General features: G+C 55.8%; 3 protein-coding genes and 1 pseudogene across 8 annotated transcripts; 1 reads left to right on the plus strand and 3 right to left on the minus strand.

The window, feature by feature from the left end:
- Positions 1-10793: 10793 nt before the first annotated feature.
- On the minus strand, positions 10794-10949 carry SMIM38 (small integral membrane protein 38; the record flags this gene model as incomplete). Its single annotated transcript, XM_082627446.1, has 1 exon — positions 10794-10949. The coding sequence occupies one exon, from the start codon at positions 10947-10949 to the stop codon at positions 10794-10796; it is 156 nt and encodes a 51-aa protein (XP_082483572.1).
- Positions 10950-66982: 56033 nt separating this feature from the next.
- Positions 66983-98839, minus strand: TPCN2 (two pore segment channel 2). 5 transcript variants are annotated; one of them, XM_082626244.1, is made up of 25 exons: positions 98676-98839; positions 94106-94170; positions 93302-93378; positions 92763-92940; positions 91325-91441; positions 86731-86837; positions 86156-86228; positions 84630-84729; positions 83582-83647; positions 83118-83182; positions 82514-82614; positions 81829-81910; positions 81570-81656; positions 77835-77954; positions 77675-77734; positions 75697-75825; positions 74950-74999; positions 73482-73581; positions 71431-71502; positions 70158-70231; positions 69560-69641; positions 69395-69477; positions 68971-69052; positions 68503-68597; positions 66983-68020 (listed from the first exon to the last, which is right to left on the minus strand). In XM_082626244.1, exons 1-25 carry the CDS (start codon positions 98785-98787, stop codon positions 67942-67944), a joined length of 2256 nt encoding a protein of 751 aa, XP_082482370.1. In that variant the 5' UTR covers positions 98788-98839; the 3' UTR covers positions 66983-67941. The 5 variants fall into 5 exon arrangements, with proteins under 5 accessions (XP_082482370.1, XP_082482368.1, XP_082482369.1 ...); XM_082626242.1 differs by having other exon boundaries at positions 69351-69641; XM_082626243.1 differs by lacking the exon at positions 71431-71502 and having other exon boundaries at positions 69351-69641.
- A 20-nt stretch (positions 98840-98859) lies between these two features.
- Positions 98860-106465, plus strand: LOC309808722 (serine/threonine-protein kinase TAO2-like; annotated as a pseudogene). Its single transcript has 6 exons — positions 98860-98988; positions 101842-101913; positions 102119-103815; positions 103910-104101; positions 104427-104664; positions 105373-106465. The product of its transcript is annotated as a serine/threonine-protein kinase TAO2-like (transcript).
- Positions 106466-113691: 7226 nt separating this feature from the next.
- LOC309807810 (large ribosomal subunit protein eL33) lies at positions 113692-114266 on the minus strand. Its single transcript, XM_082627756.1, has one exon. The coding sequence runs from the start codon at positions 114051-114053 to the stop codon at positions 113721-113723; it is 333 nt and encodes a 110-aa protein (XP_082483882.1). The 5' UTR covers positions 114054-114266; the 3' UTR covers positions 113692-113720.
- Positions 114267-126316: the final 12050 nt, after the last annotated feature.

Below are 126316 nucleotides of genomic sequence, written 5' to 3' on the forward strand. Positions count from 1 at the left end.
CACGAGCCCACCTCGGCCAGCTTCAAATTCCCAAAGCACAAGGCTTTGCCAAACAGATTCCAAAACGTGAGGCTACCCACCACACACATACTCCTTCCAAGGCTACCCCCATCGTTATCAATGGTGAGAAGAAATGGGTGGGAGAGGGTGGCCATTTCTCTCTGATTCTCCTGCTAATTTCTGTCTCTCTGAGGTCATGACAAGAATAGCTGACGTCCAAAGGGTTTGTTCTCCTGACAGGCAGCAAATGCTTCTTAGGAGGATGAAAATGGGGCATCGTGTTAGGCCATCGTCATGGGTCCTGGCCTCAAAGGCTTACAGGGAAGTGAAGAGAAGGCAAGCCTTAGAGAAAAGGGCAGCACAAAGGTGTTCTGTGTGTCCTGACACTTCCTGGATCTCTGTGCCGTAGGCCAGGCAGTCGGTCTATTTTACGAATGAGGAGGTTGAATGTAGCAGGTTTACTGAAAGGGTGTACCAGTTAGGATACGGACCAAGCTGCATAACTAACAGCCCCAGAACAGACAATAGCTTTGTCTCCCTCCATCCATGCCTTCACACGTGCCCAGTGACATCTCCTTCACCATCCCTTCCTGATGTTTCGAGTATGATCCCCAGAGCTTGTCAGTCATTTTCTTGTATGAGAACATAATTAAGATTCATTTTGTCATTAAGACTCATTTTGGGGGTATCAATGAGTCCAATCAAGTCCAAATCAGCTCCATGTCCTCACATCTAGTTCAACATTCTTTTACCTTGTCTCCCCCAAGCTCAGCCCTGTCCCATGACTCAGGTAGTGGGGGGGAACTGCAGTCTGTCCCTTTTCTCTCCTTTCCGTCTCCCCCTCTCTAGGAATTGGGGCCTGAAAGGAGGGGTGGGGGCAGAGGAGACATTTCTACCTGGTTGGGATGATTATAATCCAGCCCATGTGGCAAAAGCAAGATGCTGGCCCTCCGTCTGGAACCTCTGTGGGTTCTTTAGGGACCCACGTGAGTGCTGTCTGGCTGACCTCTTGTGACCTTCCAAGCCCTCCTCATCTCCTGCCCCCAAATCTCCACCCCACAGACTCTAACTTCTGGGGGTGGTCGCCTCCAGCGGGCTGCCTGCAGGAGTGGTGTCCCTAAAGGATGGCTCCAGCCTTCCACTCACTGCCTTCCTCAGTTTCCCTTGGTCCACGAGGACGTCGTCATCCCTGTTGTATTAGTCAGGGCACAGACAAAGCTGCCGTAACAAAGAGCCCCAAAATACAACAGCACACATAAGATGGACTTTCAACTCTCTTGGGACAATCTAGAGTTTGAGGGTGGTCCAAGACAGGCCAGGGGCTCCACGCTATGAGGCTGCCCAAGGAACTGGGTTCATTCCATTGCATCGCTCATCCACACCCAAGGGAATCACTTCCTTTTCAAGGGTGTCGCTGACAGCTTCATCCATCCCTTTCTTGCACGTCCTGTTGACCACAACCCAATCTCATGGCATACGTGCCACAGGAGAGCTGGGGAAGTGGCCTCTAGCTGGTGACCCTGCTCAGCTGAGCCTCAGGGGTCCTATCAGTAAGGGGGATGGGGGCAATGACTCGACCCTATGGGAAAATTCAGAGTCTCTGCCACACTTACCCATAACTAAGGGGGTCCGTGCAGGTGGCCCCACTGCCTCTCTCTTCATTCTGCCCTGGGGGCAGCTCCACCCAGCCTCCAGTCTCTGAATTTACAGCAGAGAAGCAGGTACCAGTGATTACATTCATGTGTGACCCCCAGGTCCAGGGAATCCCAGACGAGCTCTCCCAGCCTTCACCCTCCCACTACTTTCTGAGCCCCCAGCGACCCTCAGCCACGATTCCACATCACAGAAATCATCACCCCTTGCTCCCTGCAGGCGCCCCAGGCTCTGAACAGTTTTATGGGGACCTCCCAACTTTGGCTTGGCCAGAAGAGACAGAATCACCTGCAATGCCATGGCACCCACTCACCAATGACCCCCAGGGACCCATTTTCCAGCCCTGTTGAAGCTGGAGGTGGGTGATGGGGGTGACAGCTGGGGACATTCTGTTCTTCCAGTCAGACGAGACAAAGAGCCTCGCACCTCTCAAGAACACAGGGCTCTTATCACCTTGTCAGCTTCGTGGCTTCAGCCAAGAAAAGTCCCATCCGACACACTGATACACACAGCCCCGGGGACGCTTCTGGGCTTTCCTGCAATCTGACAGGGACAGGCTCTGTGCGTTGCCTCTGCTCTGAGAGCTTTGCAGAAGACAGTTGTCCTGTCCCCGTCTTGCAGACAGGAACCTGGTCCTCATGAGGGTAAAACCTGTGCCCAGATCACGTGGGGAGAGGAAAAGAAAAGGGATTCAAACCCAGGTGACCGGTGGCTCAGAACGTAGCCCTGTATGGCCACCTCCACACGGGTGGATCCGTGCAGAACTCCCTCCCGCCCCTCTGACCTCTAGTCCCTCCTGGCACCTCCAGCGCCAGGTGCTGCTGTTCTCTCCAAGGATTTCCCCACACGCCCCTCCGTCCTCCCTCCCCGTTCTTTGCCCCTGACCACTGGGCATCTCCAGAAACCCTCCGCCCCTGGCTTCTGGGGCCCAGCACTCCCCCCTCCCCCTCTTCCTCCTCCTCCTCCAATGATGATGACAAGCACATAACCCCCCATAACTGCTAACTCTGCACATACTTCCCCAGTGACCATCACAGGGTTCTCCCTGAGCCCCCGGGGCTTAGGGAAGCGACCCGAGTCCTGTCCCTGCTGTGTCTCAGACCTCCCACCCTTCCTCTCACATCATTTCCATGGTCCAGACCCCCTGACCTCTGCCCAAGCTTCGGTGCCCTCTCCATCCCCTGGACCTCCTACCCCATTAATCCGTCACCCTCATCGCTCCCAGAAACCATCCTCAAGCACAGATCCAGGATCATCACTCCCTTGAAGGCTACCTCTTGTTTGTATGCTAAAGTCCTAACTCCTAGGGAAAAGTCAAAGCCCTCACAATTTGGACCCAACCTACACTGCACTGTACATCTTCACTCCCTCTTCTACACATCCAGCACCCAGACCAGTGGATCTCAACTTGAGGAGCATGCAAATCACCTGGGGTAGCTTGTTAGCCCTATTTCTGGGGCCCACTCTCAGAGATTTAAAGCCAGCTGGTCTGGGGGGGTGCCAGGAATCTGCATGTGTAACCAGGTGATCTGAGCAGTCCTGAGCATCCAGCCTCCCAGCCCTTGCTCACACTCTTCCTTCGGCCTAGAACACCACCCCTCCTCTATCTGCCTGTCAGAGTAGCCCAAGTCTTACTTCCAGTGACACCTCCTCCAGGAAGCTTTCCCCAGACCCTGAGAGAGAATTAACGCCCCTTCCCTGTGTGTATCTCCATGACACTCTGCCCCGTGGTTATAGCCCTTAGGGCCGTCTGCCCGATGTGGGCATTATTCACATGTCATCTATTTTCCCCACTCAACCAAGAGCCGCTGAGGCAAGGACCACCTCATCCATCTATCCCGCCGTGTGCCGAGCCCGTGCAGGTGCTAATCCCTGTGGTGGGTGTGAGCGAGTGAAAGAGAGTCTCCAGCGGCCCGAGGCTCCAGGCATTGCTGAGGGCTCCTGGCCCTCCCTGCCATACCAAACTGCTGGGGATCCCTTGGCAGACACATCTGGCTTAAAAAGGAAATACACTGTTTCATGACTTAACTCTTTTTATTTTTAGAACCAGTGATTCATCTCCACCACAGGGGCTCCGCAGGCTGCTCTCGGGGGAGTGGGTTGAGGCCAAGTGGCTGCTCTCAGACCAAGCCAGCCGGGTAGGGGGCCAGGGGCTGGGCTGCTCTGCCTGCACCCGGGGGCCGATGCCTGGCCGAGTGGTGAGCTGGTCACTCCCACCCACCTGCTCCCCCAGAACAGAGCGTCTCAGGATGCCCGGGATGCACCTGCAAAAGAGGCAGCTGGGCAGAGGGTGGCACCTGTCATGTCCCGCCTGGGGGGCATGAGGCGGGGATGGAGGAGTTGTTTCTTGAGGTCTCAGCACCCTGTCCTGCTCCCCACACACACAGACTGGTTGCAGGGGGCTGCCCTGGTGCTCCTGCACCAACCTAGCTGTGTCCTCCTAACCCTCCTCCTCCGGGGGAAGAACCTGGTGTCCACCCCGCCGCCCGTCTCCTCCATCTCTGGCGTCGGAAGAAATACCTGCTCCCTGGCTGCGCAGCCTTTTGGTAGGGAGGTAGGGAGGGCAGTTCTAGAGATGCCGTTGGTTCACAGACGGAGAGACCACACCCCCTTTGCCCTGTTTCCCGCCCCCCTCCAGGTGCCCCTTCCCTACTCACCCCACTCTAAACACACAAGGCAACATCTGCTCCCTAAACGCCCCCCAGACCCTCATCCCTTGGCACCCCCCTTGCTTCACTTTTCCAAGATGTGTAACCCAGTCTTTTCTTCATTTGTTTCTTAACAAATACGTGGTCCTTAGAGAAAAAAATAGAAAATTCACCAAAACTGGTGCAGGACAATAGGAAGTGTGTGAGGAACGTGTTGCCAGTTGTGGCGAAAGAGGGGGTGACGGGCGGGAGAAGACATTTGTATTTGTTCACAAGCACTCAGAATAGCTCCAGACCGGACGCAAGAAACCCAGTACAGTGGATGCATTTCGGGAGGGGGTCAGATAGCTGGGGGGAGAGGTGAGGGGCAGACGCGCTTTTCACAGGAGCCCCTTCTGTACTTTTCAAGGAGGAGGGAGGAGAAGGAAGATGCAAAACCCAGGATGAGTCCTCAAGACCACCCTCACTTCTGACCCCAATTACAGGTTTGGGGGGTCCCCCGGTTCTCAGTTTCCATCATTTGTTCGAAAGATTCCAAACTCAATGAAAGCCGTTATACTCATAGTTATGGTTTATTACAGCAAAAGGGTACAGATTAAAATCAGCCGTGGACAGAGATGCATAAGGCAGAGTCCAGGAAAGGTCCATGCATGGAGCTTTGGTCATCCCTCCCCATGGAGTTAAGGATGGCGCCAGCTCTTCCCAGCAACACACTCGGAGTATCGCCAACCAGGGAGGTCCCCTGAGCCTTGGCCTGCAGAGTTTTCATTGGGCTCCATGCCTCAGACACACTGGACCACCCACAGGTCTGGTCTTCAGTCCCCAGCCCTTCCAGAGGTAGAGCAGACACTGCATGGCCCAAAGCCCCCATCCCAAGTCACATCCTTAGACTGTCTAATGTGGCCCCAGGTCCCAGGTAAACAAAGACACTCTTACCAGGCAGAACATTCCAAGGACCTGGAAATCCCTTCCCAGAAGCTGAGGGCAAAGACCAGAACTCTCTCTGGGTAGGTTAATTCTTTACTACCCAGAAGGTCTTAGAAATAGGATGACCAGCCATCCCAGTTTGCCCAAGACCTCCTGGTTTTAGCACTGAAATCCCATGTGCCCTGGAGCCCCCAGATCCCTTAGTCCTAAGACAATTAGCCACTCTGCATGTAAGCACCCCTCCACCCTCCCCCAAAAAAGGTGGTGGCTGTGTTCTATGCTGTCTTGGCTAAGCTGCCAGAGTGCACAGCTCAGGAGGCCACTCCAGAGGAGCCATCAGATTTTGTGCCGTGAAGGTTCACGTGCAGCCCCAGGTGCCACAGTGGTCATGACCTCTCTAAGCCCCAGGCCACAAGCATGGGCAGCAACATGGCAAAGGTGCCAGCTTCTCCTGAAGGTCACTGGGCCTCAAGGTAGGAAGTAAGAGAGATGGGCGTGATGGGACTTGTCCTGGAGGGTCAGGTCTGGGCTTCCTCGGCCCAGGACTCTTCCTTCCTGATGGCCAGCCTTGGGCCTCATGTGCACAATAAATCTCACCTAGGCCACCTAAGGAAATAACAGAAACAGAAAAAAGGAAATAACTTGACCACCTACAGTGGCTAACATGTTGTCATGAAGTTTGCTCCTAGATATTTTGTTCTTTACGTTGCTGTTATAAATGGGATTTTTCATGCCATCACGTCTCCTGATAAATTGCTGTATGTGTGGTTTCTGCATATGGATTCAGACCCACCCACTTTACTGAATTCTGTTATCAATTGTTTTCATTGATTTTCCTTCATTTTTCCAAGAAAGTCAGCCGTCTCACTCTAAACAATGATGCATCCTCTCCCTTCCAGTGTTCATACGTCTACTTCCTTCCTCTTTCTAATCGTGCTGGGGTGTGCTTCCAGAACAAATGCAGACAATCGTGAACATCTTCCTCCTGACTCCAGGTTTTGACAGAAAAGCTGCTTGTATTTCCCTGTTAATCATGATGTTACTTTTCCTGTTAAGAGAGAACTATTTTTTCAGGTTAAAAGCATATCAGTATATTACCTATTTCCATTTTCTTCAGAGTTTGAGATTGGATGTGAATGTTATCCAGATACCTTTGGAAATATATCAAAGGAAGTTATCAAAAACTTTTTTCTCTTTGGGGCTATTAATATGGTAAATTACACAATTGATTTTCTGATGTTCAACCATCTTTGCATTCCCGGAACACTCTCCTCTTGGTCACCGTGTTTTATCCCTTTAATATGATGCTTAATTCAATGGTTTATATCTTTTCATCAATATTCTTAAGTGACACTGGTATGTGATTTCTCTTTCTATACTACCTTTGGTGGATTTGGGCATCCGTGAATGTTTACTACATTAAAAAGAAATGGGAACTGTCCTTCTTTTATGTGCTAGAGCAGTTTAAGTCGTGTTGTATCACCTGTTCTTTTTTGGTGTGATAAGGGGTCTTCCTCTGAAACATTCTGGACCTCTATGCTTTTTTTTTTTTTAAGGAGGTAGACTTAGACAACTACTTGTTTCTCCAAGGGTAATCCATTTGTGTAGATATTACATCTCTTTTGGGGTCATTTTTTATAAATTGTGTTCCCTATGTTTTCAAATTCTCAAAACCCTTCAAATACACCAGAACCTGTTTCCTGAGAATTGAGTTTTCCATGTCTCTGTAGTTGTTTCCCCATAAGCGTTTTAATTTTGTGTGTGTTTTCTTCTCCTTTTTTCTTGATTGGGTTGGTTAATAATGTCCCTTTTATTGTTGGGTGTCTTCCCCCTCAAAAACACCACTTAAAAATGGCTAAGATGGTAAACTTTATGTTGTGTATTTTAACACAATGAGCAAGAAGAAGAAGAGAGGAGGAGGAGAAGAAGAAGAAAAGGAATGCAGAAGAAATGTTTAAAAAAAGAAAGAAAGAAAGAAATCCAGGATTTGGATACATTAGTTAATTCTATCAGTGTTAACACGTTAATTTCCTCTCTTACCTTTATTTCTGCCTCTGTTTTTCTCAGCTTTGTTCCATTGTTCTTTTTTCAATGTATTGAGTCGTATGCTTAATCCATCCATTTTTATTCATGTTTATTAATAAAGGCATTTAAGGCCATAACTTTTCCTCCAAGAATTGCTTTAGCTGCATCTCATAGGTTCTAGTATGCCATAGTTACATTATCACTTAAGACCCCTCCTCCAGGAAGCTCCCTTCTGTGTTCCTATAACACACAATCCACTCACACACCATAGCACTTTCACTACACTATGAAGGTCTGCTGCAGTGCTGTGCAATGTAAAAAAAAAAAAAAAAAAAAGTGAGCTACATATGTAATTTTAAATTTTCTAGTATCCACACTAAAATGCATTAAGAGAAACAGGTGAGATTAATTGTAATATTTTATTTAACCCAAGGTGTCCAAAATATTATCATTTCAATGTATAATCAGTAGAAAACCATTATTAATTAGATTTTACATTATTTTCTGTGCCAAGCCCTCAAAATTTGGTGTGTGTTTTACACTTATAGGACAACTTAATTTACACTGGCCACAGTCTTAGTGGTTAATAGCCTTCGTGTGCCTTGTGCAGGTCTAATACTCATTTCTAGTCTAGCTGCCCATTTCTTGCCTCCCAGACTGCAAGCTACCTAAAGAGCAGGCACTTCACTTTCAACATTGTATCCATGATGCCTCCCTCGTTGTGAGCGGCCAGTGAAGGTGCTCAGTCATAACTCAGTCATTACTGAGTTAATGACTAGCACTACCCCTCCATTTATGCATCTGAGGCTCATCACTGTCATTCACTTAGCCATCAGCTATTCACAGCCTACCTTCCACATGCTACAGTCTTTGTCCGTTGCTACCAGGTGTGAGTAAAGAAGCATCTCCATGTATCTCTAAGAAGCAATACGTCTCTTTCATCCTTAGACTGTCTTACTGGAACAAATTCTTAGGAACCCCAAGGAACCATGAGAAGTTCCACCCTCTGACTCCAGGGTGGAGCTGCCAAGGACAGGTGAACACAGCTGATATTTCTCAGTGGCAGACAAGGGCAAAGCTGGCACATAAGGATGCCACTAAAGACACACAAATACCCAAGATAGTGTCCTGGATAAAGACTGCAATGACAAAGAATGGCCAAGGAACCATGTCTCAGCATCTAGGGATGCCATGTGACATAATTCTAGTTTATGGCATATAAATGTAAGGGTTTCTGGGAAGCTTTGCCTCCCTGATATAGATATCTCTCCCTCTCCATCACCCTTTTCTTTCTCTTCCTGCCTGGAATTCACTCAAGATGGCTGGAGTAGCTGCAGTCTTCTTGTAACCATGAAGACCAAACCTTCATGCTAAAGATGGCAGAGCAGAAATATGGAGGGATCTGGGTCCTTGATGATATCATGGAGCTGCCATACCACAACCTGGGGATGTCAAATGCCAGACTTCTTGCCACATGTAAAAGAAAAATGAAAAAAAGAAAAAGAAAAACTTCTCTTGTTTAAGTCACTGTTTGTCTACGTATCTGTTACTTGCAGCTGAATACAACCTCTACCTATGTGGAACCGGGACACAGCCTCTCTTGACTCAGCCACAGTGTTTGGAGTGCCTGCACTGAGTCAGACGTGTCAGGAGGCTATAGACGGTTGACGTGTGGATGCAGAGGGCTTGTACTCTGATGAGTAATTCTGACAAAATTCTGACTAGTAATTTCCTCAGTTTCAAGTGACAGAAACCAATGTAAACTTGCTTAAGGAAAAGGAAAAAAAAATCTATTGCTCAATGTAACCGGAAAGGGGTTCAAATAACGTTGGCAGAATCCCGTCTTCTCCCATGGGTCCAGGCTGGCCACTTCCATTCCCTCTGCTGGACAACCCCAACAGGAGAGTGTGTCCCCTCCCCCGTTCCAGCAAGAGCCCCCAGATTCTAGCTCATGGACCAAAATGGTGAACCTCAAATCTACATGCCCACATGGACACGCAGGTCACACACACTCAGCAATGGGCCAGACTTGAGTGTGTCATGTGAAACTCTGACTTCTCCCTCCATCCAAGGGGCTGCTTTGCCCAGGACAGAGGGGTTTCTCAGGTCGTGGGACTTTTAGTTTTAAAACCTGGCAATACTGGGCAAACCTCCTTCCACTAGTGCATGCTCATGACAGCGAATGTGATTCCTCTTCCTTAGAGAGATCAGCAAAATCATACGTGGTCATTTTAAAGAAAATCAGATGACATTTTCCCTAAAGAGAATGAGAACACCCCCTCCCCGAACCCGGCGATCAAGAGCCCTCAGGACCCCGTGGCCAGTTGTCCTTACACAGGGGGACACGAGTGCTGCTCGGCCACTGGCTATCACAACTGCCCAGTGGTCCCTTCTGCCAGGATGCTGCAAGGCGGACGGCTCCCGGCTCAGGGGGCCCAAGTGTCTGCTCACCAACTCCAGCCCCCTAACGGCCACCTAAGAATCCAGGCTGACCCAAGTCCTTTTGGAATTCATGGTGTCACCAGGCTCCAGCCTCCCAGGAACGTCTCGAATCAGCTGATGCGTCTCAGTCCGGGGGACTTGGCCACTGGTGTTGCCAAAATCTTCCAGGTGATTTAGATCTGCTGCCAAGTCAAGAAGCATTGAGCCACCACGTGCTGCCCCTTAAGTCAGGTGTGAACCGGCTGGTGTGACAGGAGGGGGCACAGGAGGTGCCGGATTCTTGGGCACCCGTCAAGTCTCCCTGCCTGTCCATCTTCTCAGGGGTGTCTCAGCCACACACTTAAAAGCACAAAGAAACAGAGGGCCCTGGGTCCTGTGACTTCTCCATTAAATTGTCCTCCACATGTCCTGTAGTTTGCATATTTGGGGGGGATGGCTCACCCCACCCCTTACCTGACCCTCCTGATAACTTTCAGTGGGGGCTGGGGGCAGGGACTATTGCATCCATTTAAGAGATGGGGAAAGAGAATTTGCCCACGGTCAGCCAGAGCTGGACTTGAACTCAGAGTCTCATGTCTGTCTTGAGACCCTCCGAGTGGTCTGCTCTGGGAAAACCAGGGCACTGTCTGCGCTTACTTCTCCCTGCAGGAGACTGAGTCAGAGGGTGGCTTTTGGTGGCAGGGCTGGCTTTGATGTGGTCACATCTGTCCTTGCAACCCCTCCACCCAGCCCCTCTGGCTCACACCCACCTCCTCCTGCAAACACATTATAAAGCATTGGAAGCAGGGAAAGTATTAAAGCAAGACCCACTCCCAGGATCACTCACTTCAGCACAGGACACCAGACCTGGTGGAGAGACGGGCAGGGGCCCCCCATCCATCCCCCGACGGGGATGTGACCAGGACAGCCCTGGTCAGTCCAGGTGGGGCCGGTCCATCTCTGCCCCGTGGGCGGGATGCAGGGAGTGGTTCGCCTGCTCTGCTGCCCCTCCCCGTGCCCCCCCGCCGAGCCGCAGGACAGGTCGTCTCTGGGACAGCGCCCTCCTGGAGGGACGGCCCTTCGGCGCCTGGAGCTTGAGGGCCCTGGCCGGCAGAGGCCCTAGTCCTCCTTGGGTTTGCGGGGCCGCCGCCGGGCCAGCCTATAATCGATGTAGGTCCCAAGGCAGGCCCACAGAATGAAGCGTGCCAGCAGGATGATGGCCAGCACGAACATGAGCGGGTCGGGGCCCACGCTCCCCGCAGACCAGGAGGCCATGCCGCAGGCAGGCGCCCCCCAGAGCGCAGCCCCCGACTGCGTGGTCAGCGTGTGGACCCGCCGAGCACCGGCTTCCAGGTCCAGGTCTGCCAAGCGCCAGCCGTGCGGCCCGGAGCCTGGGCTGCGAGCTCAGGCCAGCCGGGGGTCTCCCACTCTAACCGAGCCCGTTCACTCTGCGCCCCAAGCCAGGGGCCTCCCTGGCGGGGGAGGACAGATCGGGGACGGCGAGCAGCCTCCTTGGAGAAGAGGCCCCGCGCCATTCATCCCGAGCGGGCGGCTCTCGGGGCCGACAAGGGCCGCATTGTCAGGGCCCAGGCGGGAGGCCCCCCCTGCCCAGCACTGACGTAATCTCCAAACGTCTCCGGCGGCAGCTGCTGGGCGAAGCTGGCCACCTTCTCCGGGTGCTTTCAGCCGCCCACGCCCGCTCTTCCGGCCCGCCAGACAATCGGGCCCTTTCTCTGCCCAATTAGCTATCACTTCTGGAGGCCGGCGCTGTCCAGCGGCTGCGGGCCCTGCAGCAGCAGCAGGCCCGTCGGGAGGGGCGGGGAGCCCGGCAGGAGGGCAGGCGGGAGCTGGGCGGATGAAAGGGAAGGAGAGGGGAGAGAAGGTGAGATCAGTCGCTCTGAGCCCAGAGGCGACCCCAGGCGCGGCTCAATTAGCACACGGGCCGCCAGCATCTCAAAGACCCACACTGCCCGCGGGGGTGGGCAGCGTGGGGCTGGGGGCGGGGGCAGCGCCGGCGGCCCAGGAGGGGAACCTGCTTAATCACCCAGGAAGGGCAACACCGACCCCCGATCACCGCCCCCACCAGCCCACCAAGAGACCTTGGAGGACACCCACCGCCCAGGCTGGACGAGTCAGTCCTGCGGGCCTCCCCTCACACCCCTCATGGCCTCAAGCCGGGGCCCACCGTGGACCCTCGGAGCGACCAGCTCACCTATGGGGCCACAAACCTCATCAGAAAGGGAGGCAAGAGACAATTCTGCTTTGAAGGGCCATGATGAGGACTACGGGACAGTGTCCACACGGGACCAGCAAGGTGCCTGTGCGTGGAATCACTGGCTGCCTTCCTGTCCCCCGAGAGGACACCCTCAGAAATGTCCCCACCACACTGCTGAAATAACAGCATCTGCCTGCCACACACACACACACCCCCCACACACACATACACACACCTGCACATATAACATACACATGCGCGTGTTTGTGCCCCGTGCGCACACACGCGTGTACACACACCAGGGCACACACACCTCTGCAGGCGCTGCCCACCCCCAAGTTCATCTCTGTCCCTTCCCAGCCACGTTTCCCTTGGGTGAAGAGACAGCCCCTCCTCCAACCCCAGTTCCCCGGCACTGCAGCACAAAGGGGTGCAAGCTGGAGGCCAGGTCCCTGGATGCTGCAGGAGGCCAGCCGAGTTCTCACCGGGAAATGGTCCACCCCCAGGTACCCGAGCCAGGGAGAAAGCTGAGTGGCCTCCAGGGATGCGGGCCACCTGAAGCCAGCTCCTGAATTTCTCCTTCATCTACAAAATGAGAATGTGCTCCCACCCAGCCTTTCCAGAAGGTTCTAGCTAAGGAGTGAATGCAAAGCCTTTGACAGGGAGCCCAGTGTAAGATGGACAGTGGGAAGATGGCGTTTGCTCGTGGTTTCCTAACGACGATCCAGTGGACGTGTGTGGACACTTGCCGTGAGCCAGACCCAAGTTGAGCCCCCGACCTGCACCCTCCCCCAGCCCTCACCCCTGGAGCTCAGGTATCACCCCGACCAGCAAAGGCTGTCTCGAAAGTGCCCAGTGCCATACTGTGCCCTCTGGGGGGCAAACACCCCTTTCCACCTCCATCCACAGAGAGAGCCGCCAGCCGGTGGCCTGGCCAGGCGTCCGGCGCGTCCGCGGAATAGACTCTCAGGTAACATTCAGCCCTGGGCTCATTTGCCCTGACAGAGGATTGAAGACCACTTCAAACACACGGGGGAATTCAGATCGTAGGAGCCCAACATGGAGTCAGTAATCAAACAGATCCAGGACGTGGCAACTGGATAAGGGCTTCCAGAATGTTGCAGAAAGTACCCAGGAGCGTTCACAAGTGCCCACCCACCCAGCCACTGAGAACCCACCTGCGTGGGGAGTGAAGGTCCCAGGGGAGAGCGGCCGAGAGTGGGGAGGGAGAAGACTTTTCCTCGAGTTTCTCTTACCTGGAAAGTCAGCATCTCCCAGTGGGCATATCCTGGGGTGGCCACAGGCAGGGGTGCATGCCAGGCAGGGCCCGTCCTCCTGCTCTCAGCCTCCCACCCCGCAGCCCCTGACCCAGCAGCGGGGACAAGGTGGCCTTGGATAAACCTCTCTGTTTGCGAGCACACAATCGACACACAAAATCAACATTGCCCCGGTCATGTGGCGTCCACGCACAGAGACTCTCCAGGGTCACGGACGCCTCCCCCTTCCTGCTCAGACGTCCCCAGGCGCCTGGAACTGGAGAGGCCAAGGTCAGTGCGCCCTTCGGGAGAGGAAGCGAATAGCCCCCCTCCCCCTGGACAGTGTGCAGCTGACCCAGGGCCGCTTTCTCTTGGGAAAGATCTACCTGACGCAGGTGCAGAGGACACTAGAGGGACAAGGTGGCCGTCACCCACAAGGGGAAAGTAATAAGCTGATAATAAATGTGCAGCACCCACAGCCTCCCGTGGAGTGGGTGCTGGGGTCCCCACTCACAGGGAAGCAGCCAAATCGCCCCACGATTAACAGTGACGGTGAGCTACACCCCACCCCGGGACCCTTTCCCCTGTCTCCGTGCACTGTGTCTCTGGCTCCCATGTCCTTTTGCTCCTGACTCTTCTCCAGGGACATCCTTGGTTATAGGAGCTGCCCCAGGCCCAGGGGTTTACATCCCCCCAGGCCACCCTTCACCAAGGACTGACCATGTGGGGATGAAAGCGCAACTCCCCTGCTGGGCGTCAGGACAAACTCAAAGGTCACACAGCCCCCAGAATTCCCCCTCAAGATCACAGTGAGCTTGGGACGGTACCCAAAGTCACAGCCCTCCTTGGCTTCTTCCCTCCCTCCTCCCGCCATCCCCATGCCTCCCAGCTCCTCCCTCCCGTTTCCCCAGGGTGCATCTCCCCTTAAATCACCTGCCCAGGAATGCCGTGGCAAGATGAGCGTCCCATCCCTGGGAGCTGGAGTTTGCCACGACTCCCGAGCCCAGCAGGTAGAGGCTTCTACCTGGGTCGCCGAGGACGGACTGGGGGACCTGGGTTATTTTCAGGACTGCCAATGGCCAGGGAATCTTCCTGCACCCAATGTCCAAGCACTGAAGCAGGAACCGGCAAATCCTCCCTCATCGCTCCCTTAACCATACCCTGCAGATGACCCTGGCCCGCAGGTGAGGTCTGTGCAGGAGGGCTGGGAGTGGAGGGGCACGGCTGTGTCCCCACCCAGGACCTGCTGTCCCTGGAGGTCCCGGCCCTGGAATGAGCCCCCGGTGCTCCACTCAAGTTGCTTGCCCTAAACAAGCTGTGTCGCCATCAAGGTGTCCCGGCAGTGCTCTGGGCCTCAGCTTCCGCCTCCGTAAAAGGGGACAATAGGCCCTCTCCCATGTTCTGCAAGCAAGGCCGGGGATCAGAGTACGTTGCAGGTGGTAAAAGCACTGCTCAAATGTCATAAAGACCCAGTGGACTTCCTTGACTCAAAGGCAGGGCCCCATGAGAGAAGCTGAGTCCTCACACCCAGGCACCACCCGCATCTCACCCTGGTGTTTGGTTGGTTAGTTTTGTTTGGTACTTTCTTCACAGGCCTAACATGCTCTGAAATCTCGTATGTGTTTCTAGAACGTGAACTCCCACCACATCCCCCAGGGCTGAGCACAGTTCCTGCACCTAGAAGGCTTGACACCAGCCTGTGAAGACGCTCCTGCCTGAATGCTCCTGGTGTCAAGAAGTGAAATTAAAGGAAGCCCATGTTTTATTAGACTGGATTCTGCCAAAATTGTCAAACGGGGCCGAGAGTGAGGTTCTTCAAAGCGCTGGAGTCTTATTGAAAATCATTACTCATTCTTTCTTTTGGCAAAAGCAAGACACACTTGTTATTACCAAAAAAATAAAAATAAAAAAGCAAACATTGCATACATGTGTGAGTTAGAGAGTGAATGTCAACTCCTATTTCCGCCAAGATGGAGCAAAAGATGCCGGAGGTCCCTAGGCTGGATGGAGACCCTGGAGTTAACACCCTAAGGAGGTTTGTGGTCGATTTACTTCTTCCCCTGAGAATATTGCATCTCAAAACCCAGCCGGCCTGGGCAGCTGAAATCAACAGAACATGCATTGCAAACCAGCCCTCCACTGAAATGCTCCCTACTTGCAGACGGGGAGAAAATTAATTTTCTTTCTTCCTGCGCCACAAAAGCAGCTTAGAATCCCAAACAGTGGGACGAGTGGGGAAAAGTGGAAAGCTTCCTCATTGAGGGAGACCCCTGCGCGGGCCGGGTTTTCTCCCTAACAAGGGATGGCCCCCGCCGTTTGAAACGTCCCCCTGCAAACATAAAGCCAGGCCCAGGAGAACGCACTTGAGAAAAATCACGCCACTGCCCTTCCAGCAGTTGAAAGCTGGTATGTAACTTTGCTTGGGGTGATCAAACAGCTAGTCAAGGACGCTGTCAGGAACAGAATGAAATTCCAAATAAATTAGCCATGTCCGAGAAGCCAATACAACACCGGATTAAGGCTCACAAAGAAAACACAATTTATTCAGCCTACCTTGTCAGAATTCTTAATAACCTTCCTTCGTTTTTCTCACCTCGGGCCCAGAGTCCCCGGTCAGGAAGGGACAAAGTGAACCCCCCTCTTGGATCCTGGGGCTGCAGAGACATGCCTGCATGATAGATGCTTACGTCTGGGTGAGCCCTGAGTGTTTATAAAATTGTGCTTTCACAAACATTTCAGCAGAGACCATCCATGTCGCCCAGAGGAGGCAAGCTGTCACCAAGCCCCAGACGCACATACGGCTCGCTCACTTCTGAATGAGAGTTCATACATTAGAATAAGGGACGAGGGGGCCAAAGAGAGGAGTATTAACGTCGGGGCTTAACTCTTTGGGGTTTGGGGAGAAGTAGCGTCCTGCCTGGCGGCCTCTTCAATGAAGTATGTTCTGACAAGGGGGGGACGGGGGGGGCCTCTACCCAAGCATTTCATCTTTTAAGGCAACAAGTAGGTGAAAGGGAACTCAGCCCTCTGCAAATACTGACCATCCCCTGATACAACCTGTTAATACAAAACAGCCCTAAAAACAATAACTTTTTTGTCTTTTTTTCTTTTTTTATTGAAGTGTAGTTGATTTACAACGTTGTGCCAGTCTCTGCTGTACAGCAAAGTGACTCGGTTATACACATAGAGACATTCATTTTTTGGTAGATGCAAACTATTACATTTAGAATGGATAAACAACAAGGCCCTAACGTATAGCACAGGGAACTATATTCAATATCCTGTGATAAACCATAATGGAAAAGAATATATACAATACCTTTTTTGATAAAAAAAGAACAATACCTTTTTTATCAATGAACCCAGACAGCTTTCACACACCGACAGACGTTCTTTGAAAGAGTTAACAGGCAGAGGTTGGTGTGGCCCAGATGAGGCACATTTGAAGGCACTGGGGGATGTATCTGGGTTGCCTGAGGACCTCACTGAGAGCCGGGGGCCTTTTCTTTTTCACGGGGGGGGGGGCAGTGGGATTTGCTTTGCAGCACTAAGGCATCTGCAAGAGATAAAACCAGCAGGAATTTTGAGAGGGGCTGGAAGGAAGTGATCCGGCCATTAGTCTTAGACGGAATGTCAAGATGCTTGAGAAATACACAAAATGAATATTTTTCCCAGAAATAGAAAAAAAGGAGAGTGGGGTGGGGGGGTGGAAATGACCTAATGGTATTAATTTTTTTTTAAGATAAAAGAAATGTATTGAGTAGAAGGGGGAAAAAAAATCTCAGCAGTTTCCCAAGCGTGACCTGGCCTAGATTCTCTCTCTTGATTTCTAAATTTAAGAAAAAAAGGGGAAATGTTGGGGGACAAGGATCAGGGAGGTCCACTGCACAAAATGATTTTTTGATGTGAGTGTGTGTCCCTCACAACAGGCCTTGTGCTGGGGGCAGCAGGCGTGGGGACTTGGGGACGGTCATGGGCTCTCGAAGTTGGATTGAGCCACAAGATAGTGCCCCATTGGCACCCAGTGTGTGGCCTCAGGGAAGATCGCCTGTCCCCTCAGAAACACCACATTCTCACAACCATCGGAGGGGCTTGTGTCCACACACCTCCCACATCTCCATTGTCACCTGTGGGTGACAGTGTCAGTGATCAGGGACAGGAGGCTGCTCAGTCATGTCCCCTGGCCATGAGCTAGCTCAGGTGTGTTCTCTGGCCTTGGGCTAGTTCAGGTGTATCATCAGGCCATGGGCTAGCTCAGGTGCGTTCCCTGGCTGTGGGCTGGCCCAGTGTGTCCCCTGGCCATGGGCTGGCCCAGGTGTATCATCAGGCCATGGGCTACTCAGGTGTGTTCCCTGGCCATGGGCTGGCCCAGCATGTCCCCTGGCTGTGGGCTGGCTCAGGAGTGTCCCCTGGCCATGGGCCAGCTCAGGTGTGTCCCTGGGCTGTGGGCTGGCTCATGGAAGATGGACTGGAACTCTGTCAGGAAGCACAGCTGCTGGGTCTCACCTCCACCTAAGGTCATACATCCTCCAAAGCGAGGTGTGTCCAGCTTCTTGCACATCCTCTCCCTGCTCACTGGCCTCCTCTGCTCTGCTTGGTCTGCCCCGTGATAACAGAGGAAGAGAGTCGGAGGTAAAATGCAGGCCATAGAATGAGAAGACAGAATAAAGGCTGTATCTGAAGGGAAAATAGCTGAGAAAGATCAGATCTGATGAAAGACGTCAATCCACAGATCCAGGTGTCCTAAAGAGTCCAAGGTAGGACCAGTGAATTCAAGTGTACCTGGATTTTGTTTTAATCAGGTATGTTAAGATAGATGATCTTATTTGCAAAGCAGAAATAGAGACACAGGGCTTCCCTGGTGGTGCAGTGGTTGAGAGTCGGCCTGCCGATGCAGGGGACACGGGTTCGTGCCCCGCTCTGGGAAGATCCCACATGCTGCGGAGCGGTTGGGCCCGTGAGCCATGGCCGCTGAGCCTGCGCGTCCGGAGCCTGTGCTCCACAACGGGAGAGGCCACAACAGTGAGAGGCCCGCGTACCGCAAAAAAAAAAAAAAAAAAAAAAAAGAAAAGGAAAAAGAAACAGAGACACAGACATAGAGAACAAACGTAAGGATGCCAAGGGAAATGGGGGTTCGGATGAATTGGGAGATGGGGATTGACATATATACACATTTGATAATATGTATAAAATAAAAAAGTAATGAGAACCTACTGTATAGCACAGGGAACTCTACTCAGTGCTCTGTAGTGAACTTAATAGGAAGGAAATCAAAAAAAGAGGGGATATATGTATATGTATAGCTCATTCACTTTGCTGTACAGCAAAAACTAACACAACGTTGTAAAGCAACTATACTCCAATAAAAATTAATTTGTAAAAAAATGGCAAACACAGAGACTACTGCCTCATAGAAGAGTTTATGATTTATAGTTCCCAAAAAGGAGGAGAGGAGGGCATAGCACACCAGGCAGGGCCACATGAGGAGGCAGGAGGAGGGAGGGGAAAGCATGGGTGAGAGCCTTCATTACTATAGTGATGGGAAGTTCTGGCGGGAGGGGGTCCCTATTGGGTAGGAAGCAGAACACAGAGGTTGGGCTTTGTGGAGGGTTTGTAATGTGACTTTCACTCACCCCTGATAACACAGGGATGGTATGGATGAAAGCAACTTTGGCCATGAGTTTGGCTCATGATTTCAAGTATCCAAACCATCAATTACAGAACATCAGGAATGGTTATTCCAGAAGAGAACGTCTTAGAAGCTGCTGGAGAGGCAAGGTGGGGTTGAAGAGACATGAGACCCACAGCTGACTTCCCAACAATAGTGAGGAAGCAGAATGTGGTGGAATCACGTCTCCAAGGTATTGGAGTAAAATGACTACCTAAAGTTATGTATTCAACGAAAAATGTTTAAATAAAGACATATGCTAGAGTTTTCTATGGGGACTATATCTGTGAATGCATGTGCTTGGTTAAAGGGAACATGTATCTTTAACTTCAGGATAAAAATGCCTATTTGTTTTCCAAAGTGGTGGCACCAGGTTCCACCCGCAGCAGCTGCTTTTTAACGTTTGCCCATCTGATAGATGAGAAGTGGTGTCTTATTGTATTTTTTTGTCTTACTGTAGTTTTAATTTGCACCTGTGTTTTTATTTCTCATACTGTGTTTCCTCTCCTATGAAGTTACAGTTGAGTCTTTTGCCTACTGGGCTGTTTCTCTTTCTTATTGATTTTTCAGGTGTTCTTCATTGTATTAACCATGTCCTTTGGTTTCTGTATTCTGATGTTTTGACATTTGGGTCTTTCTGACCCTAGAGGGACTGCCACTCCCAGGGTTACCAATTCCTAGGGAAGACAAATAACTCACCCGTGAACACGCTTCTGAAATACAGACCAACCATGCAGAGCCTAAAACCTGACCACCTTCTTGACTGGTCTCTCACTCTCAGGGCCACTATCCCCTGCCCTAATCATCCCAGAGCATGTACCAGGCAACTGGGGACAGCCCTTGTGCCCCAGAGTCCACTGAAATCATTCCACTTAGCCAATCCTCAGCCTGCTTCCCCTGTTTCACCTGTTCCTTCCCACGAAACCCACAATAAAGATTCTTACCCCTGTTCTCCCCTCCTGACTAGCACTGGGGCTTCCTCGTGTGGCACCCATGGGGTGGTGGCCTTCTCTTGGGATCTGTGAGCAACAAACTCTCTTTCCAATGGCAGTCATCTCCTGGTCTGTTGGCCTTGCCATACCTAAGTTGTAATAAAACCTACATTAAAACATTCCTTTTCTTCATAGAAATTCTTTGTCAATTCCATGCATTGCAATATCTCCTCTAAGTTTTCAGTTTGTCCTTATGTGATTTTTATGGTGTTTTGATGAATATAAGTTCTAAATGTAATGAGGTCAAATTGATCAATTATACTAAAGGCCCTAACTGGGACAGTGAGGCAAGAAAAAATAAGTTAAACACATAAAGATTGGAAAAGAAGACATAAGGCTGTCAGTACTCCCCAGTTACAGAGGCAGCGGGAGGACCACGTGACACGTCACAAATGGCTCTTAAAGCTTCTCTCAGGAAGTGGCATGTGATGGGAGAGATGCCCCACTCCCCACACATCACTAGCCAAAGCAAGTCACATGTTTGTGGCCAACACAAATGTGACGGGGTAGCCACTCCCACAGATAGGTAGGTTGTGCCCTACAAGACTGTTGGAGCAGGGAACAGTGAGATGCTCCTGTTGGCTTTGAAGAAGTGAGCTGCCATGTTGTGGGGAGTAAGAGGGGGGCACATGGCTAGGACCTGAGGGCAGCCTCTAGAAGCCGAGAAAGACAGTGGCCCCTGGCTGATGGCCCGTAAGAAAACAGGGAAAATTCAGTCCTACAGCTGCAAAGAACTGAATTCTATCAGCAACCACATGAGCTGGGAAGTGGATTCCTCCCCAGAGCCTCCAGGTGAAACCATAACACGTTCTCTTATGCGAACGTGAGCAGAGAATGCACCCAAACCCACCTGGACTTCTGCTTAAAAGAACCATGAGTTTATAAGCAGAAGCTGCTTCAAGCCATGTTGGTAGTGATTTGTTACACAGCATAGATATCTGATACACATCTCGGTGGGGACTTGCAGTCCCACCATGTGCCTGAAATAGTTAGACCCCTAAAGAACACTAATGATCACCACAGACCCCTACCTCACACCTCACACAAAAATCAGCTCCAGGTGGATTGACAATTCAATGCGAGACGCAAATCTATAAAATTTTCAGAGAACAATATAGAATAACATTTTCATAGCCTTAGGGCAGGGCCATCTTAAAAACACACAAAAAGTACAAACCATGAAAGAAAAGGTTAATCAATTTATTTTTAGACAAGTAAAAATGTAGATGTTTGCCACGAATAGACTGCCAGTAAAAAATGATCCCAGAGGATATATTCTAGCCAAAGGAAAATAATCGCTAAAGGGAGATTCAAAATGCAAGAAAAAATCATGAGTAAATCGTATGGGGAATATTTGGGTAAATCTAAACAAACAAAGTCGACTGCATAAAACAAGAAAAACTGTGTCTAACTTGGGGAATTTAAAATTAGAATAAAATATATGACACAATCGCATGTAAGTCAGAAGGGAGGTGATGTATTCTGAGGTCTTGTTTTATTTGGAAGGAGTATAAAATGTTGATTAACTTAGGTACTGCAAAGTTTACTACACCTGGTAAAAGTCTCCAGGGTCACTGCTAAATGAATAGACATTGAATCTATAAGTTCCAAAGTAGTCGAGGAAGACAGAATAAAATGAGAAGAAAAATAAACAACCTAAAGGAAGCTACAAAAAGAGAAAAAAGACCAGCCATGTGGCAGCTCAAAATAAAGGGCAGAGATAAATCTCACCACCCTGAGGTTATGTTGAATGAAACAGTGTCCACTCTGAACTTGACCTCGAAAAAAGACGCCACTGAACCCTGTGCAGCTTTCATGGCCATCCCCTCCTCCACCTTCAGGTTCTGGCTTTAATTTCTCCTTCTCAGAGAGGCCTCCACTGACTGCCCTGTCCAGGGTTGGTCTCCAAGCTGCCCCTTTGTCCTTTTTTGCAGTTGAGGTCCCGTTTGGTAAGTACAGCCCATCCTCATGATCCACGGATTCCATATTTGCGAATTCACCTACTTGCTGAAATTTCCTCGTGTCCCCAAAATCGATGCTCAACAAAACCAGTTCTTTCATGGATGCCTGCAGACATGTGCAGAGTGATGAAGCATCTGAGTCGCCCAATGCACATGTTCCCAGCCGAGGTCCAGCAAAGCCACGATCCGCCTTCTGGTTCCCACTCTCACACTGTAAATGAACATCCTTTTGTGGTCTACTTAGTGGCCCATTTTTGTGCTTTTTGTTGGTGATGTCACTGTTTAAAACGGTCCCCCTAGGGACTTCCCTGGTGGTCCAGTGGCTAAGACTCCACGCTCCCAATGCAGGGAACCTAGGTTCGATCCCTGGTCAGGGAGCTAAATCTCACATGCAGCAACTAAAGATCCCGCATGCCGCAACTAAGACCCAGCGCAGCCAAATAAATAAATATTAAAAAACAAAAAAACAGAAAAAAAATGCCCCCAGGGCTTGGTGCTGAGATGGCTGAGCACAGGGAAGCTGCAAGGTGCCTTAGGGAGAAAACAATACAGTAGGTAACACTTGTTCAGGCAGGACTTACAGCCCTGTTTGGCCATGAGTTTCATGCTAACAAATCAATGATAGGGTATATATTAAAACAGGTGCCTTTAAACAGAAGCACACAACAAACAAGGTTGTGTATTGATCGGTGGATGTAAATGTTATGAGCAGAAGCTCTCGGGAATGCAACCCTGTGTCTCTCCCAGGATCAGCGGTTCAGTATCCACGCATTCGGTGTCTACAGTGAGTTTATATCACAGAACTACCACTCAGTGACACCTGCTAAAGAATGAGTAAAAGGGCTCCTGAACCCACATTCAAACCCTCAAGTTTCTATAACCTGGACGCAGGAATCTAGGTCCCGTTTCAGGTAGGGAGCATTGGAAAGGGCACTGATCTGAGCACCCAGTGTGCTGGGTTTAAGAATCAGTCACTCCCTTACTGGACATGTTACTGCAAGTGACTTCCTCTCTCTGGGCCTCAGTGGCCTGAAAAAGGGTAAGAGTGGTTTTGGCTTTTATTGAGAATCTACTATATGCCAAACACTGTATGTATCGGTCAGGGGGAGTCTGAAACTGCCTACAGAGGCTTAACCCATGGGGTTTAATTTTCTCCACTAACAAGAGCTGGGACAGCATGCCATCAATGTCCAAATGCCTCTGACTCCAACATCCCGAGGATGTAGTCTCATCCTCATGGCCCAAGATGGCTGCTGCACCTCCAGCCCTTAATACAAACTCCAAGAAGAAGAAAAGAGCACAGGAGGAGGCGGTGATGCCTGTACGAAGAAAGCAAAAGCTGACCGGGAAATCCCTAGCTGACTCCTGTTTACATCCCTTTGGCAAGAATAGTGTCACATGGCCCTGGATTCCAAGATAGCCAGGAGGTCGGGAATCCTGGCTAGGCACATCTCCATCGAATCTACCTCTGGGGTTTTCTTAGAAAGAGAGGTCGGCAGCCGGCCGTGATCAGCACTTTACAAATGGCATTTTGATTCCTATGAGGCGGGTATTTTTAACAAACTACAGCACACAGAAGCCCATCTGAACCCACCCAAGGGGTCTCCACACTCTTTCTCGAAACCACTGGCCCCTGCTCTGGCAACTTCTCCAAGGAGGGGTTTGATGTTGCTTTTAAGTTTCCTCTTAAATCATCCAGCAAAACGGCCGCCCTGTCTGTCCCCAGCTGACCTTGGGGGAGCCCACTGACCTGAGAGCAACCGCTTCAAGGGAGTTAAATCACTGCCCGGAAGAAGCCCCCTCCCGGTCCAGCACACGGGCTTGGGCACCACGAGTCATGGCCCTGTGCAACCTCGAGGACGAGTCACACATTGTCATGGGCTGTCCCTTTCCCCAGTGAACATAGTGTGACTGCAGGCGATGTGGCAGGAAGAGTGCTCACACAAATACAGTCACACATATGAGCAAACACTGTGTGAGACAAGTCACAGCGATAGTTTGAGAATCTGGCCATCGCTGGCGAGGACGCCGGCCAAGGGGAGTTGTGCTTCCCTACCCACCCACCTCCCGCAAGCCCCCACCTCACTTCCGACATTTCTCACCACGTAATCTGAACTCACATGTTGTCAGTAAGGCTAAGCCTGGGTGAGGCGTCTAGTGTTTCCCAGTAAATCGGTGCATTAAGATGCTGGTCCGTGGCTAGGGGCATGGGACAACGAGGGCCCCCCAGCCAAGCCACATTGCATAAGGCCCAAAGGATTGTTTTCCTCTCTCAGGAAATGAACCTCTTTGGTCACAATGGAAAGTTTATGAAGCCCAGGGTGCTTCCGGGTCCAAAAATCTCTTTGTTTGTGTATGTGTGTTTGGGGGTGGGCGTGTATTCTAAGATTTATTTCAGGATCAGGAGGGCAGCCAGGAGGAGAAGCAAAGGAAACCAGGGATTAAGATAACCCTCGACAGGGCAGCCCATCTCTCCAGTGATATTTCCTGCCGAGCAAACACCGGGGTTCCAACCCAACCCTGAGCAGCTCTTACCCACAAGTGCATCAGCCCTAAACCTACCAGGACTCGTGGCCCACCTGGGCACTGGGCCTGAGGAAGAGTGGGCAGGAGGTCACAGGGGCCTGAAGAGCCTGGGCAACACCATGCCCCCAAAGCTGGAGGCACCAACAGCAGGTGGGGAGAGGGCTGGGCAGAGCAGTGACCCTCGGTCCCCAGCTACCTCTTCGGAGGACATGCCGGCTGAGGACAAGCCAAGGCTTAGACCTGCAGGTCCCAGTGGAGGGATGGCAGGACCACCAGGAGTGCTTCCTTCCCCCTTGAGGTCCCATGCACTTGGGACCCGCCACACCACGCCAAGAACCACCAACTGGGCTCGTCATCCGTCCCCTTGTCCTTTGGATGCGCTTGTTGAGAAACGCTGTGCTGGACAGCCTCACACAGGCAGAGGTGCTGCTACCACCGGTGATTTTTAAAAGATCACCAAACACGTCTGATTCTTCTTCCTTCCCAACCCTTGAAACCCGGGCACCTGGTGGGTGGGTCTTCGCCCTACAATCTCTCTCTCTTTTTTTTTCTTTAATTAATTTATTTATTTTTGGCTGCGTTGGGTCTTTGTTGCTGCGCGTGGGCTTTCTCTAGTTGTGGCGAGCGGGGGCTACTCTTCGTTGTGGTGCACGGGTTTCTCATTGCAGTGGCTTCTCTTGTTACAGAGCATGGGCTCTAGGCAGGCAGGCTTCAGTAGTTGTGGCACGCGGGCTCAGTAGTTGTGGCGCACGGACTCAGTTGCTCCACGGCATGTGGGATCTTCCTGGACCAGGGATCAAACCTGTGTCCCCTGCATTGGCAGGTGGATTCTTAACCACTGTGCCACCAGGAAATTCCCCACCACCACAGGCTCTTTGCATGACGCTGCCACGCTAATCTTCCCAAAGCACCATGCACGCGAACCACCCACCCAGACACACACACACACACACACACACACACACACACACACACACACACACAGTTCCTGTCTCCAAACCCTTCAAGACTAACCCTGAGCACTGTCCATTTTATAAGGTCTTTTGCAAAGCACCTTACTCACATTATTGCACTGAATCTTCCCAACAACCTCATAAAGCATTGCTATCCCCATTTTGCAGATGAGAAAATTGAGGCTTAGAGAGATTAAGGAACTCCCCAGACCCTCCACAGCTGGAGAGTGGCACCATCTCCCTAATCAGTGAAGGTAGGAGGAAACCACAGGTCTGTGCAACACGTCTTGGCCACTCTGTCTCCCTCGGGCCCACAGGATCAAGGCTGACCTTCGAGGTCTCTCTGTATCTGGCATTCTATACTTTGTCCTTTTTTATGCTGCACTCCAGAGCGGACTGTGAGCCAATAGGATGTGCAGAAATGACAGTGTGTGATTTCTGAGGCTGGGTCATAAAAGACACCGTGGCTTGCTTGGGGATTACCTACCATGGAGGCCACCACACTGTGAGGACTCGAGCAGCCTGTGGAAAGGCCCACATGGTGAGGAGCTGAGGCTTCCAGCCAACAGCAGCACCAGTTGCCAAATACACGAGGAGCTGCCTTGGGAGAAAGTCCTCCAGCCTCAGTCGAGCCTTCGGATGATGCAGCCTTAGCCAACGCCTTGCCTGCAACACCATGAGAGATCCTGAGCCAGGACCACCTGGCTAACCCGCTCCCAAAATCCTGACCCACAGAAACGCTGAGATAATAAAGTTTATTGTTGTTTTAAGCCATTAAGTTTTAGGAAAGTTTGTTGTGCCATGAGAGGTAACTGCCACTCCTCTGTTTTTCTGAGTCCCTCTCACTGGGGTCAAGCCTGCTCTTGTTCCCATGCTGGGAAGCCTACCCTGGCATTCTGCCCATGGATTTTACCCTCCCCTGTGCCCCACCCAGAAAACCTAGACCTACACTTTGATGTCCATGCAAGGGTCTCCACAGCCAGACGGGAGCCCTGAGGATGAGACCCTGCTTACTCCCCAGTGCCCCACACCTGGACCATATCATGTCCAGGTATGGACATGATGTTAATGAGAAAAGTATTTCAGCTGTCAAGAGAAATTCTGGAGTGCAGGTAGAATTATGATTCATTGGCAGGAGGCGACTAACTTTTCGAGTGACTCTGAGTCCCCCTCGGATCAGGCACCTGTTGGATGGAGGTAGGTCCACGGCACAGACTGACCTTGGCAGCTCTTGGAGGGAGTGTCATTATCATTCCCATGGTGCAGATGAACTGCCCTGTCACACAGCTGGGACGTGTCTGAGGCAGGATTCAACCCTCTGTCCAGCACCCCCGTCCTCCCAGCCCAGCCTGACCCTCCCTCCACGCCCCACTGCCCCTCACGCCTTCACTCCGTGCATCCGAAGCCGGCCTCTCGCACACTGCCAGCACACACTCGGCACACGCAACGGCCCCCACGTCGGAACTCAGAAGTCACCAGGCCCCCAGGGCCAGGAAGAGATACCATGTCCGCCAGCAACCTGCCACAGACAAGGGCCATGGTATCCACACTGGATCCTAAGCCACCAGGAAGGCTACGGTAGGAGGAAACAGGGTGGAGCTGGGGAAGTGAGGCCACAGCCCAGAATCTGTCCCTTTGTTCACCCTTCACACGCTAATGGTCCCCGAGCACCCACTGTGCCAGGCACAGCTGAGCCCTGAAACCCGGCAGGGGATGCAACAAGCTCTTGGGGGCCTAAGGTCCAGCTGGGAGGGGCTTGGAGCCAATCAAGCCCAGCTCTCCCGTCGCCTTTCTGTCGCCCTTGAGGCAGCCTTTGGCTGCTCTTGGGCTTCAGTGTTCTCCTCTGTGAAGTGAGGGTGATTTGAAGCAGTGGGTCTCACCCTGGGGTGACCTGCCCACCAAAGGCCACTTGGTGCTATCTGAAGACATTCTGGGTTGTCACATTGAGTTGGGGGTTGGTAACTGGCATCCAGGGATGCGGCTCAGTACCCTATATGTACAGGACATCTCCCATCGCCCCCAACCTGCAAAGAATAATTCACCCCAAATGTCCACAGGGTCACAGTGGAGAAACCCTAATTTCAAAGATTCGGCGAGACTGCCCATGGAGAGGTCCCAGCACGCAGCCAGGCATGTGGACAGCCTGTGCACGGGGGGGTCCCCTAATCTTCCCCTTCTTGGGGTTCCTGCTGAGACCAGGGGTCCCCAAACCCTCCAGGGCCCCCAGCAGTTGGCCCAGCCGATGTGTGCACAGCCTCCTGCCTGCCACCCAAGTGCCCCGGGAGGAACACGTCACTGCTGGACATACAACCAGTTCACAGAGCAGGAAGGGAGCAGCCTGAGCCTCTCCTTAGCCGCGCCGGCCCGGGGTCCACAGGTCTCTCCTCAGCCAGGTCGCACCGATGTGGCACTCAGCCGGCGTCTACTGCGCTCCTGTCACTGCCCACCCTCGCCTCCCTGGCCTTCCCCGCTGACGGCAGGGTCTGCCCTGGGGGGTTGGGTGGCCCGAGGCAAAGGTCCTCCTTTCCAGGACAGGGTTCCCCTTACTCCAGGATCTATAACAACTCCAGCCCTGACTTGGGTCACTGACCATGTTTGTGGTGTTGGGGGGGGGGGGAACAGGGACACAGGAGAGGGGCACCCCAGCTCAAAGCCAGGAAACCCAACTCTGGAACTTCGCGTGATCCCAACCCTGGAAAAAACAAAATGGGTGATCAACGTGAGCTTTCTGCAGAGAGATCGCTGTGAGTGTCAGACACAGCGGGCCCAGCAGGACACCTGCGCATGGACCTGAGGCCAAGAGTCTGCTCTGAGCTCTTGTCTCCTGCCCTGTTGCCCCCTTAATCAGTAGAAATGGATCAGAGGCCAGACAAGAAATTCAGGCAGGGCTGTACTGGGGCTCCCGCTGCAGCAGGAGGAGCGAGAACAAGTAACAGGTTCCCTCACTCACTTCCCGAGTGCGGAGCGAGCTGGTTCCTTCTATGGGGGGCGGGTAGGGGTGTGTCCAGGGGTGGCTTAGGGGGTCTGCCCACCCCTCTGGTGGTGGTGTGTGCAGGGGGCCTGCGCAGTACCCTGCTTTTGCTCCCGGCTCTTCAGAAGTGGCAGTCGGGTTTTTGGTCTTTTTGTATCTTCTTGTCCATAATTTGCCCCAACTGCGCATGCACGCAGTTATTTTTAGTCCCTTAGAGTTTCTTTGTATTTTGTTGCTCAAGGAGATGTTTGTCCAGGTGCCAGCGCTGCAGCCAAGGGTCCAGGTCCCTGCCTGTTTCAGCCCCATCCCCAAGATGGAAGTCTGCCCCCAGGCAGCTCCTGCTGGAGGCCCCTTGTCACCTCCAAGAGCCTGCGATGGACAGAAGTCTTGAGCTCCACCAGGCCCCACCCCAGCGCAATCCCATCTTTATTGGCAACTAAACCTCTCAATTGCAGAGAGCCTTGGCCAGGGCCCTGAGCCAGCTAGCCCCCGCTCATCCTAGGGTCATTTCCCATGAAGCAGAGGGGTTGGCCAAGCCAACCTGGGTTCCAAGACGTTTCTGTGAGCAGCAGGTTCCCAAGTTCCAGGCCCAGCCCCAAAGGCTCTTGTCTTGTCCCCTCTAGATGCCAACCCAAGAACCTGGACAGCCCAGAAAACACATCACTCCAGTCTTGACTGGGCTTAGATACTCAGTCTTGACTGGGCTTAGATACTCAGTCTTGACCTTGATTTTCATGACCCATTGGGTTTTGTTATAATTGATGATATTCACCGGGTAGATGACTCCAAGTTCATTCATTCACACTACAAACATTTACTGAGTGCCTACTGTATACTAAACACTGTGCACTGGGATGCTGTGATTCCCAAATCCATCAGTGGCCTGGCCAGTCTACCCACCACCCTGAGCATCTTTGTGGGGAGCTGACGCCGTGTTTAAAAGACTCACGCGGGCTTCCCTGGTGGCGCAGTGGTTGGGGGTCCGCCTGCCGATGCGGGGGACGCGGGTTCGTGCCCCGGTCCGGGGGGATCCCACATGCCGCGGAGCGGCTGGGACCGTGGGCCATGGCCGCTGAGCCTGCGCGTCCGGAGCCTGTGCTCCGCGGTGGGGGGGGCCGCAACAGTGAGAGGCCCGAGTATCGCAAAAAAAAAAAAAAAAGACTCACGCACAGGTTGATCCTCACATGTAGGTGTCTCTTTGTGAAATTCTCCTGGGCCTACGAGGCCGCATTTTGTGGGAAGAGACTCAGAATGTGAGAAATCCTTGAGCAGAAGAAGGTGCTTACACTAGAGGGGGAGGAAGCACCCTCACCCTGAAAAAAACGTGTGCCAACCCTCCCTGGATAAATCATTCCCAGGTGTCCACGTGGATGAGTTCACAACAGCCCCAAGTAGAGAAGACGGACCAGGGAAGCAACGTGGTGTCAAGGGAAACTACCAAGTTCTGGTTCAGTTCCCACCTCTGCCGCTCACTAACGTGGACAAATAGATTAATCCCCTTAAACTCAGTTTCTCCCTCTGAGAAATGGGGCCAGTAACTCCTCGAGGGTGAAGGGAGTGGGTGGAGTATAATAAAGATGCCGATTTCTGGGTCAGGTGGCTGAGTTTACCACGCTGATGAGAAAGGTGCCCTGGTGTCACAAGGAGGAGGGTAGAGGTACTCTGGGGCCCCCAGAGGCAGCAGCTGCCCCGAGTGGCAAAGGAAGACAGAGTCCTAGCCGTTACATCTTCTGAGCAGTGGGCAGGAGTCCAGCTTGGGGTCCTCTTGGAGGAGGCCACCCCCAGTCCAGAGGACAAACAGGCTGGGCAGATGTTGGCACCAGCCCTGCCAGCCCCAGGGCAGCTCAAGGGGCTTTTCATCCAGTGACCAAGGTGGCAGAGCAGCCTTGGCCAGCAGCCACCCAGGTGGACAAAAGTAATCAGGACAGGACAGGACAGGCCAGCTGCTGGGTAGCCATGTGAGGTGGGCACTGGGAGACACCACAGACAAAGGTCAACTCAGGCAAAGGTCAACTCAAAATGGATCATAGACTTAAATGTAAAACCTACAACTATAAAACGTCTAGAAGAAACTCTTTGTGACTTTGGGTTGGGCAAAGACTTCTTAAGATGCAAAAAACCGCAAAGCTAATTTTGAAAGTTATACATTGGACTTCATGGAAATAAAAACTCCGGCTCCTCCAACGGCACTGTTAATAAAATGAAAACACAAGCCACAGTCTGGGAGAAAGTATTGGAAAAGTGTATAACTGATAAAGGTGTTATGTCAGAACACAGAAAGAACTCTTACAGCTCAATGATCAGGCAAAACAGCCCAAATTTTTTAATGCAAAATTTGAACAGATGCTTCACCAGAAAAGAAAACTAGGCCTCAGATAAGCAAGTGAATGGTGAATGAAAAGAGGGTCGGCATCCTTAGACAGGACTATACACTTAGAAAAATGGCTAAAATTTTAAACTGACAACACCAAGTGTTGACAAAGATGCAGAGCAGCCAGCAGTCTCATACATTGTTGGTGGGAATGAAATATGGTGTCGCCATGTTGGAAAGAGTCCACTAGTTTCTTTTAAAGTTAAATATACACTTAACATACAACCCAGCAATCCCACTTCTAGTATGTATCCAAGAGAAATGAAAGCATGTCCACACAAAACCTGGATCCAGATGTTATAGCAGCTTTATTCATATTAGCCACAAATGGAAACAACTCGCATGTCCATTACCTGGTGGATGGAAAAGCACATTGTAGTCTATTCATACAACTTGACAGTCATGCTCTAATCATGTACTATTCAGCAATAAGAAGGAACTAATTACAGACACATGAGTCAACATGGGTGAATCTCAAATGCATTAGGCTAAGTGATAGAGCCAGACACAAGAGGCTGCATGCTGCATGATTCCACTTAAACATTTTGGAAAAGGCAAAACTATGGGGACAAAAACAAGATCTGTGGTTTCCAGAAGCTGGGGTGGGAGAAGGTGTTGCCTGCCAAGAGCCAGCAGGAAGGACTTTTGGGGGTGATGGAACAGTTCTATGCCTTGATTGTGGTACTGGTTGCATGCCCTGAATACCTTTATCAAAAGGCATCAAACTGTCAACACTTCCTGCATGGTAATTATACCTCAATAACTTCCCCTCCCAAAATAAATGTCTTCTCACTGAAATTAATAAAGCAGGAAGAAGAGGACAAGCATGTCCTGTGTAGCAGATGCTACCATCGATATGCAGTGTCCCCTCTGCCCAGGTATCCAATGGGTCCTGTGTTCTCTCCATTTTACAGATGAGCAAACTGAGGCCTAGAGAATTGAAGTCACCCAGCATCACCCAGCAAGGATGTGATGGAGTCTAAACTTCTATGCAGGCCTGACTCCATCATCCACACCCTGGACCACCAAGGCTGACCTGGGGCCGACCCCAGGGATTGGCCAAGCCAGCTGTCACCTTCACCTGCTTTCCAGAGGGAGGCCTCTGGGGAACTGACCCACCCAGGCTCACAAGGAGAGGAGTAGAATCAGGAGGGAACCAGGTCTCATTGATCAACAAACACTCACCCCTCCTACAACAACGTTGAGAATAGAAAAGGCCCCAAGACATGAGCACAAACAAGGGGTGGGGCACCAGATGCCCTGAACAGGGCCCTGCCCTCAGGAAGCTCACAGCTTCACCTGGCCCCAAGGTCATGTCCTAGACCAGTGCATGTGGCTGCCTGGTTCCTTCTGAGAACCACCCATCAGGGCCCAGAGGTGATGGAGGCCAGCATTCCCCCTGTCCCAAGGGGGCTAAGGTTTAGAGGAGGGAAGGAAGGAGGGGACTCAGGACCTCATCTCAGGCCCATCCAGGAGGGATCTGGTCCCAGGGAGAGATGGAGGAGAGGGATGCTGTGTTCCCAAGCTGGAGAATCGGTGCGTCCACACTGCGTTTCGCAGGGTGAGGGAGGGGTCTGCAAGGAGGGGCTAAAGCCTCGCACCCACCCCGTCCTGACCCACCGTTCTGGCAGTGAGGGAGCTCGGGCGCAGACACCTCAGCCCATGAACACCCAGCTCAGGTTCCACGCTGTGGGAGCAGCACGTGCAGCACGCCCCACCTAGAGGCAGGAATGCAACCCTGAGCCCCGGGGCCACTGCAGGCTCTGCAGTGTCCAGACAGGTCCGGACACCTGGGGGAGAGGGCTGCTCCTTCCCTGCTCCCTCTGAGTGGCCTGTGCCCGGGCTTCACATCCTAGCTGTGCCACCTGTAGCCACCCGTGCTGTGCCTCGGTTTCCCACTCTGTAAGGTGAGGATTGAAATCCTCTCTACACCCCAGTCTCTCCAAGTGGCTTAATGGCAACGATATATGCAAAGTGCGGCGATGTAGGCCTGGCAGGTGGCAAGTGCACCAGTGCCCGGACCCCACCGCCTGGGCACCTGGAGGTTCTGGGACTGGCCGGGCATCTCCCTTGGAAGGCCAGGCAGCCCGTGCCAAGACACCAAGTTATCCCAGGGTAGGAGACTTCCTGAAGCACTCTGGCGGCTGGGACGGTCCTGGGGCCTCATCCAGCTCATGCTGTGGTCCAACCGGCCTTTGCCCGCACTGTTTGCTCGGGCCCCACTGCTAGCAGTTTGGGGGGCCTCAGACCTGAACTCACAGCACTCTAAAGGAAGGCCCTCTGGGTGGGAGAAGCAAGGGGTGGCCTCCTGGGCCTCCATCGAGGACTGGCCTGGTGCTGGGCTGACCATGAGGATGAGAACCTACAGAGACAAAGACCCCGGGCTCGATGGAAGGACACGCATTGAGACCCACAGTGGACGGAGGGCCAGCTCTTTCCTCCCCCAGGCTGGAATGTGCCTCTTCTGACTACCCCGGCTCCTCTGCCATGGTCAGGTGGTGTCCACGGCCACAGGCCCCAGCCCCCGGGCTCTGAAACCCCTGCTTCTGCAGAAGGATGACCATGGGTAAGTAACGGGGGTCAGATGGCACCTTACCCTCTGAAGGAGGTGGTAACAGACAAAGGCACAGGCTTAAGGAAGTCACGCCCCTCCTCAAGGTCACACAGTCAGAGCCAGAGCGGAGCCCAAGATTCTCCCTCCAGGGCTCCACCCCCGCCCCCAACCTCACCCCTGCTCTGTGCCTGTCCATTCCATCAAAGATCCCCCATGGCCACCCAGCACGGCACCCAGCTCCTGCAAGAAGGGACTTAAGACTTTCATGGGCCTTAGGGACGTTTGCTTTCAAGGGTTCCTTCTTTCATTACAAAATTAGTAATAATTTATGTTTACAACTTCACTGGACTAAAAGCAAATTAATATTATACACTGCATTACTTTTCTAGGGCTGCCACAGTGAATTACTGCAAGCCAGAGATTTATTCTCTCACAGTCTGGAGGCCCGAAGTCCAAAATCGAGGTGTCCGCAGGGCCTCTCTCCCTCTAAAGGCTCCGGGGGAGGACCCTTCCTGTCTCTTCCAGCTTCTGGGGGCTCCAGCTGTCCCTGGGCTTGTGGCTACATCCCTCCAATCTGCCTCACGTGGGCTTCTGTGTGTCTGTGTGTTTTCTCCTCTTAGAAAGACACCGGTCATTGGATCAGGGTCCACCCCACTCCAGTACAAACTCATCTTCACTCATCACCTCTGCAAAGACCCTGTTTCCAAATAACATCCTATTCTGAAGTTCTGGACAGACATGAATTTTGCAAAGACACTATTCAACCCAGCACATATATTAAAACATTTTCTTCAGCTTAGAGGCTCATTTTTTAAATTCTGATTTTAAAAGAAATTGAAACTTTTTCATGCCCCCTGGCACTGTGCCCCCTGGAGACATCACCCTAGTATCTCCCCCCGCCTCTCCCCGCCCAGCACCTGGCACATAGTAGGTCCCGGACCAGCACTCTACCCGGGCCGCCTGGTCTCAGCAGCTGGTGCGGGGTCAGGCCCGGCCCGAGCTTTCTGTTCTCGCCGGCTATTTGCCTCTCCCTGCTCCCAAGCGGTGGGTGGATACTATTCTTTGCTGTAATCTGTTCCGTCCCAGGGCGCCTTCCCACTGGCCGCCCTGCACAAACAGCCTCGCTTGGGCCGCCACCCGCCCGGCTCCAGGCTCCCGATATGAACGCGGAGGTGAGATTGTCTTGACACCGCTTTAATTTTTCAAATAGCAATCCAGTTACCAAGCACATTGGCACTTGGGCCTGGTTCCACCACGACTTGGCAGGACCCACGAGAGCTACTGGCAGTGATAGATGCAGGGCCCCTCGGGCCCCCCCCGCCCCGCCTGCCCCGGTCCGCCCGGCCACCCATGCCAGCCCAGTGACTGCACGCGGCCAGCCCCCGGCAGCTGCAAGGCCTCGGTGCCAAGACCCAGAGCGTGCTGCTCCGGCTCCAGGATCCAGCAGGGCAGGCCTCCTGGCCTGGCCTTCAAGAGGCCGTGTGCACGGCCTCTCCCCCGGCGGGGGCTGGGCTGTGGGTTATGGCTTCCCACCCACCTGGTCTCACCCTCCCTCAGCCCCACCACCAAGCCAAATGGCTTAAGAAATTACAAATAAGAAGTGAGGCAGAGACTCTGGGGGCTGGAAGGAACTTGGCCATCAGAAGGTCCCACTCACGCATGATACACGTGGGGAAACCGAGGCCAGAACCAGGAGACTGCAGAGCCAGGACTGGAACTGGGATTTGGGCTGCTGAAGAAGACACCAACTCAGTGGTTCTCAGGAGGGTGGGAGCCAGCCAGGCTGGGCTCAAATCCCATCTCTGTCGCTTGCTAACTCTGCAACTCCGGGCAAGTTGCTTCACCTCTCTGTGCGCTGGTCTTCCCACCCATGAAGCGTGTGTCATGCAGCACCCGTTTCCCAGGGCAGCCATCAGGGTAATGGAGTCAATCTGTGCGTGAAGAGAGGCAGGCCCCACCGCCTGGTCAGTGTCACCCACGAGTGGGACGTGGAACCCTGGATGTAGGGGGCCCCTGAGGAAGGCCAGTCAGCCCCTGTGGCAGGGAAAAGAAAAGGCAATGCCAGGGCGGCTCAGCCAGTGACACCAGCACCTGCATTGTTCATGCGCCAAGCCACTATTAAGTGCCATCTGTATCCAAGCATCCCGGGAAGGGCTGCAGTTCCTGACTCGTAGGCACCGGCGATGGAATGGCAGAGCTTGAGGGGACATTGAGCCCCAGAGAGGAGATGCAGCCAGCTCAAGGACCCGGACCCCAACCCAGCCACAAGTCCTCAACACCACAGCGGGTGGGTCAGGCTCCAAAGGGCAAAGTTCCCTCCCTCCGCCTGCCTCCCATGAAGTTTAAGACCTGTCTTATCACCCCCTGAATGTCCCCTGAGCCCTGTCCTCCAATAGATGAGCATCTCAGGTGAGCCGGCGGCCACCCAGGTCGTAGGGAAGGAGACCCAGACAGATAAGGGGAGGACACAGACGCTGTCCAGACCAGCGCCAGCAATACAGCAGCCTCTGGTCACATGTGGCCATTGGACACTTGGCATGTCACTGTTGAGGCCGACAAAATGCATTTTTAAATTTTATTTCACTTTCATTAATTTAAATTTAAAAACTGAAGCAACGTAACGTGGTTTTCTGTTAAACACAACTTTATGGCTTTGGCAGAATATTAAACATGGAGCATCTGAATTCAACTGTACTGTCAGCGTAAAAATAACAAGGGATTTTGGAGAATTAAGCACGTGCAAAAGAATGCAAAATATCTTATTAATAATTTTGATATTGATTATACGCTAAGATAATATTTTGGATAGATTGGGTTAAATAAATTGTTTTTCAAACGTAGTTCACCTGTTTTGTCCTACTCCTTTAATGAGGCGACTAAAAATGTTTAAGTTACCTACCTGCGAGGTTCGTACTCTATTTCTATCAGGCAAGTCTGGTCCAGAGAGAAGAAAAGGAACCCGCTGGACCCACAAGGGTGCAGGTAAAAGGAGGCAGGCAGCCCGCTGCTGGGCTCAGCACAGCCTTTCCAGCATTTACTGGTCTGCCCCTTTGGAGGACACTTATAAAGGCAGTAATATTGAATAAGAGTAGAACCCTCGCACAGTACGAGGTTCATTGCAGAGTTCTGACCAGGTCTCCTGAACGCTCCCAGCACCCTGACCAAATAGGTCCCTTTGTTCCCCTCTCAGGGCCCAGAGAGATTAAGTAACTTGCCCTGGGTCACACAGCAAGCAGCCAAGACCTCTAATCCAACTTCATGTTTCAGGTGGAATGCTTGCAGAATCTGGGATCAGGGAATCCAGAGTTCAAATCCCCACTGGAGCCCAACCTTGAACCTGGGCTAGATGGGGGTGCAGGTGGTCAGCAGGGGGCGTGATCTCGAAGATCATGGGGAACTCTGGGAGTTTCCCACTGGTGATGATTCTGGGGCCCCTGCTCTGCTCTCCGCCCCCCACAGATTCACCAGAGCATCCCTCCTCTGCCTGTCTAGGTCGGGGCCCCACAGAAGGGTTTGTCGGCAGGCAGGGCTCTGTGGCCATCATTTCTGTCAACCACTGATGTTAAGGTGACTCGATTCGCCCCAGGTCACTGAGGCAGCAGGAGCAGAGGGCAGACGGGACCCAGGCTGCATCAGGTGTCTCAGTCCCACCAAGGGTCTGGAGAAGATCGAAGGAGAGCTTCCTCTGGACACCCAGAGATGCGTCAGCAGCATTTTTGAGGTCACAGACAGAGGAGCCTGCTGTTGCCATGGAAAGACACAGGGAGAGTGATGGATGCTTCTCGGGGGACCCAAATGCCTCCTGCTCAGGGTACAGAGCACTGCCCTGTCATCTGCCAACTCAGAGAGCCCTGCTGCAGGATGAGGGTTCCGGAATGTTTGCAGGACGCATAGCAGAGCCATGAGTCAGCCGGAGCCAAGAGGAGGTGGCATCAGCAGGCCAGTGGGTGGGGAGCGGGCGTGAGGTCAAACCCTCCATGCAGAACCGGGGTAAACAGAAGCCCGGAACCAGCCCTCGGGCATCATCGTCCGGGCCCATCGTCTGAGCTGCCACAACGGAGGACGCGCGCCCTCCAGGAGAGGAAGGCACTGCCCAAGGTAACTAGGGGCGCAGGCCGGGGATCAACACCCTGCACAGTACTCTCGGCAGCCAGCGTCACCTGGGCTCGGCCATCCTCGAACGTAAACTGAACTTTGTTCATTACACAGCGTTGTAACTGCCCAGGAGGCCCAGCTGCTCAGAGGCAGCGTCGGTCCGCAGAACGAGGCCCACCAAACGTGGGGTCAGAGAAACCCACTTCAAGACCTGGCTCTGTGATCAAGGGCAGCCGCTTACCTGTCTGAGCCTCAGCATCCCCATCTGGAAAAAGGGAGAGTAATTCCTACCTCCCTGGGCCCACAGTCAAGGGAGATGAGAATTATAGTGCCCTCTGTGTGCCCGGCACCACGTAGGGGCTTTGTGTCACCTGATTTAAGATCCAGGTGATGGATGTGGAAACTGGCCAGCTCGCCCAAGGCCACAGCAGGAAGAAGTGACGCAGCCAGAGCCTGCAGGCTGGACCCGCCGGGCAGGTGGACCCACCTGACCACCAACCCACTTCGGAGCCCCTCGGAGCCCCTCGGAGCCAGCGGAGGGTGTGGGAGAGTAAATCTGCAGAGAGGGTTAGGTCTCCTCCATCGAGTTGGGAGAGGGGGCGCAGGAAACAGCTGAACCAGAGAGCCACGTTCCAAAGGGGAGGCAGGTGTTGAGATGAAGTACCTGCAGATTCTGGAGTCAGGGCTCTGAATCCCAGCTGGGGTCCTTCACCTCCTCAAGCCTCAGTGTCCCCATCTGAAAAGTGGGGATGGTGTCCACGGCACAGGGTTGTGATGAGGCTTCCAAAGGAGAGCTGACACGCACCTGGCACACACAAGGCACGCAGAGTAACCGCCGTCATTATTGTGGCAACAGTAGACGTGACACACACCAAGGCTTGTTACAATTTACAGGACGTTCTTACGTGAGCAGCGCACACACGCTCACCCACATGCATGCACACGAAGAGACTCACACACATGCTCACACATGCACGAGACACCTGTACAAACTCACACTCAGTCTTGTGCATACACACAAGCACGAACACGCATGCACACATGTGCACCACACGCCCTACCATGCTCACGCACACATGCACACGCTCGCACACTGACACGCCACCTGTGTGCCTGTGGTCTGAACCCTGAGTTTCACTTGTCACATGTGCTCCCAGTGGGGCCACATGGAGGCCTTGGAGGCCAAGGGAGGAGGAGGCGGAGGCCGGTGCCAGGGAGACCAGCCGAGCCCCTGGCTGCCCAGAGAAGAGGCCTCACAGCCTTGGACCAGCCGCGTCACCTGTCCAGACCTCAGTCTCCCCAACAATTAAGCAGTGGGAAGAGCAGACCCTCCGGTCCATCTACAGTGTTCCTTTGAGGGTCAGGAAGATAAATGTGAAATATGTCTTTGCTGGGTAAAACCCGAAGTAATTACACAGGGGTCTGGAGACTGGATAACCGCCACTTCACTCACCACTGAGCTCCCTGAGGGCAGGCCACGTCCTGAGACCTTGATACGTCCCCTCATGCAACCCTGCGAGGCTTTACCGTAACTCTCTGGACAGATGAGAAAACCAAGGCAAAGGGACTTAAGGAATTTATCATTCATGCAGAGCCCACAAGCAGCTGCCCAGACCTGAACCTGGAGTTATGGCTCCCGAGGCCCCGCCTGGACCACTGTGCATCCTCCGGCCTGCAGGCAGGTCCTGCCCCACTCTCGGGTCTGATCCCCACAGGGTCACTGAGTGCACCCCCAGCACGTGGCAGAAGTATGTGGCAGGGATTCAAGGAATATCTGGTGAGTCTACAAGTGTGAATAATGCTACTTGAGAAATCCTCTGCTCTTAGCTTTAGCCCCGTTACTTCCCTAAACGGCACCCACAACCCCAGAGGGGCTCCAGCTTGTGCCGGCACTTTTCTTCCTGGGCACGTGGAGGTGGTAGGGGCCGCACACAGCTCACCTCCCACTCTGCGAGCGGCCAGTGGAGGCCTTCCAGACCACGTTTCCAGAGCACGTGTCTCCCTTTCTGCATCCTGACACCTTCCCCCCAAAAACGCACATTCTGGGCTGAATTGGGTTCCCCCCACCAAATGAGTGTGCTAGAATCTAACCCCCAGGACCTCAGAATGTGACTGCATTTGGAGATGGGGCTTTTAAAGAGGTAATTAAGGTAAAACAGGGTCACAAGGGTGGGGCCCTAAACCTATGTCACTAGTGTCCTTATAAGAAGAGGAGATCAGGACACAGACACATCCAGGAAGACACAGGGAGAAGACGGCCATCTACACGCCGAGGAGACAGGCCTCAGGAGGACCAGCCCCACCGGCACCTGGATCTCAGATTCCAGCCTCCAGGACTGGGAGACAGTGAATGTCTGTTGGAACTTGGTGAGAGCAGCCGAGGAGACTAACACAGGGCACGTGAGGCAAACCCCCTTCCATGGTGCTATTCCGGCCATAAGGGGACTCCTGCCAGCTGCCCTCCAATGAGCAGCCTAGTCCCCGCAGCCCCATGCCAGCCAGCCACCCAGGCCTTGGCCATCGGAAAACCCCAAGTGGCCCGGCCGCCCTACCAGCTCAGGTGGCTCCCACCTTGCCCTCCCACCCCACCTGGCGTGCCAGGGACCTAGTGGCCGGGAGGGTGTGGCCACCTGACCGAGGGCCCTGTGGCAGAGGGGCCTTGAGGGTGTCTGCTGGACCCTGAGCTGTCCTCGTGGCCGGCCTCAGGGGCCTGGCCAGTGCACCCAGCCTGTTTCCCACCTGGCCTTGTTCTTTCTCACCCCTGCCCACTGACCAGGCATTCATAGGCCCTGGGAAAGTGACAGGGACTCAGACAGAGCCGCTTCCTGGTCTCTTCCCTCAGCTGGAAGCCAATTAGTGTCACCCTAAGGAGAAAGCCAGGCCAAGACTGGGGACCCCCCTGAGGGCCAGCCCATCCTCACACCGGCACTGAGCCAGGCATCAGTGTCCCCACTTTACAAATGAGGAAACTGAGGCCTGGAGGGCCCAGCACCCCTGCTCAAGAGTACATAGCTATCAGGTTGCTCCTGGGTTGCAAACCCAGCCTGCGTGCTTTCCCTGGGGACACACTGCCCCTGGGGAACCCCCAGACCCTCCCAGCTAGGCTGTCCTCCCCTGGCCCGGCTTCTGGGATGAGTGCTTCTATGAGGGTTTTGCTAATGGATGTGTCCCCGTCCCATGAGAATGTAGCCCCAAGGACAGAACTCCCCAGCATGAGAAGCAGTGCCTGGCCCATGGGAGACGTTCAAATGAATGAATGAATGTGCAAGTTGTTGAACGATTGAATGAATGAATGCATGAATGGGCCGGTTCAGTGGCTCCAGACTGGCTGCCCCAGCCCCGCACAACCTGCAGCCAAGTCCTGGAGGCTCCGAGCCAGGGTTCTGCAGTCTTGCTCTGTGCTTTGAATCTTAGCTCCACGGCTGGGTGGCATGACCTTGTATGAGTGTCCTAAGGCCCCAGCGATCCCAGCAGTAAAGTCGGGATAATGACAGAGCTACTGCAGAGGGCTGCTGGGGTGCGAAATGGGCGAGACCCATGTGGGCACAGCGGCACTGGCTGCACCCTCCCCATCTGACTCTCAGCCTTCAACACCACTCTTCCCTAGGTCCTGCCCCGAGTGCACAGACCCAGGCGTGCCCCCAGATCGTCTGCCCCAGGAGGCCCTTGGTTAGCTCTTCCAGGCCTCTTAGAAACACCTGACCTGCTCTCTTCGTTTGCTTCAAGCTCATCCCTATCCCACCCACAGGGTGTTGAGAGCCTGCCCAGATCCTCACATTCTGAGACAGGAGCCTTTGCCAAATGTAACAATTTGGATGAAATCTGACGACACAGAACTTTCCTATCATGTAAAAGAAGTCCAGGGACAGGCAGTCCAAGGCTCCAAGGAGTCAGCAGGATCCCAGCTTCCTTCCAGCTTACTGATTCACCACCCCCAGGGTGTGGCTCTCATCCTCATAGTCTAAGATGGCTGCAGGAGCTCCAGCTCTCACATCCACATTCCAAGCAGTAGGATGGAGAAAGGGAGGAAGGGAGGTATGCCTGCTCCCTTTAAGGACACTTGCTGGAAGACTGATTCTGCTTAGACCTCCTTGGCCAGAACTGAGTCACATACTCATTGATAGATCACGGCAGTAATGACCTCTAATTTGTTCAAGTTTCCCTGTATGCACAGCAATTTGACTTTTTCTATTTCTCCACTCTTGAGCCTGGGCTTGGCCCTGGGACTTGCTTTGTCCAATGGGACACGGGCAAGGATGCAAGCAGAGGCTTAAAAAGTGCCTGTGCATCAGCCCTGCTCTCTTGGTGCTGGGAACCCTCTGCCACACAAACAGGCCCAGGCTAGCCTTCTGGGTGGTGAGAGCGCCCACCCAGCCCCTGTACACACGTTGCCCCCGATGCCCTGAGCCCCCGCCCCTGCCTGCCCTGCACGCCCACCCATGCAGCCTCTGCCTCTCGGGCAGCGCATGCCAACCAGCTCCAGGGTCCCCTAATGCCACAGAGGCCCAGAGGCAGAGACCCTCCTGACTCCTCTCTCCCCCGACCCGTTGCCCAGCTCAAGGTCGAGCATGACAGGTGCACAAAAACCGGGTAAACTCAATGGAAGCTTCTCAGGATGCTTCAAACAACTTAAGAGGAAGAAGACATTTCATCATTATTAACAGTCATAGCAGTTTCTTCCCCGTGTGCTGCTCTCCAGTTTATGAAATGTTTCTACATGCTCTTCCGTAGCCCTCAAATTAAGGCAGCTAAGAAACACTGCAGGCGAGCATCGCTCAGCTCTGTAGGCAAAAAGTGTAAGTGTAAACAGCTGCTTGTCCCAAAAGACATGGGCCCATATTTGGTCATTCTGAGGGGTTACCAGCCTAACGCCAGCTGGCCTTGGGGATGGGGGGAAGAGACAGCACCACAGGAGCCCTGCGGTGGCTCCATAGGACAGGAAAGACCCCTGCAGCTCACCCACCTTCCGTGGTTAGGAGTCGGCATCCTGGGTCTGGACAAGCTGTTTGTCCCAGGGCCCGGCAGCAACCCGCCCCTGAGCCAGGGCCCCTCTGTGTCCCCTTCTCCACCTCAGTTTACCTGGGTATGAAGTGGGATGGTTAGATCAGATCAGGGGCCCCAGGCAGGGTCGGAGGGGAGGAGCCCCATCTAAAGGGCATGCACTTCTGCGGTCCGGCAACCGCCCACTGTGAAGGAGTATCGGCCAGGTCCTCCGATCCTTTTCAATAAAAATAGAAATCTAGACCAATTTGTAAAATCTCCAGCGGTGATTGAACGGTGCCCCCCCCCCAAAAGGTATGTCTGAGTCTTAACCCCAGAACCTGTAAACGTGACCTTATTTGGAAAAGAGGTCTCAGCAGATGTAATGAAGTTAAGGGTCTTGAGATGAGACCACCCTGGAAGGCCCTGAATCTGCTGGCATGTGTCCTTATGAGAGACAGAAGCAAGGGAGGCCACGTGACGACGGTGGCAGGGATTAGAGGGACGAGGCCGCAAGGCCCAGGATGCCTGCAGCCATCAGGAGCTGCAGCCCAGGACAGCCCTATGTCTCCCAACTTTTATATATACATATATATATGTGCAGGCTCACTGCTTTTCTTCTATTATTTCCAAAAGACCAAAGCACACACCTCGGCAGCCCCAGGCCCTGGAAGCCCGGGCATCAAGGCAGAACTCCAAACCGCAGCCCCGGAGGGGAGCCCACCCAGGAAACTGTGCGATCCCGAGAGGTAACTCAAGCCCAAAGCCTTGGCTGCGGCCTTGTATCCACTTTATGGAGACAGTAACTGAGCCTCCTCCGTGGGGCCGCTTTGGGGCGGCTAGAAACGGCCCAGCTCGGGAAGCTGTAAAGTGCCTTTCCCGTTACGCGGAGGCATTGAAAGGCCCTTGGGTACCTGTCTAAGTGTGATGCAGCTCACTCTCTCACGCCACCTCCCCCCAGGTCCCTCGGCCAGAAATGGCAAGTGTGTGGGCACCGGGGCCTTAGGCTGCACCGACCTGCCCCGAAGGAGGGGCTGTCACGTGACCGAGGGACTAAGCTGGTGAAAGGCCACCCTCCTGCCCCTGGCACCGCCGCCCACTGCAAACGCCCGGTCTGAGTTGGTGCCAGCGGCTTTCGGGGCTGTCATGTGCCTGGGCTGCTGGCGGCCAGCCGGTCAAGGGGCCCTGCCCTCCCTCTCCCCTTGGCATACCTCTGATTCGCAGGAATGTGTGTGTGTGTGTGCTTTTTATTCCTTCAAGGGGAAAAAGCTCTCTCTAGGCAGAATTCTTCCTGAGACCCAGGCTTCTGGCTGGTGGATGGGATCCCGGGCAGGCGGGGCCTCTGCGGGGACCCCACCCCAAGGTGTTCCCACAGCAGGGCCCTCGGAGGCCCCCCTCGTTTGGGAAGGACTTGTGGGCCGAGGTTACAGGGCAGGCTGGAGAGTCAGCCCCCACTGGTTCAGAGCCCACCTCTGAGACTGGAAGTCAACCGATGACCTCGGGCCAATTCACCCACCCGCCAACCCTCGGGGTGCTCGTTCACCAAATGGGTGAAACTGCACACATGAAACCACGGTCTTTATCATTCACACAGGGACACTTCCGAGTTTTCACTTTTCAGGGGGACAGTTCACTCTGACGCCAGGTGACAGGCGTCAAGCAGGCCTGTGGGGCAGACTGGATGTTTGGCAGCCTCTAAATTCAATAAGATAACGTACGTGAATAAGATAACGCCCTTGGCTTGGCCTCCTGGTAAGAGCACTCCACAAACACAGGCGATCGGCACTCTTATTTTCTCCAAATCGTGGCTACCTGCCCAGCTGTCCCTCGGCCCAGTCTGTGGAGAGCGGGGCTGGTCCCGGCTTCGTCCAGTGTCACCTGGAGGTGAGCGTCCTATGGCCAGGTCTTGCACAGAGTACTTTGCTCTGCTCTGATTTTGCTTTTTTTTTTTTAATGCCATAGTCTTGTAGGGTCTTGCGGCTGGGGATCCCCAAGTTGAATCAGCCCCGAAGAGAGCCGAATATGTGAATATTGACAGGATTGTCCTTTAACACGAGTCCTCAGTTACAAATCCACTCCACCCGTCAGCGTGAATGTGAAGAAAATAAATCATTAAGATATGAATTTTGGTCTGTGTAATTAACATGTGTTTCTAACTGAAAGTAATGTTTTGAGGTTGGAAACCAGGAAGGGCCCTCAAATCCTGTTTGAGGGCCCTTCTGATCTGAGCCTTTTTGTTTAGGGTGTTTTAGCTCTTAACCACAGTTTGGTGCCGACAAAAGGAAATGATGTTTTGGGTCTGTCCTGGCACTGTTGATTCTTGATGGAGACCATGTTTCCGGGTAGGGAAGCTTCAGTAATCAGGGCCATTGGTTCCAGAGGAGCTGGCAGTCATGAGTGACGCCTGCAGATTTTGCTGTGGTCACCAAGTGGCCCGAGGGACTGCCCAGCCCAGGGCCATAGAAGGCCCCAGTGCATTACCAAGGGCATCTCCTAGGGAACCTCCCCAAGAGCTCAGAGGCAGCCCCCTCATACACATGAAAAGTGAGGACAGAGGCCCAGAGGGGCCAGGTTCTGGCCCCAAGTCACCCAGCAAGAGGCGAGGAGAGCCAAACGGGAACCCCACACCTGACACAGGTCCCTCCCTGTCCTGTATAAGGGCCAAGGAAGAGCAAAACAGCGTTTTCCTATAACACCCCTGCTGGGTGTCAGGTTTGTCTTTTTACTCCTGATCTGGGCACCCCCTCCACCGTCTGGGCCACCACTTTCAAACCCCATTCTCTGAGCACTCACCAGGTGCCGGGCAGGCTAGTGACTTGCACGCCCCTCCGGGAGTGCCACTGTATCTCCTGCTTCCACAAGGAAAAAGCTGGGCAGAGAGGTTAGGTAACTTGCTTGAGGTCACACAGCCCAGGTCTGGCTACTCCCTTGCCCTTGCTCTCGGCCGCCCCAGCCCACCTCTGCCTATGCGCCCCCGGCTCCTGGCACCACTGCCTTTGGAGTCGTCTTCCCATGGGAGGGGGTGTGTGTGCTGTCCACACCATTGGCGCCATGAGCCTGAGGACGGGGCCCTGCACGCCCCCTCCCATGCATGCGCTCACCCTTTCTCAACAGCAGTGCTCAGAGCCAACTCTGGCCCTGAAACTCACAGAAAAGTGGAAGGACGTCAGGGACCCCCATATAACAGGAAGGTCCATGGAAAGAGCCTCAGGCGTGGTGAGCGCAGGGCTGCAGGTGTGAAGGGCGAGGCATCCGAGCAGGCTTCCCCAGGATGGGGCGTCTGGCTCAGCAAGGTGGGAACAGAGGAAGGACGGTGATGCCACGTCCAGGGGTGTCCTCGGAGCCATGCTGGGGACAGGGCAGGGAAAGGAGGGGCAGGCTGCGAAGGACTGTTTAGGATCAAACCAGGAGTTGAGACTTTTCTTAGACTTTCATTCTGTGGAAACATAAAAAGTTTTAAGCACAGGGTAAGTGATGAAATCCACCCTTTAGAAGTGTCCCTGGCGGCCACGGTGCCCCAGAAGAAGAGGTGGGGATGGGGGCCCAAGGCCGGGAAGGGAGGCGGAGCAGGGTGCTGAACGGGGGCGCTCGTCTTAGGAGGTACGGTTGGCAGATGAGCTGGCGTGGCTCACGACCTCGCTCACCGGAGCGCGTTTTTTAACGTCTTGCAATGCCTTTGGATTCTGCGAGGAAAGGACATCTCTGGAAGGTGGTTAGAAAATTCAGTGAATGCAAGAAATGAGCATCTAATTACAAGTGTGGTCCGCTAACACCCACTGCCCCCCCCAGGCTGCCCGACTCTTGGTATGCAAGAAGCCGATTTGGGAGACTTTCAACACGACAAAAGCTGCCCTTTGGCAGGAATTTTTTGCAGGGAGAGAACGTCGAAAAGGGTCTACAGGGAAGATAAAGCAATGTCCCAGGCCAGGCCTGGAGGCTGAGCTTTTGAAAAGAGAGCACCAGCCCCATCGTGGTCCAAGACGCAATGAGCAGAAGTGGGGACCTCTGGAACCAGATCGTTTGTGCTTTCCCGGGGTGGGTGTTCGCAGCCTTGGGCAGACAATGGCGGGTGGAGGGTTCATGGGGCAGCGGGACTGCCAAAAAGCACAATTACGCATTTATGCCAGAGCCCGAGGGAGCTGGGAAGGGCACAGCCAGGGCCCCGGCCCCTGGCATCAGGGGAATTTGCCCCGCCCGCTGCAGGAAGGCAGGTCCGCCCAGCCATGGCCCAATGGGTAGGCGGAATCAGCACGCTGGACTGAGCTATCTTGGACCAGAATTTGGAATGCCACACGTAGCAAATGGTTAATGATCAACCGGTCACCCCTCTCCAAAAGACCGAGAATAGGGCCATAAAATGTGTAAAATATCTGCCCCCGACCAGACTAGACATGACAGCGAGGGAGTGGACATTTCTTGGTCTCCCCTTTTTGGTAACGTTGTTCTAGAAGCAGCCCATGGGGAACCATCCCTGCGGGCAGACCACTTATCTGGAGAAGATTCCCACGTCCTCAGCTCACACCTCCCCTCGCTGGCCGAGACCCCTGTCCCCTGCGGCCCTGCTCGGGGGACAGGTATTCTTTCCCAGGCTGTCATTTGGGGAGACAGCCTGGAGTCATTTAAACCGAGCGTGTGTCAGTCCCTCAAAGGGAAGCGGTGGGAGTTGGGGGCTTGGACAGCTGGGCATCCTCTCGGGCCTCCGGTTCTGCAGCTGACACCTGGGGAAAGGGCTTTCTGCAGAGCTGCTGACCTGTGCCAGTTTATATGCTAATTCCAGAAATGATTCTTCCTACATTAAATAAAAGCTGAGGAATGTTCCAAAGGTCTGAACAGATTGTACCATTAACAAACAGGGGAGCGTTGCGCGTGTGACCCCAGTTCAGCACAGACTTGCCTAAATTTAGGCCCACGTGCTCCTTCAGCTGACTTGGCCCAAACGAAACTGCTTCGGCATCTAAAGCATCCAAGTGCCCATCTTGACCTTGAGGTCCCCTTTCAAAGCAACTTTCTGAGAAAGCAAAGACTGCGAAACAGACCTGGAACAGCCCGCGCCACCAGAGAGCTTGACGGACTCCGAGGAAGTCAGTGGCATTCAGGAGGTGCAGGAGAGGGACCCCCCGATCCGAGGCAGGGCCGGCCCCCCACTCCCCTCCCCGCTGCACACTGCTTTCCTCTCTGTTCTTCCCACCTCCCCAAGGCCTTCCTGCTTCAGAGGCTGTGCACGTTCTCTTCCCCCTGCTCCACTCTCTTGACCAGTTTCCGCGACTCATCCCACTTTCAGGTCTCTTCCTCAGAGAAGCCCACCCTGACCACCAGAGGAGGCAAGTCCGTGGTTATACGCTCAGTGAGAGCTGCATCTTCCCTCACACTTGTGATCCTCACAATTCTAGTGCAATTCTTATTTGTGTAATAATTTGTTCGGTGTCTTTGGTTACCATTCAGCGGTGAGAGAAGGGACCAGGTCTGTCGTGTATCCCCAGGGTCTAGAAGGTTGTTTGCCATAGAAAGCAGAGGGAGGGAGAGAGGGGGGGATAGATGGATGGATGATTAACTGAATGGACAGTTGGATGCATGGACGGATGGATGGACGTAATGACTGGGTGTTGGATGGATGACTGGATGGATGACAGATGAATGAGTGGATGGTCCTCTCTGAGCCTCCATTTCCTCATCTGTACGAAGGGGAAGTGGCAAGGATTAAGTTTGGAAGCGTGCAGTGCCCGTGCAGTGCCTGGTACACAGGAGATGGATGGATTGAGCTGAGACTCTGAAGGGACTGATGTTCTTCAGGGAAGCCCGGCCAGAGATTCCTTTAAACATGGCAGAGCCCTGTAAACAGAACCACCCTGGTCCCAGCACTGCCTCTCGGCTCCCGGTCTGTGCTGAGCCTGACTCTGCCTTTCAGTAAACAAGGAAACGGCCACCCCTCCCAGCTTTGGTTTCAGTCATTTCTGGTGCCTGGTTAAGGGGATTGTCCTGACACCTCAGAAACATTCTGGAGCCCAGGGTCACGAGCGGCCCCTGCGGACACTCACCTTCAGACTGCCCAGCTCACAGGCAACGATGTCCCAACCATCAGGGAGAGCATTAAAAATGTGCATCGGCCCCCATCCCTCCTCCGCTCAAACGCTGCAGGGGCTCCCTGTCTCCCTTTCCCACAAAGTCCCTGTGTCAGCCCGTGACCCCTCACATCCCAGAGTATCTCTGCCCCCCACGTAGCCTCCTTGGTGAGGCTGCACACACCAGGCAAGCTCCCCCAACCCCAGGGCCTTTGCATATGCTGCTCGCTCTGGCTCTTCCCCCAGATCTCCACCTTTCCTTCCTACAGGCCTCTGCTGAGATGGCCCTTCATCAGAGAGGCTTTCCCTGACCCACTGAAAACGGCAGCATCCCTGGCCTGGCCTGAATCCTCAACACTGTCGGACACAGCAGACACTTCCTCTGCTTCTCTCTGCCCACTCACCCCTACTAGAATACCTGCAGAGGCAGGTGCTCCTGTCTGTCCCGTTGTCAGCTGTACCCGCAGCCCTGGTACCCAGGTGGATGGATGGGTGGGTGGAGGGATGGATAGATGGATGAGGAGTTATTCATTCACTCACTCATTGAATAATAATCAAACTAATAATAGTGGTGAGTAAGTGACTCCACATGGATCCATCGGCGATAGGGAAGTGCCTGGTCACGGGTTGGTGTGGGGTTCCTAGGTGGGCGGTCGGAGGGCAGCAGGGCGCCCCTCTCTCCGGAAGTGGGGCGAGGCTGAGACCCAAGAGGTGCACGAGAGAGTGCGTGTCAGCCAGAGGGAGTGTATGCCGTGTCCTGGGGCGGCAGTCCCAAGGGACCACAAAGCGGGGGCTCAGAACATCAGAAACCAATTCCCTCCCAGTCTGGAGGCCAGAGTCTGAGATCAAGGTGTGGGCAGGGCCATGCTCCGCCCCCTAGGGGAGGATCCTTCCTGCCTCTTCCAGCTTCTGGGGGCTTCTGGAGGCTCCGGGCATCGCTGGGCTGTGGCCGCGTCCCTCCAGCCTCTGGAGCCCCACGGGGCTCCTCTCCCTGCATCCTCCCCTCTTCTGTCTCCTCTGAGGATGCTTGAGGTCCCCTAACTTGGTTACATCTGCAGAGACACTTTTCCAAATAAGGTCACATTCACAGGTTCCTGGGGGGCAGGGGGACTCAGGTACATCTTTCTGGGGTCACTACAAACATCCTGGACAAAAGCCCCAATGGGGGGCTTCCCTGGTGGCGCAGTGGTTGAGAGTCCGCCTGCCGATGCAGGGGACACGGGTTCGTGCCCCGGTCCGGGAAGATCCCATGTGCCGCGGAGCAGCTGGGCCCGTGAGCCATGGCTGCTGAGTCTGCGCGTCCGGAGCCTGTGCTCCGCAACGGGAGAGGCCACAACAGTGAGAGGCCCACGTATCACAAAAAAAAAGCCCCAATGGGGAAGGTGAGCTTGACCAGGTGTGACCCTCCCACAGGGCTGAGGGGTGGGGACCGCAGGAACCCTGTCCCCTGGATGTGACCTGATGTGGAAGAAGCCGAGTTGCCCAGAGCAGCATCCGGGCAGGGGTCGCACCTGTCATGTTCACCACAGCATCCCAGGAGGGTGCGGTGCTGATGTGGTGCTTAGCCAACCCCGGGCTCAGCAAACACTTGCAGTGTCAATGGCAGGGCCTTCCTTGAAGTTCCAGCACAAACACAGTATCCCAGGCCCTGAGGCACCCACTGTAAGGGGCCTCAGGACCCTCCCAAATGAGCTCTTGGCATGGGGGCCAGGGGTGCCCCCCAGGTGGTGTGCCCTGGGCTGCTCCCTGCGTCCCCGGGTCTTGGCTTCCCCAATATGGGAGATCTGAGGCAGAGGTCCCCAAAGGCCCTTCCTACGTTAAAGTTCTCCTGTTCCAAGAACGTGCAGGGCTTGCCTGTCTGGAAACCCACTCACCTGAGACACCACCCACCACTCATCAGCTTCACTGAGCAGACAGCTCATCCCCTGGGCATCAGCCGCCAGGCCTCCCTGTACCCCCTCCCCAGCCACACGTCCCCTCCTTCCCCTCCGCCTGGACCCGCCCTTTGAACCATCCATGGGGTCCCCCTTCTGCCGCCCAGGGGCTGCGGTCCTTGAAAATCCCATCACCGCTGGCTGCCGTCCCCCCGTCTTTCTGTGGCCGGGCCCCTCATAGCCAGATGCTGTCGCTGTCCCATTGGTGAGCAAGGGCTGGCCCGGTAGCTGTGGCCTCCGAGTGGCCCCAGGCAGGATGATGGTGAGAAGGATGCCTGTGTCCACGGGCAGGGCGGGCAGGAGGCTTACACAGGCTCAGAGAACCGCCCAGGGGCACCTTCCCACAGAGGCCTCCCTTGGAGGCCAGGCCAGCCGGCCTCGGGGGAACTGGACAGTTTGGTTTGCTTTGTGGATCTGGATGCACTGGAAATGCACAGCTCCGCACGGGGTGTACCGAGCCGGGCGACCTGGAAATGCTTCAAAGGGCTGGGAGCTGGGCCGGGCGGCCAGTTCACACACCCATGGTCACTCATGCCACCTGCCAGCCGGTGGTCCCCCCAGACCCTGCACACAGGGCGGGGCCTCCGAGCGCCAGCTCATCGGCCGTGGGACGCTCCTGACAGCCGAGCGCCGGCCTCTCTCAACGTCAGATATTAATCAAACACTTCCTGATAATGATCGATGCAGGCAGCTTGGCAGAGCGGCTCTGGCAGGGCTCCAGGCCCACCTCCAGCCACAGGAAAGTTGAGGATGGCAAAAGGGATCCTTGGCAAGGGACAGCACATTGTCCCCGGGCTGTGGGAAAGTGCTCTGTGCGCAAACGTTTCCTTAAAGCCAGCTTACAAGGAAACATTTGCGATGGCCTTATTAACCACTGCCAGCCTGGCTGAACGGGACACAAATAAATTAAGGCTCCATCCGCGGCCCAGACTCTGAGAGCCCGTAAGTGGCCCAATGGAGCCTCGCTGCCCTGGAGCAGGTGGTGATATTTCTTTTGGTTTTCACACACGTTTCCAGGTTACCGCCAGGGAAGCCCAGCCCCCTCCCACCCCAAGTGCACTAAAGCTCCAGAGGGCTCTGGCTGGCATAGATGGGCAGTGGCTGCACACGGTGGGGGGCCTTGGGGCCGCCACACAGGAATGTCGGGGCCTGGCGCAGGTTCTGAACCTGCCAGATGGCCCTGCATCCTGGGACCCAGGCTGGTAGCCAAGGAGGAGCCCTGGGGCTGGGTCCACAGCCCTCCAGGCCTCTGCACAAAGCCATTTGTCAAAGGTGTTTCCCAAACGTCTCTCGAAGGAGCTGCCCTTTGAGAGGCTGGCTTGGGCTCAAGCCAGGCAGAGCCGTCTGGGGCTCTTGGCAAGAGTACCAGCCGTCCTGAGATCCAAAGCCCCTCTCCTGCTTGTCCCTGCTTCTCTGGGCCAGGTGAGCGAGCTGCAGGGCACCAGGGGCCGGTGAGGCCAGGGTTGTCTGACCCAGATGACCACACGGGGGTGGGGTCCCCCGGACCCATGCAACCCCCCGTCACACAAGCTCCACGGCGGGGCCCCCTCAAACAGGAGCTTTCCCAGCACCCCACTCTGGGTGGGATCATTAGCTATTTGGCAGAGAGGCCCGGAGCGAGGGGGTGTGAAGCCAGAGGGAAGGGAGACCCTGCCGGCTGACGTGGCGTCGGCATCGAGAAGGAAAGACGGTCATGCAGGCACGAGGGGTACCGTAAAACCAACAAAAAGTGAACTCCTCTCCATGGGGCCCCGTTTCTGAACAAGGAGACTAGGTGCAAACAGATGCATGCTTTTCGCCATGCGGCAGGGGCGCTGGCAGCCTGGTGGTCACACTGCCCACATTTGTCTTCTGCTGGTGGACACCGCACAGCCCAGTGTCCTAGCAGCCCAGCATCCGAGGAAAGACTCTGGGATGTCGCTGATTCTGAGAAAGCCTGCATTTCCCACTCCCAACGTCACCTGTGCCACCCTTCTAGGACAACTCATCTCTAAAGGTGTCTGATAATTATAATAGTTTCCCAGGTTCATCCTGTTGGCACTCACCATTAATAATGCCAATAAAACCTATGCTGGACCAAAGCATTCAGGAGAGAGACAAGGTACGCGAGACTCCCCTCGACCACTTCCAGGGGCCGGGACCCAAGCCACACACTCAGCGAGGCTGGTCTGTGCTGAGCGCCGGCCCTGGGCCAGGCACTGGGGGCCGTGGTGAGGAGGGGGCTTCCTGCTGGTCTCTGGTCCGTCCTCACTGCAGGCCGGCCAGGTGGGCACGATCGTTATCCCATCCTGCAGATAAGACAACCGAGGTACAAGGGGTTTGTGCAGCCACTGGGCGGCAGGACAGGACCCGTGGCCGTTCCAGAGGACGCTGTTCCTGGTCCCACAGTAACCGTCTCTTCTCTGTCCTCTCCATTTCCTTCAGAGAATCAGGCACTGACGTCAGTGTGGTGGTGACGTCAGCAAACCCATTTTACAGATACAGACACTGAGGCCAAGCAGGCTCAGTAACTCACCAAGACCAAACAGCTACCAAACAGCAAGGCCGGCATTGGAACCCAAACTGGGCACCAAACTCCAGCCCTGATTCCTGCAGCCCCTCCACGTTGAGTCCCCTTGTGCCCAGCATGCAGCCACTGGAAGTTCTGTTGGGTTCATTCACATCCCCCAACCCCAGAACCTCAGCACGTGACCTTATTTGAAAACAGGGCCTTGGTGGATGTAACTAAGATGAGCTCAGCTGGGTTAGGGTGGGCCCTAAAGCCAATGAGTAGCATCCTTATCAGAAGAGAGAACACAGGGCTTCCCTGGTGGCGCAGTGGTTGAGAGCCCGCCTGCCAATGCAGGGGACACTGGTTCGTGCCCCGGTCCGGGAAGATCCTACATGCCGCAGAGCGGCTGGGCCCGTGAGCCATGGCCACTGAGCCTGCATGTCCGGAGCCTGTGCTCCGCAACGGGAGAGGCCACAGCAGTGAGAGGCCCACATACCGCAAACAAAAAAAAAAAAAGAAGAAGAAGAAGAGAGAACACAGACAGAGGGACAGCCACGTGAAGACAAGGCAGAGGTTAGAGGGATACAGCCACAAGCCAAGGATTGCTGGTGGGGCCCCAGAAGCTAGAGAAGGCAGGAAAGATCATCCCTCAGCGCCCTCGGACTTCCGGCCTCCAGGCTGTGAGAGGAGAAACCTCTGTTGTTTAAAGCCACCCAGTTGTGGTGCTTTGCTCCAGCCTCCCAGGAAGGTAGTACTTCACCCCAGCGCCCTGTGTTCTGGGAGGAGGAGTCATGCAGGTCAACTTCCGCGCTGCCACGTGACCTTTCTCTTCCTGCCACGTTACCAGTTGACTGGCGATGTGGGTGAGCTTGGTTCTGGAAAAAGAGAAACAGGTGCCAGAACTCTCCCCTAAGGAGCACAGGTCCCAGGCCACGAAGGATGGCCGATCCTCCCACCAGGACCCAGGAGGGGCCCTTCTCCAGCCTGGGTGGCCTCACCCCCGCACCCAGCCCCCCTCCTCCGCTGCGGTCCACCCGACAGGCAGGGGCAGAGATCCGTCCTGCACACCTTCGCGGCCATGTGTTCAAGCAGTCACTGCCCTTTAGTTATGCGGCAGAATTACATACCCGGTGGAAAGCGGGGCCATCCGGTCCCAAGCACCCCCAAACACGTTCCTCATGTCTCAAAACAGTGTCAAAGGCATCTGATCAGGGTGAGAGCCGTCCCAGAGCGGGGTCTCCCAGCCCTGCGAAACCCTCCTCGAGGCCCCAGTGCCGGCCGGTCTCCTGCCCCTGCCAGCGCGCGTCGGGCTCTGGAAGGGACTCGGCCCATTTCCCTCAAGCCCCTCACCCCACGACACCTCTGGACACCTCTGACGGTAACACTACCCCCCTCCTTCTGAGCTAAAATCAGTCTCACTGGGATGACCTCTAACCCTGGACAATCCCCAACATAAGCGGCCAACACTTTGGTTTCCGGAAGCAGCCAGCCAGGCACACACAGTGGGTGGGGTATGGATGTTGGGGGGAGGTGTTCTGGAATGTTCTCAGCCCCAGTTCCCTCCTCTATAAGACAGAAATGAGGACGCATGAGCCTCTGGGGGCAAAGAGAGATGCCCTTGGCAGGCACCCGTGTGCCCTGATGCTGGCCGAGCCCCCAGAGGTTTATTTAACCGTTTTTCCAAGGATGTGAGCTCGGGTCCCTTTCACTCCCCTCCGTGTTGATTTCCCTGGAGCACAGATGGCAAGCCAGAACCTCTTCCAGCCTCTGGGGCTGGACAGAGAAGAGTTGGGATCTGTCCCCTTGTTTCCTCGTGGTCCATCGTCCTAGCTACATCCTGGTACCTCCCAGGCACCACGGAGCCACGCCTCCAGGGCCTGGGCCCACCTCACGGAGCCCCGTCTTTCGCTCCAGGGGGCAGGAACAGGAGTTGGGCCAGAGACAGTCAGCCCCCAGGGGTCTCTGGGCCCAGAGTAGACAGACTTGAGTCCCTCTGCCAACCAGGTGTGACTCGGCCCCGGTGCAGGTGACAACAAGCCTCTCCAGCGAGAGGCACAGCAGATCCCACACGTGAGCACAGGACACACAGCCCTGGCAGACGACCAGGGACCTCCCCCCGCCTGACCCCGCCTGTCCCCGCCTGATCCCACCCGGGCCAGGTGGCCACACCTCCCACAGTGGGGGACCCGGGCAGGACAACGGGGTGCAAGGAGGGGGCTTCGTCCTCTCACCTCACCTCGCCCCCCTCCACCCAGCCCCGCGGCTGCTCAGAAGTGGGATGGGGCAGCGCTGAGGGTGGGGCACGGGGTCAGGCCGCCATTCATTCATTCAGTCAACAGATGCTTACACAGCACCCACTACGTGCCTAGCAGTATTCTGGGCACCGGGGACTTGGCAGAGGATACAGTAAAGTCCTCGCCCTTGTGGAGTTTACATTCCGGTAAGGAAGGCAAACAACAGACAGATACCACACTCAAGACACTGTGGGCAAGGGTCCCACCGAAGAGACCTGGGGAGGCGGGGGGAGCCCACCCAAGACCCAGGATCCTGGGAAATATGGCTGCACGAACCAAGCATCCATAGAAGCGCGAGGTCTTTCCAGCCACGACAGAGGGCCCCTCACTGCCCACCTCCAGCACCCAGACTCTCCCTGCAGGCAGCTGAGGCGGACACCTCCGCTGCCCCTGCGGGGGAGACGGGGCTCCACGGTGCCACCGCAGCGGCCGGCAGGCGGGCCCGGCACCGGGGTCACTCCAGACCCACCCAGAGGGGTTCCTGCGGCCAGAGAGGCCTGGGCCACCACCCTGCGGCCAGACGGCACCACCCGCCGAGTGTGGTCACGCCATGCCCCCACTTTCAGGCCAGATTGCCCTCCGTCGCATAGCCTGCAATTCAGCAGGTGTTTACTGTCGGCCCAGACACATCACTGCCACCACCCAGGTCCCCTGGCGTCCCTCAGACCAGCTAAAGCAGTGACAAGTGAGCCCTAAAGGAGGTAATGCCCGCCAGAGGATGTTCCCAGCACGGGCCTGGGAGCCAGGAAGGCTGCAGGAGGAGGAGACCCTTTGCAGAGAAGGAAAGAGGGAAAGTTCCAGACTGGGGCACCTGGCCCCGGGCTGAGTGGGGCAGCGCTGGAGTTGGGGTGGGGCTGGGGGTGGTCTAGGCCAGGCCTCCGGGGACCCCCGTCGCTGGAGCTCTGCTGCCCTCTGCTGGCCAACTCTGGTACTGCGTACATGCCAGGGAGCGTCTCCGGGCGTGTCCTACCTGGCCCTCTACCGGGCCTTGCCTCTGGATGCCCAGGGCCTCTGTCTCCAGCCCCCACCTGTATGCAAATCACCTGTGGGACCCCCAGCCCACTGCCAGCAGGGGCAGCAGGAAGAACCTGCATTTCCTGTCACCCAAGTGTCTGGTGGATTGACAAGGTGCCCGCTCCAGGCTCACAGGCAGCCCTTCCATCCTATCTCGCACACCGGGCAACTAAGGCCAGAGGAGAGAAGGGGCCCCATCACAGAGCAGGGTCCTACTGGGCTGGGGTCAAGCCCTGGCCTGTGTGACCTCCAAGCCAGATGGTCACCTGTGCTCTGCCGTGGGTCAGCAAATCTCCCACTCAGTCAGTGGGCCTCCTGGGAGGTCCCCTAGACCCTGTGGCTTATGGGGCCACACTAGGATGGCTGGTAGCCCACGGGTGGCTGGAACGCCCACCTCCATCGCGCAGCCGCAGGCCTGACACGTGGACCCATGCCTTAGAGCCCAGGGCAGGCTGTTTGGATTATTCCCGTGGTACCTGGACCCCAAAAGTCACAACGTGCATCTTCTTCCCGGCTCACCCAGGCTCACCCTTGGGGCCAGACCCAGGCTGCTTGGGCCTAGATGTGTCCCAGAAGCTTCTTTGGGTCACCTCACTAAGAACAGCAGGGAACAGGACAGTGCATCATCTGTTTTGCCTTTTTTCCCTTGAGCACTGGCCCCACTGGATGGGTCTGGGCCACCTGGAGCCTGTGATCTGAGGTCTCAACGAGCTTAGCAAAAAAGAAAAGCTGCAGCCGCTTCGCACACTGTCAGGGGCTGTGTCAGTGACCTGGGGTGGCCGTGACGAGGTATCACGAGCGGCGCTTTGGGGGCTCTTACCAAAGGCTCTAGGGGAGGGTCCTTCCTCCAGGGGCTCCAGGCATCCCTGTGCTTGTGGCCACGTCCCTCCAGCCTTGCTTCCGTGACCACGTGGCCACGTGGCCTCTCCTCCGTGTGTCACTGCGTCCTCTCCTCTTCTTGTACAGACACCTCATCCTGTTCAGGGTCCACCTTCAATCCAGGGTGACTTCATCTCAAGATCCTTAATACAATCACATCTGCAAAGACCATTTCCATATAAGCACACCTTACCAGGTACCAGGGGTAAGGACTTGGACATATATTTTGGGAGGGGTCACCATTGATTTCCCTACAGTGGTGCCAGGGAAGGGAACACCCCCAGTGGCTCCCAGAGTCCTGCCCCTAGCCAGCAGCAAGAGCATCCCCTAGGAACTGGTTAGAAATGCAAATTCCCAGGCCGATCTCCCCAGGCCTGCTGAATCAGAAACTCCAGGGTGGAGCCCAGCAGGCTGTGTTCCGTAAGCCCTCCAGGCATCCTGAGATGTGCTCAAGTTTGGGTACCACCTAAATGATACCAGAAAACATCCCTTCCTGCCTCACTAACCCATCCGCACAAGAGTCCTGCTTGGGGTTGCACTGGGTGCCACGTTTACTGGGACTCATTTTACTTATTGGGATTGAGGAGACATGAGACATCTCGTTCCCAGGCCCACACCCACCTGTGACTTAGGGGTGGGGTCAGTGGTGGAACAGAGAGACAGGGCACTAGGAACTGGGGAGGGGGTTCATTCCTGTGGGGGGGACCAGAGAGGCCTCCTGGCAGAGGGGGCTGGGACAGCCCCCCCCAGCCACGGCCGACATCAGAACTGAGCTACTTTCACCATCCTAATTCAGCGACCACGGGGAAGAATCCTGCCACGGTTCCGCCTGTGAGCGTGAGTGGGAAAAATCAAACTCTGAGGGCTTCCCTGGTGGCGCAGTGGTTAAGAATCCTCCTGCCAATGCAGGGGACACGGGTTCAATCCCTGGTCCGGGAAGATCCCACATGCCGCGGAGCAACTAAGCCCGTGAGCCACAACTACTGAGCCCACGTGCCACAGCTACTGAAGCCCGCGTGCCTAGAGCCCGTGCTCCGCAACAAGAGAAGCCACCACAATGAGAAGCCCGCGCAGTGCAACAAAGAGTAGCCCCCACTCACCGCAACTGGAGAAAACCCGTGCGCAGCAACAAAGACAAATAAATAACTCTATTAAAAAAAAATCAAACCCCATTGTGTCATTCCCTTCTATATGAACACAGGCCACAGGCCAGGGTGACGGTAGGACCACCGACCTGTCATCAGCAGAAATCACAGGCACATTCCTGACTGTGGCCACTGTTGCCCATGTCCCAAAACAGGCTGTGGGTCTGCTCTGTCCCACGTGTGGGTCTGTTGCTGTTTTGTTGACAACTTTTCAATATGATTTCCTTGCACCGTGTTTTTTAGGTTATGTTTTTGGCAGGTGCCCAAGGGCCACTGGCATCACGAGGGCTATAGGCTTTAACCCTCTGTCCAATCTAGAACTTTCTAGTTCATTTTAAAGCAGTTTGCCCCTCCTTTTTCCACAATCAGGACATAGTATGGAGGGAAGGGTGGGCATTCAGTCCTTTCTTTAAACATCTCTCACGTTGCCGCCATCCAGAGGAAAGACCCACCAGCCCGAGACTTTCTGGGTTTGCCTCTGTGCAGACACACCAGCGGGGGATGCTACAGATGATGTTTCCACCTGCACCCGAAAGGCGTGACATCCCAAGGTCGGAGCCCTTTGGACGTAAAAAGTATCGACAGAGGAGAGGGATAAAAACCAGCTCGATTCTTAAGCCCCCTTGTCCACTTGAGACTAGAAAGCGCCCAGAGTGGGGAGTAGGTAGGATGTGCACCGCTGTGCTGCACCCCTTCCCCATATCTGACACCACCACACCTGTACTGGGCTCAGGGTCCCCTGGAGGGCTGCACCCCACAACTGGGGACCAAGCACCGAGGCCAAAGCAGCATGGCAGCACCCGCAGACTCCAGTCAGCGGGGCCAGGACCACCTGAGGCTTCCCGGGGCCAGGTGTGGGTGATGCGGGAAGGGGAGAGGATGCTGGGATGGAGCCGTTTGAAGACCTGTCCAAAGGGACCTCTGGGAGGACAAGGGTCTCCAGCGGCGAGTGTCACCCCCAGGGACAGGCATGGCACCTGTCACAAGAGGCACTGGACGGGTAGGAGGGACCCAGCAGAGCCCCAAGGAGTCAGCTCTGAACTTGTAGCACCTTCATCCACCCGGGAAACCGTGTCCTTCACCTGGAGCCTCCTCTCCCCTGAGCCCCACTGCAGGGCGGGGCCTCCGTCCGCAAATCAGGGAGGAAGAGCCGGGGCGGGAGAAAGCAGTGACCACGTACCGGAGCTCCAGCACGGACCGCGGGACGTGGCCAGTGGAGCTGGGAGCACCCCAGCCTCCTCCCTCCCCCTTCCCTCTGCTGTGCACTTCTCCAGGCGATGCTGTGGGGCAGGAGAAAGCAGAGCACGCGAGCCTGTGCTCGTCCACATCCTCGGACACAAGGTCCTCCGTGCCTCCCTCCCTTGAACGGTGGGACACCTGTGTGGACTTCGGAAACTATCAGAGCCAGAGTTTTACTTTCTTTTTGGTTTTTTTTCCTGGTTGGTTGGTTGGTTGGTTTTTTCTTTTTCTTTTTTTTTGGCCGTACCACGCGGCATGCGGGATCTTCCCCGACCAGGGATCAAACCCGTGCCCCCTGCAATGGAAGCACAGAGTCTGAACCACTGGACCGCCAGGGAAGTCCTATTTCTTTTTTGTTTTACGTTAAGAACCTGTGAAATTTTGGAGAGGCTAAATTGACCGTGTGCCCTGGGTGTGCCTCACAACCCCATCTGTGTCCAGGGCTGGACCCTGTCTTTCTCCTAAGTGAGAAAGGGAGCTCGTGAAAGCTCACAGATGGGGCGGGTGAAACTCCCAGACAGAGGGAGCCCACTGGCCTCAGTGACCCAGCCCAGGGGCCTGGACTCTGTCCCCAGGTGGAGGAGGTGGGGCTGACGGGGCCTCTGAGGATGCTCCTAAGCAGCCAAGTACAGGTGATACACTAGGTATCACCGGGTACCCGGCACTGGGCGGGGGGAAGGGAGGGGGATCCCCAACGGAAGGTTCAGCCCTTCCAGGTGGGGCCCACCCAGAGACCCTCCCTGCCTCAGCCACTGCCAAGCTCAGGGTGACAAGGTGCTCACCGAGTGGCCCGTTGACAGCTGAGGACATGAGTACAGAGAAGCCAGTGGTCCACTAAGACCCACAGTCATTGTGGTGGAGCCAAGGGCTGGAAACCCAGGAGCCAACACATGGGGAATTCATGGCCACAGCGATGGGGACAGCAGGCTGAGAGAGCACCTGGCCTCCCAGACAGCCCTGAGCTCATACTCTGCCTTGCCGCCTGTGGGCTTGGGCCCCTGAATCTCTTGTGCCTCAGTTTCCCCACTTGCAAGACGAGGACAACGACCCCCACCTACAAAGAGCTCAGAAGTGCTATTTGCACGTCTGAAGTGCAAATACTGTACCTGAGCCAGCACAAGGGCTTCCTAGACGTCATTTCTCCAGCCGCCTACCCAGCTCCTTTTCCAGTGAGGGAACCAGTGCCCAGGAAGGCCAGCCACGCATCCCGGCGTGCAGAAGGCAGGGTGCAGACCCAGACCTAGATTTCGGGTGCCCTGGGCTACTTTGGATAGTGGCTGGGAGAAAGTCACAAGAAGCCCAGCCTGCACCCTGAAGGTCACCTCATCGTGCGTGCCACCTCCCACCTCCTGTGGTGACACACGGAGCCCACCAGGGCCTCAGTGACTCTGCCAGTCCCGCAAGTTACACCTGACACTCCAGCACGTGCTCTGTGAATTCTCCCACTGATGCACAGGGGGACGGAAACAGACAAGCCTGGGCCAGGAGAGGAGGCAACGCCATCACCAGCTGTGTGGCCATGAGCAAGTTACCCAACCTCTCTGTTGCCTCAGTTTCCCCACCTGTCAGGGGTGCCACAGCTGGGGACCTCTCAGGATTAAACTAGCCAGTGTAAAGTGCTCAGAAAAGCACCCGCAGAGAGCAAGCACTCAAACCGTGGTTTTTATTGTGACTAATTATCACTGTAACTATTATTCTCCCGAGGGTTCCCTTAAGGGAAATAAAATGCTGACACCTTCTGTGTGCGCTGCTTCACAGACTTGAAAGGAGGTGTTTTCACATCCTTACCTTGTGGGGCCCCCACGATGAGCCCTGAAACATGCAGATGACAAAACCAAGGCTAGGGAGGCTGCTGTGGGTAGGGGCTCATTTCCCTTTTCCCAGAGGCTGCCAGGAAGCTCGGAGCTGGCCTGCAGCAGCAGCAGGTCCTCAGGTGTGTTTGCAGTCCCTTCTCTTCCTCCTGGCCCCGCCTCTTCTGTGTTCACCCCCTTTCACTTCTCTCTCCCACTTCTCTTGTTGGCTGCCAGCTTGAGTGTGGCTGCCCAGGCTCCCTGCTGCTCCGTTTGTGTTCTGGTATATAGTGGCCCCCAGGACATATTTGTAGAGCAAATGCTAGTGTTTGACGCGGGACTCCTCGTGTCCTCTCCTGCATTAGATGGTGTGAATAGCTGCGGATTCTTTCACTCACAGATGTTGGCTGCACGCCAGCTACACACTAAGCACGGCAGGCCGTGGGGACAGAGGAGGGAAACACCCCACTGTGGGCAGGGGGAGTGCAGGGGGGCAGCGTGAGAACACAGGACTGTGGACCTGGGAGCAGGTGGCTGGACCCCCATCTCTCCCCACTTCTAGCCCAGGGGCCCTTGGTGCTGTCCCAGCACACTACACCCAGCCCACCCGAGACTGGGGGGGGCCCTCAGGGTCCAGCCGGCTCTCCACGGCCAGTCACGCAGTTAGGGCACAGACCCTGAGCCGAGGATGGGCGGCACCGTCTGCCTGGACCCTGCTGACCAAGACGTGCGTCCTGCTGAGCTGACATCTTTCCCTGAATCCTCTTCCCAGAGTGGACAGTTTGGGCAATTCTGACCCCCCAGAAAGGGGTCCTTTCTGTCATAGCCCCCTCCCAAAACGGTGCTTTTTAAAAATTTACCAACAGCAGCTATGTGTGCTCGTTACATACGTGCTAAAAGAAAGCAAACAAGGGAAGGGGTGGTAAGTTCTCTACCTGTGGCCTCTGGACCAGCAGCAGCATCACCTGGGAACTATTAGGAAAGCAGGTTCCCAGGCCCCAAGATGCTGTGTGGTTGGGGCCCAGGACTGGTGTTAACAAGCCCTCCTCCAGGGGATTCTGAGGCTCCCGCAGGTCAGAGCCAATGGCAGAGACTCCTGCTGGACGCTCAGCCCTCAGCCGGCACCAGGCTTCACCAATGGGTGCGGCTGTAGAATGGCCTCGGCCGTGGATTCTGGTGTCAGCAGCCCCCATATCCCCACACATCTTCCTGACCATTAACTGAGATGAAAAAGCAAAGGCCAGGCAGGTCTGGCTCACCTGTCGACAGGTATTGCAGGGCCCAGGCACGGATTAGCCAACTGCTGTTGGACCCAGGGGCCCAGGCACGGATTAGCCAACTGCTGTTGGACCCAGGGCAGCAGCTGGGCCACCCAGGTCCCGCAGGTGTGGGCCGGCCGCCCTGGGGCGGCTCCGATTGTTTCCCAGGAGAATAGCTCAGCCAAACGTGAGCAGAGGGCCGGGAGGACGCAGCATCTGCCGGTCACTTTGATGTGAGGGGCGTTGTGAGCCCCACGCCCCCTTCGTTGGTTTTCAAGAGTGGCACAGCGTGCCTGCCTTCCACTTTTTTGTTTTAAGCGAGGAATTGTTCTCACGTTTTAATAAGAACCACCAATTATCAGCAAGGCAGGAAACCAAACCCTGGCTGTTTTGGTGAAAGACAAGGTTCGGAGGAGACCACGTGAAAGACCCACACCCGCCTGCTGGGACTCTGCTCCGAGGTTCAACCGACAGATCGGGCCCCGGGCCTGGACCCTGCCCGGCTGCCAGGGCTGGGGGACAGCACGTGGGAGGGGGCCCGGGAAGGGACCTCGGTGGCCGCTGTTGCTCCCACGAGGAACCTGGGCCTGCGGGGCTGGTAGAAACCCCACACATAGATGCTGCTGGCTGCCTCTAGGGCGCACAGAACCCCCCAGCCTGCCCCATGCCCCCGCTGCTGCCCACTGCCCTCGTCCAGGGGGCCACGCCTGTCCCCCACTCAAAGCCAAGGCTACAGCCACTCCCCTTCTCACCCCTGCGTCCCTGGATCTTCCCCATAGTCCACACAATTTCTCCCACGTAAATAACCGACGTTGTCTGGACCCCCCTGCCTTCCAACCATCGGTCCCATGTCTCTGCTCCCCTGGGCAACAAAACTCCCAGGGGGAGCTGCCCATATCCTGTGTCTTCAATTCCCCTCCTCTTGTGCTCTTCCGTTAGTATATTTTAATATATTACATTTTGGTATGTACAAAAGAATATACGGTTAAGTCCCCTACATGCGAACGAGTTCCATTACGAGAGCGCGTTCGTAAGTCCAATTTGTTCGTTAAGTCCAACGAAGTTAGCCTAGGTACCCAACTAACACAGTCGACTATATACCGCTGCTTTTACCCTTGCTTCTGGACACCCTGGGCTTGAAATAAAAATACTGTACTACTGTACTCTATAAAGTACACAAAAGCATAGCCACTTGTAGAGGATGCATGCACGTGACAACGTACACCAGACACGTGAACTAACACGTGATTGGACATGTGAACGCACATTCGCATCTTCGAAAGTTCGCAACTTGGAGGTTCACTAGTAGGGGACTTACTGTATGTAAATGTGTGTCCATTAGAAAGTTAATGACACACCCGTGTCACCCAGATGGTCCTTCTCACTCTGCCTCCGTCTCCCCAGCGCTGACCCCTCTGCTGGATTACAGGCTGCCCCTGTGTTTCACTTTTAAGTAATCCTACTGCCAATGTGTACATGCCCACACTATAGGGCTTAACTGTGGTTTTGAATTTTATAAATAATATGGTGCCACACGGAGTCTTCTGGAACTTGCTTTGTTCACTCGACATTGTGTTTCTAAGACTTGGTCACGTAGTTGTTTGTGGCTGGAGATCATCCATGTTCACTGCTGCATAATATTCCACTGCATGAATAAACCTCAGTGTATGTGCATTCTGTTGGGGACATCCCTCTGCAGGGCTCACTTTGCTCTTTTAGATATTTTACCACCTGGCACACGTGGGCAGGGGGTTCTCTTGAGTGTGTACCTTGCAGGAGAAGAAGGTATGTCATATTCAACTACAATAAATAAAGCCAAATTGTTTTCCAGAGAGATTGAGTCCATTTAAATTTCCTCCAAGTATATATAAAAGTTCTAATCATTCAGTTGGTTAGACTTCTTCATTTCTGACCTTGTGGTAACAGTGAAATTATTGCCACGTGGTTTTACCCTGCGTGTCCCTAATTACTAGTGAGATCGAGTATCTTTTCACATACTTGCTGGACTTGGGAGTTTGCTTTTCTGTGAAAAGCCAGTTCAAGCCCATTTTTTTTTCATTCGTTTGTTTGTCTTTTCCTTGCTAATTTGTAGGCGCTCTATATGTGGTCTAGATACAAGTCCTTCATCAGTTATATCTGTTACAAATATCTTCTCCCAGGTTGTGCCTTGCCTACCTTATGGCATCTTTTCTTTTTATTTATTTGGCTGCGTCAGGTCTTAGTTGCGGCACGCGGTTTTAGTTTCAGCATGCGCGATCTTAGCTGCTTCTCTCTGGTGTGGGCAGCCCCGGGCCCAAGGTACAGGCCATGGGCACCCACACCACCCTGCTCCATCGGTGCCCCTGTGCTGCCCCACAGCCCTGCCCTCCTGCTCCAGCCATGCTCCCAGGTGGGTGCCAACCCCTTCCCCCTCCCCCCGGGCCTGCCCCCCCCCCACCAGGCCATCTGTCTCCAACCTACTTCCTGCCAACACCCAGCCCAGGGCTCCCCAAGTCCCTGGAGACACAGGCCCCACCTCACACCCTAACCCCAGGCCCCAGGGCTCCTCCAGCCACAGCCACCTCCCAGCCTGCTTCCTTCTGTCTTCATCAGGGCAGACACAGCAGCTCCCGGTGTCCTCAACTCCTGCCACTGTGCTGGGCAATCCCAGGGTCCTACAGGGCTGAGCCCCCTGCACCTGGCACTCAGCCAGAGTGCTGGGGGGTGACCAGAGCCGCTGCAGCACAGGAAACAACAGGAGACCTCACCAGGGCCTCAAGGGTGTAGTGAGACATGCGAGCACGTGTTCTTTGTCAAACGCATCTTTGGTGCGGCCGTGATATCTTCCTGAGCTCCACGGAGCGCCTGGCTGGGGACAGAGGACACTGGGAGCACTGCAAACCGGGGGACCCCCACCAGCCCTGCCCCCCTTAACGAGCAGCCGAGCCCTGGCTCAGCCTTCTCCTTCAGACAAAGGCTCAGAGGCTGACATCACTTGACACAGGGAACTGACGCAGGGACGGGTGCCCCAGCTTGTGTTCAGAAGGCACAGCAGGCACCAGCACCGGCTTCAGTCGTGCCCCCCACCCCCCGAGGGCAGAGCCCGCGTCTCCCAGAGCCCAGCGTGGGCTGTCCGGAATTATCTGCCACAGGACAGCATAATCAGAGGGGGCCTCTTTGCACACAAGACATGGAACGTGGACCCTCTGAGGTGGACCCTCAGCTGGGACCGGCACAAGGACAGGGCAGAGGGCACATCGCCCACGAGAACCAGGCTCACTCTGGGTGGACAAGCTTGAAGCCCAGTGAGGCCGGGCTCTCAGCCTCGGATCACAGGCGGGTCACAGGGGAAGCAGGCCTCCAGGGGGCCTGGGAAAAGCAAGGAGCTATCCCCTGGGGATCACGGGGTCCAGCTTACACTAAGTCAGGTCAACTGAACCTGAATCCACCACTAGATGGCGCTCAGATCTGGGTGGGGGGTGGACATACAGCCAAAAGGCACAGCAGCTGACCAGACAGGCCTCACCTTTGTCCCCAGAAGAGCAGGGCCTTGCTGAGGCACGCTGGGTATCGACTTCTAAACCATGCTCCATGAGAGCCTCCCCACCCAAAACCAGCCCTCCAGGAAGGCAGCTTACACAGGGGGGCAGGTCTGGGAGAGTCCTGTCTACCTCCAAAAGTCCCCAAAACCTGAGGAATATTGGGTGAATGCCCACAATTTCAGAAAAACTCCGGGATTAGAAACTCAATGTGCTTGGATACACAAAACATTACCAGCAGTTAGAAAACCTCAAGCAGTTGGATTTCGTGACATTTTAGAAGTGCCGTTTTTTAGTTAAGCTTTCCTCTCATCCCATTTCCCAGACAAGCTGGGGAAGATTGAAATCACTTCCTGCAGTGGAGTCAGCATCTGTACCCTGATCTCCCCTTCAGTGCCCACAGCAGACATCACTAATAGATCCCAGCACCCCTCCCCATGAAGATTCCAATCCTTCTCAACAGAACCGCCAGGAGCTACCACCAACCGCTCGAACTGGCCCTTGAAATGAGAAAATTTATCAACCTGGATCGATGGCAGACCAAGTGGCAACGTGGCCATGCACTGCTCACTTTCCCCTCCTCCCCTCCCCACCCCAGCCTCATCTGTCACACACTCTGAGGACACACAAAGTAGGGCCACCACTGACTTATACATGTCTTTATGCAAATTAGAAAAAGGTGTCCCCTCCTGAGGTAGACAGTCAATGCCAGGACACAGCCAGGTACCCTTGTGCAGTTCAGAACCTCCACAACCATACCCAGGGTAGTGTTAAGCCCCGACAGTTGTTGTCTTCTTTTCTGTAATGCAAGTACCTGTCTTAAGCTTTGATTGCATAGGCGTCCACTTCAAACATGGCTTTCTCAAATAAACACATTGGCAGCCGCTCGATGAGATAAAGAGCCAGGCCACCTTCCTCCTCTGAGGCTCCTTTATTTTAGAAATCTTGGTTGATTTTGATAACTGACCATTTGGACCACTTTTTTTTTCTTCCTTGGCTTTAAATTCCTGCTCTTATGTTTTCAATTCACCAATAAAGAGTGAGCCCCTGAAACCCTCGATCCCAACAAAAGCATAACCCCAGGCCCACACTCTCTCTCTCTCTACCCGAGACCTCACTGTGTGGCCCCAGGTGTACTATGTAATTTCCAGGTCTTGTAAGTAATAAACCTTTATTTTTTCAAAGTTTCCTGATGGTGGTTGCTGAAAGGCATCTTGCTAACACAGTACAAACCACAAAGGCTGGTCCAACCACAGCACTGGCTTCTGACAGGCTGAGACCTGGTGGCCCCGTTCCAGAGAAGCACAGTCGTGTCGGAATAAGGACCACCTCCTTCTTTGCAAGACTTATTGATGAAGATGACTGGCATCCTCACCCATAAAGACACGCACCCAATCACACTCACACGAGACATAAAATAATAAAACACAGTCCAGATTCTTATCATGTAAAACCAGGATCCCAAGCTTAATGCCCTGGAAAGCTGCTGGTTGGCCTGTGCGGGCCTCACGTGGGCCTCTGGTCCCTGAAGGCCACCAGCAGTGAAGGCACCACGGAAATCACAGGGCACAGGGGGAGGGCTGCTGCATCTCCCTTTCACACTGTCTCAAAGGTCTCTGTGGAGTCACCCTCTTTCCACATTTAGAAAAATAAGTCTCAGGGAAGCAGCTTATAAAAGAAAGTGGCGTGGGGCTTCCCTGGTGGCGCAGCGGTTGAGAGTCCGCCTGCTGATGCAGGGGACGCGGGTTCGTGCCCCAGTCCGGGAAGATCCCACGCGCCGCAGAGCGGCTGGGCCTGTGAGCCATGTCCGCTGAGCCTGTGCGTCCGGAGCCTGTGCTCCGCAATGGGAGAGGCCACAACAATGAGAGGCCCGCGTACCCAAAAAAAAAAAAGAAAGTGGCGTGGACAGCGCCCGAGGGGCCGCGGAGGTGGTCCAGCTCGGCTCCCAACCAGGGCCTGCGTGTGTCCCAGCGTCGGCGCGCACGGTGGTTCTGCCCAAGGGAGAAGCCTCTCCGGTGGGCCGCGGCCGCCTCCTCCCCCAGCCGGTGCCCATCCCGAGGCCGCATCACCTGCCGCCACCCCAGCCAGGAAGGCGTCTGGACGTCACCTGCACAGCTGCAGGTGCGGGTGGTGGCTCAGCTTCTCTGTCAGCTCTTCCTCCGTGGGCTCCTCCAGGACATCCCTGCGGGATGGGGGACAGCATGGATGGGGAGCCTGGGCACCCCCAGACGAGCAGGTGAGCAGAGCTGATGCAGAAGGCCCGTCAGTGCTCGGGACGAGGGGCCCCTCGGAACCACCCCCGGGGACTCCGGTCCACCTCTGGGATGCTTACGTGGTGTCCCCCAAAGCCTGGGAGGACACCTCTCCACGTGGCTGTAACAACACAGCAAACGCTCAGAGACGGCAGTTTGACCACCCGGGGCTGACTCTGGGACGACTGTCACTTCTCTGCACCAGCAGAGGGACAATCTCCAGGTTACCATGGAGAAGAGATGGGCGAGGCTTACTCGGGCCACCTATCTACACCCACCAACAGAATCACCTGGAGGCCAACGGAACCTGAGGGTGCTTCCCTAAAATTGCTCACCGGAGAGCAGGAGAGAGGCAGACCCCAGGCTCGTGGGGACCAACCGCCCACCCACTGCCCCTCCACCCTCCACGCACCTGAACAGGAGCTCCACGGTCACCTCAGAGGTGGCCTCTAGGTCCCCTGTGAGGGACTGCAGGTGACTGCGGCGGTCCCACTTGTGAAGGAAGTTCTGGCAAGAGGGAGGGAGGGACGGGTGGCCAGTAGGCGTGGGCCCTGCGTGGAACCAGCCTTGTCCCCCCACCTCAACCTCAGTGTCGGCCTGGCTGAGAAGCCCACCCCGGACACCAGGATCCAAGGCCACCAGCTCCTACGGGAGCAGATGCCTGAGAGCCCTCCTCCAGCCCCCCTCCCACAGGTCAAAGGTCAGGAGCACTCCAAGAGGCCCCCAGCAGCCAGGGCGAGCAGCCCCAAGGGAGGACTGAGCCTGAACCCACCAGGGCTGCCCGAACCCAGCACGGCCTCTTTGGACCAAGCTCCGGGTGGGCCCCCATCAGCAAGTTAGCAACTCCGACTGAGAAGAGCCCAGGCAGGGTCGCCGATACCTCCAGAATCAGAGCCAGGAACAGGTTGACCCAGATGACAGACGACACCAGCCACCACAGCACAAAATAGATCTTGGACCACCTGCGGAGAACAAGGAGGCCACCGGGGCCGCCCGTGAACCGAGCGCAGCTGCTCCCCCGACCCTGCTGCCCCGCCTGCGACATCGCCGTTCCCACCCTCGAGCTGGCCCAGCTTGGCCTTCAGGGGCGCTCGGCCAGCGGCCAGGTGGCACGGCCGGCGAGAGCGGGAGCCGGTCTGAGCTCTGCAAGCTGCAGGCTGAGCCCCGTCACCCCACGAGCCCCGCTGTCACGGCCCCCAGAAGCCACCTGCTCCTGCACGTGCCCCGCCATCCCCGGGAGGCGCAGACCCAGACGCGCACCCCGCGCAGAGCCACAGCCTGGGCCGCCAGGACGGGTCACTCACGGGCCCGCATAGCGCCGGAAGGCGTCCAGGAACACCTGCCAGTTGTTCACGACCATCACGTCCCACAGAGTGACCAGGGCGGCCTGTGGGGCGGCAGACGCAGGGTCCAGGAGGCCGCGGGAGGTGGAGGCGGGGGTCCCGAGGGGCGGAGGGCGCAGGACTCACGGCAAAGTCGTCAAAGTTGTTGGTCCAGTACTCCAGCTGCTCGAAGCTCCCGCAGGGCGCAGAGCCGTTGTCAGGGGCCAGGCTGGGGGGGCACAAGCCGGGTCGGTGGGAGGCGGGGGCAGGACACACAGCCAGGCGCTCTGGCACCGCCGTGGCCCCTGCTCGGCGTGGACCCAGCTGGGCCCCTGAGGAAGCGGGGGAAAGAGGAGACGGCCCCCGACCTCGGAGGTGCTGAGGGCGGCGAGGAGGCCAGCACTGTGGACACACACGGCCAGCGGTCGGCCCGGAGGGGCCCTCGGCCCTACAGTTCAGGCCTGGCCCTGGACGCACCCCCTGACGCCGGCACGCGGCCTGGCCTGCAGGCCCAGAAAGGGGCACGGCTGGGGGCTCTGAGCCGGCACGGGAAACACCCTCAGTACAGGCTGGAGGGAGGGCTTCAGTGAGGGGCAGGCGGGTGGAGAGGCCAAGGAAGAAAGGGGCCTCCTGGATCTCTCCTGGAGAGCTGCGCCTCACCCCTCCACCCCCCGCCCGGCCCGTCACCCGCGGCTCCAGCGCCCCCAGAAGCGAGGCGCTCTCTGCACCTCGGAGCCCCCCTCACCTGCTGTTTCCAGGAGCCACGATGACACCTCGGAACAGGATGATGCCGATGACGGCAAAGACGTAGTAGACCACCTAGGGAGGCAGGCGGGGCCTGTCAGCACCCCCCAGAGGGACCCCCGCAAAGCCAGGCTGAAGCCTGCGAGGGCAGCATGCCAGCAGGGATTCCCAACTGCGGGCACTGCCGGCCTCCCCGGGAACACTGGGGTTCCCAGGCACCTGCGCCAGAGGGAAGCGGGGAGGAGCCACTGTGGGGAGCCCCAAGATAAACCGGGGGCCCAGGAGTAAGAACGAGGCTGTCCACCCCTCCTCCAGGACTGGTATGACAGGAAGAGGGTGCCACTGAGAACAGGGCAGCGAGGGCCAGGGGATGGCGTGCCATGGAAGGGTGGCCGGGGGCTGGCCGGGTCCCTCCGGAGGAGTCCCACCACTCTCCCCACGTCCATCAGGAGACATCTGAGGGCACCACTGGGCAGCCTTGTGCCACAGTCAGAGAAGGGGCTGCTGGCTGCCCCAGACCTGTCCCCAGCATGCCCGATGGGGGGGGAGGGGTGCAGGGAAGAGGCATACACCCCAGGCTAACCCAGCCCCCCTCTGAGCCTCAGTTTCCTCCACTGTGCAGATAGGGGTATGCGGGGCAGTGCCCGAAGCAAGGTACCACCTCTAGCATCCCATGACAGCCCAGAGCACCACAGGAGCCCCCTCATTGTCCAAAACAAGAAGCAGCAGGGCTTTGTCACCTTCCCTCCTGCCCTCCAGGCCTCGTGCCTGGAGCAGCACCCAGGGCAGCCCCGCCTGGGCCACAGGGTAGAGTCAACAGTGGTGGCGGGGGAAGGGCTGACCCCGGGGTTGGGGGGACATCACGGCTCTGTCAGCAAAAGTGACTGTGAGTTCCCAAAATCCTTCTGAGCAAGGACGGTTGACCAAACCCCACTGGGGGCTCTGTGGGCCCTGAGGGGCCCCTGGTGCCTCTTACATCTTACATCTTCTCAGTGTGGCCCCTGGCCCAGGACACAGGAGGGATTCAGAAGTGACCAAGAGGATCTCTGGCACGGGAAGGCGTGTGGTCAGGCGGCGCCGCCAGGCGGACCAGCCCTGAGCTCCTCTCTCTGGCTTCCTGCCCCGCCCTGAGCTTCCTGGGCCCTGGTCACTCGATCCCTGAACACAGGGACCCTCCTTCCGAAGGCCACCAGAGCTTCCTGTTGAGCTCCGGCTCCCCATCCAACAGTCCAGCTCCACTGCCCCGAGGGGCCAGCGCAGGCGGCCAGACTCACCGCCAGTATCCCGCCGAAAGCCCGCATGTTTTTGATCAGGTCCAGGATGGTACTGGCCACCACAGCCATCAGCTGAGACAGGGAGGAAGCACAGACCCGGTTCCTCCTGGTCCCACTGAGGTGACACCAACCCGCCCACCACCCAACGCTGACCTGGAAAGGCAGGAGGAGACTGGTGACTTCCCAACCCACACACCTGTACACAAACCCCTCAGGCATCCAGACACACCTCACCTGTACATACACCTGTACACACCCACAGCCCCCATACACACCTGTACACACACACCCAAGGCCTCACACACACACCTGTACAAATACCCACAGCCACCCATACACGCCTCACCTGTACACATACCTGTACACACACCCACAGGCCCCCATACACGCACCTGTACACACACCCATACACACCTCACCTGTACACGCACCTGTACACACCCACAGGCCCCATACACACCTGTATACCCATACCTGTACACACACATGCTCATACCTCCATGCCCACCCAAACATACTCACACTTGTATACACCCACCCATGCAGATGCATATACCCCCTTCCCTGCAGATACCTCCACCCATCCAGCCTCAGATGGGTCTAAGTCCAAGACCCTTGGTGAAGCCATGGTATGCAGGGCCTCGGCCCACACTGCCCACCAACCCACTAAGGCTGGGTCAGCTCCTCCCTGGTCCGGAGGCTCCTGAGGAATGCCGACCTGGAGACGGCCAGTCAGCCCCGGGTGATAGGGTTTGAGATGGGGCCTCAGAGACCCCATCAGGAACCCCGGCTACAGGCCACCCTGAGCCCTGAAGAAGGGCTTTCCAAGCAGCCTGGTTCCCCGACCTGGTAAGTTAGGAGAACACAGCGCTGGATGGTAGCAGGCGGGGACCATGCTGTACATGTGTGCACATGTGATCTATGCGCACGTATGTGCATGTGTGTGTGCATGTGTGTACAGGTGTGTACAGGTGATCACGCATGTGTGTATGAGTGCACACGTGTGATTATTTATGTATATACAGTTGTGCTTGTATAAGCATATATTGTGTGTGCTCTAGCGTGTGATTATGTGTGATTACATGCACGTGTGTGTACAATCGTGGTTACACATATACACGTGTCAGTGTATGCACGTGTATAGTCCTGTGTATGTGTGAGATGACGCGTGTGATTGTGTGGATGTGATTATGTGTGCGTGTGTATAACTGTGTGTGCTTCTGGGTCTGTGTGTGATCACATGCCTGCGTACACTATGTGTATGCGTGTGTATCATCGCACAGGTGTGTGTGTGTGTGTGTGTGTGTATGAAGGCCTCAGGGCAGCAGCCCCCCTCTGCACCCAGGACCCCCGAGCCACCTTCAGATGGGAAATACCCCTGGGTGACAGGTCACTCCCCTGACAGGCCAGGAGCGCAGCTTGGTAGGAAGGACAGACGTGCACAGGGGAAGGACCTGGACACTCAGAAAGGGGTCAGATGTCCTCCGTTTCTTTTCTCCTGAAAACTGCTCAGGAAAGCAGACGGGAGCCTCCGTGCCAGGCGGGAGCTGGGTCTGAGCACCCGACTCCCGCCTCCCCTCCCCTCAAGGTGGGTGTTACTCCGGTGGGAACATTAAGAGAAACCGAGGCTCAGAGACTGTCACAGCCCGCCCCACTCCTGCTCTGGGGGTCCTGGAAATGAGCACCAGTAGCCAGCAGCAGCCCGTGCCAAAGGCCTTTCAGAAACGCAGGATGCCTGGGAGCACACCAGTTCCTCGCAAAGGTCAGGGACCCCAAGGAGCACGAGGCCACCCCTGCAACTGGCCGACGGGCCTCACATGGGTCTCGCCTGCACCCCCTCGCTGTCCTCACCCACAAAGCAGGGCTGGACACTCATACTTCCAACCGCTGCCAGCATGGCCCAGCCACAGTGCAGGGCGGGGCCGCAGCCCGAAGGGCCCCAGGTGGTGGGGGCAGGTGGGTAGGGTGGACAGTGCCCGGCCCCGGTCCCTGCCCGCCAGGCACACCCACTCCCAGAGCAAGGCCACAGCATGTGCAGGCGGGGGCGGTACCTCCACGCTGGGAATGATGCGCAGGAAGCGGAAGGCTATGAGCGTGTTCACGAGCCGGGTCATGTCCCACAGCGACAGCAGGCCCAGCATCTCTGGCTTCCTGCGGAGACACACGGAGACGGGTTGGGGGAGGCCGGGAGGCCAGAGAGGAGCACACGGGAGACACATGGTCCAGAGACAGAGATGCAGAGACTCAGAGAGAGCCACAGAAGTGCCGGGAACGCGCCCCGTAGCCAACACCAACCGGAAAAGCTCCATCGTGACTAGAGGGCAGAGCCTGAGCCGCCCACGTCTGCAGCCCCAGGGTGGTCACGGCAACACCTTCCAGGGCACAGCCCCGTGCAGTGCTGCAGGGCTACCCGACCCCCGTCCTACACGGGAGAACACTGAGGTTCCGGACACCCAGCTCAGGTCCCAGCAGAGCTGGGAGAGACGGGGCCCTGACCCATCCCCTATCCTGTGACCCCGTCCCCTAACCTCTGAGCCATCCCAAGCCCTAACCCTGTCCCCTTGGCGTCCCTCACGGCCTTACGGGCCTCTCATTTCTATTTAAATTTAAACCCATTCTCACCCAAGATGTTACCCCCCAACACCAGCCCACCCGCCTCCCCAGCGCAGGTTTTAGCGCACTTGAGAAACAAGGTGAGCCGGCCCCAAGGTGCCGGGCGGGGCAGCAGCCCCACAGCTCCCAGGGCGCAGGTCCCCGCTGAGGACCGCACGGCCCCCGTCTTCCCGACACAGACCCTTCCCGGGGCCCCATCCCCGTCTCGGGCAACTCCCAGCTGCTCCACTGAGACGGAAGCAGCCCAGGAGAGGGACCAAGACACCAGGGCTGCCCGAGGGCCCGAGGTCGGCACGCGTGCTTGCTGGCGGCTGTACTCTGGGCAGCGAGACCCCAAGGCTGCCACAAGCCACACTGCGAGGTGCCCTGGGACCCCTGGCCAGAGGTCCATCGCTCTGCGCGGCTAGAACTGGTGGCAGCGTGAGTTCAGCAAGCCCCGGGCCATCCCTGCCATCTACAGGGAGGTGAACTGACACCCAGAGTGGGAGGTGACGACCCCGGGTCACAGGGCCTCCAACCAGAGGAGGGCCCCAGCCCGATTCCAGTGCCCCCAGGACCTCCCTGCTTCTGGCCCCCAGCACACCTGGGGCCCGTGTCCCATCCTGGGGTGGGGGTCGGGGGCGCTGAGCCAGCACCGCAGGCGGCACCTCCACAGCTTCCCGTCCCGGCTCTGGGAACGCTACCCTTCTGAAGGCGGCGACAAAGCACCAGCAGAGTCCCCAAGAGCGATGAGAAGGGGCCTGTCCCCATAGGCCTCAGCAGGGCAGGAGCCGCGGCCGCCCCCCATGACAGTCGGGCGTTTGGCTCTAGAACTGCCCGGGCCAGCGGCCGGAAGCCGGGTGCACACCCTTCCCCAGGGCGCTAGCCAGGCCGCCAGGCCTCCCTGGGCCCTCCACAGTCACATACCAGCCCGGGTGTGGGAAGCGGTACACAGCCAGAGTTGAGATCTCCAAAACCTTTAATCACAAAAGAAAAGAAGCTCGCTCAAGGCTCACTGGCAGCTCTAACACGCTGTCCCCAAAGGGGGTTCCGGGGAGAACAGGACCAGGGGGGTCCTATCCCCACAGTGGGTGCCACGTGGGGACATCCTGCAGCTGAGAAAGACACCTGGCCTCAGGCGTCGGGCTGCACACACGAAGGGCGGGGCTCGGGAAGGGCCGGCCGAGTCCCGGGCACGGGAGAAGCTACTCGGTCAGCTGTCTCCCTCCTGCTCCCAGGGGCCCACGGCTCGAATCCATCAAATACGAATACATGTCACGCCAATATCGCTGCCGTGACACGCACACCAGGCGTGGCCCCTCACTCCCCCAGGCCCTGGGCAAGGGTGTCCCGAGACCCGCGGTGCCTGAGAACCCCTGCCCCTCCCGCACCCACGTCGAGTCCCCACTGGCCAGCGGGGACTGCGGGTTCCCTCCAGGCCTCCCTCAGGGGTCAGGAGAGGCAGCCTGCCACCGCTGCACACCTCCACCCACGATGCGCAGATGCAGCAGAAACCAGCCTCCTGTAGCCGCCCGCCAAGCAGCTCAGCCGGGGGAAGCCGGGCCCTGTGTCACCGGAGGCGGGAGCCCCAGTGCCCGCGGCCCCCGGGCCCGGCCAGACGCCGAGCGCTCACCGCCCGCCCGAGAGCGCGCCTCGGCCCGTCTCAGACTTTACCAGCAGGACGACGGTGAGTAGCCCGTCGAACACGTTGCTGGAGGAGACGAGGTACCCCTGCAGGCCCAGAGCGAACACCTTGAGCAGCATCTCCAGCAGGTAGTACAGGATGAAGACGCAGTTGAGAATCTGAAAAGGGAGAAGCGGGACCCGGGGTTCAGTCCCGGTGCCGCCTGGCTCCCCAACCGTCCCTGACCCCTGCGCCCCGCCCCCCACCGCAATGGGGCCCAGGAGGGATCCACGCGGCTTGGACGCCACAGGGCCCCTTGGATGCCGCCCTGTTCCCCTGCTGCACACGGCGAAACCCAGCACGGGGGCTGGCCGGGAAGCAGACAGCCCCGCCCCCCCCGAGCCACGTGACCCTCTCCTCCCACTTCTCTGCTGCTCCCCTGCCCCTCTGGGCTGCTCTTCCCGACGCCCCCGCACCCCCAGACACGGGCATCTTCAGAGCCCCCTTCTTGCTCCATACCCTCTCCTCGGGTGACCTGCACCCCGTGCACAGCTTCAACAACAATTCGCACGTCTGCATCCCCCGACCCAGACTCCCCCCCACCATCCGACGGGCCCTCAACCCCCCAGGCCCGGTGTCTCCCAACCCCACATCATTTCTATGCTGGCAGGGCCTGGATCACCCACACCTGCCCCGTCCTGTTCTGCCCCATGGCTCCCTCCCCATGGCCACAGCCGGAGCCCCACCCCCAGGCCTCTGTCCCCTGGCCTCCTCGGGGGTCTCCGCCTCCAACCTGGCCCCTCTGGTCCAATCTCCTAGGGACACTGGGCAGTGTCCCTCCCTAACGGAAACTCCTGGCTCTCAGCAGCATCCTCCCAGTCGCTGGGGGGATGTGTTTAGGAGGCCTCATCATCAAAGCTGGTCTCAGGCTACGGGGTCACTGTCTTTTTTGAAGCCAGTAAGTAAAGTATCAAGTAGCTCTTCCCTTAAAGGGGGCTACGTCGGGGTGGGGTGAGGGGGGGCATGGGGTCAGCTGAGCACTGCAGTCACCTTGCCCGGTGTCCAGTCTAAATTCTATATTCTTAGCCAATGCTGTCTCATTCACACCTACACAGAGATCACCGTTAAAGGCAGAAGAATAAACATCTCTGACCCTGCATTATGAGCAGTTATCGAGGGGCATAAAATGATGGAATTCTGCAAAGTCACCTCAAGAACCCTACGTGGCATTGATCTGACCAGAAGTCTCTCATAAGCAATCAAGCTGACTCGAGTGCTTAAAAAAACTATTGTTAAAAAGGATGAAATACAGGTCAACTGTAGCCAACTTGCATTTGTCAGGAATAAAAACCAGCCACCTCTGCGACATGTGATCCACACAGAGGAGACTGAACAATTCCTGTCGAATCCAGGAAAAAAAAAATTAGGAAAGTAGAAAATTTGATTTTAAGTGTAAAATAGAGTGATTTCAAATAGCAGGTCAAGAAGCCATTTCTTCCATTTTGATGCTGTAAGTTTAACTCTATGTTTAATATACATGACCTAATGTGTCATTTTTTAATTGGACAAATCAAGCTTTTCTTATATAATTAGAGAACATTCAATGGTTTTCATCAACTTAATATCATTCATAATATTTTTCATTAAAATAAACTTTAAAATACATGCTTTGTGAAGGTCTGGCATTAAGTAATATGGGGGGCGGGGGGCGCAGGTACAGCTTTTTGCTTAAAATCCAAAACGGAAAAATTGTTTTTAAGTTCCTAAGGAGTTTGACAAGACCTCAGAATGTTAGGAAAGGAATTCTCTCTACACAACCCTCCCTCCGCCGTCCGGCCCGCATGCCGGTTCACCCGGGGCTCTGCATGGGCTCCCGGCTGCCCTCCCATGGCCAGCACCCCGACCCCTGGGCCATCCCTGTGATGCACTAGAACAGCCCAGCCACCCAGGGACCTGGGGCCCCAGGTGGGGAGGCTGTGCCCTCTACCCCCCTAACTCCCCATCACCCTGCACGGCTGGAAAGCTTACCCCCAGCACGAAGTCATCACGGTCCTCGGGCAGCACATCTGCATCCAACACCAGGAACACCTATGGAGCCAGAGTGGATGGCAACTCAGCCCCGAAGCCAGGAGGAAGGGCAAGTGAGAGATCTAGGGGGCGGGAGACGCCAGGGCAAATCTTCACTCACACAGATGGTCACGAGGTTTCCAAGGGCCATGAGGTTGCCCAGGTAGTCAAAGTAGTGGTGGCCGAAGAGGAACTGGGCGTTCTGCAGAAACGGAGACCGGTACTCGGGCCGCGGCGGGGGCTGGGGGGACACACTGGCTCAGAAACATGCCGGAGGTGGCCATGGCCACAGGGGCCCAACGATGCCTGTACCCCCTTATCCTGGGATTTGACCTCTTCCTACCTTACATCCTATCCCAGGCTCTCCAGCCTAAGGAAATCGTCTCAAACACAGTAACGGTTTTATGCGCAAAGATGTTCATCAGTCTTTCTAACACCAAGAGAGGTGGAAATAACCCAGACGGCCATTGATGCTGTAAGTAACCCGTGACGGACTATCATACAGTCGTCTTAAATGCATGCAAAGCGCCATGTGAAAATACATGTATAAATTACAAGCGAATAACTACGAAAACTCAGCACAGAACGAAGGGACCTCACACACTGTGACCAGGCTGGAGTGGAACTCAAAGGAAGGCAATTAGGCAACAAATACTAACGTGAAGACACCCGTCAGACCCAGCACTCCCATGCTCGGCACCCCCCAGAGCCAGGACAGAGGCGCAGGGCGGTCACCGCAGCATGAGATGGACCGCGCCTGCGCTGTCCCACGCAGCGGCCGCTCACTGCACGTGGCCACTTGATTTAAATTTAAATCCGATCAAATTAAACACTCAGCTTCTCTGTCATGATAGCCACATCTCAAGTGGGATGAGGACACCCAAGGAGCTCTGACCCAGCCTCACACTCAGACACATAGTCCCTCGGTGCCAAACAGCCACAGCCTGACCCGGTAAGAACGTTCCCTATCTTCCCACAGTCCTTCACGTGGGAACTGGTGCCCAGAGGCACCTGCCCACACTAGGACGGTGCGGGTGCAGAGAGAATTAGGTACCAATTCCCTCTGCACCCGCACCCATCCCTGCTGCACCCCAGAGGGTGGCTTCCTGCTTGCCCAGTGACTGCAGACCAGCTCCAGGCCGGGCAAACCGGCAAACGTCTCTGTCACCCTGTGAGCTGGACCACAAGTTCTCCAAGGGAGTGTGAACCCTGGCCTTGGGGAAGACGCCCCCTCCCAGCTCTGCTCTTCCTCAGGCATCTCCCTCACCCCTCAGGTACCACAGAATTTCCTCCTATCTTACGGTTACTTTTTTATCACAGTTGACACTTCTTAATGTTAAACTTCCCCTGCTAAACCCACTGTGTGGTTTCTGTCTCCTGCTTGGACCCAGACTGATATATTGGCCAAGAGAGATTTCAGCATTATCCATGATGTTTAAACGGTTACAAGAAGTATGGACTCATAGATTACCTTGTTATCAGGAAATAACAAACCTTGAGATGATTTCGGTGGTTGTCTCTGGGAAGGGGCACAGCTGGGTGGGTTTTTCTATTTTTCTCTACTACCTATAACGAAGGACTGCCATGCTTTTAACCCAAAAAGCTTCTTATTAAAAGAACAACAGACTTTCAGAAGCTGGCACAGTACCTTCCCTACAACCAGTTAGCAAGAACTGACCAGTACTGGAGGCTAGGCTGATGGACAGGGGTTGACCACACACGGGAAGGCTCTCGTGGAAGGCTGTTTTCCTGGTATCAGCCTGCCTGGAGAACGCCTCTCTTCAGCAGCGATCCCAAATTCACAGGCTGCCAGGGCACCTGGGACAAGCCCCCACCTGTTAACAATCCGTGAAGCACCTGCCTGCCTCCTTGCAATCAGCATTTTGGGGTAAGAGGCTGTCATAAAACCAAGGCAAGAACACCACAGGTCCCCAAACCTCTAGCACCCAAACTCCCACCTCAAATCGCAATTCTGGACTTTAGACTCATGGAGCTGTGGGAAGAGAGAACGTCCCATGGACCACACTAGGAAAGGCGTGGCCAGAGCAGGGGCGTGGTTAGGGCAGGGGCGTGGCCTGTGTGTTAGACCATCCCTGAGTCCACCAGTCACAACCACAGCACCTCCTTTTTGATATCATCAGATCCTGATGCCAGAAGAGGAAGGGAGAGTCGGCTTTGGAAGACCCGGACCCGGCAGCATCCTACAGGCCAGCAGGCAAGTGCCCAGGGAGAGCCTGGCTGGCCCAGTGGACCCCACTGCGCGAACCCTGAGAAAGGAGCCCGCCTTCCCAGACATCTTCCTGCCCAGGTCAGCGTGAACCCAGAAAAGGGCTGGACCACATGACAGCTGCCAAGAGCTGCGTCCTGGGTCCAGCAAACCTCCTGCCCCAGGATGAGGACCATCATCTAGAAAGGTGCTTCCTGGTTTTCTAACGTTTGAGGGCCACTGTCACAGTTTCTGCAAAATCTGCATCTGATGGCACATACTTACTACTTCCTTCAAGTCACCTGGAAGCAGACACTGTTGCCTGGCTTCTTCCCAAGAGAGGTGCGATGTGCACTAACATACAAAGTGTCCGCCTGTGTGTCCCTACAACCAACTCCCATGCCCCAAGGGTGCCACAATGAGGATGCTGCTGACAACAGACATGCCACGTACGCACCACCCAGAGCTCCAGGCCCAGCAGGGCCTGCCTCCAGGTGACCTGGAGAGACCTCAGGAAAACACGTTCCTAGGAAAACCACCTCTGACCGGGGCCTGAGACCACAGAGGCTGACCACAAGACCTGGAGAAGCTGACATTTGTTGTGGGCTAAGATGTATCCCCCACAATTGTATTTTGACATCCTGACTCCCAGAACCTCAGATATAACTGTATTTGGAGTCAGGGTCTCCTAAGAGGAAATTAGGGGGAAATGAGGTCACTGGGGTGGGGCCCTAGTCCAACGTGACTGGGGTGCTTATAAGAGGAGGAGACCGGGACACAGACACACACAGAGGGACGACCCTGTGAGGACACAGGGAGAAGACGGCCGTCTACACGCCAGGGAGAGAGGCCTCAGGAGGACCAGCCCTGCCCACACGGGGATCTCAGACTTCCAGCCTCCGGGACTGGGAGATAATAAGCCCTGTTATTTAAGCACCTCCAGGCTGTGGTATTTGTTACAGAAGCCGAGCTGACTGACTCAATGGTGACACAGAGCTGCTAGGAGTCCGATCAGCAGGAGATGTCCGATTCCACCTCTTCACTCCAATCCCCGTTCGAGTCCGGCTTGGCCCTCTCAAGGCCAAGTGGCTGCAGTGGCAGCCCCCTCCGCTGCCCCCACGGTCTGTCTGTGAACAGCTCGGCTGTCTCTCAGCACCTCTGCACCCCCCTCACCCACCCCACCCCACGCCCCCGCCTCCCAGAAACCTGCTACATAAAATACAGGCGGTCCAGGGTCTTGTGGACACAGCACTGAGCTGGATGCTGAGGCCCATTTGGTAACTTTAAAACTCAGTGCCAAGGACAACAAACAAAGGTTTTAGACAAACTCAGGAACCTCCCAGGTTAGGACACATGGGAAGAGGATAAAAGTCTATCACAGAGACAGAGAAAACTGTTTGGAAAGTTCCTCTGGGTCAGGACAACAGTCCCTGTGGTCTGTGAATTTCATGAGGTCAACAAAATCTCCCCAAGAGCCACACCATCTCTGTTCCCACGTACCATCCTAAGGACCAGAATCCCTGGGAAGGCAAGTCCTGGCAATGGTCACTAAGCGTGACCCAGATGATCAATGCCAACAGACACCGAGGACTTCCCCCTAACCCCGGGTGGCCCTGGCACTGGGCAGGTGACTCCAGTCTGGCCCGTTACCTCTTTAATCACCCTTTTGTCAAACTCATCGAAGAGCTTCTGAAACTCGTCAGCTGACAGCAGGTCCCCACTGCGGGAATGCAGCTTCTGCAAAGCAGGAAAGCACAGGTCAACGGAGCAGCTGGGCTGAGGGAAGGAGGGAGCTGCCCCTGGCTCCACCCAGACTGGGCCAGCCCGGCTGATCCGAAATGACACCCACTTGACGCCCGGAGCCCAGAGGCACTGGCAGGGGAAGGCGGGGGGGCGGGGGGACCGGTACCTCCGTGATGGCCTGTTTGTGGTCACTGTCCAGCTGGACTTTCTGAAGCACCTGCAGGAAGTCCTGGGGCTTCACCCCGACTCTGTGGGGAAAATGCCCCACTGTGAGCCCAGCCAACTTAGCACCCTCGGGCGCCCCAACCTCTGGCCTGAGCAGCCCTGGGCGATGACAGGGCCTCCAAGAAGGAGCGCTTCATGGTCCTCCTGTCTCCAAAACCCAGAGACTTCATCTTCCACCTTAGAGAGGAGCAGCTGAAGCTGGGAAAGGGGTGCAATCCGACAGGCCCCATGGCTAACAAGCAGGGGGCACTGAAGCTTCCCCAGTGACACGGCCTCCAAGCCAGGCGGCAGAGTCGATGTGTGTTCCAGGCCCCTCTGGTCCCAACACACGAGTCACAGCACCAGCGTGTGGGAAGGGTGCCCCTGGAGGGGGACAGGTCAGAGCACACGGCCCCTCACCAGCCAGGGATCTCCAGCGGGTCACGAGGACACACGAGTTAACTCAGACACAAGGACCATGGAAAGAAACCCTGGAGCCCAAGGACGTCTTCGTGACCCCAAAGGAGCCTTGCAACCTGCTGCCAGCAGGGAGCTTGGCACAGAGCGGGAGCTCAGGAAACGTCCCCCCCATGAACACCCCCTCCCAGAGCAGCCCCAGGGGAAGAGGGCTGCAGCCCCACACTCACCCCTCAGGGTGGGCTTCTCCCTCTGCCGTCATGGACGAGAGGACCTTGTAGGCAGCCCGGATCCCCAGGCGCCTCCGCAACAGTGAGGTCTGCAGAGACTTCTGCAAAGAGTATGGCTCTGAGGGGCTCGGCTCAGCCCTCTCCCCAGCCGCCCAGCCCCTTGTCCCTGGGCAGCCCCCGCCCGCCGGCAGCCTGGGGAGCAGCTCCTTGCCCTGCGGGCATCAGGGGGACAATCCCTGACAACAAGGGCTGGTCCTGCCGATAGCCACTCGCTGTGTAATTCACTAAGGTATGCGTTTCTTCTCGGCAAATTTGGGGTCCCTGGACCCCATGCAAGGTGGTTTTGGGTCACTGCAAGAAGACTGCAGCTCCCTCTAGAGGAGGCGGGGCAGGGGAGGGACCCCAGGGTGGCGCTGGGGACAGCACTGCCTGGGGGGGCAGGGAGGGAGGATGGGCCCAGTCCCCCTCACCCACAAGAGGGAGCTGGGGCAGTGCTGAGGCCACTGCGGACCCTGTCCCCCCAGCCCCCGCGCTGGTCAGCTTCCCTCCAGGCCTCCAGGGACAGCTCCCCTCACAGCTGGGCAGGGTGGGCAGCTCAGCTCACCATCAGGTAGCCCCGGAACTGATTGTAGATGATGGCCGTCAGCAGGTTCATCAAAAACAAGCTCCCTTGGAGAGGAAAAGGCCATGGTCAGTGGGGACCCCTGTCCGTGGGGACCACATGGGCAGGGGCAGAGTCTGGAAGGAGCACCGGCATTGGGGGCCCAGAGGGGCGACACGGGCATAGCAAGAAGGTGAGCAGCGAGAAGGGCCCAGATGGGCAGAGACAGGGCCTGGGGGCCTCGTCTGTGGATGGGGGCGCCACCTGGCCTGCCCAGCAGGGGCACGGAGGACAAGTCATCGGTGGTCACAGAATGGAAACCACGGACGGGGAGGCCACGCCGAGGTGCGGTCTCAGGGTTAGGGGGTCCACTGAGGTGAAGTTGCAGGGTCTGGGGAGCACACCCAACCCCGAGTTTTCGGGATCTTGTCTGCCCCACGTGGCCCTGCAGACCTGCCCAGACTCACCTATCAGGGTGAAGGCTATGAAGAAGATGGCATAGAGCCGGTTCTTGGAATAGGCAGGAATCATCACTGAAAGAAATTAAAGGAAATAAAACACACCCACAGATCCAGTGTCCAGTCTGATTCCCTTCATTGTCTCACACCACTGCCTTCTCAACAGAAAGGAGGGCCCTGTGTTAGGAGAGCTGGGAGGTCTTCTCGTCCAACTCTGCTCCTCATGCCTCTGCTTGCACACCCACGGGGACAGGGAACTCACTACCGTTCAAGGATGCTCATCCTCTAGGCTTCCCCATGACCACGCCTCCCAGACTGAAAGTTCAGCTCTCCCTTGGGTGACTCGAGGACTCACAGGACACGTGGGGACGGTGCTCAGGGTCCCAAGCGCAGATCTCCCCAGGTATGAGAGCCAGTGGCTACCCTCCTGGGAGGGTCTCTATGGTCAGTGACCATCCGAGCCCAAGATGAAAGGCCTCAGCCAGGGCGGCCAGGCCACAGCTGAGCCCCAGAGGACCGTGACCACCCCACCCTGGCCACATCCCCGGCCCGAGCGAACTGAGGCCCCATCAGCAACCCTGACACAGTGAGTGTCACAGCCACCGGAGACCCCAGGGCCTCTCACACGCGGTGCGGCCAAGCCTCACCCCACAGCTGGGCCTCAAAGAGGAGACCACCAAGGCCCCCGCTGAGCACAGCTTGATCCATCACCACACAAAGAACACCGTCCATCTCTAGCTTCTCAGGACGCAGACAACAAGGGGAAGAGGAGAACGGAACAGAGAAAGAAAATTGGGAAGAAAAGGGAAGAAAAAGGGAAAAAGTAGGAGAGAAGGGAAACTAGAAAAAGAGAAAAAGAAAATCAAGAAGGAAAGGAAGGTAGAAGGGAGGGCTCCAACATCACACTTTGATTTCCCAGCTCTCGACAAAAAGGCTTTAGGGGCTCCCACCCCCTGAGCTGGGCTCTCAGGCTCAGCGCTGACTCCGCCCCCCTGCCCCCACCCCCCGCCCTGCCCAACAGGGCCCCTAGCCCGGCCCCACCCTCCTGGTCACGCACCATCAGGGTTGTTGGCCGTGGTGAGCAACACCAGGAGGGAGGTCAGAGCCTCGGGCAGGTTGCGGAAGTAGGTCAGCCGCTCCCTGTCCCGCCTGTCGTCCTGCGGAAGCAGACGTGGCAGCGCTGAGGTGAGGCCCGGGCCCTAGGCCACCGAAGCCCAGGCCCGGGACCCAGCAAGCCAGGACCACCCAGCGAGGCTCAGCAGCCCCAGACCCGCACCTCCCCATCACCTCCCAGCGGGCTCCGAGCTTGAGGCCGGACAGGACCTAACTCAGGACCTCCGGGCCCGAGGGCCAGCGTCCGGGAATGCCACACACCCACACGGTCACCAGCCACTGCAGCAGGTGAACAGCTCTTGGCCAGCCTGGCAGAGAGCATCACAGCCTAGACACAGAGAGGGCCCACGGGGGGGCCAGCCAGCCCGCTCTCAGCCAGACTCTCCACACGCGGTGCTGTGTGACTTACACCCAGTGTGGGTGGAAGGCATGGCACCCAGACACACAGAACCACCTGATCACTTAGGGAGCCTTGCAAAGCCACTTTGCCAGCTGCCGCCCAAGGGCCAGCCCTCCAGCAGACACCCTGGAACCCTCAGCGTTCCCAGGCCAGAGGCCCACCCCAGCCCCCCGCACCCAGCGCACCCACCCGCCCTGTCCTGGGCTCCGCGAACAGCAGGGTTGCTGGACAGACACGCGGGGCCTGAGAGTCTGTTAGCCAGTCCCACACCTCACAGACTAGGTGCCCTCGACACCCAGACATGCACACACACACAGCACCCACAGAGATATACAGAGACACACACACACACACGCGCGCGAAGCGGAACTCCTCCCCGGGGGTCTGAGGGATGGTCTTCGTCTTCCCTCACGGGCAGCACAGCCACAACCCCCAAGCGTTGCCACGAACTCACTGCAGACCAGCCCTGGCCAAGCACCGGGCACGATCCTAGGACAGAGGCGCACGACAGCCCCGCCCCAAGGAGGACGGTGACCCCGGCCGGGACACGAGGGAAGAACACGGGACGGCAGATGCAAGGCAGGCCCCACGGGTGACACCTCCGCACAGCAACAAGCTGCCGGGGGCCGGGCAGTAGTGAGGGGCTGGGAGGGGAGGAAGAGGTGGGAGGTGCCCTCTGGAGAGGCAGGCAGGGGCGGTGGGAGGGGCCATCCTGATGGCCAGACTGAGGGGCCTCCATCTAAGTGAGGTACAGAGAAGGCGGGTCAGCAACCGGCCCAGGAGAGAGGGGCCTTGTGAAGGGGAGAAAGAGGCAGCCAGGCAGAGCCGAGTAGCCAGAGCCCAGAAGGCCGGGGCAGACACCCTGGAGGTGCGGCCGCTTGACGAAAGATGCCTGGAGTCCAGGCGGGCCACTACTGACCTCCTGGTGACGAGGCGGGCGGGTAGCCTAACCTGGTCCCCATCTCTGCCGGCCCGAGAACCACCTGGCAGATTAACTAGGGGCGGCGCCATCCATCACCCTGCAGGGAGCCTGCCCGGCTGGGGACAGGGCAGAGAGCAGAGCATGGTACCTTCTCGCCGGGGAAGAGCAGCATCCCAAACATGGTGAAGAGGCACAGGTGGATGGCCAGCAGCAGCCCAACGCTGGGGGCGAGAGCGGCACTCAGCGCCGGGCAGACGGGGGTCCAGGACAGCTGACCTGGCCGCGCAGGGAGCTCCCCACAGCCGAGGCCCTGGGCCCGGTCCCTCCTCCGCCCCAGACCTGCCGCCCTCCCGCCCAGGGGTCCTGCTCAGGGGAAAAGCGCAACCCCAGGGGAGTGTCCCAGGGGCCTGGGAGAGGCAGCGTCCCAGGACCCCCGGACTCTCAGAGGGGAAAGGCCACTTCCATTAACCTGGGCCAGACGGGGAAGGGTCATCCACATGAGTCATGGGGGTGGGGTGGGGGAGGGCGGGGAGGGCAGGGGTCAGAGCCAAGGTGGGAAGCGCCCGCAGGATGGAGCAGGGGGCGGGGCTCAAAGCAAGGTCATGTAGGGGGCCACCCTGAGTGTGAGACAGAGACCCCCAAACGCCCACCCACCGGCCTCCCCAGATCAGGGGAGGGGACCCCCCGCCCCGCTCTGCCAGCCCACCTGACACCAGAGCCCACCTGGCCATCTCGGGCAGCGACCACCTGATGCACTTGAGCGTCTTCTTCATCATGGAGGAGTTCTGCATCAGGAAAAAGGGGCGCAGGAGCCGACGCACCCGCACGGGCTGGAAAAGACCAGGACCCGGGACCCTGAGCACAGCCACTGCAGGCTGGCAGACGGCACGTGGGCCCAGAGGCCCGGCGCTCTGCACGAGAACGGCCACGGCCACAGCTGTCTGCAGGCTCCCGGCGTGCCCAGCCTTGACCTCGCAGGCTCAACACCCTCCCCGCTCCCTCCCGGGGCCCGGCTCGGAACCCCAGCCCCCAGACCTGCCAGCACCAGGGAAGGGGGGCGACCAGCGTGCCTCTCCGGCACCCCGCTCCTGCTCTGGCCGCGGCCGGGCGCCCTGCACTTGTCTGTGAAGCCAGCTGTCCTGCCCTCTGGGGGCTCTTCAGGGCTCCTCTCTGCAGCCCGCAGCCCCTCTGCTCAGCTCCGGGCCTCAGCCTCCAGCACAGATGGACAGAAACCGAGCAGGAACCCCACACCTCCACTCACACACACACGTGCACACACACACACACACATACACACACACACACACACTCCTTCCTCTCCTCCCTCCTATCACAACCAAACAGCCCTCCTCCCCGCGCTCAGGACCCCGGCCCCTCAGAGGCTCCCCTCAGGGGCCCTTCCTCCCTCCCCCACGTGGACACCAACACCACGTGTTTCCACAACCTGCCACTCGCAACAAAAACGACACTCGCCCCTTTGTCCACCCGTTTTCCGCTCCCACCCCAGCCAATCTGTCCTCCTGTCCAAGGGCAGGGGACCCACCTGCAGTGACCGCCAGGCCTCTGGGCCCAAGGTCACCTCCCGTCCTCCTGCCTGGATTGGCAGCTGCCTCTCCCACCGCCCGGTGCCCTGGCCGCCTCCTCTGTGCCCGACCATGTGCTGGACGCCCTGAGCCCCCGCCTCCCCGCCCTCTGGCCTCACGCCTCAGGGAACATGTCCGTCCTTGGGATTTTAAGGGTCACAACACGTTCCATCTCCAATCCAAGCTCTCAACTCCAGACACATCCTAATGGGCATCTTGTCTCAGAAACGCAAGGCTGATGGAGTCGCCTCCTGGCCCAGACCTCTGGGGCTGCCTGGAGGCCCAGGGCACCCACCCCTCCCCATCCCACTGGCTCACTGGCCTCCGCGCTCAGCACCGCCATCCCCCACCACCACCCCGCTCAGCAGGCTGCTCGCACCCGGCCCTCCCGGCCCGCCGTCAATGCCGCCTCCGGTGCTGCATGGCCGACCTTCCTTCTCACCACTCGCCTCGATTTCTTTCCCCCCCGCACACATCTGGTGCTTCCTGGTACCGTCAGCCCCCCTCACAACAGAACGAGGCCCCGCCAGCAGCAGCGCACAGTAGGCCCTCAGAATGTCTGCAGCGTGAGCGTCCCAAGGACTCACTCGGCCTCCCTGGGCTGCACTCGCCCTCAGAAGGGGCCCCGGCTGCAGACAGGACTGAGAAGGGAGAAGGAAACAGCGGTGAACGGGCGCGGCTCAGGGGTCTGCCCCACTCCCAGGCTGAGGGACCAGTGCCCCAGCTCACCCACGACCCGCTCGCTGCTCCTGGGCGAAAGCTCCAGTCTCGGGGCCCATATCGAGAGTCTTTCAGCCCGTCCCCCAGGCCGAGCAGGAGCTAGAGGTCCAGCCGCACCCACTCCCCGGCTGCTGAGCCCTCGCCTGTAGTCAGACACAGACCAGAGCACGGCTTCATCCAGATGCAATCACCCCACCCAACCCAAGCCACCGAGGGCCTTCCCAATGGCTGGGGCCACATCACTGCCACGGATGCAGGGAACACATGTGAAGGGTGGGAAAACGTTCCCACGTGACCTGCCTGCAAGGAGAGCCAGCCCAGTGCCAGCTAAGCCCCTGACGAGGCTTAAATCACACCGAGAATCACAGCCTAGGCCTCTGAGCCTTTAGAAAGAAGCTACCAACTAATCTGCAGAGAACTAGTCTCTTATGAGAGACAGCCACGGCAGTCATGACTACGGCCTATCACCTGACCAGCAGACCATGTGTGACCTGACCCTCCAGCCACAAGGCTGGGGAAGCAGGACTCCATCAGGTGCAAAAGGACAGGAAAGACAAGACTGGAGCAGGTCAGAGGCCCCAGTCCTCCCGCAGGCCCCGAGGCCGGGGGAGCTCTTGAAGCCAGCTGGCCACGGAGCAGCACCTTGGGCTTGGTGTGCAGACAGTTCTGGGTGATGGGCCAGTCCCAGCCAGAAGTGGATGGCGTGTGGCGTTACAACCTCCACGGGAAAGTACCCTAGCGACAGTCCCACGGTGGGAGCTTTACAAAGGGCAGGGTCCACCCTGTACGGACCAGAAACGTAATGACTCCCAGGGGGTCAGGGCCATGGAAAGAACAGTCTGGGTGTCTGGGGACGAGACCGTCCGAGAGGACACGTGTGGGTGGGCAGAGAGTGCCCCCACCACGAGGCAGGAGGAAGAGGCTCTCTGGACAGATGACACGTCTGTGGACGTCCTCAGCCCCTCCCCTGGCCACCCCACACCGATCTCCACAGGCCACAAAGTGGCCACAGAGCAGGGACGGGGGTGACTCCCGGGGCCAACCACATGGACCCCCCCCAGCCAGGCCACTACTGGGGGCCCACCCTGCCAGAAGCAGAGCCCAGAGCCGGCCCCCAGGCGGCCCCCACGGGGACCCACCAGCCCCTCCCCAAGCAAGGTCCTCAGCTGTCCTCAGCGGACAAGCAGGCGGGGGTTATGGGCTCTGCCTGCCCTGCCCTCCATGCCTCTCCCAGGACCACCATCTGAGCCTCAGGACCAATGCTACATCCAACCCGGGCACGGCCCACAGCTCCTACTGGCCTTACCACGGCCCTACCCCGAAGCAGCTGGCCTGTGGGAGGGCCTGGTGACCCTGAGGCGGGGCAGGGGGGTGAGGGGGACAGCCCTTTGTGGGGTGGGAAAACCAGCAGAGGCTCTGAGCACTAGGACAAAATGGGAGCAGCAACACCTCCACTCCCCACGCCACAATCCCGGGCCCTGCTGGTCTGGAAGCATCCACTCCTGAGATGCTTCTACCAGGGACGCACACTGGGCCCACTGGGCTGGACCACAACTGTTCATGAAAAAAGGGTTGGGGGCCAGTGTGGGCAAAAAAGTTCCAATTACCAAGGACAGATTGGGATGTTGCTGCCCAGAGGGGCAGGGAGGTCTGCGTCCAACATGAAAAATTATCACAAGACTCCAGTACTAAAAAGCCAGGACCACTGAGGACCCAGGCCCCTTGGGAAGGAAAGTTTGGGTCCCCGTATGAGAGGGCCCAAGGCATGTGGGGCTGGGGCAGGGGGCAGCTGGGCTCCTGGGCCACTAACCAAACAAGGCCTGCGGGTCTTCATGGCCAGTTACACAGACACAGGTTTGTACACAGCAATGGCCCTCCTTCCCCTCACCCTCTTCCTGACCTCACGCAAGGCCCCTTGGTGGTGCTGAGGGTCACAATCCAGCCTTAAAGTGACAAATGCTCAGGTGACATGAGATGGTCACTCAGAAGTAGAGCCGGCGGTGGTTAGGCTGCTGTCTGTCCCCTTTCTGGGGGCGGGTGAGGGCCTCCTCCTTGGTACGAAGAAGGCAGCGCCTTCTCAGGGAGAAGCACGTGCTGTCGCGCTCCTACGCGGCCACGGCGGAGGCATGGGGGCTGCAGGGGGCACTGCGCCCTCCACCCGTCCTGCGGCCCTGCTGGGAGCTGGGCCAGGACCCGCCACTGACACCTCTCCTTCATCGGCCGGCCCTGCCTAGCGGGAGGCAGGAGGCATGGGCTGGGGCCCCGCTGGCTCCCGTCATCTCGCTGCTCCCGCCGGCGGCACCCAGGGTGTCCAGCGTCCCCCTCCTCCAGCACCCCCAGAACCAGCATCAGGGTCACGCCTCCTGGAGGAGGCAGCACCCCGTCCCCAGAGGGCAGGGTCCCAGCTCTCGGAGCCCCTCCCCTGAGCTTCCAGGCTCTATAACCCCAATTTCCTTCCTTTCCTCCCCTAGCCCCAGGTTAGGGGGGCAGCGGGGTTGCTGCCTGCAGTTCCGTGTTCACCGGACCCCCTTCTCGATTTCTTGCTTACTCAACCCCTGTCTGAGGCCCTATGTTAAATTCTCTCGACTAAAGCACCTGATGGGCTTCTGTGTCCCCGACCAGCCCTGATGGCTCAGGACGTCTCCAAACCAACTGCTCCCAGCTCTGCTCTATCAATTCACAGGGCGATGCTTCTGGGTGTTCGGGGGGAACAAAGATGCTGTCGTCAGCAAGGCTGGGGGCTGCCAGCTCGGCTGAGGCAGGGCAGGAACCCTGGAACTCGCCCCCAGGGCCCCGCGCCTCCCCTAGGCCTCAGTGTCTTCATCTGCAAGATGGGGACAAGGCTCCCTGGCCCGTGGGTGACTGACGGGCTCTGGAGGGCGGGCAGAGCCGGGCAGGTGGGCCAGACGGATGCAGGCCCTCGGGACTCCCGCCCACCGTTCACCTGGGCAGCTGCGTCCCCCCAACCCCCAGAGCGCCCCGCCTCCCCCCTTCAGAGTCGCCTCGCCACCTACCTCCTGACACATGAGGCTCAGCGACACGATCCAGTCCACGAAAGACACGAGCAGCACCACGAGGTAGGCCAGCAGCCAGGGGTTCTTCCGAAACTGGGCCCACCCAACCAGGTAGCTCTGCAAGAGGGACGCAGCTGAGCCGGGGGGTGGCCACACAGACCGCAGCCGGGCAGCCGGTCTGAGGCCCGCGATGCACGCAGGCGAGGCTAGGCAGCCTCAGCGAGGAGCACAGTCCCCACGTGACTCAGAGCAGGAAGCTGAGCAACGGTCAGAAGGCCCACGGTCCTCGCCCAGCCTGCTCGTGACCCCGGGCAACCCGTGACCCCGGGCAGCTCGTGACCCCGGGCAGCCCGTGACCCCGGGCTCCGCACTGACCGGCTCCAGCCCGTGTCCTCACGGGTAATGGGGTCCCTGCCTGTCCTACCTACCCAACCACCACTGTAGCTTGTGCCTAGGAATCGTTCCGGAAAAGACTAGGAATCTGACCAGATGCGCGGGGGACGTGCCTTGGGAAGGCGGGAGTTTATCACCTGTTCAGCGCACCTAACTGCCCTTTCCCATCACTGACCCCCGCCAGAGGTCACAGCTTGCAGATAAAAACATGTGCTCTCTCTCACCTTTCGAGACTTCCCAAATGGACCAACCATTCCAAACAGGCTAATGAGAACTTCTAACCAGTTTCAGTTCCAGTTTAAAAACCCCCAGACCTCCTAACCACATTATAGGCTAAAAAAGAAGAAATAAGAAACTGCCGGGGCCCTCAGTCACACACACATGCACCAACGCTCACCCACGTCCCTCGGGGTCAGGCCACAGAGGCCAAACCACCCTGCAAGGGGGTGCCCTGCAGGCACGGTGTGGACGTGCACATAGGCCCGGGGCTGGAGCAACGGAATCGCTGTTGTTTGTTAGAAGTGACAGAAGGCGTGGCCAGTGGTACAACCTGCGTCCCAATGGGAAGTCGCTACAGCTCTGAAGCCCTGACACAGCTCAGCTCACGCAAGCAAGGCAGGGCCCACCTCCAGCTTCTAGAAGGACCTGCATCACGGAAGCCAGAGCTGCACACGGCCGGGGGTGGGACAGCAGCCCCTCCCCTCCGGGCTTCTCCTCTGTCGGGGCAGGAACGTGGGCCATGGAGAAACGCCCGGTCCCCTCTTGTTCAGCGGGGGTCCCTCCCCACAACGGCACTGCTGGACCCTCGGCCACTCTCTCCCGGGGTCCCGCAAGGCTGTGCGCCCCCGATGGCTCGGCCGTCCCCCATCGGTGGTCTGGGAGGGGGGAGAGCCGTCCAAGAGGCAGCCTAGGCCTCTGCTCTATGGGTCGAAGCACACAGTGGGACAGGCAGCTTGCTCCAGGAGCACGAAAAATAAACCCAGGAAGCAGCAGCCGGGCCAGGAGGGCGCGGGTCCCAACCTCAGCACCTGTGCAGCCCCCTCACCTTCACGGAGACGTCGGCCGCGAAGACCAGCAGGCAGAGTGCCTCGACGCCCTCGGTCAGGCCGCAGGGCGGCTCCCAGGGGGCCGGGCGGTAGCGCACATCAGAGGTGCTGGTGAGTGAGGAGGGGGTCTCAATAAAAGCCAAAGCCAGGATCAAGAAAATGGTGAAGCTCAGAAACCTGGAAAGGGACCAAAACTGGTCAGAAGGCAAGAACCACCCACACTCTGGGGCCAAAAAAGGCAGATGAGCAGGCGGGAGGCCTGGAAGGCAGCAGGGCAGACTCCGCAGGTCCAAAGGCCGGAGCCCACACTTCCTGCTCTGTGGCCACTCGTGTGTGTGGTCAGATAACTCGTATCGGTGCAAAACTCAATTGCCGTGGCTGGCCGGAAGGTTCTAGAAAGGAACCCTCACCACAGAGGGGCCGGGCTCTGCTCCGATAAGGAGAGGAGACGGCGGGGAGGGGAGCCTGCCTGCCCCCCAAGACCAGCCCCCCACCCAGGCCCGGCTGCGGGAGCCCTGCGGCGCGCGTGCACTCTCACCACTGGCTCATGCTGGAGTAGTACCATCGGTACAGCCACAGAGACCTGGCGTCCACGCGGTGGTTGATGGAGCGATACTGGAAGTGAAGGTCACGCGGGGCACGTGAGGGTCCCCTCTGTGCCACACAGCACAGCCAGCCCCGTGCAGGGCACCCCTCTCACCCACGACAGGCCCGAGGCAGGGACACAGGCTGGGGATCGCAGGGTCCACCTCCACTCAGTACAAGGACCAGGGGCTCGTCGGGACCCAGCAGCGTCAGACCCTCCCAAGCTGCAAGGTTTCCCCAGGGCCGGCAGGTGGACAGACACTTGCTGGCTGGATGCACAGCTGTGCCCTGTCTGTGAGGCTCTCCCGTCCTCTGTGCAAGGCTGACCCCACCCCACCTCAGCTGTGTCACCATGCAGGACGCCCCCGGCCTCATCCCCCAAGCGGGGCACTGATGGCTTCTACAGTCTGTTTCCCTAATTAAGCCTGTGTGTCGTCTGCAGGCAGGGGAAGGTCTTGCCACCTTTGGGCATCTTTCACGGGACCGAGATCAGGGCAGCACACGACAGGCCCTCGGCAGGTGGTGAATCAGTGAAATGAGGGACGAGGGACCCAGAAGAGCACCCAGCACATGTCTCCTTAAGGGGGACTTGAGGGGACCACGCCCCAAAGCCCAGTCATCGCAGCTACAATGGCCACATGGTCCAGCAACCGCAGCCCTGGCCCCAGGATGGCAGGAGTGAAGGGGCCAGTGGGGCAGCCATCGTGCAGTCCCCACGAGCCCCAGGGACAAACCGCCGGGAGCAGGAGCCGCCCACCTGGATGGCGTCTTCGATGAAGACCACAGCCTGGTCCAAGCACAGATCCCGCCTGGCCACGGCACCTGCGGGCGGAGGGGACATGTAGGGTGAGGAGGGGGCTCGGGAGCCGCTCACCCGCTACAGGGCCACTGGGAGCAAGGCAAGAACCCGGCTGCATTCTTTCCAAGGCTCTGGAACGAGACGCCTCTTGCCCGGCAGCGTGTGTGTGCACGCCCACAGGGCAGGACCCCCGAGGGCTGGGCCCCAGGTGGGGCACGGGCTCTGGGCCCAGAGGAAGAGCAGTTCCCGCGGTCCCCACCCCCTGGGGTGGAGTGGCAGAGGGCACAAAGCAGCCAGTGAGCCGAAACCAGGCTCAGGGGTCTCAGACCCCGGCTCCCCACCTACTGGCTCAAAGGCTGAGGGCCGTGGGCTTAAGCTCACTGTGCCCATCTCCCCCTGTCAAATGGGGGTGTTTGGGCTTCCCTGGTGGCGCAGTGGTTGAGAGTCCGCCTGCCGATGCAGGGGACACGGGTTCATGCCCCGGTCTGGGAAGATCCCACATGCCACGGAGCGGCTGGGCCCGTGAGCCATGGCCGCTGAGCCTGCACGTCCGGAGCCTGTGCTCCGCAACGGAGAGGCCAAAGCAGTGAGAGGCCCGCGTACTGCAAAAAAAAAAAAAAAAAAAATGGGGGTGTTAACAGCCACACAGCCTGGCCCCCAGTGCACGTGCGGGACCCCCAGGGCTGGCCCGGCACACAGAACGTGCTCATAGCCACCCTTCTGCACCGTCCCGCCACCAGCCTCCAGGTGACCTTTGTCAGGACGCTGCACCCCAGCTTACGCGACTGTAAGGTGGGGCAGCGCTACCGGCCTACCCCCTCACCAAACAAGATCACAGATTTAACACTCACACAGGAAGATGATATCTAGAAGCCTGAGGCGCTGCGGGACCCTCCATCAAACACTGAGCGCTAAGAAGGACCTTCTGAGGCCATCGTGGCCCCCTGCTTGTGTCACGGGCCCACAGGGCCAGGCGACCGCAACCGAGTGACCCCGAGGGTGGGAGCCGAGGAAACCTTCACCAACCAGGGACTGGGGTCCTCGGGGCCAAGGAGGCTGGGGTGGTGCAGGTTCCTGACTAGGAGGGGCCTTCAGGACAAGTCACATGGCTCAAACCTCTGGTCTGTCACCTTGGCCTAGGGTTCTGCCCACCACGTGGTGGGCAGCTTTGCACAGAAGCCTGATGTAAAGGGCCAAGAAAGGCATGAGGAGCCGCAGCTCACAGGACAAAGGACCGCCCCCCAGAGAGGCCCCGGAGAGGGCGCAGCCCAGGCCCCCGGGGGAGCACAGCCGGCACACAGCCCCCAGCAGCTCCCAGATCCGGGCTTGGAAACGAGGTGAACAGGCCTGTCAGCATTTCTGTTGAAGATTCTACTTTCACATCTGCCCTTGAGCCCAGCAGCTGCCCAAACTGCCCTTAACCGGTACCGAAAGATGCAGAGATGTCGAGGCCAGAGGCGGGGGAGGCTGGGCACCTGGGCAGAGCTCCGGGCCCCTGCCCACTCTGCCTGCCGACTCCAGGGACGCAGCTGCCGCTGTCCTCAGGGCCTGTGCCCAGCGGGGACGCGGGGGACCCTGGACAGAGACAGGAGGCTGGACTCTGTCCTGTCTCTGCCATCATCTTGCTGTGTCACCCAGAAACAGCACCCTCCTCCGTCTGGGCCACAGATTCCTCCCATGGACGACCTCCATGCTCACGTGAGGGGCCGAAAAGTTCTCCCATGGAGGCTCTGAGGGTGGCGACTGCCTGCTTCCCCTGGAAGCGTCCCGGGAATGCTGTGATGTGAAGGCACCCTGTTTTGTCCCCTGCTGTGCCCACAGGACAGCGTGGGGCTCGGCACACAGCAGCCCGCAAGTCCCACTGACCGACTGAATGAACAGCCGAGGGGAGCCTGGGAGGGCAGGGTGGTCTGAGGGGCCGCAAGAGGCCCCATGTCACCAAATCCCCGGGTGAGAATGGGACTCAGCCTGGAGAGATCCAAGGAGACAAGCTTCCTGGATAAGCAGAGACAGGCAGCCAGGGCCCCCAGAGCTCGCTCCAGGACCAGGACTGAGTGCAGCGGAAGGGGCTCCCTCTGGCCACCCGGCCCTCAAGGCACAAAACCTCAGGAAAGCCATCCCACGCCGCTCTGCGGCCCCGACAGCAGCCTCCCTTTCCCATCCTGCGGTGGCCGGAGGGATCCTGTCACAGACCCTCAGATGGCAATCACAGCTTTCTGTGGGTCCCCACTGCTCCAGGATAAAGTCCACACTCCACCCCCAGCCCGGCAGCTCGGGGGGCACACCCCGCCCGCCTGCCCGCCTCCTCCCCTGCTGCTTCCTCCACCCTGTGCCCTCCGCGCCACTCACCCTGAACTTGGCTCCACCAAGGCCAAGCTCTCCAAAGCCTCCCAGCCTGTCAGCCCTACCAGGAGCACTGTCCCCCAGCTTGGCGTCTAGGGACTCATTGCCTCAGGTGGTGATCAGCTGTCAGCGCCCCCCCACCACTGTAGAATGTCGGAGCACAGAGAACCTAGGGGCTCGAACACCTCAGCCCTGCACTGGTCCCCCTGCCCCAAGCCTGCCCTCCCAACATTCCAGAATAAAGCCCCCTTCCCCTCTGACTCCAGCCCCTGCCCACTCCCCACTACCTGGGTGTGGTTCTGACTAGCGGCCTCTGTGACCCTGGACAAGCCCCTTACCCTTTCTGTGCCTCAGTTCCTGCAGGTCCTACACAACAGGACTGATGGGCAGGCTGAATGGGTTACTGTAGCTAAAGTGCTGTGCACAGTAAGCTCTTCATAAACATTTGCTACTATCATTATTCTCAAAGCCTCTTCTATGGCACAGTGACCCTTGTCCTCTGACTTTTCCATAACCAGTAAGAGGGTAATTCCCTGACCAGGAACAGGAAGAGAAAACGAGTATCCCCACCCTGTGGTCATGGCCCATGAGGTGGGGCTGGGTCTGGACCTGACCACCGGGCCCACTGGGGTCCACGGGGCACGCAGCAGCAGCCCTCCCCTACCCTTGTCGGTAGGAGAGGCCAGCTAGCTGCAGACAGGCGGACCCTGAGCTCAGGGTCCCATCCAGGAGCCTCGCACGGGAGCTGGACAGAAACTGAATGAGGGTCTTCAGAGCCTGGCTGGACAGCCTGACCAGGGAAATCCAGAACACAGAGTGTCCTGTCCATGTCCTCAGGAGCCCCCACCAAGGCCACGGCGTCGGGACAAAAAGCCGTCCCCAGGCTCCCCCCTCACCAGCCACACTGCCTGCCCCGGCTCCTGTCTCTAGGGTGGGTCTCATCTGCCCTCCATGCACTCTCCCGGGGCTGGACCTGCAGTGGTCACAGTTCTCCACCCAGAATGGCCATCAGCACTGACGCGCACCAGCTCTGCCACCTGGCCGGGCACCTGGACTCTCTCTGATTCCTCACAACGCCCCGACCACCCCCCTTTTATTGAGACTCAGAAAGGTTAGGCAACCTGCCAAGGTCACACAGCCGGGAAGTGGCCTCCCGGCGCAAAGGCTGCATCCCCTGAATGCCACCATGTCCAGGGCCACGGGAGGTCTGGCACGGACTGGACGGAGAACTTTCCCAGCACAGCCTCTCAGATGGGCAGGTGGGCATGTTTTCCATCTCCTGTCAGGGACCCGCCCCAATAATCCCAGGACAGGGACACACTGCGGACCCCTCCCCAACAGAGGAGGAAAGTGAGCCCAGAGACAGAAGGTGGCCTGGAAGGAGCACCCAGTGTGGGTGCCTGCAGCGGCTGAGACAGATCCCAGGTCTATGTTCTTGGACAGGTCCTGGACACTCTCTGGGCCTCAGTTTCCCCCTCTGCAAAACGAGGCTGAGGCCCTTCCATCCGTAACCCGGCACCCAGTGTCCTTGGGGTCTGCCAGGGACAGAAGACTTCACCCTCCCCGCCCTCCTTGGGATTCAGCAATCTCTCTGCGGGTAAACAGGAAGAGCAGGATGGAGCTGCAGAGAAGGAAGGAAGGAAGCCGCCCCGGTCTGGGGAGGCCTGCCCCAAGCCGACGCTGAAGGAGGAGCCTCACAATTCACTCCCAGCTGGGTTCGAATCCCACCTCGACCACTTCCTGGCTGTGTGACCTTGGGTAGGGGAACGCCCCTCTCTGTGCCTCACTTTCCCCCTAAGAACTGGGGAAAACGGAAGTGCTTCCTCCTAGGAATCACCAAGGCGATGCACGGAAAGCACGAGGCCCCGGGCGCACCGAGGGGGCTGCAGGGGCCTGGCTGCCCCTGGGCTGAGCGAGGCGTCTCAGCCCGACCGGTCGGCGGCAGGGCGCGACCCCGCAGAATCTGGCTGAAGCCCGCGCCCTGGCCTGGGCCGGGGTCCGCACAGCGCAGCCGCCCCGCCCTCGGGAAGGCGGCTCCCTGGCGCGCCGCGCCGCCCGGGCCCGCTCGGACCTCGGCCGGGGGAGCGGGGCGCGCCCGCAGGGACAGCAGTGACGCGGCGCGGTCCGGCGGGACCCCCACGCGCCACCCCTGAGCGGCCCGGCCCCTCCCCAGGCCGCGGCTCACCAGGGCCGACTTGGACGCTGTGACAGGAGGGTACGCCCTCCGGGAAATCGCGGCCACTGCCGCCGCGGGTCCGGCTCAGAAGGGGCTCCGATTCCTCCCGGGGGTCCGCCATGGGGTCACAGCCGGCCACCCGGACCTCACACAAACACAAGACGCGAGCGCCGAGCTCCACTGCGCAGGCGCAATGTCCCCGCCGCCGGGGTTCGGGAGGAGGCGGGGACAGCCCTGTGATGTACGGGACGCTCCTTCCTACCAGCCAATGAAGATGGAGATCTTGCTCTTGGAGGCGGGGATTAGCCGACCGCGCCTCCTGGTAGGTGGGGCTCAGCTTCCTTCCATCAGGGAAGGGCTCTAAGGACCCTCCTGGGGCTGGAAGGAAGGCCTTCTCAAAGGGTGGTCCCCGACCAGCTCCGTCAGCATCACGTGGGCACGGGTTAGAAATGCACATTCTTGGGCCGCCTCAGACCCGCTGAATCGGAAACTCGGGGCAGGGCCCAGGAATCTGTGTTTTGCATGTGACTTTTGGGTACATGGGAGTGACGCCAAAGGTCATCCCCCCAAATGCAATTTGAGTTTACCCTCTGATAATGAAATTAGGGAGGTTAATTGTAATTGAGGGTAAAGTTTATAATGACAAGTGATACATCTGAAAAAAATATTTACACTATATATAAAAAGTATTTCCAACATTAATATGTAAAGAGCTTTTTTTCTATTGCTGCAGTGACACATTACAACAAATTTAGCTTAAAACAACTCCCACTTATTATCTCTAAGCCCTGGAGGTCAGAAGTCCATTGGCTGGGCAGGGTTCTCATCTCAAGGCCTCAGGAGGCCAAAGTCAAGGTTTCAGCCCACCTGGGCTAGGCTCATCCAGGTGGGTGGCAGATTCACTGCCATGGGGCTAGGACTGAGGTACCCATTTCTTCTCTTTTTTATAAAGTTATTTATTTTATTTATTTATTTTTGGCTGCGTTGGGTCTTCGTTGCTGCGCACGGGCTTTCTCTAGTTGCAGCGAGCGGGGGCTACTCTTCCTTGCAGTGCGCGGACTTCTCCTTGCAGTGGCTTCTCTTGTTGTGGAGCACAGGGTCTAGGCGCACGAACTGTAGTTCAGTAGTTCTGGCACGTGGGCTCAGTAGTTGTGGTGCACAGGCTTAGTTGCTCCATGGCATGTGGGATCTTCCTGGACCAGGGCTCAAACCCCTGTCCCCGGAAGTGGCAGGCAGATTCTTAACCACTGTGGCACCAGGGAAGCCTTGAGGTACCCATTTCTTTCTAGGTGTTGGCTGGGGGTCATTCTCGGCTCCTAGAGGCTACTGCATTCCTTTACTTATGGCCCCCTCCATCATCGGAGCCAGGAAGAGAGCACTGAATCCTCCCATGCTTTGAATTAGATGCTTCAAGATGCAGCAAGGTGCTTCCAATCCTTTTGACCTCCCCCTCTGCAGCATCTCTTTGCTTTTAAGGGCTCATGTGATTACACTGGACACATGGGGTAATCCAGGATAATCTCCTTAGTTTAAAATCAGCTGATTAGTACCCTTAATTACATCTGGAAAATCTCTTTTGCCATCTAACTGACCATAACCACAAGCATGATGGGGAGGAGGAGGTCATGGGGCCCATAATTCTGCCTCCCATAGAGCTCTTAAAAATCAGTAAGAGATTATAAAGCAGAAACTAACACACCATTGTAAAGCAATTATACTCCAATAAAGATGTTAAAAAAAAGGAGAAAAAAATTAGTAAGAGGGACCTCCCTGGTGGCGCAGTGGTTAAGAATCCACCTACCAATGCAGGGGATGCAGGTTCGAGCCCTGGTCCGGGAACTAAGATGCTGCGGGGCAACTAAGCCCACCTGCCACAACTACGGAGCCCACGCGCTCTGGAGCCCGTGCACCACGACTAGAGAAGCCTGCATGCCGCAACGAACTTCCTGCGTGCCACAACGGAAAGACCTGAGGCAGCCAAATAAATAAATTAACGTTTTTTAAAAATCAGTAAGAGGGGCTTCCCTGGTGGCGCAGTGGTTGAGAATCTGCCTGCTAATGCAGGGGACACGGGTTCGAGCCCTGGTCTGGGAGGATCCCACATGCCGCGGAGCAACTAGGCCTATGAGCCACAACTACTGAGCCTGCGCGTCTGGAGCCTGTGCTCCGCAACAAGAGAAGCCGCGATAGTGAGAGGCCCGCGCACCGCGATGAAGAGTGGCCCCCGCTCGCCACAACTAGAGAAAACCCTTGTACAGAAACGAAGACCCAACACAGCAAAAATAAATTAATTAATTAATAAACTCCTACCCCCAACATCTTCTTTAAAAAAAAGAAAAAATCAGTAAGAAAAAGACTAAATTCCCCCTAGGTGGGAAAGGGGCAAAGGGTAAGAACCAGAAGTACACAAAAGAAGAAATATGAATAATGAATGCTCGAAGCAAAGCTCCACCTCATTAGAATACAGGCATGCAAATTAAAATAACAATGAAATCCTTGAGCCCATCACTTGGCAAGTGTTTAAAAGATGATAGCTCTGGAGGGCAGGAGTGTGGTTACCCCAGGAGGGTAGAGAGAAATCACAGGATGCGTTCATGGGTTTGGTTTGGTTTTTCCTTAAACAATCTGCATGCATTTTAAAACCTAGAAAAGGCTCCCGCCCTGTCTCCATCTTGGAATTGGGAGGAAGAGGGAGAGAGACACTGGGACGAGACCGGGGCTGTGGTCAGGAGAGAGGCCGAGACTGAGAAGAGGAGAGGGGCAGGGGGCATCGGCACCGCCCTCAGCTACGATCTTTCAGCTGTCCTCGGGAGAGAGAACGGGAAAGGGAGGGGGCCGGGGCGGGAGTCGGGGCTCTCACCCTCCGACTCCGGTGTGAGAGGGGCTGTGCCGTCAGAAGTCCACGGGGGAGGCCCCCTATCAGTGGCCAAAGACCTGGGGCTCAGTCCCCTCCGTCCCGAGTTTCCGGGCCTGACCCCACACTTCTCAAATATCTGGGTCTCAGCTCCTGAGATTCCAGATATCTGGGACTCCTCTATAAACCTGGGGCTCTGTTCCTCAGGATTTCAAATATCTGGGGTTCAGGACCCTGCGTGCACCAGTATCCGGGGTTCATTGCCCACGAGTTCAAATATCAGATTCGGCCTCCCCCCACGTTCAAATATCTGGGGTTCAGACCCCACAATCAGATATCTGGGATTCAGCAACCGGCGCCCTCGAGGAGGAGGAGGACTGGACCACGCACGAGGTCAGACCAGGTTGTCACCCCCTCCCCTCCAGGGGAAGCTTCCCCACGGGCCCCTCAGGAAGGAGCGGGAGGATGGGGGAAGAGGCGGCAAGGGGAAAGCTCTCCTTGGCCCTCTCCCTGCTTGGCAGAGCCGTTGGCGGACCCCAGGAGGAGGTGGAGGCTCTGGGCACCAGAGTGACCCCAACAGGTCAAGCCCCACTCTCAGGACCCCCAGGGGCCACCAGGCCGGGCCCGGAGCCTGAAGGACCCCTACGTGGCTGAGCTCTTCTTCAAGGACGACCCGGAAAAGCTCTTCTCTGACCTCCGGGAAATTGGCCATGGCAGCTTTGGAGCCGTGTACTTTGCCGGGAATGTCCGGAATAGTAGGGTGGTGGCCATCAAGAAGATTCTACAGTGGGAAGCAGTCAAATGAGAAACGGCAGGACGTCGTCAAGGAGGTGCGGTTCCTACAGACGTTCCAGCATCCCGATGCCATTCAGTACCGGGACTGTTACCGGAGGAAGCACATGGTTTGGGTGGTGGTGAAGTATCGCCTGGGCTCAGCTTCTGACCTTCTAGAAGTGCACAAGAGGCCCCTTCAGGAGGTGGAGATTGCAGCTGTGAACCACAGGGCCCTTCGCGGCCTGGCTTACGTGCACTCCCACAGCGTGATCTGTAGGGATGTGAGGCTGGAAACATCCTGCTGTCAGAGCCAGGCTTGGTGAAACTGGGGGCCTTCGGCTCTGCATCCGTCATGGCACCTGCCAACTCCTTCGTGGGCGCCCTGTACTGGATGGCTCCAGAGGTGATCCTGGCCATGGATGAGGGGGCAGGATGATGGCAAGGTGGATGTCTCGGTCCTGAGGCACAACCTGCGCCGAGCTGGCGGAATGGAAACCACCGCTGTTTCACATGAATGCGATGAGTGCCTTATACCACATTGCAGAGAGCGAGTGCCCCGTGCTCCAGTCAGGACACTGGTCTGAGTACCTCCGGAATCTTGTCAACTCCTGCCTTCAGAAAGTCCCACCAGACAGACCAACATCAGAGGTTCTTCTGAAGCACTGCTTTGTGCTCCGGGAGCAGCCACCCGCAGTCATCATGGACTTAATCCAGAGGACCAAGGGTTCGGGACCTAGACAACGTGCAGTACCGCAAGATGAAGAAGATACTATTGCAAGAGGCGCCCAGTGGCCCTGGCGCTGAGGCCCCAGAGGAGGAGGCTGAGCCCTCCATGCAGCGGGCCGAGACACGGGCCGGTCTAGAGAGCCCTCCAGCCAGAGCAGCTCAGTCAACAGCCTGGCAGACACCTCTGACAAGGAGGCACAAGGCCCTGAAGCCCGGGACACGGCCACGATGCAGGAGGGCGAGCACGCCGTCGTCTCCCACAGCTCCATCGTCCACCGGCTGCCGGGCTCCGACAGCCTCTGTGACGACCCCTACCCGCCAGCGATGAGCCCGGGCCCTCTCCAGCCACCTGCAGCCCTGGCTCCCACATCCACCACCGCTTCTGCCTGCCGATGGGCCTACTGCCGCAGCCGGGACCGCTCTGCCACCATCCGGGCTGCCTGCCTGCTCAGCCGTCAGACCCGGGAGCGTGGGCAGGACTCAGCCCTGCGGCAGCAGCTGCAGGCAGAGGCGACGACAGCACCGGACACCGCTGCTGGCGTCGGGGCTGAGGTTGAGGGCCGAGCCTCGGGAGCAGGAGGTCGAGGCGCGGCGGGCTGGTTTTGGGGCTGAGGCCGAAAAGCTGTCAAGGCGGCACCAGGCTATGGGCGAGAAGGCGGTGCGAGCTGCCCAGGCTGAGGCGGGTAAGTGCCAGCAGCACGTCCGTCCTCGGGCAGCAAAAGGAGGAGCCGGCCGCCCTGCCGGAGGCGCAGAAGCGAGCCTACAAGCTTCGGTAGGCAGGTCCAGCTGAAGGAGGTGGGCTGGGGCTGCAGCGGTGGGTGGGGTTGACGGAGGGTGAGGCGGGCCCTGACCTCCTTGCTGCCCCGCTGCCCTCGCCGAGGAGCGCCAGAAGCCCAGCACTCCCAAGCGGGAGAAGCCTGGGTGGCTTTTGCGGCTGAAGGAGCAGCTACAGCTGCGCCAGGCGGAGGAGGAGGCTGGGCCGCTGCGGCGGCAGCGCCAGGCCTTGGAGCTGCAGTGTCGCCAGTACAAGCGCGAGATGCTGCTGACTCGTCACAGCCTGGACCGGGACCTGCTTCGAGAGGCAGGCCACCCCCTCCCCTGTTCCCCTCCCAGATCCCAGACACCTGCATCCTTTTCCCTTTGCCTCACTTGTGGCGGCCTTTCCCCTCTACCCTCATTCGTGTTACGGCTCGGCTTCTTTTCCACACCTCTTGCGCTTCTCATGCCCGCCAGACCCTGCTAGGTTCCCAGGCCCGCCAGGAGCTTGGCTTCCTTTCACTTCTCATCTGCACCCCGCATCTCCCCACCCTCGGCTCCCTCTGCCAGGGAGTCCTGGGGCTCTCACTTCCTTGACACCAACAAGGCTTTCGGACCAGTTTCTGGGCCCTGCCTCCCTTTTGCCTCAGGACTTGAACAAGAAACAGACACAGAAGGACCTGGAGCGTGCATTGCTGCTACGGCAGCATGAGACCACACGGGAGCCGGAGCTACGGCAGCCCCAAGCCGTACAGCGCACACGGGCCGAGCTCACCCGCCTGCAGCAGCAGACGGAGCTGGGCAACCAGCTGGAGTACAGTAAGCGGCGTGAGCAAGACCGCGGCAGAGCACGCGGCCCAGGTTTGCCAGCAGCCCAAGAGCCTCAAAGTACGTGCAGGCCAGTGTTCCCCGGGCCTCCTGCTCCCTGCTCCTGGGGCTCTGGGACCACCTAACACAGGTACCCTTAAAGAAGAGCAGCCCTGCTAATCTGGCCAGGAGGCAGACGCAAGAATCCTGGGAGGGCTTCCCTGGTGGCGCAGTGTTGAGAATCTGCCTGCCAATGCAGGGGACGCGGGTTCGAGCCCTGGTCCAGGAAGATCCCACATGCCGCGGAACAACTAAGCCTGTGCGCCACAACTACTGAGCCTGCACTCTGGAGCCCGCGAGCCACAACCACTGAGCCCACGAGCCGCAACTACTGAAGCCCGTGAACCTAGAGCCCATGCTCCGCAACAAGAGAAGCCACCGCAGTGAGAAGCCCGCGCACCGCAATGAAGAGTAGCCCCCGCTCACCGTGACTAGAGAAAGCCCGCACACAGCAACGAAGACCCAACACAGCCAAAACTAAAATAAAATAAGTAAATTTTTTTAAAAAGGAGAAGAATCCTGGGAGAGGAGGAGGAAGCAGTTCCAGAGAGGAGGATTCTGGGGAAGGAAGGGGCTGCCTTGGAGCCAGGAGAGCAGAGGATATTGGGGAAAGAATCAGGAACCCCTAGTCCCAGTCCACAAAAACAGAGGAGTTTGGTTGATGAGGAAGTTTGGGGGCTACCTGGGGAGGAGATAGAGGAGAGGAGAGTTCCATCCCCGGCACCCCAGGAGAGGAGCCCCATGGGCCAGGAGGCATCCGGGGAATGGAGGTTGTGGTTCGGGAAGGAGGATGGTAGCCTCTTGGATGAGGAGTTGGAGCTTGGCTGGATCCAGGGTCCAGCAGTGACCCCAGTGCCTGAGGAGGAGGGGGCTCTGTTTAGGACCCCGAGGGATCCTGGAGATGGCTGTCCCTCACCAGACACGCCCCCCAAACCCCTCCCACACGCCTGAGGCCCAGCCCTACTGGCCAGCTCCCTGGACTCCTGTCCCATGGCGTCTTGGCTGGACTCTCCTTTGCAGCGGGGTCCTCCTCTGGCCTCCTGCCCCTGCTACTTCTGTTGCCGCTCCCACTGCTGGCGGCCAGGGCAGTGGTGGCCTGCAGGCAGCCCTGCTGGCACTCGAGGTGGGGGGCTCCTACCTACTTCTTTGTACAGCTCTGCACCTGCCCCCCCTCCCCCGTCTATTCCTACTCCTGGCTCAGGGCAACGCACTGGGGGCCGTCCTCAGTCTGAGCTGGCGCTGAGGCCTCATGGGTGTCCCTCTGGGCCTTGGGGCTGCCTGGCTCCTAGCCTGGCCAGGCCTGGCTCTACCTCAGGCAGCTCTGGCAGCTGGGGGCAAATGGGTGCGGCAGCAGGGCCCCCAGATGCGCCGGGACATCTCTCGACTCTGGTTGCCCGCTCTGCTGCGTCTGTCGCCCATGACCTTCAGGGCTCTATAGGGCCGTGGGGGACCTGGGCCTATTCGCACTCTACCCCAAGACCAACGAGGATGGATGGCTTCCGCAGCCGTCTACCTGTCCCAGGGCCCCGGCAGGGTAATCCTCTAGCCCTGTTGGCAAGGTTTGGGGCCCCGTGCAAGGGCTGGACCTGGCGCCGGGCACAGGCCAGCCAGGGTTTAGCCACCCGCCTGCCCCCCTGGGCCATCCACACACTGGCCAGTGGGCCGTGAGCGGCCCAGCCGTATCCCCCGGCTGCTACCACGCAGCCAGCGCCGGCTAAGCCCCCCTGCTTCGCACCAGCCACCACCAGTGACCCTAGCTGCGCAGAGATCCCGAACCTGCCAGCCCCGGGGCCCCGCCCCCTGGAGGTGTGACCAACTCTAGCTCCTCCCCAGCGCATATCTAGAGCATTGAAAATGCACTTCATCTACCACTACTCAGTGAAGTTTCTCCAGTCCCAGTCCCCTCCTCCCTCTCAGCGCTCCTTCCTCGGTACGCTTGCCCACCTCACCCCTAGCTGTTTGGGCCTCTAGGCAGGCAGCGTCATCTGCCGTGGAGTCCGGAGATCATATCTGGGGTTCTCCTGATGCCCCCCTCCCCACCCTAAGTTATTTCTGTTCGGCCCCGTGTGCGCTCTTCCTCGCCCGGGGGTGGCAGTGGGTGGGAAGAGTCCTGTGTTTTTTTTTTCTCCCTTTGGTTTTGTTTTTCCGTCTCCCTTCCAACCTTTCCCCCACCAAAAAAAGAAAAAAGACAAACACACATAAAATACCTGAGCAGAACTGTAAAAAAAAAAAAAAAAATTAAATTAAATAAATAAATAAAACCTAGGAAAAAGTAAGACATTTTTGTTCTGAAAAAGGAAATAATAGATGCACACAGCCCTTTGCAAAAATGGCCCATCCCCCAAGGACTTGTCTTTACTGCAATTAAAGAATCCCTTTGATGTTCGCACAAACTCATGAGGCCTGAGTGGAATGCAGCGCCAGGTAAGCATTTACATGGACTTTATGGAGTCAGTCAAGGCTGGTTTGGATGCAGGTGGGGTTAACAGAAGGAGTGCTCATAAAAGGGGAGAGAGAAACAAGGTTTCTCAGATGCCAGTGTATGCCCCTGTACCACCAAACTGACCGTGGGGTGCAGACAGATGGCCTCTGCGCCAAGTCCAATACTAGCTTTCAGTAAGTAAGCCAGCCTCGCGCTTGGAGGTGCCCGTGGGGAGAGAAAGGGCTGGCGGGGCCCTCTGGGTAGCCGGGTCCTCACGACAGCCTGGTGGTCCCATGTGTGGGTCTCCTGGAGCCCAGGGCACTGACTGAGGGGGACAGGGCCAAGGGAGCAGAGCTGGCCTGGGAGTGAAACCAGAGGGGCACCAGCCTGGCCTCGATGTGACCTCAGGCAAGCCACAGCCCCTCTGCGTGCCTCAGTTTCCTCTTCTGTGAAGTGGGATCATAACAAACCCAAGACCGCTGTGAGGCATGAGGGGGATGGCACTGGCCCCCAGGACTCTCTGGGCACACACAGCCCCCCTAGCGGCCATGTAACCTCCGCTGAGGTCCAGCCCCCAGGTGAGCTGCCTCCTCAAGGTCCAGCCGCTCTGTGAAGTTGACCAGGAGCCACCACTCAGCCAGTCCTGCCCAGCAAATGTCTACTGAGCACCTACTGTGTGCCAGATACCAGTCTGGGCTCTGGGATACAGCAGTGAAGAAAACAGGTGCTTTGGGATGCTGGCATCCTGACCCTGCTGCTTCTGCTCCTAGGCTGGCCCAGCTCTGAGGCCATAGGCACGTCATGCCCCTCTCTGAGTCTGTTTCCCCATCTTAGAGTGGGGGCAGAATTACACCAGCCTCACACGGCTGTTGGGAGGATACAAGCAAGGTGACACGTGTCAGGCACTGAGCAGAGGGAGGCACTGAGTGTCAGGGGCCAGGTGGCCCTCGGAGCTCCTCATCTGTCTGGTCCAGTGGAGGACACAGACGGAGCTGGTAAAGAGGATGCTGTGACAGGCTTGGAGGAAGGGAGGCAGACTCAGTGGGCTCTGGCCACACACCCCAAAGGCCATGGGATGGGGAAGCTGAGACCAGAGGTGACAAAGGCTCTGCCAACATCTCCCCTTGTCTGTGGCTGACGTTGGATGAGGTCACCAGGCCTCCTCCTAGCTCTGCCCATGGGTCTTTCTGGTGCCCCAGACCAGGAAGCAGGCCTGCAGGAAACCCGGGGTGTGACAGTGACATCATCTGACACCCCTACCCCCATCTTCCTCTCTCCTTCCCCTTCCTCCTGTGGACCTACTGTCCCTCCTCCTCAGCCCACAGACAGGTGACAGCCACAGCCAGAAGCTGCCCTAGGGACTTCCCTAGCGGTCCAGTGGTTAGGACTCTGCACTCTCACGGCCGAGGGCATGGGCTCAATCTCTGGTCAGGGAACTAAGATCCCACAAGCCGCGTGGTGTGGCCAAAAAAATTCTTTTAATAAAATAAAATTTAAAAAAAAAAGAACCTGTCCTAGAACCAGGGTTCCCAGATCCTCGGTCCCCTCAACCCACTGGACACTGGGCAACAGCAAAGAGGCCACAGAGCCACTCCTTCCCCCTTGGGGATGCTGCACCCTGCGTAGGCTGTGGAAGGGGGTAGTAACTGGGGTGATCTCCTGTACAGCCTCAGCCCCCTCAGCAGAGCAGAACTCAACCTGGGAAGAGGCACCCCTTGCTGCACCCTGTAGACAGCTGCACCCAGACACAACCCAGAATTATCTCTGAACACACCTGCTGTGGCGTCAGTGACCCTCCCGTCAATATCTCAGTGCTCTCGGAACTCCAGTCAGTCATCTTCCTCCTCCTCCCGATTTCTGCCGTCCCACACCCATCTGTACGGTCTCTTCAAACTGATTTAAATGGATTGCTATTCCCTGCTTAGTGTCATTGCAAGCAATAAATGTCCCAAACCCAATTTCACGTGCTACTTATGTTTTTCCTAAGACACATTCAATGAAATCTTTGTATTGGTTATCTATGGCTGCATAACAAGTAACCCCAAAACATTATGGTTTAAAATGACATTTGCTGTCTCCCAGTTTCTCCCAGACTGGAATCCAAATACAGCTTAGCTGGATGGCTGCCTGCATCTCTCCAGGCTGCAGTCAAGGTGTGGCAGGCTGCAGGCCTCTCCAGGGACCGGGCTTACTCAGCCCCAGCAGCTGTGGGCTGGGTGCAGCTCCTCACGGGCTGATAGACCAAGGGTCTCCGTTCCCTGCCCCATGGCCTCTCCACAAGGCAGCTCACAACAGGGCAGCCGGCTTCATCAGAGCAAGAAAGTGAGAAAAGTCGGAGAGGACTAACGCGATGGAGATCACCGGCCTGTAGAACCTAATCTTGGAAGCAACATCCATCACTCCGGCAACGGGGCAGTCGCAGAGCCGCTGGTATACAAAGCAGATGAGAAAGGACATCCTTGGCACAAACCCTGTTCCCTGCCCTGCGCCCAGGCAAGGAAACAGACCTGAGATTCATAAGGGGCCAGCGTCCTCCTGTCTCCTGCCACCCCCTACCCCACATACACCTTAAACGAACGAGGAATCCACCCACCACCCCCCGCAGCTGCCTTTGCAGCGTTGCTCGTGTGGTCCTTGTCCCCCGGAACCTGCAGTGGAGGAAGATGTCCTCTTGGTGGGGACACTGGCTTTGAGTCAGCCTGGGCATCCTTCATGCCATACCAGGGCCACTGTTGGCGGCTCGCAGCATCAACAGAGAGCTTTCTCTCCCAAGATACCCGCCCGTGGGATGCACCAAACGTGGTTCGAACAACAGAGATGCCCCCACGGCTCCCGAACACTGGCCCCCAGCAGTGTTATTTTGGGCAACGTGCCAACCGTGTTGGCACATTTCTGCATTGTTTTATAGGGTTATAGGGTTAGAGGCTGTCAGGGCATGGAGGAGACCCCAGAGGGGCCCAAACATCTTCCCAGCCTGGGCCCATGGCCGTCAGAGGTCGGCCACCCTGGGCCTTCTCGTGATGGTGCTTGATCGCATCCATGTCCTTCCTGGTCAGTTCAGGTCAACGCCCACCACGGGGTCTCCCCTGTCACCTGCAGGAGCAGAACACATGTGCCCATGGTTTATGTGCCCATAAAGCCAACGTAGCTTTATGGTTTAATTCATTCACTCACTCATTCATCCATGCATCTACTGAGGGCCTCCTGCATGCCAGGAACTGGCCTAGGTACTACTGAATAAGACAAAAGATGCTCCTCGTAACAGTTTAAATGATTTCTAAAAGCACATGGAAAAAAAAAAATTTAAATCACCCGTCCTCATGGTTACAAGCGAAAATCATGGGCCTGGAATCATGCAGATCTGAATTCATATCCCCACCCACGACCACCTTCCTGAGCTCGGGCAGCCCCACCCCCTTGCTGAGCCTCGGTCTCTGCCTGCATAAAACGCAGATAATGATGGCGGCAACTCCCATCTGCAGCGACAGGGGACACACAACAGGGCCTCAGACCCTGGTCCTGCTCTCCTGGTCCCTCCCTTCTAGACCATCTCTGGGAGAAACATGACGCAGTGTTTTAAGATCACCAAGAACTCTCAAGTCCCTTGTCACACTTCAGTCTTTTTTTTTTTTCTTTTTTTTTTTTTGCAGTACGCGGGCCTCTCACTGTTGTGGCCTCTCCCGTTGCGGAGCACAGGCTCCGGACGCGCAGGCTCAGCGGCCATGTCTCACGGGCCCAGCCGCTCCGCAGCATGTGGGATCTTCCCGAACCGGGGCATGAACCCGTGTCCCCTGCATCGGCAGGCAGACTCTCAACCACTGTGCCACCAGGGAAGCCCACACTTCAGTCTTGAAATGACCACCAAGATTAGTGCAGCAACGATCCTCCTGTTGCACTTGGGGAAACTGAGGCTGAGAGAGGCCACATGCTTTGTTCACAGTCACACAGCGAGTGAGGGACACAGTGGACATCAAGCCTGCCCAAGCATGGGAAGAGAGCACATCGGCTGAGCACGGGGCCAAAAGCAGGGGCGTTTATGAGCAAGACCTCGTCTGTGCCCTGGGGACCAACCCCTGGGAAAACCAGATCCTTCCCAGGCAGGGCACAGGCCTCACTGGCTATTTTGAGTTCTCCCACACATGACACAAGCAACAGGAATCTGGGGAGACCCGGATCACTGGTCGCATCGGGAACCGAGCTGCTCGTGTGGCGGCCAAGGGATGGGCTGAGGGTGACAAGGATCTGCAGGGCGGGGGCTGGAGAGCAAAGCCCAGATGCCTTCAGAGTTGGGGTACCTGCTGGAGAGAAGGCCCGTGGGGAGCTGGAGTGAAAGCCTGGGAGAGGCGGGGGCCGTGTCAGACTGGGGAGGAATCTGGGGCCTTTCCAGGTCAGACAGGCACACCTGTGTCCTCCTGGGCTGTGATCCTGAGACAGGGTTTGAGCAGTGTGTTTGGATGGCAATCCCAGAAGCAGGTCAGGGAAGGGAAGGAAGCCATAGAAGGTGTCCCTTCAACCCGTAGCAGCCAGGCTCAGTCCCCGTGGGGACCTCAGAGAAAAAACCTCAGGGTGTCCCTCCTAGGAGCAAGGAAGGCTCGGTGCTCCCCCAACTCCCCTGAGACAAGGCCATTGGCTGGAGCCATTCCTAGGATGTGAGTTTCCCAGCACAGAAAGGCACAGGTGCTGGCGGGAGGGTATCGTTGGCCTGGCCTGGATCCGTGGGTCCACAGCTCTATCAGCTGGCACCAAAGGCATCCACTGAGACAAGGCTGGGCGGAGTTCAGACCATCCCACTCGGGGCGCCCTATTCACCAAGCACCCCAGTGCACCCAGCCCTGGCCACGCACCGAGGCACAGCCCGGAGCACACAGTCAGGGCCTCCCTCTCGGAGACCGTGTCTCATCAAAGAGACCAAACGTGAGAAGAACACCGTGGGGAAATGAAAAGCATACACTGGATTCGTGCACAAAGGGAGTGAGGGACGGATAAACGAAACGTGGCAGATCCATACAAGGGCATATTATTCAGCCATAAGAAGGAATGAGGTGCTGAATCTTGACGGTAAATATGCTAAGTGGAAGAATCAGATACCAAAGGCCATGTAATGTAGGATTCCATTAATACGAAGTGTCCAGAAGAGGTAAATCCACGGAGACAGAAGGCATGTTGGTGGTGGCCAGGGCCTGGGGGAGGGGAGGGTCGGAGAGACTGCCAAGGGGTACGAGGTTTCTTCTCTGGGTGAGTAGAGTGTTCTGAAGTTAGACAGTGGTGATGGTTGCACAACCTGGTGAATATACTGAAAATCATTGAATTTTATACTTTAAAGGGGTGAAGTTTATGGTAAGAGAATTCATTAAATCTCGATCCTAAAAAGCACACCCGGGGACTTCCCTGGCAGCTCAGTTGTTAAGACTCCACACTTCCACCGCAGGGGGCCCGAGTTCGATCCCTGGTTGGGGAGCTAAGATCCCACATGCCGTGCCACGTGGCCAAAAAAAAAAAAAGAATAAATAAATTTTTTTTAAATGAAAAACACACACGGAGGGGTCCTCTTTACATGAGATGGTCAGGGAGGGCCTCTGGGAGGAGGTGACATTTTAGCTGAGGTCTGAAGGATGAGGAGGAGCTGGCCATGGGGCAGGGCAGGAGGGGGCATGGCGTGTAGGGGCAGTGACGGCGGGCTGAGGACAGTGAGCTTGAGGGGAGGGGGCCGAGGTGCAGGCAGGGGGCGGCAGCAGACCCCATAGGGTTTGGCATCCGTGCTGATGGGTAGCTCGTTCTGACAGCAGCTGGAGGCAACTGGAGGGTCTCAAGCTTGGGAGAGAAACATGATGGGATTTATGCTTTTAAAGTGTGGTGGCTGGACGGGGTGGACTAGAGGGGACAGGAGGCAGAACCCCCCAGGAGACCACATGCCTCCTGGGAATCCCTTGGGACTGGGGCTTACCCAGTACAAAGCTGTTGTCACCCCCATGCCCTAAGAGGGACTGTGGGTGGGGACACCTTGCTCCGTTGTGGCCATTTGTATCCTGCAGTATCATAAAGGCACCCTTGCCCTGAGGTGATAAACCCCAGGGTGAGGGACAAAAGGCCACAGCACAGAAAAGGGGCTGAGCGGGTGACCGCCTCCAGCCGCAGGGAAGGTGAGAGCAAGACAGCAGGGCAGGGACGGAGGCAGACCCCCGGGGCGCCTGGAAAGCCACGCGGACTTTGAGCGTGCTGCCCGGCCAGCTGCCCAGGCTCCTGGGGGCGGGGAAGGGGGGTTGGGGGGAGCACGGGCCCAAGGGGCAGAGTCCACCAGGACCAGGAAACCTGACGGGGAGGAACTGGTGGTCTTCCGGGCTGGGGACGGCGGTCCTGCCAATGGATCTAAGTCAGGCCAGCGGATCTGGCAGGTCACAGTCAAGGTTTGTTCTGAGGGCGGAGGGGAAGTCCCCACAAGACTCGGGAACACGTGAGCTTCTCAGAAAGCCAGTGACGTCCCAGCAGCTGGAACAGGGAAGCATCTTGGAGAAGGATGTCAAGGGAGTTCACTGCCCTCCAGAGCTGGCTGAGGGAGCCACACTGGACGCATTCATCCCTCATCAAGTGTCTTTTTTTTTTTTTTTTTTTTTTTTTTTTTACAAATCCACATTTATTTATTTACTTTTCAGTAAGTTTAAATCCTTGAAGGGTACAGCATCACACGGATTCTGTGTCCAATGGCCTTAGCAGGAAGATTGCTTCGGAATTTGGCACGAACCATGCCACTGTTTCCATGAGCACGAGTTATCTTTCCCCAGATTACTCTGGTTTTGTTAGGTTTTCCACCAGGAGTTACTGTGTTGTTCTTTGCTTTGTACACGTAAGCACATCTCTTGCCTAGATAGAATTCAGTTTCATCTCGAGCATATACACCTTCAATTTTCAGGAGAGCTGTGTGCTCCCTCTGGTTCCGTAGACCCCGCTTATAGCCAGCAAAAATGGCCTTGGACCACAGCCTTCCAGACATAATTGTCGTTTTAGAAGTCCTGTTCCCAGCAGGCCGGAGCACCCATTCTCGGAGGTCAGGGGACCAGCACCATCAGTCCCGTATCTCCTCCATCCTGTCCTCCCTGTTGCTGAAATCCATAGAAATCATTAGCTGGTAGAGCCTCGGAGCCGCACCAGCATCTCACGAGAGGGATATAGCCGAGCCGACCCCACTTATTTGCCCCCAAAGTTCAGCTGCCTCATCAAGTGTCTTTTGTGTGCCAAGTCCTGGCAGGGCTTCATGGGAAGGCTTCCTGGAGGAGGTGACATTTGAATCGGGCCCTGAAGGACAGTGGGAGTTTTCCAAGGAACAGCAGGTGGAGAGAACACACGCGCACAGACCTAGAGGTTGGAAAGGGTCTGCACCAACCAGGGAACCAAGCAGCCCTTGCCTGGGCAGGGGTTGGAAAGCTGGGGGGACTCCTCCAGGAGGAGGGTAAGCCTGGGGTCTCTCCGCCAGGAGCCCCCTCGAGCTGGGCCAAGCTAGGATGGGCCAGCGGCTCCCTACCTGGTTGATTCCTTTGACTCTCCCGGCTTTGCTTGTCCACCTGCCCCCCATCCCTGAGACCCTTCCCCAGGTGAGGAGGCAGGTGGCACAGTGACCACAGAGGTGAGGGAACTCCACATTTCTGCTGGGAGGGATTTGGTACAGTTCCGAGCCAAGAGGGCGTGCATTCACCTCGGCAACGGCTCCCACCATCTCAGGGAGAGGCCACTTTGCTGACCCCCTTGTAGGGAATCCCACTGCGGAAAGAGGCCTTAAAGACAGGCAGTCACGTCCTCCCTTTGGTCAGGGAAACCACCAGCACATAGCATGCATTCTCAGGGCGGAGGCTGCAGCCCCGGGACGGGACTCAGGGCTCGTGCATGAGCTGGAATTCAGTCCCACTTGCCCTCTCAGCCAAGTGCACCAAGGACATGTGACCCAAGGACAGCGCACGGTGGCCCCGCTTGCAGCTCTCTCTGCCAGGCCTCAAGGTCTGGTGACAGGGGCCTGGAAAGGCCCAGATCCCCATAGATGTCATGCTCTGCTCTTTGGTGCTGCTTGTTTCTATTGACAAACAGCCCACCTCGAGCTGCCATCAAGCCTGGGACTTTCAGAATAGACACTTCTGCTGCTATTTCATGCTATTTCGAGAGAGCTTGAAAGCAGTCTGGGGAAGATGGAAGAGTGATGCATCTTTTCTGATCTCTCCAAATTCCCCTATAAAAATGGACAGAGCACCTAGGATAGCAAAACCCAAAACTCATGGGTTGCAGCCAGGATGGAACCACACGGCCAGGTGGCCACGGCAGGCAAGCAGGTGGAGATGAATCCCCAACAGGTGCAAGAGCCACGTGGTGTCAGCCTCTGCAAGAGAAGACGGGGAGGCAAGTCAACGGGGCTCTGATGGTCCTGAGAACTGAGGACCCCCCACCCCAGTTGCCAACAGTTCTCACTGCAAAGCGTGGTGGTCCCATCCGAGAGCCGACGTCAGTACCTCACGTGCAGGCTTCTATCTGTGGTGACCACAGGAGGACGGCAAAGCGGTCACACGGTGCTGGGGCAGTCTGGACCCTGAACCCACGACCAAGTTATTAAAGTACCAGAAAACTTCCATGACTGCCTTTCAAAAGTCCACATCTCTTATAATCACAGGGTCAAGGTTTTAGAAAACCAGACCCAAACTCTGACCCCCCGTGGGGTCAGCACGGCTGTTTGAAATTGTGGCCACACGGGTTCCCTGGGGTGAAGTCAGGATATCGATGGGTAAGAGGGGAACTCCAAACATTGGAACGGATCCCATTTGGAAAGACTGCGGTGCTGCTGGACCTCCAAATCCCTTAGACACTCTGTTGCCTGCAGAAGCCGTCCCAAGTCCCCCCCCTCCATCACTCCTAAGGGAGATGCTTCCTCTAGGGCCTGCCACCACCTCTTGCTTCTGGATCTGAACTCGAATCGCAGGAGCAGGGGTATAAAATCTGACCCAGGGGGACTTCCCTGGCGGTCCAGTGGTTAGGACTCCTCGCTTTCACTGACGAGGGTGCGGGTTCAATCCCTGGTCAGGAACTAAGATCCCGCAAGCTGCACGGCACAGCCAAAAAAAAAAAAAAAACCTGACCCAGGAAGATGTACTGCATACAACAAAAGAAATGACAGGCATTACCAGTTTCCATTGGCAGAAACCTCGGGAATAAGCACGGCAATGGCCCTACGGGTGTCAGACCAGCATGGAAGAAACGTAATGTTTTCTGATACGGATGCAATCGCCCATCCCAGACTCAAAGTGTTAACCCAGAGCTGGGCGTGGCTCTAATAGAATGCTCATGTCATTGACTGAAGTCTGGATCCAGCGGTGTCTCCTCTTTTTTTTTTCCAAAATCAAAATTTAACTTTTTTGTTTAATGGAAAGAAAGATTCTTTAAATTCTACAGTGCTTTACAATTTTCAAAAACTTCACACACATACTCAGCCATAAAAAAGAACGAAGTGATGCCATTTGCAGCAACATGGATGCAACTAGAGAATATCATACTAAATGAAGTCAGTCAGAAAGAGAAAGAAAAATACCATATGATATCACTTATATGTGGAATCTAAAATATGGCACAAATGAACTTATCTACAAAACAGAAACAGACTCACAGACATAGAGAACAGAGTTGTGGCTGCCAAGGGGGAAAGGGGGAGGGAGAGTGATGGACTGGGAGTTTGGGGTCAGCAGATGCAAACTATTACATTTAGAATGGATAAACAACAAGGTCCTAATGTACAGCACAGGGAACTATATCCAGTCTCCCAGGATAAACCATAATGGAAAAGAATATTTAAAAAGAATGTATATATGTGTATAACTGAGTCACTTTGCTGTACATCAGAGATTGGAACAACATTGTAAATCAACTATACTTCAATTCAAAAAGTTGAAAAAAAAAATTCACACACATGGTTTCATATAATCTCATAATCCCTCCCCATCCCTTATGTTGCCCCTCCCCCAACCCTCTCCCCACTGGTAACCACTAGTTTGTTCTCTATCTCTGTGAGTCTGCTTCTTTTTTGTTTCATTCACTAGTTTGTTGTATTTTTTTAGATTCCACATATAAGTGATACCGTACAGTATTTGTCTTTCTCTGTCTGGCTTATTTCACTTAGTATAATGCCTTCCAAGTCCATCCATGTTTCTGCAAATGGCAAAATTCTGGTGGCTTTTTTTCTTTTTTAATGGCTGAGTAGTATACATTGTATGTATATACCACACCTTCTTTATCCATTCATCTGTTGATGGACGCTTAGGTTGCTTCCATGTCCTGGCTATTGTAAATAGAGCTGCTGTGAACATTGGGGTGCATGTATCTTTTTGAATTAGTGTTTTTCTTTTTTTCAGATATATTCCCAGGAGTGGAACTGCTGGGTCATATGGTAGTTCTATTTTTGGTTTTCCACAGTGGCTGCACCAATTTACATTCAGTGATGGCCCATTTGAGATGGAGATGAGAATATGGGATTCCCTTGGTAAACTGTAAAGGACAGTTTTTTAACTTTGGCACTTTTGATATTTGGGACAAGATAATTCTTTTTGTGGGGAGAGGCTCTTGGGGGGGTGCTTAGTGGCATCCCTGGTCCACTAGATGCTAGTAACACACCCCTCCCAGTTGTAACAACCAAAAATGTCTCTAGACATTACTAAAAGTCCCCAGGTTGGTGGGCGGTGTGTGGTAGCAAAATCGTCCCTACTGAGAACCCCTGCTGTAGAGAAAGTTCTCCAAACACTTGGGGAAATAGGAATATTGGAGTGGATTCATTATATACAACCCACTCGCCCATGCCCTAACCATGCCCCAAGAGGGCCCTTCACCAAAGCTTTGAGAAATACAGTGGGGAGGGGAACACAGCGCGTGAAAAGTCTTTGTGGCTGTTCTCTGCGGGCTAGGAATGACCTTGGGAGACGCTGCCATTGAAACAGGCTTCCTGAATTCCATGAGGATGAAGGAATCCCAACACAGCAGGGGCCAAGGAGACAAGAAGGGTGTAGTTACCATCATGAAAACATGAATAACCAGAGTAGCTCTCTGGTAGTGGCTAATTGCTCAGGAAGTACCTGGGACTGAAATGTTTGGTTTAACCCCATAAAATTGGTGATAGGCAACCATTTTTGACCTGAACTACCATTTAACATGGTTCAGACTCATAAGGGAGCAGCTAACTGAGATTTACTTGATTGGAATAATCAAAGAAAACCCTCTAGATCTGATTCACAGGACAACAAACTGACCCACCATATCAATGACATCGGTCAGATTGGACCCAATGAGCCAGAAACATAAACCCTCCAGAAATCTTGGTCAGACACATGCATGTCAGGGGGTGGGAAGTGATCCCCACAAAATGCAATGAAATTTCTAGAAGGACAATGGTCTGGGACGTGTTGAGGTAGCCTCGCCAAAAGAAAATACAAGTTGCTAGACCAGCCAGCTCCTACTGCTACGAAAGTCCCACAATGCCTGGCGAGCCTCTTTAGATTTTGGACACAACATACATCTTATAAAGTGTGCTCATCCAACTTGTCTACCTGTAAGGCTGCCTGCGACCTGTAAGGCAGGTGTGAGTAGATGCCAGGACAAGAGAAGGCTCTGGGATGCATCCAGGTTGCAGTGAAATCTACTCTGCTGCTCAGGCCAAAGGACCCAGTAGAGCCGATGGAGCATAAGGTGTCAGGAGATGGGGGGGATTCTGTGGGAAGTCTTTAGCAGGCTCCTACTGGGGTATTGCAGAACAGACCACTTAAATTTTGGAGCAAAGCACATCTTCTTCTGAAAAGAACTCTTCTCCTTTTGAGAAGACAGCTCCTGGCTTGCCTCTGGGCCCTAATAGAGACTAAACGTGTAAACACAGGTTGCAAATTTACCATCGATCTGAGCTGTCCATCCTGAACTAGGTGTTACCCAACCCAGCAAGATAGACACTGAGATGCCCACCATGGCACTCCACGGTCAAGGGGAAGTGAGACACAGCAGATCAGACCTGAAGGCACAAGTCATTGCAGAAGCAGATGCTAGACTCCCACGGTACCTCCTGTGCTGTGTCAGCCCCTCTCCCTCCATCCATGCAAATGATCTCCTGGGAGTTCCTTAGGACCAGCTGACAGGAAGAAAGACTTCAGGCCTGCACGATAAGCTGGCATCGTCTGAGGGTGGACTGCTGAAGCTCTGCAGCTCCAGGGAGGTGGTCCTGAAGGGTCTGGGGTCAAATTTTCAGACATGTGCCTGGTTGTTCCTTTTACCTGGAAGGAGAGAGGGTCAGAGGTACGGGTCTACACTGACACGTCGGCAGGGCCTAATGGATGGTCAGGGACCCAAAAGGAAAAGGATTGGGGGACTTCCCTGGTGGTCCAAGGGTTAGGACTCCGCACTTCCACTGCAGGCGGCATGGGTTCAATCCCTGGTCAGGGAGCTAAGATCCTGCGTGCCGCACGGCACGACCAAAAAATAAAAAGAAAGGAACAGGATTGGATGATTGGTCACAGGAGGTCAGGAGAAGAGGCCTGAGGAAGAACCTCTCGGAGTAGGTGCAAGGTAGCCGGATAGAGATTAGCATCCCATGTAAATACTCACCAGAGGCCAACTTCACAGAGGAGGCTCAGTGTCATCAGATGGACAAGGTGGCCTGTCTGATGGCATCAGCCAGCCTGTGTCCCCAGCCACCCTGCTTTGCATGGGCTCAGCAACCCAAGCTTCCCTACTCCAAAGCTGACCCAGCTCAGTCACTGCTGCGAGCCCAGGAACCCCCGGGAGACACCATTCCCCAGGGGACAGCCAGCCACCTGGTTGTGGGTTGATTTCACTGGACAACTTCCATCATGAAAGAGGCAGTGATTTCATTTTCCTGGAATTATGACTTTGCTCTGAACATGAATTTGCCTTCCCTGCCTGGAAGTCTTCTGCCAAAACCACCACCCATGGACATACGGAATCTCCTTGGTCATTATTACACCCAACACTGCTTCTCACCAAGGAGCTCATTTCTCCACAAATGAAGGTGCATCACCAGGCTTGAGCCCACTGGCTCCTTGGTCTCACCATGTTCGCCATCGTCCTAAGCATCGTTGAATGAAGGGATGGCCTTTTAATGGCTGGGTGATGATACTTTGCTGTTTCTAGGATACGGTCTAGGCTCTGAACCAAGACACGTAGAAGGGGGTTATTATACCCGCTGGCATGACTAGTCCTGGTTCAGAGGGGGAATGCAGTGGAGAGATTATGCCCAGAGTCCAAAAGCTTCTCTGGGGCTCTAGGTACGCAGGCTTCAGTAGTTGTGGCGCATGGGCTTAGTTGCTCCGTAGCATGTGGGATCTTCCCGGACCGGGGCTTGAACCCATGTCCCCTGCATTGTCAGGCGGATTCTTAATCCCTGCACCACCAGGGAAGTCCCATGCATCTCCATTTTTGGAGGGAGGATTAGTGTGTCTTTGGTTGATCAGGGGACAATGGGGTTCTGTTAGGTATAGAAAGATTATTGTTTTCTTTTTTTCATTGGAGTATGATTGCTTTACAACATCGTGCTCGTTTCTGCTGTATGACAAAGTGAATCAGCTATATGTATACATATATCCCCTCCCTCTTGAGTCTCCTTCCCACCCCCTCCCTGTCCCACCCCTCTAGGTCATCACAGAGCACTGAACTGAGCTCCTTGTGCTATACAGCTGCTTCCCACTAGCTATCTGTTTTACACTTGGTAGTGTATATATGTCAATGCTACTCTCTCAGTTCATCCCACCCTCCCCTCCCCCCCCCACTGTGTCCACAAGTCCATTCTCTACATTTGCGTCTCTTTTCCTGTGCTGGAAATTGGTTCATCAGTACCATTTTCCTAGATTCCACACACATGTGATAATATATTGACTTACTTCACTCTGCATGACAGACTCTAGGTTCATCCACATCACTACAAATGACCCAGTTTCATTCCTAGAAAGACATTATTGTTTTCTTTATTTAAAAGTTAAGTGGGGCTTCCCTGGTGGTGCAGTGGTTGAGCGTCCGCCTGCCGATGCAGGGGACACGGGTTCGTGCCCGGTCCGGGAAGATCCCACATGACGCGGAGCGGCTGGGCCCGTGAGCCATGGCCACTGAGCCTGCGCATCCAGAGCCTGTGTTCTGCAACGGGAGAGGCCCACGTACTGCAAAAAAAAAAAAAAAAAAAAAAAAAAGTGAAGTGAAGGGACCCCCTCACACCCCTTAGGATGGCTACTGTGAAAAAAGTAGAAAATATCCGGTGTTGGTGAGGGTGTGGAGAAATTGGAACCTTTGTGCACTGTTGATGGGAATGTAAAATGGGGAATGAAAACAGTATGATGGTTCCTCAAAAAAATTAGAAAGAGAACAACCATAAGATCCAGCGATTCTGATTCTGGGTACAACCCCAAAAGAACTGAATGCAAGGTCTCAAAGAGGGATTTGCAACCCAAACATAGAAGCAACCCAATTGTCCATCAACGGTTGAATGGATAAACGAAATGTGGTCCATCCGTACAATGGAATATCATTGAGCCTTAAAAAGGAAGGAAATTCTGACACATGCTACCACATGGATGAAGTTTGAGGGCATTATGCTCAGTGAAATAAGCCAGTCGCAAAAAGACAAATACTGTGTGATTCCACTCACAGGAGGTCCCTAGAGTCATCACATTGATAGAGACAGAAAGTAGGATGGTGGTTGCCAGGGGCTGGGGGAGGGGAAGAGGAGTGTTTAACGGGGACAGAGGTTCAGTGTCCCTAGATAAAAAGAGTTTTGGAGATGGTTGCACAACAATGTGAAGGTACTTAATGCCACAGAACTTAGAAATGGTTAAAATGGCAAGTTTTCTGCTAGGTGTATTTCACCACAATTTATTTGAAAAGATCCTGGAATTTTTAAAAAATTTTTCTTTTTTTAAATGAGTTGAAAGACACACACATACCAATCAGTGTAATCTGTTCAGCTGGCCCAGGCCTCGGGGGGAAATTCCAGCTCCAACAGCTGAGGGGCTAAACAATTCTGAGTTTTATCTGGAAAACAGCTACTTCTGCCAGGAAGTTTAGGAAACATGGCCTCCCATAAACAGGAGACAACGGAGCACTCAGACTGGAGAACAACTCTGCAATCTTGCACTTGTTTCATGGAAAACGGTGACTCATTCATGTGGGGATCAAGGCATATTTTGTTGTTGTTGTTTTGGGTTTTTTGGTTTGTTCGTTTGTTTTTGAATTTTATTTTATTTTTTTACACAGCAGGTTCTTATTAGTTATCCATTTTATACATATTAGTGTATATATGTCAATCCCAATCTCCCAATCCATCCCACCACCACCACCCCCATCCACGTTCCCCCCTTGGTGTCCATACATTTGTTCTCTACCTCTGTGTCTCTATTTCTGCCCTGCAAACCGGTTCCTCTGTACCATTTTTCTAGGTTCCACATATATGCATTAATACACGATATTTGTTTTGCTCTTTCTGACTTACTTCACTCTGTGTGACGGTCTCTAGATCCATCCACGTCTCTACAAATGACCCAACTTCATTCCTATTTATGGCTGAGGAATATCCCATTGTATATATGTACCACACCTTCTTTATCCATTCATCTGTCGATGGGCACTTAGATTGCTTCCATGTCCTGGCTATTGTAAATAGTGCTGCAATGAACATTGGGGTGCATGGTGTCTTTTTGAATCATGGCTTTCTCTGGATATATGCCCAGTAGTGGGATTGCTGGGTCATATGGTAGTTCTATTTTTAGTTTTTTTAAGGAACCTCCATACTGTTCTCCATAGTGGCTGTATCTATTTCCATTCCCACCAACAGTGCAAGAGGGTTCCCTTTTGTCCACACCCTCTCCAGCATTTGTTTGTAGATTTTCTGATGATGCCCATTCTAACTGGCATGAGGTGATACCTCACTGTAGCTTTGATTTGCATTTCTCTAATAATCAGTGATATTGAGCAGCTTTTCATGTGCTTCTTGGCCATCTGTATGTCTTCTTCGGAGAAATGTCTATTTAGGTCTTCTGCTCATTTTTGGATTGGGTTGTTTGTTTTTTTTAACGTTAATCTGCATGAGCTGTTTATATATTTTGGAGATTAATCCTTTGTCTGTTGATTCATTTGAAAATATTTTCTCCCATGCTAAGGGTTGTCTTTTCATCTTGTTTATGGTTTCCTTTGCTGTGCAAAAGATTTTAAGTTTTATTAGGTCCCATTTGTTTATTTTTGTTTTTATTTCCATTACTCTAGGAGGTGGATCAAAAAAGATCTTGCTGTGATTTATGTCAAAGAGTGTTCTTCCTATGTTTTCCTCTAAGAGTTTTATAGTGTCCGGTCTTAAATTTAGGCCTCTAATCCATTTTGAATTTATTTTTGTGTATGGTGTTAGGGAATCTTCTAATTTCATACTTTTACATGTACCTGTCCAGTTTTCCCAGCACCACTTATTGAAGAGACTGTCTTTTCTCCACTGCATATCCTTGCCTCCTTTGTCATAGATTAGTTGACCATAGGTATGTGGGCTTATCTCTGGGCTTTCTATCCTGTTCCATTGATCTATATTTCTGTTTTTGTGTCAGTACCATACTATCTTGATTACTGTAGCTTTGTAGTATAGTCTGAAGTCCAGTGGCCTGATTCCTCCAGCTCCGTTTTATTCCCTCAAGACTGCTTTGGCTATTCGGGGTCTTTTGTGTCTCCGTACAAATTTTAAGATTTTTTGTTCTAGTTCTGTAAAAAATGCCATTGGTAATTTGATAGGGATTGCATTGAATCTGTAGATTGCTTTGGGTAGTAGAGTCATTTTCACAATATTGATTCTTCCAATCCAAGAACATGGTATATCTCTCCATCTGTTTGTATCATCTTTAATTTCTTTCATCTGTGTCTTATAGTTTTCTGCATACAGGTCTTCTGTCTCACTAGGTAGGTTTATTCCTAGGTATTTTATTCTTTTTGTTGCAGTGGTAAATGGGAGTGTTTCCTTAATTTCTCTTTCAGATTTTTCATCATTAGTGTATGGGAATGCAAGAGATTTCTGTGCATTAATTTTGTATCTTGAAACTTTGGCAAATTCATTGATTAGTTCTCGTAGTTTTCTGGTGGCATCTTTATGATTCTCTATGTATAGTATCATGTCATCTGCAAACAGTGACAGTTTTACTTCTTCTTTTCCAATTTGTATTTCCTTTTATTTCTTTTTCTTCTCTGATTGCTGTGGCTAGGACTTCCAAAACTATAATAGTGGTGAGAGTGGACATCCTTGTCTTGTTCCTGATCTTAGAGGAAATGCTTTCAGTTTTTAAGCATTGAGAAGGATGTTTGCTGTAGGTTTGTCATATATGACCTTTATCATGTTGAGGTAGGATCCCTCTATGCACACTTTCTGGAGAATTTTTATCATAAACTGGTGTTGAATTTTGTCAAAAGCTTTTTCTGCATCTATTGAGATGATCATACAGTTTTTATTCTTCAGTTTGTTAATATGGTGTATCACATTGATTGCTTGCATATATTGAAGAATCCTTGCATCCCTGGGATAAATCCCACTTGATTATGGTGTATGATCCTTTTAATGTGTTGTTGGATTCTGTTGGCTAGTATTTTGTTGAGGATTTTTGCATCTATATTCATCAGTGATATTGGTCTCTAATTTTCTTTTTTTGTAGTATCTTTGTCTGGTTTTGGTATCACGGTGATGGTGGTCTCATAGAATGAGTTTGGGAGTGTTCCTTCCTCTGCAATTTTAAGGAAGAGTTTGAGAAAGATGGGTGTTAACTCTTCTCTAAATATTTGATAGAGTTCACCTGTGAAGCCATCTGGTCCTGGACTTTTGTTTGTTGGAAGACTTTTTTTTTTTGAAACTTTTTCTTTATTTTATAAATTTATTTATTTTATTTATTTATTTTTTGGCTGCATTGTGTCTTTGTTGCTGTGTATGGGCTTTCTTTAGTTGCTGCGAGCAGGGGCTATTCTTCATTGTGGTGCTCTGGCTTCTCATTGCAGTGGCTTCTCTTGTCGCGGAGCTCAGGCTCTAGGCGCGCAGGCTTCAGTAGTTGTGGCACATGGGCTCAGTAGTTGTGGCTCACGGGCTCTAGAGCACAGGCTCAGCAGATGTGGCTCATGGGTTTAGTTGCTCTGAGGCATGTGGGATCTTCCCGGACCAGGGCTTGAACTCGTGTCCCCTGCATTGGCAGGCAGATTCCCAACCACTGCGCCACCAGGGAAGCCCTGTTGGAAGATTTTTAATCACAGTTTCAATTTCATTACTTGTGACTGGTCTGTTTATATTTTCTATTTCTTCCTGCTTCAGTCCTGGAAGGTTACACCTTTCTAAGAAGTTGTCCATTTCTTCCAGGTTGTCCATTTTATTGGCATAGAGTTGCTTGTAGTAAGTAGTCTCTTATGATGTTTTGTATTTCTCTGCTGTCTGTTGTAACTTCTCCTTTTTCATTTCTAATTTTATTGATTTGAGTCCTCTCCCTCTTTTTCTTGATGAGTCTGGTTAATGGTTTATCAATTTTGTTTATCTTCTCAAAGAACCAGCTTTTAGTTTTATTGATCTTTGCTATTGTTTTCTTTGTTTCTATTTCATTTATTTCTGCTCTGATCTTTATGATTTTTTTCCTTCTACTAACTTTGGGTTTTGTTTGTTCTTCTTTCTGTAGTTCCTTTAGGTGTAAGGTTAGATTGTTTATTTGAGATTTTTCTTGTTTCTTGAGGTAGGCTTGTATTGCTATAAACTTCCCTCTTAGAACTCCTTTTGCTGCATCCCATAGGTTTCGGATCATCATGTTTTCATTGTCATTTGTTTCTAGGTATTTTTTAATTTCCTCTTCAATTTCTTCAGTGATCTCTTGGTTATTTAATAACGTATTGTTTAGCCTCCACTAGTTTGTATTTTTTACAGATTTTTCCCTTTAATTCATATCTAATCTCATAGCATTGTGGTCGGAAAAGATACTTGATACAATTTCAATTTTCTTAAATTTACCAAGTCTTGACTTGTGACCCAAGATATGATCTATCCTGGAAAATGTTCCATGAGCACTTGAGAAGAATGTGTCATCTGCTGTTTCTGGATGGAATGTCCTATAAATATCAATTAAATCTATCTCGTCTATCTCGTTTAAATTGTGTCATTTAAAGCTTGTGTTTCCTTATCAATTTTCTGTTTGGATGATCTGTCCATTGGTGTAAGTGAGGTGTTAAAGTCCCCCAGTATTATTGTGTTACTGT

Source organism: Mesoplodon mirus (assembly GCF_964341445.2).
Source record: "Mesoplodon mirus genome assembly, chromosome: 7".
NCBI lineage: Eukaryota > Metazoa > Chordata > Mammalia > Artiodactyla > Ziphiidae > Mesoplodon > Mesoplodon mirus.

Bases quoted from the DNA above. Each gene is read 5' to 3' on its own strand.
- TPCN2 (XM_082626242.1), bottom strand. From the start codon at position 98,787: ATGGCGGACCCCCGGGAGGAATCGGAGCCCCTTCTGAGCCGGACCCGC. The intron at 83,648-84,629 runs GTGCGTGACCAG...AATTTCTTTCAG, and splicing joins CACGGCCAACAACCCTGATG to TGATGATTCCTGCCTATTCC. The intron at 68,021-68,502 runs GTGCGTGGAGGG...CCCATCCCGCAG, and splicing joins ACCGTGGAGCTCCTGTTCAG to GGATGTCCTGGAGGAGCCCA.
- LOC309807810 (XM_082627756.1), bottom strand. From the start codon at position 114,053: ATGTCTGGAAGGCTGTGGTCCAAGGCCATTTTTGCTGGCTATAAGCGG.